Here is a 112117-nt window from a genome sequence, read left to right as displayed (position 1 = left end):
TTTAATCCGATTTGATTTTCATTAATTTAAATGTAAATGGCCACACGTGGCTAGTGGCCAGCCTATTGACAACACAGGTGTAGATGGTCGTGTTGGTTGGTTTGCTGAGCTCCGGGAGTGGTTGGGTTAGGAAAATGAGTTGTGAGTGCTCGCCAAAGCAGTGGGCTCGGTGTATGGACTCTGGGACCATTGCCAGCACCCCTCCTTGTCAGCTCAGTGGCCACAAGCAAGTCATGGTACCTCTCAGAGCCCTGATTTCCTCATCAGTCAAGTGGTAATAATAATTATAAACTCACAAAGTTACCATGAGGATAAAACGTGACTAACACAAGGGAAAGTATTTCAGCACAGAAATAACAATTAAGGTACGTCAAACACTTAGTATTTGCTGGATAATTGGCACAGATGATCCCATATAATCTTTCTAATGACCCTAGGGCATAATTACTACTCCTATTATCATTGTCGCTATTCCCATTTTAGGGACAAGCACACCAAGGCTCTCAGAGGCTAGTCGTGTTCCCGATGCCCCACACTAGAAAGCAGTGAAACTGGGATTTGAACCCAGGCAGGCTGTCTCTCGGGCCCACGTGCTCTGCCGTTGTGCCAAATGACCTCAGCAGAAAAACCCTTTACATGTCAGGAATGATTAATCGTAACAATCATTTCCAGTTGCCATAGCGCCTTTTGTCTCGGGGGAGATGGGAACCAAATCCACTAGCAGGGAAAGCTGTGCTTCTGGCGACACCGGCCAAGGGAGGCTGCCGGGCGGGGAAGCCTCTTTAAGGGAGCCCCCAGCCCGGAGTCCTCCCCGTCTGCGCCAGCTCCCCTTCTGTGGGGAGAAGTAACTTCTTGCTTTCAGCATCTAGGTTTCTTTGGGTGGCTGCGTTCATATTTCAACGATGGCATTTCTGTAAACTGGCTCCCGAGAGTATCCAATAGGGCTACAGTCCGTGTTCTCTCATTGTCTCTAGTGGTCCCCAGACCCATTTTGTGGCATCTGAAGGGGTCTCAGGCAAGTCATGTGATTCCCCGAACAAGAGTTTTCATTATTCACAAGAAATAATAAATTATTGTCAGGCACAGCAAGAGGAAAGTAGTGGAACAATGTAGAATCTGCAGGTGACAGCCAGGTGACCACCAGAAGGACTCCAGGTGGCAGGCGGATGGGTACCCACCAATGGCGAAGGTGGCCTTAGCCTGTCAATATACATTAAAAAAAAAAAAAAAAAAATCCATTGCCGACAAGTCGATTCAGACTCATAGCTACCCTATAGGACAGAGTAGAACTGCCCCACAGGGTTTCCAAGGAGCAGCTGGTGGATTCAAACTGCTGACCTTTTGGTTAGTAACCAAATTCTTAACCACTGCACCACCAGGTCCCCGTCAATATGCATCTGTACACGTATTTAAACTCCAGATGACCCAGTGTCTTCACTCTAAGCCCCCTGCACCAGCAGAACCACCTTGGATCATCGGTGAGCACCCGTAGCTCAATTTCCTCACCCAACCACTCCCAACCAAAAAAAAAAAGAAAAAAAACCCGTTGCCTTGGGTCGATTCCAACTCTTAGCGAACTTAGAGGACAGAAAAGAACTGGCCCACAGGGTTACCAAGGCTGTTAATCTTTTTGGAAGCAGACTGTCACATCTTTCTCCTTTGGAGTGGCTGGTGGGTTCAAATCACTGACCTTTCAGTTAGCAGCCCAGCCTTTAATCCCTGCGCCACCGGGGCTTCTTAAACCACTCCCAGAGCCCAACAAAACAACCTGTGCTGTCAGTGGGCCGGCACTAGCCGCATGTGACCAATTAAATGTAAATGAACTAAGATTAAGTCAAATTAAAAATTGAGTTTCTCAGTCCATACAATGGAATATTATTCAGCCACAAAGAGAAAAGAAGACCTGGTACATACTACTGCGTGGATGAGCTTTGGAAACATTATGCTGAGTGAAATAAGTCAGTCACAACAGGATGTATCACAGATACCTACATGTGGGCTGAGAACTCCATGGCCCACTGAGAACAAGCTTCTGACCAGAGACCCCACTAAATACTCTGACAGTTTGCAGTGTAGACACCGTGACCTTGCCTTCCTTCTTGAATAGGGATAAAGCTCAGGTTTAAGGAAGAAGGAAACATTCGAAGAATTAGCAGTTGAAGATGTCCCAACCCAGTCTCTGTTTACACTCCCCAGTCGTGCTTTTTAGAAGGATCTGGTCAGTCAATTCATTCAAACAGCATGTATCGAAGGCTTATTTTGTGACTATTTTGTAAAAGGTTTTTACCCAAAACCTTCTTGGCTGATTCAGTGAATCACCCATCGTTTGACCGAATTTCATTTTTAAATAAAGGGGCTTATGTGTACGGGCGGTACATGCATTGGGTTTACTGAAACACCCATTTCACAGGTCACATAAGCAGTCACCAGCAAGGAGAGTGAACATAGGAATGCCAGGGCGTTTGATGCTGGGACCCCTGAGGGCAGTGAGGAGTCTGGGGTTGTAGGAGGCGTGTTGGGGTGTGTTCAGGCAGAGGGAGGAGGAATGTCCACGGTGGAGGACTCTGGCTTGGCCAGTCAGGCGGCAGTCTTGGGCAACAGGCCCTTCAGTTCCTGCCCTCCCGCCTCCCCAATCTCTAGAAGAGGCTGGAACTCTGAGTCCTATATCCCACCCTCTCAGTTTGTCATATTTTGGTGGCTTGTATGTGCTATGATGCTGGAAGCTTTGTCAACAGTATTTCAAATACCGCCAACGTCACCCATGGTGGACAGGTTTGAGCAGCGCTTCTAGACTGACTAGGAAGAAAGGCCTGGAGATATACTTCCAAATATCAGCCAAGGAAAACTCTATAAATTGCAACAGAATATTGTCTGATATAGTGCCAGAAGATGAGACCCCTTGGTTAGAAGACACGCAAAACACGTAGCGGCTGCAACAATGGACTTGAGCATACTAACGACCCTGAAGATGGTGCAGGACTGGGCAGCGTTTCTTTCTGTTGTGCATGGGGTCGCCTTGAGTCAAAGCCAACTCCTTGGCAACTAAAAACAACGATTGTCTGTAAAGCTGGTTTACATTTACTATCTCCTTTAACCCCCACAGCAATGCCCTCAGGCTTGTATTATATATTATATATTATATATTATATATTATGTATTATGTATTATGTATTATGTATTATATATTATATATTATATATTATATATTATATATTATATATTATATATTATATATTATATATTATATATTATATATTATATATTATATATTATATATTATATATTATATATTATATATTATATATTATATATTATATATTATATATTATATATTATATATTATATATTATATATTATATATTATATATTATTATTATCTCCATTTTACGGATAAGGGAACCAAACAAAGCTCAGGAGGTAAACGGCTCACCCATGGTTACACTGCCAGCTCAGCAGCAGAGCCAGGGCTCCGCAGAGGTTTCCTTGTGAGTCACAACCAGAAATCAAAGTTGAGTCGGTTCCAACTCATAGCGACCCTATAGGAGAGAGTAGAACTCCCCCGTAGGGTTTCTTTCCAAGGAGTAGCTAGTGGATTCGAGCTGCCAGCCTTTTGGTTAGTAGCTGAGTTCTTAAGCACTGTACCACCAGGGCTAGCAGGCAAATTGTCCTGCTGCTTCCTGGGGGGTGGAGAGGGGAGGGGATGGAGAAGGGCGGGAATCAACGGCGGCCTAATAAAGGCGCCTCCGAGATTAAGTCTCAAGCTGCTGATTTTGTTACTTTTATGCAAGGTTTGTATCTTCTCTGGGCACAGTTCTGGTTGTGCTTAATTTAATCACTTGTAACAAAGCATTTTCACAGCCCCTAGTAAAAATGCATGTAATTATGGTGTGCAGCGATGTAAGAATCCCCCGAAAGCCCTCACGGCAGCCCCTTCTGTGGAAAGGTGAAACTTCCTGAGCGAAGCAGCCCTCTGCTTCTTTACCAAAACACCCCTGTAATTAGGTCGCATTAGGGACGCAACGCCCGTAAAATTGGATTGTTTAAAAATAATGAAACTTAAAGCGGAAAAAAAAAAAAAAAGAACTTTAACAATTAAAGATTTTCAGAGGATGATTAGGGAAGATTTCCCTCCAGTTTGGACTGATTAAAATGTCACTGAGGAATCAGATTTGGGGCAGAAATGAAACAGATGCCTTCCTCCCTCCCCATGACGTGGTTGGGAGCGTGGTAGATTCCAGCTCCCAGAGAGAGAGGCCAGGAGGGCTGTGAACGGGGTCTTGGAAGCTCAGAGGCTGCTGGCACCACCAGTCATGGTGGGTTACGGGTGGAAATAAATGGTCACTGGGTAGCACAAATGGTTTGCGCTTGTCTACTAACCTGAAGGTTAGTGGTTCGAACCCACACAGCGGCACTGAGAAAGAAAGGCCTGGAGATCTGCTTCCATAAAGATTAGACCCAAAGAAAACCCTATGGAGCAGTTCTACTCTGTAACACATGGGGTCGCCATGAGTCAGGATCCAGTTTGGCTTTTGGTCGTGGTTTGAAACCTGGCTCCCATTCTTCGAAAGACGCCCAAGTCCTTGCCTTTTGGGCTTAGACTCAAAGGCTGGGACAAATCAATGAAACACAACCAAAAGCCCCAGTCTGGGTCCATCTCTCCTGTTGCCATCCCCTGTGGCCCTGCCAGCCCCCAGTCACAGCGGTCATCAGAACCTGCCTGAGTTTCAGCGGCATCTGGTGAGTCTCCCTGCGCCTGGACCTCAAGCCCCAGGGCCAGAGAGAGGAGAGCAGGAACCTTTCCTCACCCTTTGCCCTCCACAGAGGGCCCATGAAGGCTGCCAGAATGTCCTTTCTCACAGCTACCTCTAGAGTCCTGGAAACCAGGCTGATGGGCCTCATCAGGAGGACCTGGGCACCTTCCAGCTTGCTCCAGGGGCTCCACTTTCTGGCAGAGATTTCTTACTGATTCTGAGCACCCCTCCTTGCTGTCAGTGGAAGGTCTGATTTGGCTCCTGAGGGCCCTTTTAACTCATTCATTCATTTCTTCCACATTTACTGAGTGAGTTCTTACAGAGAGAGGCAGATGAGAAATGAGAAAAAATCCATCATTTCAGGCTGTAAGAAGTGCAGTAAAGAACACGAATAAGGACGATGTGGCAGAGGGGGACTTAGGGGCTGCTGGAATTGGGGTTAGAGAGGCCGGGGGGCGGTAAGCTAGGAGAAGACCCCAGAGACCCTGCTGCCAGGGAGCATTTCCTCCACCTTGTTGCAAGGTCTGTTCATTTTCTGGCATAGGAATCACTCCGAGGGCTGGAGGTGAGCAGTGTCCTGAGCAGCCTGTCCCCTGAGTGGGTGTTGCCCAGGGTTCCTCTCAAGGGTAAGGTCTCCCCATCTCCTGGCAAATCTAGAGGAAGGAACACAGTCCTTCCCCCCACTTTCACTTTCTTTCTCTGTGCTCATACCTTGGCACCCTGGACAGAGAAGTCAGGCCTCCCCCGACCGAGCTCTCAGGCTGAGACTCAGGCTGGTCGTGGCCATGGGGCGAGACTGGGGCCGCGCCAATCCCTGGGGTCACTGCTGGAGGGGCCCTGGCTCTCCGGGAGTTGGTCTTTCAATGAGGCCTGGGCCTTTGGGAGGAAAACATAATTTTCTCTCTTCCCTCCTGGCTCAGCAACATTTGCAGGGCCTGTCCAACCAAGCTCAGCTCCATCGGCACCCTCTTGGGAAGCCGTCCTAGGAGTCCTCTCCCCCAGTAGAGGTCTTCATGACAGGCAGTGTCCCCAGTGCTACCTCAGCATGTCTCGCAACTAGTCATGTGCCTGCCGGCCACACTCCATCTGAGGGATGTGGTCACCTCCCCTCACCATGTGCTCCTGGCTCGGTGTCTGCCACGGAGGACATGCTCACTAGACATTTGCTGAACTGAACTGAATGGCGGAATTCTTTTGTATCCACCACACAATTTGAAGTCTTTCTTCTTTCTTGCCTATGATTCCAGGTGGGAGTTCTCTACAGTTCCTCTTCTCTGGTGCACCCCTGAAGACCCTCCAGCTTGAGCTAAGAGGGGGCAGCATCTTGAGGGGGAGTCACCATCCTGTCGCTCAGTTGCCTTTGCATTGGGACAGACGGATTGGTCGATGATTCTGGTTAGCTGAGAATGAATTACCGTGTGTACCTCAGTCTAATTGTCTAAGACAGGAGACGCAGTAACTGTTACGGATTGAATTATGTCCCCCAACAACATCTGTTATAAATCCTAACCCTCATACCTGTGATTATAATCCCATTTGGGAACGGATTTCTTTGTTATGTTAAAGAGGCCATATCAGCGTAGGGTGTGTTTTAGGCCGATCAACTTTGAGATATAAAAAGAGCAGATGAGGACAGAGGACCAAGCAGAAATGGGGAAGACAGATGCCATGCCACATGGAGATCACCAAGGAGCCAAGGCTCAGAGGCTGAAGAAACAAGGACCGTCCCCCACCACAGCCCAGAGAGACAGAAAACCTTCTTCCCCTAGAGCTAGCACCCTGAATTCGGAATTCTAGCTTCCTAAACTGTGAGAGAATAAATTTCTGTGAGTTAGAGCCATCCACTTGTGGTATTTCTGTTACAGCAGCACTAGATGGCTAAGCCAGTGACATTTCCAAGTACTTGTGGGATGATGCACAAGGGTCTTTAGGGCCTGATGGCCTGCAGGACACCAGGGTGCTCTCTGAACAAGTACCAGCAGACTTTTTTGCTCAATAGCACTACCGGTGGATAGAATGCAAACATGCCCCATTTTCCCGCAGTGCTTCAGTTTCCTACCCACCTCCTTCTTCCACCTCCTTCCAAGGTGCCCTGACTCTGCATCCTCTGTCCTAAGTGACCTCCGGCCAGCCTGCTTCTCTGTGCCTTGTACATTTCCACATGGGGATGACCAGACTGGCCCGAGTCTCTCCCAGGGTCCTTGTGAGGGCCAGAGGAGCTAATACATGCAAAAGAGCTTTGAAACAGTTGTTTACCTATACAACTAAAGTCATCACGCTCACAACTGCCCCCTTTGCCATAAGACCAGAAGAACTGATGGTGCCCAGCTACCATTACTGAATGTTTTAATCAAAGATTCTATAGAAGAATCCTGATCAAAAGGGGGGAACTGCAGAACAGAATTTTAAATCCTCATGGAATCCAGACTTCCTGGAGCCATGGAGGCTGGATGAAACTACTGCCCTGAGATAATCTTTAAACTTTAAATCAATGATATTCCTTGAAGTCTTTAAACCAAGCAATAGCTTAGCTTAGTTAGTAAAGAATGGAGCCATGGTGGCATAGTGGTTAAGAACTCACCTGATAACCAAAAGGTCAGCAGTTCGAATCCACCAGCCACTCCTTGGAAACCCTAGGGGGCAGTTCTACTCTGTCCTATGGGGACGCTATGAGTTGGAATCCACTCGATGGCAACGGGTATGGTATGCTAGTAAAGAATGGCTGCTTTGAGCACTGTGCTCTTTTAAAGAACTATCTAAATGGGATCAAATTGACAACAGCAACTGGAAAGGTTAGATAGGAACCTTAGGATGCAGTGAGTTTATGTTAATGAGGGAGGAACAACTCAGAAAAGTAGGATGAGAGTGGTTGCACACCTCCAGGAATTCAGTCAATGTCACTGAATTGCACATGTAGAAATTGTTGAATTGGTGTTATGTTCTGCTGTGTATATTTTCAACAACAAAAAAGAAATAAAATAAGTTATTAAAAAAAAATTAATCACACTCATTAAAAGGTCCTGCATAGGAAGATCCACGTGGCTGAGAAAGTGGGGTGGTGGTCTGTCCCCGCACCCCAAAGACATGCCCAGGAGAGACTCCTGCTTTCTGAGACAGGGGACCAAGCTGCAGGAGGATGCACTTCCAGCTGCCACCTCCTGGTCACCTGGATCAAGGAGTCCACCCCAAGATGGCAAGGGCCATGCTGAGCAAACTGAGACCAACTGGCCCTTGCCAGCAGGCCTGGAGCCAAGCTCTGGGTAAGGCCATCTGCATGCAAGCCCGGGAACAGACGAGACATTTAAATTCTACCAGCTCTCAGTTATGGGCTTGATATAGAGAAATGGCCCCAATTCTTTTTATCAGCTTAGAGAACAGGCACTAAATGACAAAATAGTAACCAGTGCCTGGATTCATGAAATCTACCCGTTCTGAAGCAGCCTCCAGAAGTCTAAACTTGGGGTGAGACCAAGTGGGGTGGGCAGGTGGCTCTAGGCTGGGCTTCCTGGTGCCTTGTCCACTCTTGTATTTATTGGTTCACCCAATCACTTTATTTCTCCATCTGCTTGTCTGTGTCCACCCATTTTTAAAAATTTTTAATTCTTATTTATAGGCTGACCTTAATAAACTGTCCTCAAGTACCGCAGGTTTGTCACTGTCACGGATGAAAACATTATTAATGGTGGTCTGGTTCACCGGGCAACAGCTGCCCTTTAAACTCTTCTGCAGCGGACCGAACTGCAGAGACTCAGGTGCGGAGAGGCTGGGTCAATGGAATCTGGGTCAGCCGCCCGACCATCAGTAACGCCCTTTCCTGTCACCGCAGGCTGGCGGCCTACCCTGGCGGGTGGAGCGTCCTGCTCCCGCTCTGGGGAACAGTTTTGAGCCAAAGGCCCTGGAAAATCGACAGCAGTGGCCCTGGCCTATATACTTCAAAGAAAGACAAATAAAAGGGAGCAGACTGTGAAGGAGAATGCATCCCCCTTCGCCCAGGGACAGGACACGATGGAAGAGGCGTGGTGCAAAATCCAGGCAGGCTGGGAGAAGTGGGGTGCTCTTCATCCAACCCCTCCAATGAGCCAGACCGTCCTGGCCTCAGAATAAAGCAATCCCTGGAGAAAGATTCAAAGTTTGGCTGCTGGGGTCCTGATCAGGGCCCACCCACCCAGCACAGGCCTGGGGTCCATGAAAATGTTTATTACTTTAATTTTTTTTTAACAGCAGAAGGAAAAAAATGAATGGCGATGAATACAGAATAGTGAACCCAGCCCAGGTTGTATTTGTCTTGGTTCCCACACAGTCATAAAATCAATTTTAAAAAAAGGTTTTTTTTATTTTTTATGGAGGAAGGGGCACACAAAGGCAAAGGTGCCCAGGATTGAATTGGCAAATGTTGTGTTATGTATATATGTTTGCAACAATAAAGTAAATAAAACCAAGTGGGGTGGCGGGGAAGGTGCTCAGGACCCATGAAAGTCTTGAGATGGCCCTGGTCTGGGTTCCCAGTCCATTTCAAACAGCAGTAGATGCTCTTCCCAGATGGAGAGTTTCTAATTTAATTAAAAGGCACATCCTAGCATTGTGGCTTTCTCTCGTTAGCCAAGATAATAAGCATTCTAAAGATGCTGGCTTGGCAGGGTAGAAAAATACCGGGCCAAGTTGTAAACCAAGGCTCCTCTGTTAGCCTTAACATCAGACATTTGTGCCTTCAGTCTTGGGCACGTTTCTAACTAACAGAAGTCACCGGTCTGAGGAGAAAACAGGTGATGAGTTGTCTTTGTTGATAGAGGACTAGCCTGTTCGAAATACGCATTTTGATTCCAGTGACTTAAAACAAGTTTAACAATTGTTTGGCAGAATATCTCCAGTTATCATTTATTCTTGTTGCAGGAAAGGACTGCTGTGCTGGGTGGCAGAGTCTGGGCATGGGAGGCAGAGCCGCGGGCTGCATCGCCCCTGGCTTCACGGAGCACGTGGCCACTTGGCGTGGGGCGTCCTGCCTAGCCCGCCGAGGGAGGTAAATCAGGCAACGTCCCCATTAACGTCTCATGTTGTTGCAGGGTGGTAATTTTGACAGCAAAATAAGCCACGAAGCTGCATATGCTATGGGGTGACATGTAATTTTAACTTCATTCAGGAGCGTGACTTTTGAGACATTGTCACCTGCGGGAGCAAGCAATAAAACAAGGATGCACAGGAATGTGTCACGTTGAGGGCCTCCCTAAATTACGCCGGGAGGCGCAGATTAATACATTTAATATATTCTGGCCATGAGTGAAGTGCTCACGGCAGAACAACTGCGCCTTCAGCGATATCATTCATGGCAATGAACTTCAGCCGCACTGACAGCCTGGAAAAATGCCCCCACTTTTCAAACTGTACAAATGGTGGTTGGACACAGTAACTCAAAACTGGACACTTCATTTCAAGTTTAAAGCTAGTGGTCCAGCCACAAACTATTACTCCATCTTCTTTATTTGTGGGCCATGGTTTTGTACTCTTTAAGAATCAAATAAATATGGGTGTAATGGTTAGCAACTGCCAGTTCAACGAAAAATACTGCTAAATTCACCAATAAGTCTTTTTTCCACACACACAAATTTATGCCCTAAGAACAGAGCCCATTCCTGCCATAGGGCCTGGATAGTTTTTTAATGTAGAGGGGGACTCACTTTAGTGATAAGAGTTTAAACCTGAACTCCTTTTTCCTTTCTTCTGGCTCATGGATCTAGAGCTGGGAATGGAGGGAGGTAAAGGATCCATGTATGTAAGTGCAGGCACATTACCCGGGGCCTTTGCTGCTTTGCAGGGTCCAGGCAGAGCTCCTTCCCACTCCATTCCACCTGGAGTTCTAATCGATGCCGAGAGTCTCCCGTGTTGGTGGTGGCTGAGGGCTTCCTGGACATCCAGAACGAGCCAAGTACTAGCCAACATCAACATATTGTTGATATTGTAGCTGCAGATAAGAGCATCTCCCATTTGTCGAACACTTAAAAAAAAACAGCTTTATTGAGTTTCAATTCATATACCATACAATCCACCCATTTAAAGGGTAAAATTCACTGGTTTCTAGCATGTTCACAGACACGTGCAACCATCACCACAATCAATTTTGGAATATTTTTATCACCCAAAAAAGAAACCCCATACCAATTAACAATCATTCCCCCAAAAGAAGGACATTTTCCTGTATATCCACAACACCTAACAAAATAAACAATGATTTCTTATTATTATCAAGGAATCAGCCCGTATTTAAGGTAGGAAATCTCTTTAAAAGAGGCGACTCAGGTGGGAGACAGGTGTCCTTTTGTCCCTCTTCTCTTTCTCCTTCTGACTTCCTAGATCACAAACATGAAGGCAGGTGCTCCAGCAGCCGTCTTGTGACTCTGATGCCACTCTGAGACTAGAAGCCAGAGCTAAGTACCACAATGTGGAAAGGGTAAGTTGCCAGATTTAGCAATAAACAAATAAATAAAAACAGATAAAAAAATAAAAAAACAAAGAAATAAACAAACAACACCTGTTCCCATGACTCCACTTAAATTTAAAGTTCAGATAAACAATGAGTTTTTGTTGTTGTTTTTTTTTTTTTTTTGGTATAAGTATATCCTGTGCTATTTGGGATATACTTATACTAAAAAAAAAAAAAGCATTCTTTATCTGAAATTCAAATTTAACTGGGCATCTTGCATTTTATCTGGCAATTGTATTTGGGATCTGAGTCTCTGCTGCCTGTGGAGCTGCCACATGAGCCCCAAACTGTCCACCTTCGGACTTGTTGTACATCACAGAAAAGACACTTCTATCTTATTTAAGCCACTATAATTTCGAGTCTCTATAATTTTAATTCTCTTATACCAGGGTAGGCCCTGGTGGTACAGTAGTCAAGAGCTTGGCTGCTAACCGAAAGGTTGGTAGTTCCAATCCACCAGCTGCTCTTTGGAAACCCTATGGGGCAGTTCTACTCTGTCCTATAGGTTCGCTATGAGTCAGAATCGACTCGGCAGCAATGGGTTTGGTTTGGTTTATTACCAGTAGCCAAATGAGATTCCTAACTGGTAAAGCCTTCCCTAAAGGATCCTGAAGGAGCCCTGGTAGTGCAATGGTTAAGCTACAGGCTGTTAACCGAAAGGTTTGTGATGTAAACCCACCAGCCGCTATGTGGGAGAAAGATGTGGCAGTCTGCTTCTGTAAACAGTATAGCCTTGGAAATCCTATGGGGCAGTTCTACTCTGTCCTACAGGGTTGCTATGAGTCGAAATCGACTTAGCGGCAATAGGTTTAAAGGATTCTGACTGAGTTTACGGGAAGGGGCATTTCCACCGGGTTACTTTCTCCTGGGCGATTGACTAACACGTAGGGCCTACAGATACATTAGGGGTGGCCGGAACAGGAGCGGTCCCCATGCCCTGATGGACTGCGTTCCTGCGTGAAGGTGGAGGTGTGGGATGCTTCTTCAACCTGCTGATCCAGTCAACAACTCTTTACGGAGTTGCTGCTATGTGCTGGGTCCTGTGCTGGCCAAGGGGGTCCAGAGATGAACAAAGGTGTCCATCACTGTCCCCTGGGCCTTACAGTTTACTAGGAGACACAGACGTTGAGAGCTGCAGAATAAATCTTTGCTTCTGTTGAGAGAGTTGTTGTTTTGTTTTTTTATTTTCATTATCATTACTTCCATTCTTATGTATTTTCAAAAATAGAATCTTTCCCTCAAATTCACTGTAAACTCAAAAGAAATTTGGGAGGTGACTTTGCAGCCAATTTGACCTGAGAAAGCAACCTGATCTTGGTCGGATTCCGAGGAAGTGTGACTCTGGATCAGGGTCCAATCTGGAGCAGACCCTGGGCCTGGGTCACCTACAGTGGAGATCCCCTTCCCACCTCAATACTTGATGGGAAAGCGAGTGCAGACGAGGGAGAGGTGAGAGTAAGTGCACCTGGAAGTTTAGGTCAGGGCTTGTTTTTGTGCCAAGAACTTTCTTATGTAGTAAAACCCGCGAAAGCAGGAATCTGTGAAAGGCGGAAATCTGCCAGAGAAAGGAAATGCAAGTATTTTCCACTAAAACGAGTGATAGAAAAGTGGTAGGACTGCATCCTGTCAAAAGCAGAGAGCTTGCGAGACCTGGAAAACCAAGATAGTCCCATCAAATTTCGGCTCTCACAGGTTTCACTGCATATCATCTCACGCACCTTCTGAGGAGAAAACCGAGGCAACATGACCTGCCTGGTACCACTGCCCAGGGTTTCTGGGTCTGAACCTGGGCTCGTCCTCCAAATGCCAACTCACTGAACTGTTTCTGACCACAGCACCTCATTTCTCAAAATCAACAGCTCGTGCCCCATTTTAAAGCCCTCATAGCCCTCTGCCCTGGGAGATGGTCAGTTCTGGGGAAAATCTGCCTATTTTCCCTTCTGTGATGGCAACTGAAGACATCCTTGAACCCCGAGAATGGCCACGATGTTGACCTGGTTCCCCTTCAATGCCATTCCCAGAGATGACCAAGGAGGAAGAGGGCTTGCTCAGGGTGGGGTTGGGGCCTAGGGAAAAGTGTTGATCTCGAACACGGCCCTGTGGGTAGGACAGAGCGTTTGGGAAAGGAGATCAGGAGCCGGTGGTCCAGGCCAGGGAGAGGCAGCACCGAGCTGAATGGGCAGGCACGCACAGGAGACCATGGTTGGCAAAGGGGCTCAGATACCTTGGGTGATGACCAGAGGTGACAGGGACAAGCAGCTATGGTGGAGTCTGTTTCCCTGTCCCCTGGAGGGCCCAGAGTGGCTTCTCCTCTCCCCGTTGCAGGGAGAAGGTTGGGACCAGGGCGCCTTCTGAGTCCCCACAGGGTGGACAGAGCACCACTTGGAGCCAGAGGCATATACTCGACTCCGCAGGAAAGGCAGTGTGGCTGCTCCAGCCTCCTCTGCTGGAACATCGCGTCTAGCATTAGAAGCACAGTCCAGCTTCCTTAGCCCGAAACCCACCGCTTTGCAGATGGTAGCTGGGCTGGCATTCTCGGGGACTCCCTGGCATTTTTAGAGTATTCTAGAAGGTCAGGGCTGGAAGTTTCCCTAGCCATGATCTGGTCCACACACCTTTTTAACTGCTGGAGAAGCCAAGCCCTTGGGAAGGCAGCCCTGGAACTGGGTGTTAGAGGACCTCAAGGACCGTGGGGGGTGACCACGGATTTACTGATGGGGCCACAGAAGATGAGCATCTGGCCTGAGTGGCTCCACACACCGAATAGACTAAGCAGCGGAGTGGCCAGACCTCTACCAGCGAGTCCAGTAGTCCTCCCTCGACCCCTTGCTCCTTTTGGGGTCCCCTCACCCCAGCCCCCCATAAATGAAGCTCCCCCAAAGGCAGAAGCGGCCTGGATGAGCCCCGCAGATATTTCATTCCCTGGCTGTGGCTCTTACCGGTGAGTGAGCCTCCTCTGAGTGTTTGGAGCATTACCCTTCATGGACTCAAAGGTTAGGTGCCGATTCCACCTTGCCACGGTAATGAAGAGCACAGAAGACAGATGGTGGCGGTTCACGCACGGTATGCTAATTCTCCTAACCAGTGGACCAGGAAATGGCTGGTCATTTGTGCCGCCGTCAAGACACGGAGATGCCGCCTGCCAGGAGGCTGATCCTCCCTGTCTTGAACACTGTCCCCCAGTTGAGGATCCTCAGAGCGACCATGCCAGGCAGTTCCCAGAGTAGCAGGGTGCCCTGAGGATGGGACGGCTGGAGGATCTGCTTCCAGGAAGCCCTGTGTCTGCTCTGTCCTGGTTCCAGCACCTGCTGGGTGCCTTGGGCCCATCCCAGCACCTCCACCTAGGCTTCTACCCCCCTCTCTAGAGTGTGACCAGGACAAAGGGGTGGGTGGGCCACTTCCAGGGCTGAAAGGCGGGTGGAAGGGAACAGAATTGGCCGTTGTGGCCATGATTTATGGCCAAGAGGCATGTACAGACTCTGTAGACCCTCAGCGCCAAGATGCCCCTCTCCATTGCTCACAGGGTGGCAGGTGAGGATAGGCTAGGATGTTGCCTGGTGTTTGCTGAGCTTGGTTTTCAGATTCTGTTAGGCACCTGAGGCCAGGCCTGTGCTGCCTCTTTGGCTGTCATCGGTACCTTTCCATCCAAGCCTTGCAGCTTCAGGACTTGGGACAGGAGCCCACTTTCTGGGCCCTTTCCTTCTGACCACGTCCTTTACCAAGGGGAGGCCACCCAGGCTGGGAAAGCCGTCCCTACCAAGAGGACACAGAGCTGTGGAGCCTGGCCCGACCTGGAGCATGGTGGACAAAGCTAGGGGAGGGAATCTTCTGTGTGTTTCTGTGTGTGTGCACATGTGTAAGTGTGTGTGCCAGTGTGTGCGTGTGTGTAAGGTCATGTGTGTGTCAGTGTGACTGTGTGTGTACGTGTGTGTGTATGTGTATGCGTGCTTGAGTGTGCCCATGCACTGGGGAAGGATATGTAAATGATGGCGCTCCACAGCTCTGAGCCCCCAATATAAGCACGTGAGCATTGTCTCCTGGGGATCTCAAGACATCACCTGGGGTACACGAGGTCCTTGTCACCCTTGGAAAACTGGCGCTGAAAAAGGCCACTTTAAATGGATCAGTTTAAAACAGTTGTTTCCCCCCCTTTCCTAGTAAATGGTAAAAACAAAAGAGGCTTGATTTGGAATTTGTCTTAAAATTATGAAAACAAATGAATCTTATTTTTAAAGCTCAGGATGTCATTGTATTTCTAGTCTTAGACTACACAAAGAAGGAATCAACTGGGGATTTGGGGAGTGTAAGTTTTGCAGCAGAAAATTGCCTGATGGCTCACTCCGTGGGCCATTCTTTGCGGCTGATTTTCACAGCATGGTCTTAGAGAGAGTCATTTTTGCAAAATTATCCAAAGGGTTTGTGCGTTTTTCACACGGGCGGGCGCATCTTAATCCGGGACACTCCAACCATTCTCGTTTACTGTCACCTGCATATCACCCTTGCTCATTTTTTCCCTCAAATCACAAAAGGCCGGATTCTCACTTGTCAGTGGCTTTGCATAGAATTTAAATGGTTCTCCAGCATCATTTTTAAGACCATCAAATCCTGCAAATTTGACACAATTTGCAGCTTCACTTTGCAATCGATTTATCCGGACTTTGTATTGTATCATTGGAAGGTCCAACAATTAGGGGCAGACAATAAAGATGCAATGGGTTGAGCAAAGGCAGACACTAGAGTTTAGCAGACGGGGGCTTCTGCATAAGCACTACCTTATAGACGATCAGTTCTTTAGAGGACAGAATGTTAGGACGACTTTGACTTCCCTCGGAGACAGGTGTGGAGAAGACTTGGGGAGTGAATCCTGCATGCGAGGTGGTTCTCTCTTCAGGAATCCAGAGCCATCTCTCTGCGACAAGAAGCAGTGGAGGTGACGTGCTTCCTCCTGGGGTTCTGTCTAAGCCATATTGGAGAGACTCATCCTAGGAGAGGACATAAGCCTCTGAAAAGAACTCAGGTCAAGTCTAACCTGGAGAGCTCTTATCCCAAAGAACTCAAGATCCAACTGTGACCTCCTTAAATTGGGTTCTGGAAAATTTCTCACCCCTTAGTCAAGAAACAAAACAAAAACCAAACCTATTGTGTTGAACCAATTCCGACTCATTGCGACTCCATAGGACAGAATAGAACTGCCCCTGTGGGTTTCCAAGGAGCAGCTGGTGGATGTGAGCTGCTGACTTTTTGGTTAGTAGCCGAGCTCTTAACCACTGTGCCTGTAGTCTGAGGTGACAATTCCTGTGCCATTTTTCCAAGCGACAACAGGCTGCAGGGCTCAAGGAGGTGATGAAAAGTACTTTGGGGAACCCATTTCACTGAACACCAGTGACCTTAAGTAATGAGAGTAATAGCTAAAATTTGAGTGCGTGCTATTGCCAGGTATTGTTGTAAACATTTCACAAGTCTTACTTTATTTGGAGCCCTGGTGGTGCAGTGGTTAAGAGCACAGCTGCTAATGAGAAGGTTGGCGGTTCGAATCCACCAGCTGCTCCTTGGAATTAGAATTCAAATGGGGCAGTTCTACTCCGTACCATAGGGTCACTATGAGCCGGGACTGACTAGACAGCAACAGGTTTGGTTTTGGTTTTTTGGTTTACCTTATTTAATTCTCGCTACTTAAAAAAAAAAGTTTTTTCTTTTTTTTTTTACCCTTTTAGTGTTACCCCATTTTGTACTTGAGGAAATAAAGACGTAGAAAGATATTTTTCCAGGTCACGTGAGTGCTAAATTGTGAGTTGAGATTTGAACCCAGGCAGCCTGACTCTGGGTCTCATACTCATAGCTACCAGCCTACTGGAAATGAAATTGGCTTTTTCCTCTGGCTTGGAATAATAACGGGGAGGAGAATTTAGATGTCATAACAGAGGCACAGCCAGGACCATCCAGCCCCACTGCCACATCTGATACAAGAAGAAATGGAGGCCCAGGGAGGTTAAATAATTGGCCCAGTGCAGCCCCACCAAATCAACAGCAAAGTGCAATTAAAATCCAGGGTCTCCTAAACCCTTAACAAGTGTACTTTCCGTTGCATCATAAAATCCATTTAGAAAGCTGTATGTCTGAGTCAAGAAACTGGTTTTGAAGAAAAGCTGCTCAGTTGGGTTGCCCATGTTCAGTGCACTTTCCCTCACCATTGAGCTCCTTTATAGCCACCAAAAAGTCACTTTTTGGGGGGGCTCATCATCCCTCCAGATCTTGTGCCGCTCATTTGCATATGAAAGGGGAAGTTCATAAAAGCCCTTTCTTATTTTCTAACACGGGTTCAAATCAGGGGCCATTATCACCCTATAGAAAGACCCAAATGGCATATGGATCATTCTGGAGAAGGGGGTGAGCGCCTTTTAAGAGAATTGTTTTAGTTTGTACAGGAAATTAATCACAGGGATGAGCTTTGTGGAGCGAGGAGAAAATCTAATCTGTCCTTTGTTCGAATCTGCCTTGCTCCAATTCCTAGCAATTGAGGACAACATGCTCTTTTGTTCAGGAGACACTTGTTACATGCGTAATTAGAAACTGCAGTAGCTGTGTTTAAAGAAAAACTGTTTTCCAATGTAATGTGTGATCTTGATAATAGTATTTTCATCAAAGGTAGCAATTACATTCATTAAGCTGGGACTGGCGTGGCAGCAAGGAAATTAAGTGGGAAGTGAATAAAAAGCTCCCCCCCCCCTTTTTTTTTTATCTCCTTTTCTTTATAAATTGGAATGCACCATGGTGAGCTGTAACTGGGAAATACATAGTGAATATAAAAAAATAAAGTCCTCCTTAACCTTTCTGAATAATGACCCTGCAGATATCCTAGGGACGGCAACTATAGATGTACTTTTCAAATTAAAGGGCTTTATTCTACCTTAATTTCCTATGCAAGTTTTAAACGAGCTCAACATATGATTCGGGCCTTTAAAGGCTGCAGGGATCTTTAGGATTAATTCACTGTGCTTTTCACACATAAACCGTTTTGTGCTCTCAGAAAAACCACAACAAGGCATAAATCAACCAGTGTAGGAGAGAAACAAGGCCAGTTGCCTATTTTTAATTACCCCTTATTTATTTATTTATTCATTTAGGCTCCTTTATACTTTAATTTTGAGGATGTTGTAAAGGAAATCCACACACTGAGGTGGAAAAATAGCACAGGAACATAGACCCACAGATTCTTGAACCTCACTGTATTACTATGAGAAATTCTAGAAAAGAGTATGTGTGTGTGTGTACACATATATGTTGTTATTGCTGTTGTGTGCCATTGAGTTCCTTCCAACTCATAGCAACCCTATGGGACAGAGTGGAACTGCCCTATAGAGTTTTCTAGGCTGTAATCTTTACAGGAGTAGATTTCCAGGTCTTCTTCCTACAGAGCTGCAAGGTGGGTTCAACCACCAACCTTTTGGTTAGCAGCCCAGCTCTTAACTACTGGGCTGCCAGGGCTCCCCTTATACATCCAAAAACCTAAACCCAGTGCCATCGAGTCGATTCCGACTCATAGCGACCCTATAGGACAGAGTAGAACTGCCCCATAGAGTTTCCAAGGAGTGCGTGGCAGATTTGAACTGCCAACCCTTTGGTTAGCAGCCGTAGCACTTAGCCATTATGCCACCATGGCTTCCTCCCTTATACATTAAAATATATATATATATATATATACGTAGTCTATACCATATATAGGTATACAGATGTTCATTCCGAAACCATTGCTGTCGAGGCGATCCTGACTCACAGCGGCTCTATGGGACAGAGTAGAACTACTCCATAGCATTTCCAAAGCTGCAATCTTTACGGAAGCAGGCTGCCACATCTTTCTCCTGCGGAGCAGATGGTGGGTTTGAACTGCTGGCCTTTTGGTTAGCAGCTAGGCGTAATCACTGCGCTGCCAGGGCTCTTACATATAGTCTGTACGATATATACCACACACACACACACACACACACACACAACCAGTTGCCGTCAACTCCAACTCTTGGCAGCTTCATGTATGTCAGAGTAGAACTGTGCTCCACGGGGTTTTCAATGGCTGATTTTTCAGAAGTAGATCACCAGGCCATTCTTCCGCGTCACCTCTGGATAGACTGGAACCTCCAATCTTTCAGTTAGCAGCCAAGTGCATTGTTTGCACCACCCAGGGACTCCAGTGCATGTATGTGTGTGTGTATCCTCCAGGCAGAAGCTCTGTGTTTTTCCCCCTGGATTAAAAGCCCTGTTTTAAAGATGTCCTTGTAATGCCTCAAAGGGCTTGATGGATCCAATTTCATTCAACAGCACAATGAGAGACAGACATTCCTGGACAAAAGCAGATGGAAACATGCCACCTCCAATCAGCACCCTCACATCGGCCAATGGTTGACCTGAAAAGCTTTGTGAGAAAATGAAACCAGTCCACAAAAATCAATTGGGGGCCCCTATTTCTTGTGCTTGGACACGCACGGCTCTGCAGCAAGAATCATTATCCCCAGATTGATTGACCCAAATGTCATGCAGATCCTCTGGAGTGGGACGCCAAAGCGCTTGCACAGGCGTTGCATTTTCTGCCGGCTGCACAGCTAGAAGCGGCCGTGGCCTTGATGGCCGGCCTCTAGCCAAGAGGGCCGGGCATTTTACCCTTGGCTAAGGGAGTGGTCATAATTTGAGAAGAAGTGGGATTTTAGAAGTTTTTCAACTTTAGTTTTTTTTAACCTGCTCTTAACAGTTGGTCTGACTTTATGAGTCAAGAACACGGGGCTGGTTTCCTGGGCTGCCATAACAAAGTACCACACACTGGGAAGAAGAATCAATGTACCGCGGCTGCCAGGAGAACAAACAAATCAGTCTTAGAAGAAACACAACTAGAATGCTCCTTAGGAGTGACAATGGTAAGACTTTGGCTTGCTTACTTTGGACATGTCGTCAGAAAAGACCAATCGCCAGAAAAGGGGTTGGTAGAGGATCAGTGCAAACAAGGGAAACCCTCAGTGAGAGGGCCGACACAACAGCCACAACAATGGGCCCAAACATCAGGGATCAGGAAGACGGCACGGGAGCAACCAACACTGCGTTCTGTAGACGTAAGGTCCCTGTGAGCTGGAGCCGACTTGATGGCACCTAATGACATATGAACAGAATTTTTTTTATTTTTATTTTTATTGTGCTTTAAGTGAAAGTTTACAAATCAAGTCAGTCTCTCACACAAAAACTTATATACACCTTGCCACATACTTCCAACTGCTTTCCTCCTAATGAGACAGCCCGCTCCCTCCCTCCACTCTCTCTTTTCGTGTCCATTTCACCAGCTTCTAACCCCCTGCACCCTCTCATCTCCCCTCCAGGCAGGAGATGCCAACATAGCCTCAAGTGTCCACCTGATCCAAGAAGCTCACTCCTCACCAGCATCCCTCTCTATCCCATTGTCCAGTCCAATCCCTGTCTGAAGAGTTGGCTTTGGGAATGGTTCCTGTCCTGGGCCAACAGAAGGCCTGGGGGCCGTGACCACCGGGGTCCTTCTAGTCTCAGACTATTAAGCCCGGTCTTTTTACGAGAATTTGGGGTCTGCATCCCCACTGCTCTCCTGTTCCCTCGGGGGTTCTCTGTTGTGTTCCCTGTCAGGGCAGTCATCGGTTGTAGCCGGACACCATCTAGTTCTTCAGAACAGAAATTTATTGTCTCAAAGTTCTGGATGCCAGAAATCTGAAATCAGGGTGTCTTCCCCGGCTTCTGGTAGCCTCAGGCATTCTTCGGCTTGCAGCTGCAGCGTAACTCTGTCTTCACATGGCCAACTACCCTCTGTGTCTCTTTTCTTTTATAGGACACTACTCAGATTGTATTAGAGGTCTCCCTACTCTGGTATGACCTCATGTTAACTGACAACATCTTGAAACGACTATTTCCAAACAAGGTCATGTTCACAGGTGCTAGGTTCATGACTTCGAAACACCTTTTTGGGGGACACAATTCAATCCTCAACAAACACTAAATGAATATCCAGGAGACCCAGCTTGTAGCCCCAGGTGATAAGAAGAGCTAATGTTTATCAAGTGACTTACTGTACTGGGGGTTTACACTAACTGATCATTCTTTTAGCACCCTTCCAGGTGGGCACTAGTATGGTCATCATTTCCATTTTACAGTTAAGAAAACGAAACCTTAGAGAGGTCAAGTTACCTGCTCCAGGTGGTACAACTAGGAAGTGGGGGAGCAGACATCCAAACTCCAGCAGTCTGATATTGAAGCCCAGGCTCTTAACCATCTACTGTGTGATCATGGGAGCAAGGGCCCTTGCCTCTCTGGGCCTCAGATGCCCTCTGTGTAGAATATGGGCATAGCTAACAAGACCCTAGTGTCCCAACCAGCCTGACATTCTGATTGTAAGATTTTTCAGACCTTTCAGGCTATCTTGTTTAAGTGGCTAGTTGGGCTCCTTTGAAGCCTCCAGAACAGAGAAAATGGAGCCAGGATCTGAGGGGCACAGGCTGCTGATGATCCCAAGAGTTGGCTACAAGGACAGGGTGGTGGGTATGGGTCTCAGTCTACCAACGTGGGCAAGAAGGAAATAGTGCGTTTTTAGTTTTCAGTTGTGACAAATTTATTGAGTCTCAATGTTTTGGGATATTTTCCCATTAACAATCCCCAATTATCCTCCAGCAAAGCCTTTTTCCCGTTAGGTGGTAACTCTCTTGGCAAGAACATACCTCAGCTCAATATGACCTCCTCAGTCACTTTTGGTGATTTGACAGTTGCAGTTAAGATTTAGCCTTGATCATGGTCAGGCTCATGCCCAGTATGAAGCTCCTCTCCCTGAATCCCAACACTGGCTGGGTCTGTCTGGGGCTCTAGCAGCTAGCACTGCGTGTATGCGGCAGGGAGTACAGGGGCTTGCTCTTCACATACCTCCTCGGCCTTTTCCTTCCTACCTAGGTTGGTGACATTTTAGGGGAAGTGCAGAGGAGGAAGGTGAGCAGAGACCTGTGCTCCCTGCATGGCTGGGCATGGTGTTCCTTTTCTAGTTATGAGTGAGGGTTGGTAATAGCAAGTACTGCAATCAAGGTGACTGGGCCATTGGGGGTCTCTTACAAGGGTGGCTACATCATACTGCTGGCTCCCTGGATCCCCTCTGTACATGCCTCTTTGTCCTCAGTGTAAGTGGTTCCAGTAAGATCATGTTACACAATCCTGTCTACCCCTGAGTCAACTTGCAGGCCTGTGGACACACACAAGACCCTTCTCCCTTAGCTTTTGGACAGGTGGTCTGCTTGTTTTTAAAACTTGGAAACAATATGGACATAAACAGGAAAACATTACACATTACTTATTTGAAGAAGGTTTAATTACTGATCCTAACTGTGGAATTTGTATGAAAGTTATTCTCACCAAATCTACAATGTGAGGAGGTAAGATGAAATCCCTGCAACATCACCCTTTTTATTAATTAAAAATATAATTATTGATCAAAGCAATGAGACCACTGCTGGGCCTCCAACTGTACTCTAGTCCTAGGCCCACAAGCATCAGGGGCTGCCTGGACAATCTTCAAAGGGCACTTGCAGGGAAAGGCTGGATTGGTCTAGGGGATCTCTGTTACATAGACAGGCTGTGATTATCATACAGCCTGTGATGGTCAAGATTCTGTGTCAAGTAGGCTGGGCCATGATTCTCAGTGTTTATATGTGATCACCCCCATGATGGGATCTGCTGTGAGTAGCCAATCAGTTGAAAGAGAGTTTCCTTGGGCATGTAGCCTGAATCTGAATATAAGTGGACCTTCTGGCTTTTGGCCTCTCTGGATCCTGCAGCTGCCTATTTGTCTGACCTCTAGTTCTTGGGACTTGAGCTAGCAGCTTACCTGCTAGTCTTGGGGTTCATCGATCTTCTCAACCTGTGAGCAAGAGTTCTGCTCTCTGACCTGCCGATCTTGGGTTTACCAGCCCCGGCAGCTGCATGAATCAGGAGAAGGCTTGTGGTCTTGCCTGCAGATCTTGGGATTTGTTGATCTTCACAGCTTGTGAGCAAGAGCGCTGCTCTCCTGCCTGCTGACCTTGAGTTTGCCAGATCCTGTGGCTACGTGAATCAGGAGAGGCTTCTATCCTGAACCACGGACTTGAGACATTCCTACCTCTACAATCATGTGAGCTGTTTCCTTGATATAAATCTCTCTATATATATTTATACACTTTACTGGTTTTGCTTCTCTAGAGAGCCCAGCCTAAGACACAACCTTAGGGCAGAAGCCCACAAACTGAGGTTATAAAATGGTAGAGAAACTAGGTGTCAAAAAAAGTTAGAAAAGCATAGGACAATTTCAGAAGAACACGAAAGAGACAGGTCTCAAGAAAAGAGAGAAAAGCCTCAAAACAAACAAGCAAGCAAGCAACCAGCCAACCAACCAACCACAAGAGCATTCTCTTCTCTTGCTGGATATAAACAAGGAAGTTTGAGGATTTTCCTTCAAGAGACAGTCCCCTTTCGGTGCCTGTGGAATATTCTGGTCTTTGCATAATAACAAGCAACTCTTCCCACTGAAGAGCCAGTAGTAAATGGTGCAGTATTTGTTTGGACTCTGATCTTCATAAAAATCTGTATCATTAGTTCAAAATGATCAAGTAAACTTGTCTTGAAATTTTTATTCTTCTAGAAATTTTCCTGGGTTGCTGTAGTACAGCAAAAATTTTAAACCAAAAAATTAGCTGGAATGAGGTAAACACTCGTATAAGCTTAAGGTCAAAAGAAGCATTAACCCAAAGCCAACCACGAACGCCCGCATCAGATAGTGATTTGTCTTGCAAGAACATGATGGTAGATGAACAGAGTCCAAATTTTTTACATAATGTTAAAAAAAAAAAAAAAAGTGAAACAAAAAACTCACCACCTTGTCTTTCTATATCTGGCAACTGTTTCAATATTGGTAGATTTCAGTATGAGTAGATCACAAGACAACGTTCCGCTGCTATTCATAAGGCTTTCACTGGCTAATGCTTTTCAGAAGTGGACTGCCGAGTCCTTCTTCCTAGTCTGTCTTAGTCTGGAAGCTCAGCTGAAACCTGTCCTCCATGGGTGACCCTGCTGGTATCTGAATACCGGTGGCATAGCTTCCAGCATCACAGCAACACGCAAGCTCCCACAGTACGACAAACTGACGGACACGTGGGGGTGTGGAGGCTGGCAAGTCCCAAATCCGTGGGTCGGATGTTAGGCTGGAAGCTTCTCCTGACTTTCTGGTTGCAGAGGCTGACAAATTTCAAGATTGGCAGGTCAGATCAGAGTGCAGGATGCTTGCTTACAGGGCTGCAGCAGCTGAGGAATCCCCAAATCTGCAGATCAGACCCCAGGCTGCTGGCTCATGTGGAACCGGAGGTCAGATAGTGAAGAGTCCCATAAAGAATCCGGAAAAGATTGAAGTTGTCAAGGATTTCATTTTACTTGGATCCACAATCAACAGCCATGGAAGCAGCAGTCAGGAAATCAAAAGATGCACTGCATCGGGCAAATCTGCTGCAAAGGACCTCTTCAAAGTGTTGAAGAGCAAAGATGTCACCCTGAAGACTAAGGTGCGCCTGACCCAAGCCATGGTATTTTCAATCACATCATATGCATGTGAAAGCTGGACAATGAATAAGGAAGTCAGAAGAAGAGTTGACGCCTTCGAATTGTGCTGTTGGCAAAGAATATTGAATATACCACGGACTGACAAAAGAACAAACAAATCTGTCTTTGAAGAAGTGCAGCCAGAATGCTCCTTACAGGCAAGGATGGCGAGACTGCGTCTTACATACTTTGGCCATGTTGTCAGAAGGGATCAGTCCCTGGAGAAGGACATCATGCTTGGCAGAGTACAGGGTCAGTGGAAAAGAGGAAGACCCTCAACGAGGTGGATTGACACAGTGGCTATAACAATGAGCTCAAGCATAACAACGATTGTAAGGATGGCGCAGGACCAGGCAGTGTTTCATTCTGTTGTGTGTAGGGTCACTATGAGTCGAACCGACTTGACGGCACCTAACAACAACAGATCACAAGACTTCTTGCCCACTGGACAAGGGAAGGTTTGTGTCAGTCTCTAAATGCCCTTCATTGCAAAATACACTTAAAATGAGCTTAGCTGCAATAAGCATATCCTTAGCCTTTGTCTACTTGGAAAAATCAATTGGGTTGGAAAGGTGGAGTATTAGTGCAAAGGAACTAAACATACATTATATAGTGATAGGCTTCTGTTATATGATCGAGCGCAAAATGAAGCAAGACGGGAAGGGGCTGTCCACTCAATGTCCATTCAGTCTCCCTACCCCTCTAAGGGTGCAAAGTCTGACAATGTTGCTTATCACAGCCCTGGTATTCTTTGTCATTAGTTTGCATCTCCAAAAGAAAAAATGATTAGATTTTAAAACACCTAAGGTGACTGTGATTTATCAACAATTTCATCAACTCTTCCACTAATAGTTTCATTAAAGCAAGCCCCACCGAGCCTCCTGTTGTGGAGTGGGAGAACTGTGGTGAACACATTGCCCTTTTTTCTGGCTCTGCAGAGCCAGAAAAACAGCTGGTACGTAGCCTCTCACTAGCACGTCTATAGCGAACCAGTCACTTCTGAACTCGGCAGAATGAAGGGGAAGGTGCTCTTCTTGCTCCCACTTCTGTGTCTTTCCCCCATAAGCAGGTGGGTCCTTTAGGGAGCTCTAAGGTTTGCTCAGCTGGTCCTTACCACAGCTGGGACGGGAGAGGAGGAAGCGGCTGGAAGAACATGGACTTTGGTGCTGGACTCATTTTGAGCATTCTTCTCATGCTTTAGAGGGTGAGGAAGACTCCCTGGGGGATTTGTTTTAAATTGTTTTAAGTACATAACAAAACATTTTCTATTTCAACGTTGTCCACAGGTGCGACTTCGGTGAGATTAACTATGCGCATCATGTTGAGCAACCGTCACCACTACCCGTTTCCAGTTTTTTCCATCATCCTTAACAGGAGCTCAGTGCCCCTTGGGCAGATTCCCACACCCCAGACCCCATGATTCTGGCTGGTAGATTAGGAAATCTGCCTTTTTACAGCTCCTTGGGCGATTCCAGGGCAGAAGGTCAAGGAAAAGGCTGCTCCCTTCTCCCTGGCACATTTATCTGTCTTTACACCATCAGTCCCTCTGTAGGACTCCCAGATCGCTATCTTGTACCCAACTCTTCTGCATTTTAGACATCAATTTCCTGCCAAGACAGATCTGGAAATAAAAACCATACCCAATGACTAGGACACTCTGGCAATGGTATTCCACAGTCTGCATTTTTAAGACCCTCTGCAAGTAATTCCACAGCACCGTGGTATTTGAGAGCCACGGTAACAGAGAACAGAAGAGGTACTATGGAACCATCTGGACCCACATCTCCATTTGTCAAAAGAAGGCAAAGGAAAATAGGTAAAAGAAGTAAAGGAAGCAGAGACTTTTGGGAATAGGGGTGTCCAACACTACAGAAGTTGAAAAAGATGAGGTCAGATATCACGGACCACTAATTATGGGTAGAAGATGACTTTTGAGACTACGGTTTAAATTCACTGACAAAAGTGAACACCAGGTAAAACAAGAGTAAGAAGTGGGCTGTGAGGATGAGGGTTCCCTGTAGAGATGGTGACCGCCATCCATCTTTTCAGTCCTGAGCAACAGTGACACGCATGGGCAGTAGGCTTACTGTTTAAGAATGGGGAGACATGAATGTACGGGTAGACTGAGGATGGAGCAGCGAGGAAAGCGGCTACAGAAGAAAGCAAGAGAGAGGTCCATGTTCCTAGGGAAGGCCTTTTCTTCTGCTGTTTTGTGTGATACCCAGACTGATGGGAATATTTCAGTAAAATGTGATTTAGAGGTAATTATTAAAAAATTTTTTTCTTTTTTTATTTAGATGGAGGATCCCTGGTGGCATAGTGGTTACGAGCTCTGCTGCTAACCAAAAGGCTGGCAGTTCAAATCCACCAGCCACTCCTTGGAAAACCTATGGGGCAGTTCTACTCTGTCCTATAGGGTCACTAGGAGTTGGAATCGACCCCACGGTAACAGGTATTTAGACAGAGATTGGCAAACTTTTTCTCAAAGAGCTGGAAAGTAAATGTCTTAGGTTTTGTGGGCTCAGAGGCAAAACTGAGGATATCATGTGCATATTTATATAATCATTTAAAAGTGTAAAAACATTCTTAGGTCTTGGGCCATTAAAAACAAGCAAAGAACAACAAAAAAATAGGTGGTGGACTGAATTTGGCCCATGGACCATAGTGTGTCAACCAGATTTAAACCACAGATCGGTGCTTCTATTTGAGTAGAAGTTACGAACCCCAGCCAAAACCCAGCGCTGTCGAGTCGATTCCGAAAGTTTCCTTTTTTCCTTGAAACAAATGCTTCCTCTCCAAGGACGTTATATCTGAACCCTTCAGGTCAAATCTCACAAAATCGAATCACAACTGAAGCGAACGCTGCTGCTCCTGCTTCCCCCTTGTGTTAGTGTGGTCTTCTTCATCTCTGTGTCTTCACCTTTCCTGGGCTGTTTGGTTTTCGGTGTTCCTTTATAAACCTGGATTTAAAACTTCTGTCTTTGTCCCACCTAAACATCTTTGACTGTTAACGGCTGAGTCTGACAGATTTACACCTTCAATTACCAACCCGTTTGGATATATTCCTACCTTATTTTTTTGTTTTCTATTTACCACCTCTGACCCCGCCCCCACAAATCCTTATGTTAGTTTTTTTCTCTACATTGTGATTTATCTGTATGAGTAATTACAAAACAAACACCCTGTAATCACCACCCAGATTTTTACATGCTTTGCTTGTCATTCTTCCCATTATTTTTCTTAAAAAAAAAAAAAGTGTGTGTGTGTTTTTTCCTTCAGATCAAGAGTCAAACATGGCATACAGAATGTCCCAGGCAAAATTCTAAAGGAGATGAAATTATTTTGGTATTTCCTTCCTGTCTTTTCAATACTTTTTTCACCCCTCTAACTATAACTGCATCTTTCTTATTTCCCTATCCACCCATTCCTCCATCCTTTCTCTCAAAGCACACACATTCCCAGCACACCTGTATGTCTTGTAGGCCCCTGTTCTCAGCTAGCATCTCTGCTTGAAAACAGCTGAAAAGCAACCTTACAGAATCATTGGCTAATAAAGGGATAGCTGGTAGACGCATTTTACTGGAAGACTCCTGAAGATTAACAAGCCGACCCAAGGGAGTGGATCTGTGGGCCTTCATCTGTCAGACTGCCTGAGTTTGAATCCCACTCCTCTCACGTACGAACAAGCGTGTTATTTAACCTCTCCATGCCTCAGTCTCCTTGTCTGTAAAAAATGGGATAATAAGAGCACCTGCCTCATAGGCTTGTTGTGAGTTAAATATGTGTCAAGAGCATAGAACATCTCTTACGGTTATCATTCTACAATGAGTCTAAAGCAACACTTTTGCACAGGGTTGACCTTGGCAGTTTTCTACATAATCTTTTTCTGAGGAGACACTAATGAAAACAGAAGAGACGCCCCATGGCACACATTTAGACAAGGAACTGGTCTCACTCACCTTGGTGGGCTTGCTCAAGGCCCATAGCACATAGTGAGTTCCTAGTAAACGTTGCTGAATGACAAGGGGAAAAAAGGGCCTAAATCACAGTATCTAGATTTCTAAAGTAATACAGGGGGTAACGGGAAGCAAATAAGCTGAGATCTCCTAAGCTTTAGACTACAGTATTGCCGAGTAAAAGTGCAATGATGTAAAATTTCCAAAAGTAATACTGTAAAATACAGGCGTAAACGTCAGTCAGAAAATACCTGCACTGTGAAGATGTGCTCAGAAGAGGTGATCTCTTTGCTAAAGAGCTGTTTTATTTTGCCATTTTAAAAAAAAAAGTGTCCTCTGGGAAAATTCTCTTCAGCATCAAGATTTTTAACTTGGTCTACATTATAAGACCTCTTCTCAGAAAAACAAACAAAATTGGCTTCCATGAGAGGCAGGCTATTGGCTTGGTAAACCCAGGTATTTATGTACCTATCTCGCAGGAAGACTACAGTATTTTCTTACTTCATCTGGATATGTGACAAACACTTTTGCTTTAGCAGAGGAACAAAAATCTCAAGTTAACTTGGCACCCTGTTTTTGCTTCTTCCGCAGAATATTGATTTTTGTAATAACGAATACAGGCTGACATACACCATTAAAACACAATTTTCACTTCATAAAAGATCAGCAAAAGTACATCAACAAGGATGTAACTTGTGCATTTCCCAAACTACATCATAAGCATAAAACCCAGTGATGACGTACAATGATCTTCACATGCAACACACTGACTGCGCCTGAGAAAGCTCCAAAGGTCAGGGTCTTTGGCAGGTGACTCACGTATGTAAGGGACGACACTGATCAATCACAGCACTTCTGAAATGTTGAGTCTTTATCAGTTAAGCCTAAAATGACATCGCCAAGAGGCCTGAAATATAACCAGGATGAAACCCAGGATTCGTTGAACAGAGACAATGTTAAAAAGGAGAAAGGGCACGGGATTAGGAGCTGGGCATACCTGGATTCTTGTCCTATCTTTGTCCCTGGCTGGATGACCTGGGGCACATATTCTGGGCTATGAATCCTGCAGTTTTAAAACAAGAGAGTTGGATGGATGGTTCCCTACAATCTTTCTGGGTTTAACTTTCCATGACTGCAAAATCTGTAACACTGATTCATTTTCGGTACTGTACAATCAAACCTCTTATGATACTAACGTGGCAGTTGAGTCCAGCTCTGCCCAAATGAACATGGTCAAGGGGTTCTTGGCAGGTGCTTTGTGCAGGTTGCTGCCTTCTGAGCCCCATGACAGCACAACCCTCAAATTAACAAACAGTAAAGACGGGCTTCAGGAGGTGGATGGCTCTGCCTTCTACCAGACACAGACACAAGACAGATCATTTTAAAGACCCCAAAGTCATCGTTTTTAAGAAGAAAAACAAAAGGACTACAGGGAAAATTCACTATATCCTCTTTGATAAAAAGGTGAAATATCACAGTGATTCACTAAGAAGGTCAGTGCATGTATTAACTATAATACGTAATATAATTAGGCAAAATAAGGAAAGTTTTCAATGTTCTTTGTGAACATGCACGAAACATACATAAAATTAGAACTCTTACTTATACACAAAAATCAATACTAAATATAAATTCCAGATGTCAATGGGAGGCCCTCCATGGTGCAAACCTGAAGATGAGGTTTACATGTGTTAATGATTCTGTAGAGAGAAGCTGGGATTCTTTTTATGAATGCTGGCTTCTACCCCATTACCTGTAACATCCGCTCTTTCACATACTCACAGAAATTAAAGATGACCAGCCCATTCCCCTTAGGGCATTCCAGCCGTCCCCTACCTTCCTTATCAGGTTACTATGTCTTTTGTTCTGAAAGACTGAATGACTGAGTTTCCTATTTGAAAGTCAAGTAGACTTGATCTCTTTTAATCCAAGGCCTAAATTTGTCTTTATTTCTTCCTAATATTCTAATGTAATTTCCACCTCATTGTATTTATACAATTTTGAATATTGAGCTATGATTTGCATTGCAGAAATGAATCAACTGAACAAACATGAAAGTGCAAAGCAAAATTACTTGAAAAATACCAGGTATTCTTAATAAACATTGTCCTTTTATTAAACTACTAAATTTCTTCCCATTTAACTGTTGTGATTATTTTAAGCAACTGCATGAGCCTTGAAACACTTCTCCACCTCTCTAAACCAGGAACCCTTTTCAGAAAACAAGAAATTCTCACTCTCCTCCACTGAACACTCCCCTTTGGAGGGGCCTTCTGACACGTACCCAGAGGGGTCTGCTCTCCGCACAGAGAATCCCAGATACAGAAGAAAATGGCGTTACTAGCAACATACTCTGTTTAGCTTTGCCTCTATACTTTGTATTAAAAGACTAAATAGAGTTATTTTTGCCTTTAATATTGAATACGCTTTTAATCTTAATATTGAATATGCTTTTTTAAACTCGTTACAATCCTCTCCTGTCCCCCATTTCTTACAAGATTTTAATGCACTCCAATATGGGGCAAGACATCCCCCTCTTGAGAATCACTGAACCAAAACTTAATCTCTGAATTACAATTCAGTATAAAGTTCAATAACTAATTTTGAGGAAACAGTATTCAATTTAAATATAGAAAGATATTATCTTATAGAAAAACAGCGCAGATAGAATACATATTACAATACTGAATACTTTCTCATTATTTAACCAAATTATTGAAACTTCCTACTTGAAAACTAATGGCAAAGACTTGTTTTTAAAGTGACTTGCTGAAACTATTATGAAATGCATCTTCTACACAGTTCATTATAGTAACAAATCACATTGTTTTCCTTCGTTAAAGTGTTTTCTTCAGTTGTACCCTTTCTCCCAAGTATTCTCAGACATTTAGAACTTGAATTTTTAATTTTTCTAAATGAATTTTTATCACTGTCTATTCAGTTTAGCAACTTGGAAGTGAATCTTATAAAATATTAAATAAAAATTACCTCCCATAACAAACATTTTTCTGATTGATACCACAAAATACAGAGATTTAATAGGAATATAAAATAGCCATTCCTATAATATTTCAAATGTCTTTATTCTCCCCAATGCCCACTGAGTGAAACTGCTGTATACTCTGAAGCTAGGCTGATTAATATGAATATGTCCTGAACTTTAAAAATGGCTTTAGAGAAACTATAGATGCATTTCTTCTCAAATTAGAAAATGATTTCCTGGACCTAAGAGACTGAAAGGTAAAACAGAAAACACCTACTCCGAGGACCATCACCAAGTGTTTAAATGAAATCCCTCAGGGCTGAGGAGGTTTACTCTCTCAACAAGGCACATCCTTTAACCCTTTACACCGGTGATGCCAGGGAGGCGCCCCATCCCCATGGATGTCAGTATTCTGCATCGATTCTCTTGGCGATGGTGTTGAGCTGGATATTTGAAGTTCCTTCATATATTGTACCTTAAGCAGAAAGGAGCAAAATGGACAATTAGGAGAGGATCCCTGGTAAGAGTCTATGCAAGAAACAGCTTTGCAAATATTGCCTCCGTGTTTGCTATACAGCTGTTGTTAATAACATCATTCATTGTCCCCTAAACATGGTACTATTTGACAATTTAGAACATGTTAATGAGAATTTAATGCAGGGAGAAGCTCCATTCTCTTCAAGAATTGGTACCTGTTCTTCTTTCTGATATCAAGAATTATATAAGCTATTGGGCTTTATTTTTTGCTCCGGCTGCTGAAAAGTGCCAAGCTTACCAGATTAGCCCAGATGGTTCAGTACCTTTGCTTTCTCTTCCTTTTCAGACTTTGGTTTCATGTTTTAACAACTAGATGGCAACTTCACGCATTTTATTACAAACCGACCCAAACCCTTTTTGTAAAGAGGAAATGTATAAATCCGTAAACAAAATGAACAATGCCAGCAGTTACCAAGATGCTCTGCAGAAAGCTTTACATGCCAACTTCCTCCCCTTCTACCAAAGGCCAATAAATTAGAGAGCCAAAACAAAGCTTCTGAGGTTTATGTCATTTAATTATTATTTTAAACCTCAGGATATACTACAAACACAACTCTGGAATGGGGTTCAAGGGACTCCTTCTTGATAATTGTACCACAACCCCCCAGCCCAGATCTTTCACCCAGAAATATTTAGTAGGAAGCTCTGTGTTAGCTGCTGGGGCTGTGACACTGAAAAAGGGCACAGTTTCCATCCTCAGTACAATATACCAATATAATTACTATATTTTTGCAAATGAGAAAACTAAGGCTCGTTTAGGTTAATTAATTTGCCCTGATGATGTGTCTGACACCTGGGATTTAAACCCAGGTCAGTGTGCCTACACTGGAGTTAACCCCAATGCTGCCTCTCACGTGGAAGAGGAACAAGATGCTCGGAGGGTGGGACAGGTGCCACCATGCAGGTCAGCACGGGGTTGTCCCCAGCTATGCAAGAGGAGCCATCGTGGAAAGAGACTTGAGTACATATCAATATTCACGTAGAGAAATCAATCCAGTGTCTCCATTGCCTAACTCTCTTGCTAAATTTTGCCTAAGAGATGGCCATTTTCCTTTTGGTTTATAGGATTTCAGATTCGGTAGCAAAGAGTTGAAGTTTCTGGTTCCTGAACTACCAACGTGTAAGTTTAGACTGTTACTAAGGGACAGGCAGTTCTTAGAGCTGTTGGGTCTCTGTCATCTCCTCTGGGGTGAGCACTGAAATGCTCATGCTTGACTGGGCACCTAACTTCTGAATTGAGAACGATACCTCCAAGAGTACTCAACTATACTAAGCATAAATAGCAACATTTTTAGTAAACATTTGAAAAATGAAGACAATAGGTTTTGCTGCAGCTTATTAAGGCATTTAAAAAGATAATTTGATGTTTTAAAAAATATGAGTCCAGAGTTTTGAAGGAAGAAATGGGGAAAAATCCCAGAAATCAGAAGAAAGCCAATAAACGTATCTTGAAAAGATTAAAATTGCCTTTGCCTAAGTCCCAACCAATTGCCTAGGTAGCAGTAATATAAAAGAGAACAAACATAACAGGCCAAACCCCTAGAAGCAAATAAAATAAAAAATAAAATGTAAAAACAAAACAAAACTATTTACCAATCTTTGCATCTCGGAAGAACTTTTCCACGGGATAATCTTTGGTGTAGCCTACTCCCCCCATCCACTCCACACATTTACTAGTCGTCTGTCCTGCAATCTATCAAAAACAAGCAGCAAGTCACACACAGAAACCATACAACCTATGCACTGTAGACATTTCTGCGTAATGTTTTTGGAAACAGGGATTCACTGTTACTGGCACTTGGGGGGACTGAATATATTTTATGTACTGCGTTGTCTATTACGCCCCAGGCTGTATTTCAGGTTTGTAAGATATGCCATTAATTCACAAAATTCCTCTCTTCTTAAAAAAACTAGGGTACTGTTCAGATCCCTACATTTGCTGACAAGCATCATTTATTAGGCAAACATTTATCGAGTGTCTTCTTTATACTGTACCCATTTCCAGCCATGGGGTGTACAGTGATGAGGGCTGGCCAGTTACTGCATTCTTGGCCCTGGTGGGCATTTGGAGACCCTGACAATAAACCAACAATCACATGATGTGATAAAGGATATAGGGCAAAAGGGTAGCTTGCTAGAACAGCTGGCACAATTTTGATGGGGAATATTCAAATATTACGAACCTTACACCTTTCACATCATTTCCCATGTAATTTACTTTGCCCCAACTTGAAGTCATGGGCTTGACACGAACTTCAAGCTGAGGGACACTGTTATCGGTTGAACTGTCACCCAAAAATATGTGTTTTAAATCCAAACCTCTATGCCTGTGGTTAGAATCCCATTTGGGAACGGGCTTTGTTATGTTGATGAGGCAGGATTAGTGTAGGCTGTATCTTGAGTCAATCTCTCTTGCGATATAAGAGTTTAAACAAGCAAGTGAGAGAAGCAAAGATAGGTGAAGACTGATGCCAAGCCACATGGAAATCTCCAAGGAACCAGGAAGCAGAAGCTGAAGAGACAATGACCTTCCCCCAGAACTGATAGGAGAGAAAAAGCCTTCCCCTGTAGCCAGAGGTCTCTGAATCTGGATTTCTACCATTCTAAACTGTGAAAAAATAAATTTCTTGTTTGTTAAAGCCATTCGTTCGTAGTATTTCTGTTACAGAAGAACTAGAATTTGGTACTAAAGAGTGGGGTGCTGCTCTAACAGATACCTAAAATGTGGAAGCGGCTTTGGAACTGGGTGAAGGGTAGAGGCTGGAAGAGTTTTAAGGTCCCTAGTAGTAAAAACCTAGATTGGGCTGAAGAGACTGTTGGCAGAATTATGGATGTCAAAGGTAATTCTGGTGAGGGCTCAGAAGGAAGTGAGGAGAGCCATAGAGAGTCTCTGTCGTCTTAGAGAATACATATGGCGCCAGCAGTAGGATGTTGCTAGAAATGTGGATGTTTAATGTGCTTCTGGTGAGGGTTTAAAAGGAAATGAGGAACATGCGATTGGACAGTGGAGGAAGGGTGATGCATTTTATGCAGTGGTGAGAACATGTCTGAATTTGTTCCTATGTTTGGTGGAAAGTAGAACTTGTAAGTGACGAACTTGGATATCTGGTTACGGAGATTTTCAAGCAAGATTTTAAAGGGGACAAATGGCTTCTCCCTGCCACTTATAGCAAAATGTGAGAGGAAAAAGATGGACTTAAAAAGGAACTGTGCAAAATGAAAACAAAACTTAAAAAATTTGGAAAATTCTGTTGTACAAACTAAGGACACATGTCCTAGAATGTTCACCAAGGACATGGTTACACAATCTTTTGTTAAACAGATTAAGCCTGTGACTGACAGATCTAGCCAGTTACCACAGCAGAAAACCCATCAGCTTAGACTGAAGGGGACAGAGAAAGAACAAAAAGAATGCTGTCTGCTCTTGGAATTCTACAAGCAGGCAACAGGCCAAGGGAGCTACATTTGTTGTCCTTCGAGAAAAGAAAAAGACCATCCCTGGAGCAGCTCAGAGATCAGCAGAACTGTTGGAAGGAGCATGGGAAGCAGGGCCTTCTCGCTTTCACAGGGTGGGGCCACAGCCTTCTAGGTTTCAAAGAATAGGATCTTTGCCAACTTGGTTCTGGAGTGTGGGGCTGCAATTAAGGTGTGCCAGGGAAATGGGGCCGCCACCCAAAGCTGAGAGGGAGGGGCTGCCATGCTCAAGGGGCAGACAGATGGGGCCTGCCAGGCCCAGACAGACTAGGAAAATGGGGCCACCCAAAGCCAAGAGAACAGAGTTACCATCCCAGTGAGCCTGGAAGGCAGAACTAAAGCCCAGGGCTACAGAATCTGGAGGGCAAGGTCATTGCCAGTGTCATGGATTGAATTACGTCCCTCCAAAAATGTATGTACCATCTTGCTTAGGCCATGATTCCCTGTATTCTGTGGTTGTCCTCCATTTTGTGATTGTAATTTTATGTTAAAGAGATTTAGGGTGGGATTGTAACACCCTTACCAGGTCACATCCCTGATCCAATATAAACGGAGTTTCCCTGGGGTGTGGCCTGCACCACCTTTTATCTTACAAAAGGTAAAAGGAAAAGGAAGCAAGCAGAGAGTTGGGGACCTCATACCACCAAGGAAGCAGTGCCAGGAGCAGAGCGCATCCTTTGGAAGTGAGGTGCCTGTGCTGAGATGCTACCAGACCAAGGGAAGACTGATGCATCACAAGGGCCTTCCTTCAGAGCTGACAGAGAGAAAGCCTTTCCCTGGAACTGACCCTCTGAAGTCGAACTTCCAGCCTACTGGACTGTGAGAGAATAAACTTCTCTTTGTTAAAACCATCCACTTGTGATATTTCTGTGATAGCAGCACTAGATGACTTAAGATAGCCAGGTGGTCTCAGAGAACAGATCATTATTTTCAAGCTTGAGAGCTAATGTAAATTGTTCTGCTGGGTTTTGGACTTGCTTGATGCCCATTATCCCTTCTTTCCCACCAATTTCTCCCATTTGTAATGGAAATATCTACCTTGTGCCTGTTTTACCACTGTATTTTGGAAACAGATAACTTGTAATCTAGATTTCACAGGTTCACACATGAAGGGGAGCTTTGCCCCAAGATGGAATACACCTAAAGTCTTACCCATATTCGATTTAGATGACTCAGAAGATAAGATTTTGGACTTGGAGAAGATTTAAGACTTTTGGGATGATACAATGGGGTGAATGTGTTTTGCATGTGGAAAGGACATGAATTTGTAGGGACCAAAGGGTAGAATGTTATGGATTGAACTGTGTTCCCAAAGATATGTGTTTTAAATCCTAACCTCTATGCCTGTGTATATAATGCATTTGGGAATGTCTTTGTCACGTTAATGAAGCAGGATTAGTACAGGGTATATCAGAGTCAAGGTCTTTGAAACGTAAAAGAGATTAAACAAGCAAGCAGACGTGAAGAAGCAGAGAAGCAAAGGTGGGGGAAGACCGATGCCAAGCCACATAGAGATTTCCAAGGAACCAAGAAACAGAAGCTGAAGAGACAAGGACCTTCTCCCAGAGCTGACAGACAGAGAAAGCTTTCCCCTAGAGCCACAGGTCTGATTTTGGATGCCTACCATCCTGAACTGTGAGAAAATAAATATCTGCTCATTAAAGCCACTCACTTGTAATATTTCTCTTATAGCAGCACTAGATGACTAAGATGTTCACCCATGGGTTTATGACAGGTATTCTATGTAAACTGGGCTATTTGGTTCCCTCTTAAAACTCTGTGGAAATATCAAGATTCACAGAATCGAAGTACTTGCCTATGGCAGCTTTACTTTTTGCTTCTCTGTCAGAGGAGCTGGGAAGTCCGTGGTATTTTACTTAAAAAACAAACTCTCAACCAACTCCTAATAGGCGCATACCTGAAAAAAACTAGAGCTGCACTACTCATTTTTCATTTTTACCTCTGATGCATAGTATTTGGCCATCGATGCTTCTTTGATAATTGGTCTTCCAGCTTCTAGAAGCCTAGCAGCGTTGTATGTCAGCAATCTGGCAGCTTCCAGCTGAGTGGCCGTGTGAGCCACTTGGTGTTGGAGACCCTGGAACATTCAGGACCAAGGCAGAGAATTAGAATTTCCAAAAATGCTCCCTCAAAGTCTGGCCTGGCTGCAGAACATTGCTGGACTTGAATACAACTCAAAGGAAATTCACATGCATCTTTTAAATCCTTTAAAATCTGCAATCTAAAATGAAATATGACACTGCATACATTGTTAAGCCCTCTTTTCTAAGAACATTTTCAAAGTTCATGTAATTCTTTATGATTGTCAAGATTTAAATAATAAATTAGCACAAAGTTAGGTTTAAAAATTTGACTGTTATATTTAGCAATTATTTCCACTCCTTTTTAAGATCGAAACTGAGCTTAAGTTAAATCCCAGCAAAGCAAAAATTTGAGTGTGTTCTTCATCTGTTCGATTTGAAAAAAATCATGACTCTGCATATGCCTTGAAGGCATTAAAAGATGTTAGTTGCAAAGTAATGAAGGAATATTTGATACACCATGTTTTTTCCTTCAAGTAATGTTATTAAAGTGATTCTACTACAATATCCATGAACAGGAACCAATTTCTTCAGGATTATAGAAAACACGATAATGACTGTTAAAAAGGCACGCTAAAGAAAGTACTAACACCCTGAAATTTGAGAGGGGAGAGTAAGTGCATGCTACATGACAGCCCAAAAAGGAATGAGAATATTAAGAGTTTACAGCTAGAAACAGTTTTCTGGAAATGGAAGACACAGGATTTATTAAAAATGGAAATGTCCATTTTCTCAACATCTTCCGTGTAGGAACTTGATTTGGTGTGTGCTTTTGCTGTGTATATTCTCAAAAACAACAACAAACAAGATACGCCAATCCAACAGTTTCTACATGTACAATTCAGTGACAGTGTTTACATTCCTTGAGTTGTGCGATCATTCTCACCCTCCTTTTCTGAGTTGTTCCTCCCCCATTGATATAAACTCCGTACCCTCTAATTTACCCTCTAAGTTTCCTCGCCGATCTTTCCAGTTGCTGTTGTCATTCTGATCCCATATAGATAGTTCTTAAAAGAGCATAAGGCTCAAGGTAGACATTTTTTCTAGTTAGGCTAAAGCACTATTTGGTTTTAAGAAGACTTCAGGGGACATTTTTGGCTTAAGGTTTAAAGATTATCTCAGGGCAATAGTTTCAGGGGTTTATCTAGCCTTCATGGCTCCAGAAAATCTGGAGTCCGTGAGAATTTGAAATTCTGTTCTGCATTTTCCCCCATTTGATCAGGATTCCTCTATAGAATCCTTGATCAAAACGTTCAGTAATGGCAGCAGGGCGCCATCCAGTTCTTCTGGTCTCATGGCAAAGGAGGCAGTTGTTCATGGAGACAATTAGCCACACATTCCATATCCTCCTCCTATTCCTGACTCTACTTTTTCCTCTGTTGCTCCAGAAGAATAGAGACCAACTGTTGTGCCTTGGATGGCCATTTGCAAGCTTTTAAGACCCCAGGCACCACACAACGAACTAGGCAGCAGAACACAGTAATAAACACTTTACTAGGCCAATTAACTGTTTTACTGTGTATATTCCCAACAACAACATAAATTTAAATAAATAAAATTTAAAAATAAGTAAATTATATATATATTTATACATATAATGTATATATAAAAGAAACGTTTCTTGTGCCATCCATCTAAATATTCATTGAGCACATACTATGCGCCCGGCACTGTGCTGAGCAAGGGAGATACCTCACTGGACCATACAGTCAGAGTTCCTTGTTCTCATGAGTTACATGGTCCAGCAGGGGGAACAGACGATTAAATAACTGCAATACTGTGTGACGAATGTTAAGACGGGGAACCTTGGTAAGGTAAGTACCCAATAATCTCAGGAATAGCTTTCCTAATCAAAGCAAAAAAAAAAAAAAAGATAAGCTGGAAAAAAACAGCAGTGTTTGCAAATATCCTATAGACTCTTCTTTTTTCCTGTCTGTAATATTTGATGTGTACAAAAGGCCATGCCACATATATGCAGGTTATGAAGCGTAATAATAAACTGAACATCCATCAATCCACTACCAAACTTATGTGTAAATATTTTTTTCCTTATAACTTGTCTTTTCACTTTATAGCATCTTTTGAGGAAAAGAAATTTAGTAGTTAAATTCATCAATCTTATTATCCTTTATTTATTTAGTTTTTGCATCTTATTTACAAAATCTGTCCTACCCTAAGGTCATAAAGATGGTCTCCTAAAACTTTTTTTTTTTTAATTTTATTGCGTTTTAGGTGAAAGTTTAAAGTGCAAATTAGTTTCTCTCCTAAAACCATGAAAGTTTTGCTTTCTACATATCTTTCATACATCTGAAATCTATTTTCTGTGTATGGTGTGAGGTAGAGATCCACTTTCCTTTCCATGTGGGAAGACCTACTATTCACACTCAATAATCTGCAACGCCATCTCTATCATACATCAAATTTTCATATATGGTGGGTCTATTTCTGGGCTTTCTGCTTTGTTCCATCAGTCAATTTATCTATTCCTACTAATATCATTGATCTAGAAATTGTTTACGGCTTGTTACGTGGAATTCAAAGATTCTGATTATTTCTGAAAAGTACATTCAATTCAATTACACCCATGGTTGCCATCCATGTTGTTGATTCCAATTACTACAATAGGGATCCTGGAAGGCAAAGGGGATCTGGCATGTCTCCTGTCCTGCAAGCACTCACCACCTTTAGCTACTGGTTCCCCAAGTGCACTGTGGACACAGGGCCTGGCATGCAGAACATGCTCGATAAATCAATGCTGAATAAAAAATGAAATAGATAAGCGGGACTAGGCCTGGCCCCTACTTTTATGCAGCTTATAGTCTACAGGAGAGGAAGATTATAAATGATGACATACAAAGCAAAAAACAAGCCACACTAATGCGGTAAAGTGCACTAGTAGAAAAAAAACCTATAAACTTCAACAAGAACTTCACAAATGTGTACAGTTAACAATGCTGCTTTTTAAAGATCAAATTTCTTAAAGTTTTTATTTGACGCATAACCAAACTCGCTGCTGTTGAGTCAATTCTGACTCACAGGGACCCTAAAGGACAGAGCAGAACTGCCCCCACAGGGTCTCCAAGGAGCAGCTAGCAGATTCGAACGACTGAACTGTTTGATTAGCAGCTGTAGCTTTTAACTGCTGCACCACTAGGGCTCCATTAAATATATAAAACCAAAAAAAACCAAACCCACTGCCGTCGAGTCAATTCCGACTCATAGTGACCCTATAAGACGGAGTAGAACTGCCCCATAGAGTTTCCAAAGAGCGCCTGGTGGATTTGAACTGCTGACCTCTTGGTTAGCAGCCGTAGCACTAAACCACTACGCCACCAGGGTTTCCAATTCAATACATAGGCGTTGTTAAAAATGTGTTTATGATTGTAGCTATAAGTGCACCTGGCCACTTCCCCACATATATAAGGAAACGCTGTTTCCTTTGTACAGGTGAGATCAAAAGTCTCCCTCAAGCCAACTTCGTATTCTGTCCCTGTTGTAGCAATCTATGATCATGCTGGCTCTGAGAACACACTCTCGTATAATGAAATGAAAAATTATTAGACTGGGAAAAAAACTATAATTTTCGTACCTTACTAGCTGTATGACGTCGGGAACGCAATCTCCACCTACCTCAGTTTCCTGTAAGCTGGGGATGCAACATGCAAGCCCCCACAGTACAACAAACTGACAGACAAGTGGAGGTATTTACCATGAATATGCCATGGACTGCCCAAAGAAGGAACAAATCTGTCTCGGAACAGTACAACCAGAATGCTCCTTAGAAGCAAGGATGGCGAGACTATGTCTCACATACTTTGGACATGTTGTCGGGGGGATCAGTCCCTGGAGAAGGACATTATGCTTGGTAAAGTGGAGGGTCAGCGGAAAAGAGGAAGACCCCTCAATGAGGTGGACTGACACAGTGGCTGCAACAACGAGCTCTAGCATAACAACGATTGTAAGAATGGTGCAAGACCGGGTAGTGTTTCGTTCTGTTGTGTGTAGGGTTGCTATGAATCCAAACTGACTCGACAGCATCTAATAAAAGCAACAACAACAAGCTGGGGATGATAGCCCTGGCTTGTGGTGTGCACTAGCCAGGCCTGCCATCCTCGGTCCTTCTAGGCCTTGAACTGACTGTGCACAAGGCCTCTTCATCATTATATAACCTGAGGGCAACGCAGCAAGGTGGAACTGGGGATGTAGTAAGAAATTGTATTTAGAATCAAGAGTTTCTTAAAGGGAGAGTCTGCAACCATGGAAGTCAATTCTGGAACCTGAGGTGATGTGCTGGAGGTCACGAATGCTTGGTAAGCTGCCACACCAGGTTTCCGCCCACGTCAGTACCAACAAACCCTAAGGGCCTGGGGAGCCCCAGGAAGCCTTGGTCGTTGGACATTCCCCGGCCAGTGTTTCCCGATGTGTTTGACTGACAGCATCTCATTTGCACTTAGTGCAGCAAACTGGAGCTTCCATGAGCTGTAGGTGCCAGAGGTAGTCCTCTGAGAACGACTGCATGGCTATGGCCTAATCAGGGAGCCACAACAAGAGTTCTCATTTACTGAGTTCCCATTTACTGAGCACTGGTTGTAGCCAGGTAGTGTGCAGAGCGCCTTACACAGACCTCTAAAGTCACCCTACAGAGTAGGGGGTATTGTCCTCGTTTTACAAAAGAGGCAGCTGAGACTTACAGAGGTGAGGTAATGTGCCCAAGGGCTAAAGCCAGTAAGCAGAAGAACCAGGATTTGGACCCTGGAAATTTGACCCCAAACCCTATACCTAGAACTTACGAAGCAGTAAGGAAACAGCCCTAAAGTTCTCGCCAGGCTATCCTGACTCATGCCACAGCTGGCCCTTAAGGACTACTGTTGTGCTCTTGGTGAAGGTTAAGGCATTCCTAAGTGCGCCTCCTGAGGCCAATTCCTGCCCCCACCCCCGCACTAGAATCCCTCGGGGGAGATTCTCTCCATGTTTTACAACACAGCTCTTCATTAACGGGAAGGTGGGAGCAAGCACACAGAAAGGCCCTAATGATGACATACCTGAAAATCAAATACTCTTTTCCCAAATTGTACCCTTTCTTTAATGTATGGAATAGTGTAGTCAAAACATCCTTGTGCCAATCCCAGCATCTGTTAAAAAAAAAAGACCAGAATCTCTTATTTTGTTACAAGTTTATGCTTTAATTAGGAGCCCTGGTTGTAAATTCCTTACAGGCAAACTGCATCACTGGGCAGGGGAGGTTTAGAGGTACTGAGGTGGTGATGAGGTGTGTGTTAGGAACACACCTTCCCCCACTGCCTATGGACAAGCGAACTTCCTGTGAAGGGGAGACCCCTGGCATGACTCCATACAAATGTGAGTCTACTTCAGGTAGCGCAGAGGTAGATCTCCTGGTGTGGTGTGCTCACACCACCCGGCTACTTTTCAGGACTCTTCTCCTTTAAGTGCTCGTTCTCCAGGCATGAAGGAGCCGTGGAAGCTTGGCTCAGAACTGGCCTTGGAGACTATACAGCAGCCCCCTCCAGTCCTTCTAGAAGTCAAATGTGGAAGGTCACTTCTGAACCTTCTAACTTCCTGCCCATTTTGCATATGATCAGGAGTAATAAGACCTTCAGTGGAAAGGGCATGAGAACATAAAAGAGCAGCGTTTCCCAACGCCGGCGGCGCACATTAGAATCCCCTGGGGAGCTTCATAAAGATACCGACGCCCAGGCTCGCCAACTAAGTCAGAATCTTTCGGGGGAGGGGGTTTGGGCAGCGTGGCCTGAGCATCGGCATTTCACAAAGGCCTCAGGTGACTGAATGAACAGCCCACAGAGAGCATCTCATGGAAAAATTAATTCACGTGCCCAACGACAAATCCAGACGTGACAACAATTTTAGCCGAACTGTCTCGTTGCTACTCAGTCTCCAACTGAGTGATTCAAGCTTAGAAATGGTTTCTAAATTTCAACATTAGGTAGCCATTAAATCACTAATTATGTCAAACTGTTGGTTTAAGAAAAAGGAGAAAAAAAATAGTTAAAGGTTTTTGGGGAAATACCCACAAAATTATCAATATTTCATTAATGTTCACTCATTCACATTTTCTCTTTTGTTTTGACCTTTCTGAAGAACAGAATATTATGTCAAAAATTAAAGGGACCAAAAAACAAAACCAGCAAACCAAAAAGAAACCCTGAAATTAAAGAGGTGGGAACTCACTGCACTCGTGGCTCTGTGACGAGATGACGTCAGTACACCCTTATAACATCGTGTCCTATACGGACAGGGAGACTGAAACATCCCTAGTCAATCAGTCTCAGAGAAATGTTTTCATTACAAACACTGAAAAATGAAATTCAATTCTGACTGCAGGGTTTTGAGGATGGGTGCTTCAGCTCATTGTTACGCATTGCTACATACACCTCTCTGAGGCATAATAACTACCTGACCTTAACTTTTAGTTAGGTTATAAGATAACTTGCAGTAATTACACGAAAGCCCAGGCTGTGTGTTTCACTGCCAGAACGTCTGTATTATTTATATGTCTGAGAACAACGAGATTCAGAACTATAGTGTTTAACGCTACATCTGACGAAGTCGAATCACAGAAAAACTTTAGAAAGGCCAGGCAAGCCAATACTCTCCAGTAACATATTTATCTAGCCTTGTGGGAAATCTAGGCTAGGTTCTCATCTAAAAATACTGTGTTAAGTCAAATAACAGGAGTACAAAAAATTTAGAATAATTTGACATCTCACTATTGCGATAGCTCATACATGTGACATCTTCAAAATCTAAAAGCCATACATCCTTCAATTGTGGACACTAATTACAAACAAACAAAAGATGATACAATTTATAATAAAACCAAAGACCTTATCCGTTTTTGTGATATAGAAGTGACACCTCTTAAAATAAAAGTGCAATGAAGATCATAAAGGGCAAATTTGGTTAAAAAAAAAATTTTTTTTTAAGTAGTACTCATCTATCTCTTTAATTCTCCCTATCTCACTCTTACTTCATGTACCACAAAGGATTGGCCTGATTTTCACCTGCAAAACGCTAAGCAACAACTGTTATGTTATTTATGGATTAGAGACTCTTACTACACAGAATAAATATTATTTCTTCTTAATTTAAAACACTTCTTCCAGAGTGAGTTTCATGCTTGGAAAAGTTGAATTTTTAAAAAGTGGTGTACTTAACTTACAATACATTTTAGAAGTTCAGTCCAGGTATTGGATTAATACCTTAATGTTCTCAAAGCAGAAAAACTGTTACTACTACTATGCCATCGTTTGGCTCTCTGGACACAAGTAGTTGACCAAAGTGGAACTTGAGATTGCAAACAGAAGCCATTCCATAAAGTCTGTAAGGGAAGAGCGCCATCTTGTGTTCACAACAAGCACGCACTGATCTTAACCGCGTTTTTCTTTTTGTAGTTTAATTAATTTTGTAGTTTAACTCACCTGTGCAGCAATTCCTATTCTACCTTCATTAAGGCTCCCTATGGCGTACTTATAGCCATGTCCAACCTGTCCCAGGATATTGGTTTCTGCAACCTGAAAATTAAAACGTGCAGGTAGTCCTCTATTTTATTGACTGAATTCATTTTGAGGATGTATTTTTAAATGCACATATACTCTCAATTTGTGTGAAATTACTCTATCATAGCACGCAGGAAACTCTAATGAAAGTATGTGCTGCCTGTCCATCTCTCCATCTAGCCGTTCTCCCCGTCTAGCCAGTCCCCCCCCACCCCGTCTACCCGTTCTCCCCGTCTAGCCGGTCCCCCCCCACCCCGTCTACCCGTTCTCCCCGTCTAGCCGGTCCCCCCCCCCTCCGTCTAGCCGGTTCCCCCTCCCCCGTCTAGCGGGTCCCCCCGTCTAGCCGGTCTCCCCAGCCAGGGAGGGAAAGGGCTCCGGTCAGTCTGCTGCCTACTACTGCACCCTCCTAGCGGAGACAGCTGTTGGATGACTGAATCTATAAAGAGAATCTCATACACTTCATCAGTAACATCAATGAGTAGTAACACATTTTCTTCCCTCAATTATGTGCATACAATAAGGTATGAGAACGTATTAGGGATTACAGAAAATATGGTGGCGCAGTGGTTAAGAGCTCAGGCTGCTAACCAAAAGGTCGGCAGTTTGAATCCACCAGCCATTCCCTAGAAACCCTATGGGGCAGTTTTACTCTGTCCTATAGGGTTGCTATGAGCCGGAATCGACTCAACAGCAACAGGCCTGGTTTTTGGCTTTTGCAAGAGTAGTAAACCCTTCTTTGGTTGAGACTGTTCACCCCCACAAAAATCACCTGAGGGGTGTGTGTATGTGTGTGTTTGTGTACACAAGCAAGCAGCATGAGGAGAAAAAAGGAGCAAGGAAAGAGACTAAAATGTTTATTCATAATTTAAAAAATGAAGACAGACCAATAATAAAAATCCACTTAGCTTTATAACATGGGCAGTTAAGAGGAGCAGGACAAGACGGGGAAAGCAGAGAAAGTAGAAAGAGCAGTTGGGGTGACGCAGTGAGGCCCAAATGACATCTGTAAAGACACTCCTCTACATACCCATTAGCAGCAAGAATGAAGCTCTAATATGTGATGTGGCAAACTCATCACAACCCCTCCTATCTAGCTAGAGTTTTAAAGATGAGCATTCTAAGTGATCTTCTTTTCCTCCTTTTAACAAATTTAACTATACACTGTGGGGGCACAGCCCGTTTCCCACTCTCATTGAGCAACATCGCCATCTTGTGGCACAATCCTTCCTTCTCTGAAGCCATGTTGGGGGCCACAAGTGTAAAGTTCATCAAGTATACATGGAATTAGTACTTGCCATTGCTCCCAGGGCCAGCTGCTGAGCAGTGTTTTCCACCCCTGGACTCTGTGTTTGGGAATTTCACGTAACACTCCCTGTGGACCCTTGCAGCTACTTGATATCGTGACAACTTGCTTGTCAGTCTCTCCTATGAATACATGCAAAGCTTATTTCGTATCAGTCTTCTCCTGAAAACTCTTAAGATACTCACCTTAACATTGTCAAAGGTTAACGGGCAGGTGGAAGCAGCTCTGATCCCCATTTTGTTTTCCGGTTTCCCTATATGAAAGCCTTCAGTATCACGATCTATTAAGAAGCAGGTAATTCCTTTATACCCCTAAAAGGCAGATTTAAAATGCTATTACCACTTGAATTCCTGACATCCCTTGCCTCCAAAGAGATCAAAGCAAAAAGAAAAGTGAAAACGGACTTCAGTAATAAATTCTAGGGGACTCAGAAGTGCAATGTGCGCCTTACGAAACAAGGATGATCGCAGGACACTAGATCCCAGATCCACAGTTTTACCATTTCTACTTTCTCAGAAACATCAGTAGATACTAAAATTTTTAGGTTGCCCTAAGGTATTAAATGACCATGTGAGTTCCGTGTCTTCAATTTAATTTTATTAAATACTTTAAACAATTAAACATTACATTAGAGAAAAGACAAAAGATAAAATGTATTTACCATTTCCCTGTATGTCTATTTTCCAACTGAAAGAAATACTTATTTTAAAAAATAAAATAGGTACTTAAATTCTTTTTTTTTTAAATAATTTTTATTGTGCTTTAAGTGAAAAGTTTACAAATCAAGTCAGTTTCTCACACAAAAACCCATATACACCTTGCTACAAAACACTCCCAATTACTCTCCCCCTAATAAGACACAGCCCGCTCTCTCCCTCCACTTTCTCTTTTCGTGTCCATTTCACCAGCTTCTAACTCCCTCCACCCTCTCATCTCCCCTCCAGGCAGGAGATGCCAACATAGTCTCAAGTGTCCACCTGATCCAAGAAGCTCACTCCTCACCAGCATCCCTCTCCAACCCATTGTCCAGTCCAATCCATGTCTGAAGAGTTGGCTTCGGGAATGGTTCCTGTCCTGGGGCAACAGAAGGTCTGGGGGCCATGACCACCAGGGTCCTTCCAGTCTCAGTCAGACCATTAAGTCTGGTCTTATGAGAATTTGGGGTCTCCATTCCACTGCTCTCCTGCTCCCTCAGGGGTTCTCTGTTGTGTTCCCTATCAGGGCAGTCATCGGTTGTAGCCGGGCACCATCCAGTTCTTCTGGTCTCAGGATGATGTTATCTCTGGCTCATGTGGCCGTTTCTGTCTCTTGGGCTCGTAATCGCCTTGTGTCCTTGGTGTTCGTCATTATCCTTTGATCCAGGTGGGCTGAGACCAATTGGTGCATCTTAGATGGCTGCTTGCTAGCGTTTAAGACCCCGGACACCACTCTTCAAAGTGGGATGCAGAATGTTTTCTTAATAGATTTTATTATACCAATTGGCTTAGATGTCCCCTGAAACCATGGTCCCCAGACCCCTGCCCCTGCCACGCTGGCCTTCAAAGCATTCAGTTTATTCAGGAAACTGCTTTGCTTTTGGTTTAGTCCAATTGTGCTGACCTCCCCTGTATTGTGCGCTGTCTTTCCCTTCACCTAAAGTAGTTCTTATCTGCTATCTAATTAGTGAATACCCCTCTCCCACCCTCCCTCCCTCCTCTCTTAACCACTCAAGAATGTTTTCGTCCCAGTTTAAACTATTTCTCAAGTTCTTATAATAGTGGTCTTACACACTATTTGTCCTTTTGTAACTGACTAATTTCACTCAGCATAATGCCTTCCAGGTTCCTCCATGTTATGAAATGTTTCACAGATTCCTCACTGTTCTTTATCGATGCGTAGTATTCCACTGTGTGACTATACCATAATTTATTTATCCATTCATCTGTTGATGGGCACCTTGGTTGCTTCCATGTTTTTGCTATTGTAAACAGTGCTGCAATAAACATGGGTGTGCATATATCTGTTCGTGTAAAGGCTCTTATTTCTCTAGGATATATTCCAAGGAGTGGGATTGCTGGATCGTATGGTAGTTCTATTTCTAGCTTTTTAAGGGAGCGCCAAATCGATTTCCAAAGCGGGTGTACCATTTGACATTCTCACCAGCAGTGTATAAGTATTCCAATCTCTCCACAGCCTGTCCAACATTTATTATTTTGTGTTTTTTGGATTAATGCCAGCCTTGTTGGAGTGAGATGAAATCTCATTGTAGTTTTGATCTGCATTTGTCTAATGGCTAATGATCGTGAACATTTCCTCATATATCTGTTAGCTCCCTAAATGTCTTCTTTAGTGAAGTGTCCATTCATATCTTTTGCCCATTTTTTAATTGGGTTATTTGTCTTTTTGCAGTTGAGTTCAGTATCATGTAGATTTTAGAGATCAGGCGCTGATCAGAAATGTCATAGCTAAAAACTTTTTCCCAGTCTGTAGGTAGTCTTTTTGCTCTTTTGGTGAAGTCTTTGGATGAGCATAGGTGTTTGATTTTTAGGAGCTCCCAGTTATCTAGTTTTTCTTCTACATTCTTTATAATGTTTTGTATACTGTTTATGCCATGTATTAGGGCTCCTAACGTTGTCCCTATTTTTTCTTCCACGATCTTTATCATTTTAGATTTTATATTTAGGTCTTTGATCTATTTTGGGTTAAGTTTTTGTGCATGGAGTGAGGTATGGGTCTTGTTTCATTTTTTTTGCAGATGGATATCCAGTTATGCCAGCACCATTTGTTAAAAAGACTGTCTTTTCCCCATTTAACTGTTTTGGGGCCTTTGTCAAATATCAACTGCTTATATGTGGATGGATTTATGCCTGGATTCTCAATTCTGTTCCATTGGTCCATGCATCTGTTGCACCAGTACCAGGTTGTTTTGACTACTGTGGCAGTATAATAGGTTCTAAAATCAGGGAAAGTAAGGCCTCCCACTTTGTTCTTCTTTTTCAGTAATGCCTTATTTATCCAGGGCCTCTTTCCCTTCCATATGAAGTTGGTGATTTGTTTCTCCATCTCATTAAAGAATGTCCTTGGGATTTTGATCGGAATTGCATTAAATGTATAGATCGCTTTTGGTAGAATTGACATTTTTATAATGTTAAGTCTTCCTATCCACGAGCAAGGTATGTTCTTCCACTTATGTAAGTCTCTTTTGGTTTCTTGCAGAAGTGTACTGTAGTTTTCTTTGTATAAGTCTTTTACATCTCTGGTAAGATTCCTAAGTATTTTAACTTCTTGGCAGCTACTGTAAAAGGCATTGATTTGGTGACTTCCTCTTCGATGTTCTTTTTGTTTGTGTAGAGGAATCCAACTGATTTTTGTATGTTTATCTTGTATCCAGAGACTCTGCTGAACTCTTCTATTAGTTTCAGTAGTTTTCTGGAAGATTCCTTAGGGCTTTCTGTGTATAAGATCATGTCATCTGCAAACAGAGATACTTTTACTTCTTCCTTGCCAGTATGGATGCCCTTTATTTCTTTACCTAACCTAAGTGCTCTGGCTAGGACTTCCAGCACAATGTTGAATAAGAGTGTGATAAAGGGCATCCTTGTCTGGTTCCCGATCTCAGTGGGAATGTTTTCAGGCTCTCTCCATTTAGGGTCATGTTGGCTGTTGGCTTTGTATAAATGCCCTTTAATTACTTTGAGGAATTTTCCTTCTATTCCTATTTTGCTGAGAGTTTTTATCATGAATGAGTGTTGGACTTTGTCAAATGCCTTTTCTGCATCAATTGATAAAATCATGTGATTCTTGTCTTTTGTTTTATTTATGTGGTGGATTACATTAATTGTTTTTCTAATGTTGAACCTGCTATAAATCCCATTTAGTCATGGTGAATTATTTTTTTGCTATGTTGTTGAATTCTATTGGCTAGAATTTTGTCGAGGATTTTTGCATCTACATTCATGAAGGACATAGGTCTATAATTTTCTTTTCTTGTGGTGTCTTTACCTGGTTTTGGTATCAGGGATATGGTGGCTTCATAGAATGAGTTTGGTAGGATTCCATCCTTTTCTATGCTCTGAAATACCTTTACAGTATTAGTGGTGTTAACTCTTCTCTGAAAGTTTGGTAGAACTCTCCAGTGAAGCCGTCCGAACCAGGGCTTTTTTTTTGTTGGGAGTTTTTTGATTACCTTTTCAATCTCTTCTTTTGTTATGGGTCTGTTTAGTTGTTCTACCTGTTTGTGTTAGTTTAGGTAGGTAGTGTGTTTCTAGGAATTCACCCCTTTCTTCTAGGTTTTCAAATTTGTTTGAGTATAGTTTTTCATAGTAATCTGATATGATTCTTTTAATTTCACTTGGGTCTGTTGTAATATTGCCCATCTCATTTCTTATTTGGGTTATTTGGTTCCTCTCCTGTTTTGCTTTTGTCAGTTTGGCCAGTGGTTTGTCAATTTTGTTGATTTTTCCAAAAAACCAGCTTTTGGTCTTGTTAATTCTTTCAATTGTTTTTCTGATTTCTATTTCATTTAGTTCAGCTCTAATTTTTATTATTTGTTTTCTTCTGGTGCCTGTGGGTTTCCTTTGTTGCTCTCTTTCTATTTGTTCAAGTTGTAGGGATAATTCTTTGATTTTGGCCCTTTCTACTTTTTGGATGTGTGCATTTGTTCATATAAATTGGCCTCTGAGCACTGCTTTTGCTGTGTCCCAGAGGTTCTGATAGGAAGTGTTTTCATTCTCATTGGATTATCTGAATTTCTTTATTCCATCATTAATGTCTTCTATAATCCAGTCTTTTTTGAGCAGGGTATTGCTCAGTTTCCAAGTGTTTGATTTCTTTTACCTGCTTTTCCTGTTATTGATTTCCATTTTTATGGCCTTATGGTCAGAGAAGATGCTTTGTAATATTTCAGTGTTTTGGATTCTGCTACGGTTTGCTTTATGACCTAATATGTGGACTATTCTAGAGAATGTTCCATGTGTACTAGAAAAGATAGTTGGTTGCTGTTGGGTGGAGTGTTCTGTATATGTCTACGAGGTCAGGTTGGTTGATCGTGGCATTTAGATCTTCCGTGTCTTTATTGAGCTTCTTTCTGGATGTCCTGTCCTTCACCGAAAGTGGTGTGTTGAAGTCTCCTACTATTATTGTGGAGCTGTCTATCTCACTTTTCAATGCTGATAGAGTTTGTTTTATGTATCTTGCAGCCCTCTCATTGGGTGTATAAATATTTAATATGGTTATATCTTCTTGGAGTACTGTCCCTTTAATCATTATACAGTGTCCTTCCTTATCCTTTCTGATGGATTTAACTTTAAAGTCTATTTTGTCGGAAATTAATATTGCCACTCCTGCTCTTTTTTAATTGTTGTTTGCTTGATATATTTTTTTCCATCCTTTGAGTTTTAGTTTGTTTGTGTCTCTATGTCTAAGGTGTGTCTCTTATAGGCAGCATATAGACGGATCTTGTTTTTTAATCCATTCCGCCACTCTCTGTCTCTTTATTGGTGCGTTTAGTCCATTTACATTCAGGGTAATTATGGATAGATATGAATTTAGTGCTATCATTTTGATGTCTTTTTTTGTGTACTGACAGTTTCTTTTTCCCACCTGATTTTATGTGCTGAGTAGATTATATATTGTCCTTTCCTCATATTTGTTGTTGCTGATTTTGTTTCTGCTAGTCTGTATTTTTCCCTTGTATTTGATTTTGATGAGCAGGACAGTTTGTCTCCTTTGTGGTTACCTTATTATTTATCCCTATTTTTCTAAATTTAAAACTAACTTTTATTTCTTTGTATCGCTGTATCTTCCTTTTCATATGGAAGGTGTATGATTACATTTCTTAGTCCCTCTTTATTACTTTAATCTTGTCTTCTTTTATATAATAACATTTCCGTTACCCTGCGTTGGGCTTTTTTAAAAATCTTTCTTTGGTTTTTTTTTTTTGATTTCCCTGTCTGGGTTGACTTCTGGTTGCTCTGCCTAGTGTTCTAGTCTTGGGTCAATACCTGATATTGATTTTCTAACCAAAGAACTCTCTTTAGTATATCTTGTAGTTTTGGTTTGGTTTTTTACGAATTCCCTCAACTTGTGTTTATCTGGAAATGTCTTAATTTCACCTTCATATTTAAGAGACAGTTTTGATGGATATATAATTCTTGGCAGGCAATTTTTTTCCTTCAATTTTTTTAAATATGTCATCCCATTGCCTTCTTCCCTGCATGGTTTCTGCCAAGTAGTCCGAGCTTATTCTTATTGGCTCTCCTTTGTAAGTGACTTTTATTCCTCACTGTGTCTCATATTCCGACTCATAGTGACCGTATAGGCCAGAGTAGAACTGCCCCATAGAGTTTCCAAGGAACACCTGGTGGATTCAAATTGCCAACCTTTTGGTTAGGAGCCATAGCACTTAACCACTATTGCCACCAGGGTTTCCATATAACATATTTGGAGATGACAAATGGCCCTCCCATAATTAGTAACTGCACCACCAATATCTATTTTTGGACACTAATAAATAAGAGGCCAAAAATAGACTAGTTTAACATTCTCAGTATTGGGTGAATGAAGAATTTAAGACTAAGGCCTAAAAAGAGAAAAGGGGAGGGCGGAAGGAAGGAAAGTTTATTTTCAGACTTACCATGGCAGGGTCTGCATTAGCCATCACCAGGAAAAGGCCTGCGTGCTCAGCACTGCTAATCCACATCTTGGACCCGTTGATGACATAGTAATCTCCCTTTTTATCAGCTCTGGTCTTCAAAGTAAATGGGTCACTACCTGCTCCAGCCTCTGAAAGGCAGAAACTTGCCACCTACATATTCGAGGGAAAAAAATCCAGGGTTAATAAGCCTCTTTCTCTGCTGCGTAACAAAAAATTCACTCAGGGAAAATGGACATTTGTAAATCAAACCTTTAGCTACTTTTAAAAGCCTGTACTTGTCAAAATAGTAATAGTATTCTGACAGTTTCAATTTTTCAAAATATACCCTACTATTTCTGTAAGACAATTAAAAAACTTAAGAATACATTTGTAAGGTTAAGTTTAATTACATTGGTTCTAATAATTGCTGTAGAACCAAAACCCATTATCGTCAAGTCGATTCTGACTCACAGTGACCCTACAGGACAGAGTAGAACTGCCCCACTGGGTTTCCAAGGAGTGGCTGGCGGATTTGAACTGCCAACCTTTTGGTTAGCAGCCGTAGATCTTAACCACTGTGCCATCAAGGCTCCAAATGCAGTAGGAACACAATGTAAATGAAACCGTCAACAAAGGTATTATAAAGTATAATTAGGACAAAAAGGAAAGACTTTTTCTTTTTTTAATTGTACTTTAGATGAAGGTTTACAGAACGAACTAGTTTCCCATCAAACAGTACACACATTGCTGTATGACACTGGTTAACAATCCTGTGACATGTCAACACTCTCCCTTCTCAACCCTGGGTTCCCTATTACTAGCCAAAAAGGAAATACTTCTATTGTTTGATGGTTCTTCTCTAAATTTCCAAGCGGCAAATGAGAGGCAGCGTGTACTCTTCTAGTAGTGCTGATTTATTGAGCTTTGCTTAATTAGTTAACAGTGAGTGCTACACTGTGCTCTTGGAGCGTCAACATCGTGGCTGCCTTTCTTCTAAGTTTAGAAATATCCTAAGTTTAGAAAAGATCCACTTTGACGACTTGTCTCCACTCACTTTTTCTGAAGTCAGCTGGGTCAAATAGGTGGCCTTTTGCTCTTCTGTCCCATGTTTTTTAATCAGCCTGTTAATTAACGTGTTCTGGATGTCACATAAGAGAGCCACAGATGCGTCAACTTTGGCTAATTCCTCTACCACCAGGACACAGGAAAAAAACGAGGCTCCTGTTCCTCCATATTTTGGGTCAACTTCAATACCCATCAACTGAAGGAGAAGCCAAGAAACAGTGGTTAAGAAAGCTATTTTTACTCGAAGAAATTTCTTGCAAGAACAAGCTAAAAAAAATAAATTGTAACCACCTATGTTCTTAATTTTAAAATTCTGTATATATATTTTAATTTGGTGTGGATATTTTGCTACGTTACAAGTAACAAAAAAATCTGTAACAGAAATTGTATGTATTTGAAAAGAATAAAATTATATTGCTAGAACTATCATTAATTTCCTTTTGGCTTTGGTTCTAAAAAACAAAAATAAAAAAGGCAAAATGCTTTGAAGGATAATTGAATGGAATAATAAAATGACAAAATACATGACATAATAGAAATATATTCTCATGACCTTTCTTGCCACGAACTGCCAGCTGCCTGCTTGAAGGCTGTAGGTAGTGTTTGGTTTGCTTTTTCAACATGGCTGCCTTTTACTGCTTTCTATGTAATAAGGCACCTGAAGAAAGCGATCTACCCCTCAGTGGGAACGTCTACAGTTTCATTTGGTGTCATCTTTTCTAGTCAGGCCCTTCCACCTTGATGCTTTCAGCCAAGGTAACAACGGAATGGCCGTTCCTTTTGGGGTAACGGGCCATTTTAGCAAGTCCAAGATGCTTAGCAGCCAACACTTGGTGATGTTGGCTTGGAGCCACACTAGCTGAGGCACAGTTGCTTGGTGAACAAGCCCGAACATTGGCCAAGGCCTTCCGATAAGCCTGTGCCAGTCCGATGTCCAGTGATGCTTAGTCTGAGCCTGTACTTCCACGTCCGGAATGTGAAACTGTCACAGGACATTTTCAGTGTCCTCGGTGCAGACAGAGAATGTGCGTACATGTAACCCTTGCCCCAAAGCTGCTAAGAGACAGACACTACTCCTGTCCTCTCAGACACGTGGGGAATCACAGCTTGCTGTGTTCTGGGTTTTGGTGGCTGTGTTTTAAGCAGAAGGAACACTTAGCTGATGTGCAGGGAGAAACACAGAGGGGGATGGCTGAAGTGTGAGAGAAGCAGAGATGACGTTCTGTGAGGAAGAGCTGAAGGACTCGGGTGTGCCTGGGAGGGCATGGTAACCATCTGATTACAATTTCTTCAACAGCTTCTGGGACATTCCTTCTCTAACAAAGTCACAATTTCTCCTAAATTGAAAATGTTTCTGTGTCAGCTATTATGGCAGGTGACCATGGAGCTGGGACAACAGGAGTCGGCCGAGGCCAAGAATACCTGGTCCAGGACTGTGCAGACTCTCCAGGGAAGGCTAAGTCTGAGCAAGAGCCATTTATGGAGACGGGTAGCAGGATGTAGGCAACTAATTACTCTGTAGACAGCCCTGACCGCAAGGACTACCACCTGGGAGAGGGATTTTCAAACTGCGGAGCCATCGGTCTCTTGGAGAAGCACAGAGGCTCTGCGAACAGTGAAGATGAAACCTGGCTGCGGAGTGGGCCCACTGATTCCATTTTATGTTTGGGTTTGACCCAAGGTGATTCCATTTTGCCAAGAGTTTCACTGCTAAAAGACAGTTGGAAACATCACTACTATACGTGGTACAAAAAAGTTGGTCTCTTTAAAACAGGAAGAAAGAAAACTCTCTAGCTAAGCAGAAATGGTTATTTTCCATAGAGGATGACAGACAAGATTAAAACCAATGGCTCTAAACAGCACCAACTGGCTCTGTGATGTCCTTAGCATTCAAAAGAAGAAAATAAACCTCACGGCACACCCCTGTTCTCCTCCAAGCCTCCAGGCTGATCACCGCTCCTCCTACCCCCTGCCCGGGCAGTTCCACTTTTACCTGTTTTGTAACCTGCGCTTCCACGTAAAGGACTATGTGACTTAAAACGTTTGAAATCTGCTGCCCTGCTTAATGCGGACTTTGGATAGCATCTCTGCTTCTAAGTTCACCACATGCATAGGGTTGCATAATACTCTACATACTATGAAGTTTTACCATCTAAAGTACAGTTTCTCAGTCTTGGCACTATGAAGTCAAGTAATTCTCAGTCATGGGGACTGCTTTTGTAGCTTGTTCAGCAGCATCCCTGGCCTCTACCTGACTGGGAAGAGTGCCCTAGCCCCACCCCAGCCCACTGTGGGAGGGGGTAAAATCCCACCCTGTTAAGAACCACTGGTCTAAAGAAATCACTCGCTCTCAGTTCCAACCTTTTACTTAAAAAGCACAGTATTTCTAATTAAAAAAAAAAAAAAATCAATTTAAAGACATCTTTAAGTATACAAATATTAACTAGGATCTCAATCTTTAAAAAAGAGAAAAGAATTTTGACGAGGAAATGCAGGGCTCGTTATGCTATCATTATACTCCCTAAATTTAAAAGTATGCATGCATTTTAACACTGGAATGTATTTATAGAAGTTTCAGATTGGAAGAATTATAAAATATATACCCCTTGTTGAAACAGTCCTTGTATTACTGATTTATCCATTTTTGAATTTTCATCCATCGTTGAAACCAAGGGAGCAACTTGTTGCTGGGCAAATTTTTTAACTGTAGGAAAAAGAAGTACCGTTAAGTTTTATGTTCAAGTGGCAGACATATTAATAGAACAGAGATGGTAACAGCTCATTAACAGTTCACTGACCGAATTTTGCTTTTTTTAACTAATAGTTAAAAGAGACACAGATGCTCTTCTTATTCTCTTAAGATAGAGTTTTTGAAGTTTTTTGTTTTTGTTTTTCATACAGATCTAAAGGTATAACTCTGCCCCACCCCACTGAAGCTCCTGATGATGTAAAAAATAACTCATGTATATGGCTTCAGTAATACAGAAAATACAAAACAAAAAACGAAGCCTGCTCTCTCCTCTAACCCTCCGGTCCCTCTGTCCAAAGGTTACTAATTTTTAAGTTTCTTATGTATTTTTTCTAAAAACTTTTATATTTGAAAATCATCTCTATATCGCTACACATATATATTGTTCACACAAAGGAATCACAAGATAGACAGTGAGCTGCGCTTTGTTTTTCCCCCTCCCTTTTTAATATACCTTAATGAAATCAGCACACCTGTCTGACTTGGCCCTTTAGGAGCTGCATGATCATGTAGCACAGGGCTTCTCAGCTTCGGCACTACTGAGGAAGTACAGAAAATACATTTTCTCTAGTGTTTTAATATTAGAGGGAATTATTTTCTAGTTTGTTTTAATATAGCTGTACAAGCGGTATTAATCTCTAACCAAAACCAAAAACCCAAACCCAGTGCCGTGGAGTCGATTCCAGCTCCTAGCGACTCTACACGACAGAGCAGAACTGCCCCATAGAGTTTCCAAGGAGCGCCTGGTGGATTCGAACTGCCAACCCTTTGGTTAGCAGCTGTAGCACTTAACCACTATCTCTAGTCTTTGAAAAATGGCACAGGTTCTGTTCAAGACATGGCTGAGCAGCCTGTTCCACTCTTAACATAAAAAACATGACCGATTCTGATGAGTTGTCTTCGGGGATGGTTCCTGTCCTGTGTCAACTGAAGGTCTGGGGACCATGGCCGCTGGGATTCCTCCAGTCTCAGTCAGACCATTAAGTTTGGTCTTCTTATGAGAATTTGGGGTCTGCATCCCACTGATCTCCTGCTCCCTCAGGGGTCCTCTGCTGAGCTCCCTGTCAGGGCAGTCATCGATTGTGGCCGGGCACCAACTAGTTCTTCTGGTCTCAGGATGATGTAGGTCTCTGGTTCATGTGGCCCTGTCTCTTGGGCTCTTAGTTGTCATGTGGGCTTGGTGTTCTTCATTTTCCTTTGCTCCAGGTGGGTTGAGACCAATTGCTGCATCTTAGATGGCTGCTTGTTAGCATTTAAGACCCCAGACGCCGGACACTTGAGATTGTGTTGGCAACTCTTGTCTGGAGGGGGGATGGGAGGATAGAAAGAGGGAAGCCGGCAAAATTGTCAAGAAAGGAGAGACTGAAAGGGCTGACTCAAGACGGGGAGAGTAAGTGGGAGTAGGGAGTGAGATGTATGTAAACTTATATGTGACAGACTGATTGGATTTGTAAACGTTCACTTGAAGCTTAATAAAAGTTATTATAAAAAAAAAAAAAAAAACATGACCGAGCTTTGTTTTGCAAATGGCCTTCAGCCCGCCAGACTGCAGCGAAGGAGGCTGCCTGACACTTCTGATCTGCAACTTTCTTTCTTGCTCCTTATCTCAGTCTGAGTAGACTTGGCAGAGCAGCTCCACTAGCCGAGAGAGTCTTATGTGAGTTTTTTCAGCCTGTTTAAAAACATACAGATTAGAGTCCAGATGTCTGACATGCATATCTTTAGTTTAATAAAGGTTCTTGTTTTGTGATGTAGAAGATCATTTGTGCCCTACATACTTAAAAAATTAGGTAACCCTGATCTTCCCCCTATAAGACGCTCCCACTAGCTCTTTAGAAGTAGACAGAATTTGGGAGAAATTTAACCCCCTCTGTCTCTTGAATACCAGTATTCAATAAAGCCCTCTTGCTGCTTACCTCCTTCTGTCTCAGTATTGGCTTTGCAGCAGGCAGCTCGAATCCGCGATTTGCGGTAACACTGACAGTCATTGTCCTGGGGCTGTTCTGTGCATTACAGCATGTCCAGCGGTAACCCTGCTCTCTACCCCCTAGATGCCAGGGGCACCCCCTCAGTTGTGACAACCAAAAAATGTCTCTAGACACTGCCAAATGCCTCCTGGGGCAAAAGCAATCCCAGCTGAGAAGCACTGTTCCAGACCTCTACGGTTTTGTTTTTTTTTAAGTCTTAGATCTATCTGGAAGTCATTTTGATGAAAGGAATGGGGTACTTAAGCACCTTCTTAGCTTTACTATCATTGTAATACCAAGTGCTGCAGATGAACAGAAGTCAACTGTCCCAAACAGAAACTTCAGTACACAGACGCTTGCTCATGAATATTTCTTTGTTTCTGACAAGCTACTCCCGCTGCTGAGAATGTCTTCCCTTTCTCTGTCTAGCTGTCAAACTCTTCACCCTTGGAGGTACAGCGTAAACACCGTGCTCTCTGGGAAGCCTACACTAACCGCTTCGCTACCCCCAATTCCAGCCATCTCTAGCAGATTCTAGGTGCTCTCTGCTTTGCTCCTCAACAGTCCGTACCTGACATTTTGAAACTATTTCTTTAACTGATTGCCTTTTTTAGTAGACTGTGAGTTCCTTGAAGGAGTGATTTCTTTGCTGTTGTTCGGTACTAAATCCCTGAGAGCCTGTGCCTAACATTTGAGGAGAACAAAGGAAAAGAAATGCATTTACGGTGGTAGGCTGAATTCTACGATGGCCACTCAGATTCCAGCCCCTGGTGTATACATGCCTTGTCCCAGTTAAAGAATCAAACGCTGAGTGCTGCTGTGGAGGATTTTATGGATAGAGAAGGTGATTACCCTTAGTGGGCCTGACTTTATCAGGTGACTCCTTAAAAGGGAAAAGGCTCCTCCTGGTGAAACAGATTTGAAGCAGTGGCATCACTAAGGGGTGTGGACTGCATCGGGTGACACTGTCAGAGGGGGTGACACCAAAATGATTGTCTATAAAATTTTGGGGCAGTGTTACAGCAGTAATTTATCATCTTTCATAAAAATATCCCTGGAGTTAGTTATAACAACAAAAACATTTTTCGTAAGCCCGGCTTACATTTGTTAATATACCTACAAGGCTAATACTCTGTGCTACATAGAAAGAAACGATCTTTGATGGTAACGAGGGAGGGGAGGGTTGGGGATGGAAAAACACTAAATATACAATAGACAAGTGATAACTCTGGTGAAGGGTAAGACACTACACAATACTGGGGAAGCCAGTAGAACTTGTACAAGCCAAGGGCATGCAAGCTCCATCCAAAAACTAAAAAAAACAAACCCACTGCCGTCGAGCCGATTCTGACTCATATCAACCCTGTAGGACAGAGCAGAACTGCCCCAGAGAGTTTCCAAAGAGTATCTGGTGGATTCGAACTGCTGACCGTTTTGGTTAGCAGCCGTAGCTCTTAACCACTACGCCAGCAGGGTTTCTGGAAGCTCCACAGACACATCCAAACTTGCTGAGGGACTGAATTAATAGGTTGAGGGCTGTGGAGACCATGATCTCAGGGAAAATCTAGCTCAATTGGCATAACATAGTGTATAAAGAAAATGTTCTATATTCTACTTTGGTGAGCAGCATCTGGGGTCTTAAAAGCCTGTGAGCAGCCATCTAAGATACTTCATTGTTCTCATCCCTTCAGGAACAAGGGAGAATGAAGAAAACTAAAGACACAAGGGAGGGATTAGTCCAAAGGACTAAGAGACCACAACTACTATGGCCTCTACCAGAATGAGTCCAGTACAATTAGATGGTGCCTGACTACCACTACAGACTGCTCTGACAGGGATCACAATAGAGGGTTCCGGGCAGAGATAGAGGGAGATGTAGAACAAAATTCTAACTTATAAAAAAAGACCAGGCTTACTTGCCTGACAGAGACTGGAGAAACCCTGAGAGTATGGCCCTCAGACACACTTTTACCTCAGTAATGAAGTCACTCCTGAGGTTCACCCTTCAGTCAAAGATTAGACAGGGCCATAAAACAAAATGAGACTAAAGGGGCACACCAGCCCAGGTGAAGCCGTCAACTAATAGGTTCTCGTCAAATAGACTAGCGAATTGAAGTCAGCCAGACATAGGGTTGGAAGAACAGAAAGGTTTACTCAGTTCGCAAACTGGGAGACAGGCAGGGTCTCATGACCTAAGGCTGCCAGCTCCCTGAACCAGGGCAGATTTGTTCCTTTTATAGGGAGTGACATACATATGCATGAACAGTGAGGGAAGGATCTTCAGTCTTTTGATGTGTGTCTGCACAATTTTAGTGATTGCGTTTTTGTGCATGGCTCTAAAAATACTGTGCACAGCTCTGAAAAAAATGGCAATGGCTCGCTACGGGCACCCCAGGAAGGTCATAAAGTGGGTAGGTTTGGAGTCAGTGCACCTGCGCCTCAGCCTTCTGCCAGCAGGAGACAAGAAACCTGGGGATTAGACCAATCATGATGAAGTGCTGTAAAATCGTAACAAAAAGGTGACAAGAGTAGACTTTTCTGAAAAACAACTATTATGGGATGGTTAATAATCCTTTCATGCCTGGCTGCTTCACAGGGACAGGGACTAGAAGGCAGGAGGGGACAGAAAACCTGGTAATAGGGAACCCAAGGTCGAGGAGTGGAGAGTGTTGACATGTTGTGGGGTTGTTGACCAATGTCATAAAACAATATGTGCACTAGCTGTTTGGTAAGAAGCTAGTTTGTTCTGTAAACCTTCATCTCAAGTGCAATAAATAAATAAAAACCTCTGTGCTAATTTATTTTTTGAACCTTCTAACGCCCTCTGGTCAGAGCTATCGTTACTACCCAAGTACAATGACGCTCTGAACCACCGAACGATGTGGTTTTGTCTGCATACAAGCACAGCGGTTTTGTTGCTGCCAGTATTTTTATAGTTGCTGATTTTGCCAAATTTTCTGGTGTTTTAGCTACAATACTGTGGTAATTAGCATTTGTGAACCTATACCAATAACTTTTTTGAGACTGAAGTAGTGATTAAAGGAAAAGAAGGAGCGATATACAGGAATTATGACTTATGAATAACATAAAGTGTAAAAAATGTAAAAAAAATTACAAAGGATTCTGCGTGGTCTGGTACGGGAGGAGGTCCATGGGGGGTGTGACACCATGAGTAACCACATTGGGTGACACCAACCCTAGTGACACCTCTGATTTGAAGTGTAAGAGGGATTCAATGCAAGGCAGACTTCTCCATTACTGGCTTTGAAGATGGAGGGAGCCAGGTGGCAAGGAGGAGGGTGGCCTCTGGGAACTGCGGGCGACCCCCAGCTGACAGCCAGCAAGGAAACAGGGGCCTCAGTGCTACACCTGGGGGGAGCTGCCTCCTGCCACCATGTGAGCTCCAGAGAGAATGTAGCCCAGCTGACGCCCCATTTAACTTGAGAGATCTTGAGCAGAGAACCCAACCTCACATGCCTGGACTTCTAACCCACAGAATCGTGAGTGAAGAAATGGGCGCTGTTTCAAGCCACTGCATCTGTGGCAATTTGTTACAGAGCAATAGAAAATGAATACATTTACCAACCCGTACTTCCCAAGTGCAAGAATTCTGATGTTGTGCTACAGATTTTTAAGTATACCATAATTTCACTCTCACTCACACACCTCCCCTACACATAAGTAAATAATTATAATCTCCTTGAAGCTTCGGTGGCATACAACCTCTTGATTCAGATCTTGTATTTCAATCGTAGCCACTTCATGGATAAACATAAAATTTAAGTTCTCTATGAAATATTAAAACTCCCTACCTGAAAAAAGGGAACCTATATGTATTTCTGGAAACCCTGGTGGCCTGGTGGTTAAGAGCTAAGGCTGCTAACCAAAAGGTCAGCAGTTCGAATCTACAAGGTGTTCCTTGGAAACTCTATGGGGCAATTCTACTCTATCCTATAGGGTTGCTATGGGTCGGAATTGACTCGACAGCAACGGGGTTGGTTTTATGTATTTTTAAGAAGCCCTGGTGGTGCAGTGGTTAGGTGCTCGGCTGCTAGCTGAAAGGTCGGCAGCTCGAGCCCACCTGCTGCTCCTTGGGAAGAAGATGTGGCAGTCGCTCCCGTAAAGGTGACAGCCTTGGAAACCCTATGGGGCAGTTCTACTCTGTCCTAGAGTGTCGCTATGAGTCAGAATCGACTCGACGGCAGGGGGATGAGGACATGCATTTCTAACACTGTCAGAATGCAAAAGAAACTGTTAACAAGGCAGCTTCTGATGAGAACTAGAGAACCAGGGGGCAGGGGTGGGAGGGAGGCTTAGCCTTTAACCAGCCTTTTTTCTACAATTTTTTAAAAAAAACCATAGACATGCATTGCTTTAAAAAAAAAAAAAATTAATGTCAAAAATTTCTTTCACAAATTTAGATGCATATGGCTCCCAGTCATGTCTTATGTCATTGCATACTGTAGACCCAACCCATGACCAGAAATGAGGTGAAGTCTGGAAGTTTACTCACCGGTGTTCTTTATCATCAATTCCTCTTCTGTCAACGTCTGCAGTGGGGCAGTGGACAGTCCATTATTTGATATGTTAAGTGAAGCTTCTGACTGGGAAGATTTTAAGACACAAGGAGGAATTTTCCAAGAAGACAGGCAAGTTGGGATGTTTCTTGTTAGCTACAGGAACAGCCCCCATTGAAGAGGGAACACACACACACACAAAAGAAGGGCATTTGAGTATCAGTTTCTTTGTGATAATTTTTTAACCCATTTTAATGTTTTACATCATCAAAATAAGGGAGCTTAATCTGGTACGTATTTCAATTCACCATTTTTTGAATATAAACATAAACACAAATTAGTGTGTTAAACATTATATGATATCTCCTTTACCTAGCAAAGATCTGGTCTAAATAAATGAATTTCCCCTAACTTCTACCAAGCAAGGAAACAAACTTTCTAGATGGAACTCATTCCCAAGATATATGTCACTATCATGGATTGAATTGTGTCCCCTCCCAAATATCTGTCAACTTGACAAGGTCATAATTACCTTGTATGACTGTGTGATTGTCCACCATTTTATCTTCCGATGTGATTTCCTTATGTGTTATAAATCCTATCACTATGATGTAATAAGACGGATTAGTGGCAGTTATACTGATGAGGCCTACAAGATTAGACAGTGGCTTAAGCCAATCTCTTTTGAGATATAAAAGAGAGAAGCGAGCAGAGAGACGTGGGGACCTCATACCACCAAGAAGGCAGCCATGGGAGCAGAGCACATCCTGGGAACCTGAGGTTCCTGCACTGAGATGCTCCCAGACTAAGGGAAAACTGATGACAAGAATCTTCCTCCAGAGCTGACAGAGAGAGAACGTCTTCCCCTGGAGCTGGCACCCTGAATTCAGACTTCTAGACTACTGGACGGTGAGAGAATAAACTTTTCTTTGTTAAAGCCATCCACTTGTGGTATTTCTGTTATAACGGCACTAGATAACCAAGACAGTCACATTTCACAGACTTCTTAAATGGGAAACCCAAATATAACCCTCCTCTGGTGTCTAAGACTGGCCAGTGTCAAGGGCGCCCTCTTGTGGGGGTATGGGGTTCAGCAGCTAAGAGAAGCAGAGCACCTATCCTGCCAGGAAAGGCCTGGCACTTAGGCTTCAGCTGTTTCCACGGCTACTTTTTTTTCCCAGCTTCTTATCAGTAAAACACAGCATGTTGTTGTTGTGTGCCATCTAATTGACTCCGACTCATAGCGACCCTATAGGACAGAACTGAACTGGGTCTCTAGACTGTACATCTTTATGGGAGCAGATTGCCAGGTCTTTTCTCCCGTGGGGCCACTGGTGGATTTGAACCGCTGGCCTCTGGGTTGGCAGGTGAGTGCTTAACCATCGCGTCTCCAGGGCTCATTCAACATAGCATAAGGGTTAAGAAGATAGGCTCTGAAGTCTGAAAGAACTACTTTCAAATCTCAGCATCTGCATTTACTAGCTATGTGATCCTGGGAAAGTGATTTCTCACCTCTCCAGTAAAGCTTCTCAGAGTTTCAGTTTCCTCACCTGTGATATGGGGATAATAACAGCATCTCCTGTGGCTGCTGTGAAGGCTAATGAGACAATCCACAGGAAGGGTTAAGCACAGTGTCTAATACATAGTAAGAGCTCAATAAATGTTAATTGCTACCACCACTACCATGAATGCAGTAGGGTGGTGGCAGTAACAGAGTCAGTGGTAGTAACAGTTAAATTGTTAGCCAGCTTTTCTTGCCATTAACGTGGCTCCCAAATCCTTTACCTTGCAAATTCTATTCAGCGATGGATTTGCTACAATTTTGCTGAAGAGACCACCCAATTTTAAAGGCTTGTTATATCATTCCAGTTTTTTTTTTTTTGGTAGAATTATATTGCATGGGAAACAAATTTAAGAATTAGTATTCCCTTTGAACCTAAAAACATTACACTAAGCGAAAGAAGCCAGCCGGCAAAGACCACATCCCATTTACATGAAACATCCAGGACAGGCAACTCCATAGGAACAGGAAGTAGATTAGTGGAGTGGGAACAGGAGTGAATGCTAATGGTCACAATGATCTTTTCGGGCATGATAAACACTTTATGAAACTGGACTGCGTTGACAGTTGTGAAACTTTGTAAATTTACTGAAAATCATTGACTTGTACCCTTAAAACAAGCAAACTTCATGGTATATAAATTATACCTCAGTAAAGCTATTAAAACAAAGAATCAGTACGGTCCTTTTATTTAAGCATCAATTAAATGGAATATACTGAGCACTTGCCATTTGCCTAAGAGTCTGTGGCAGGTACAAGGGACACTGGCTTCTGAAAAGCTTACGATCTCGTTAGGGCACCAAGATACAGACTCATGGAAAAGCCAAGAAAACAGAGCCAAGTACTGCAGGATTAAGAAAGAAATGGAATAATATACTGAAATATATTTTCTGAATAGTTCTGGTTATATACTACAAGGCTGGTAAAAGAGGAAAAAAAAGAAACAAGAGTCACCATGTTTAAAACCACTGTTAACCTTTGCTACTTAAACAACCTTTGTAGTTGAGTGCCTAGGGGTGGGTGTATTCTGCTCTGGTCTCATCTGAGAAAAAAAAAATTTAGGGCAGTCAGAAGAAAAATGTGGGTGCCTCCATTTTTCTTTCTTTTTTTTTTTTTTAATTGTGCTTTAAGTGAAAGTTTACAAATCAAGTCAGTCTCTCACGCAAAAACTTGAGCCCACCTTGCTATGAAAGCCTAGCTGCTCTCCCCCTAATGTGACAGCACACTCTTCCTCTCCACCCTGTATTCCTCGTGTCCATTCAACCAGCTCCTGTCCCCCTCTGCCTTCTTATTTCACCTCTAGACAGGAGCTGCCCACATAGTCTCATGTGTCCACTTGAGCCAAGAAGCCCACTCCTTACCAGTATCATTCTCTATCTTATAGTCCAGTCCAACCCCTATCTGAAGAGTTGGCTTCGGGCATGGTCGGGTGCCTACGTTTGTGCAGTTAATTTTTTTTTTACAGTGTTAGGAGATATGTAGTTTAGGTTGAAGTTGCATGGGACTTTTTTTTTTTCTCATTAAAACACAGAGTTGGGACAGGAAACTCTGGACTAGAAAGAAGGAAGGGGGATGATATACAAGGTATTGCCTTCTCCCTGATAAGAGAATTAAAAAGAAGGGTAAAGGAAAAGAGGATTAAGAAATGAAAGAGCAAAGAGCCTCAAGAAAGGAAGGAGTACAGCTGAGTAGCAGAAGAAGAGTGATCAGTAGCACCAAGCACAAAGAAAAGAAGAACAGGAGAAGAAAGGGGAATATTACAGAGAAGGAAGCCAGGTAAGTAATTTGGGTCAGTGGCTGACGGCCGAGTCTCAGACCAGGTCCTCAATATACATCTGAATCAAAGAACGAACCAACTAGTCTTTTCCACATAATGCTCACCAACTTGCCTACTAAATTTCAAAAACCACAATACGTTTCCCAAATTTCTTATTTCCAGGGAAGATTATTTTCTCCACTTAACCCACTATAGAGTTCTTTGTGTCTCTAAGTCAATACATGACCTTTGTACGGAAGTTTATGTTTAAGAGAAAGCCCACCACTGAGAAACTTAAGAAGCCAGTGGGTCTTAGGATCCCACACTTTTCTTTCTGATACAACCGTGACCACCTTAGTCTCAATATTGCTACTGACGAAATATATGACTGTTCGACACACAGCTGTTATTTTATACTCACAAGACTCAAAGGCTAGTGTGCTTTAAAAAGTAAGAAGTGGCACACAAATGCTGAGTACTGAAGATGGGTACCCTACAATACAGTGGCTGAATGCTAAGTGAATGGAATCTGTTTTTAATCACAGCATTGAGAGGTATTATCTATCCTTTTTGGCAGAAAAAAAAAATCAGTTAGTTGCTTTCCCTCTAATATGTAGTCTTTAATAAAATGTTGTGAAAGCTGGACAATGAATAAGGAAGACCGAAGAAGAGTTGACGCCTTTGAATTGTGGTGCTGGCGAAGAATATTGAATATACCATGGACTGCCAAAAGAACGAACAAATCTGTCTCGGAGGAAGTGCAACCAGAATGCTCTTTAGAGGCAAGGATGGCAAGACTGAGTCTTACATACTTTGGACATGTCGTCAGGAGGGATCAGTCCCCGGAGAAGGACATCATGCTTGGCACAGTACAGGGTCAGCGGAAAAGAGGAAGACCCTCAAGGAGGTGGATTGACACAGTGGCTGCAACAATGAGCTCAAGCATAACAAGGATTGTAAGGATGGCGCAGGACCGGGCAGTGTTTCGGTCTGTTGTGCGTAGGGTCACTAGGAGTCGGAACCGACTCGATGGCACCTAACAACAACAACAATAAAATGTGCCCTTTCTTTCCTTGAACTGCATAGCCTGAGGTTTTGATGCTGACGGTCTAATGTCCCCTGCCCTTCTGCCTGCAGTGACCTCAGACTTTGGAACTTTGGTGTCCACTCTGACAAAATGATTTTCACAGTCATAACCCATTGCACCACATCATCACATTGTTCTGTATAGAGCAGCAATCGCTACTTGAATGGAATGATGGTTATTTATGCCTTGCTAAATACTTCTGAACTTGAGTCTGACCTGTTTCCTATTCAACTAACCAGAGTCCTGTTGTACTCAGAAGTACTGATGTGATCTATCTAACCTTGGAACTGTGGACTCCTCTGGACAGAACTCGAGATATCATTGATTTGGATGGGGAATAAAATTACATCTTTATTTTCACTTACTTCTATCTGAAATATAGCATTTCCCTCAATTATGAACGTAGGCAAAAAACTACATTAGTAGTAGTAGTATCTGGGACTCCGTTGGGAGTCCCCGGGTGGTGTAAACAGTTAAGGCACTCGGCTGCTAACTCAAAGGTTGGAGGTTCAAGTCCATCCAGAGACGCCTTGAAAGAAAGTCCTGGCTACCTACTTTGAAAAAAATCAGTCACTGAAAACCCTATTCAGCACAGTTCTACTCTGACACACATGGTATCACCAAGAGTCATGACTGATTTGACAGCAAGTGGTGACTCTGTCACCAAAAGAAATCACAGATATTTTTATATCACATTACAGCTGGTACAAATATCTCAAAATATTGTTCGCACTCATCACTACTTCAAAATTATAGTTGTTAAGAGAACTGTTGCTAGATCTTATTTAAGAAGCACATATTACGATACTCTACAATTTTAAAAATATTTTGATAACTGTGCTTTATAATTGATTTTCTTTGTAATCATATATATCTGATTTTATGCATTTAAAACATTTTGAGAAAGGGTCTATAATCTTTATTACATTGCTGTATAACTTTCACCCAAAATTAGAAAACTCAATAGAAAGTCACAGGAGCAGAAATGAAGCAATGGAAGTCAGAATTAGTGAGACTGAAGATAAAGCACTTCACACCAACTTATTTGAGGAAAAATTAAATAAAAGAATTTAGAAAAATGAAGACAAGCTAAGATTTATGTGGGACTCTATCAAGAGGTATAACCAAGTGATTGGAGTATCAGGACAGGGAGGGAGAATAGAAAATACAGAGAGAATTGCTGAAGATTTGTTGGCAGAAAGCTTCCCTGATATCGTGAAAGATGAGAAGATATCTATTCAAGATCCTCATTGAACCCCATACAAGGTAGATCCAAAAGAAAGTCACCAGGACATATTATAATCAAACCTGCCAAAACCAAGATAAAGAGAAAATTTTAAGAGTGGCTAGGGGTAAGTGAAAAGTCATCTACAAAGGACAGTCAATAAGACCAAGCTCGGAGTACTCAGCACAAACCATGCAGGCAAGAAGGCAATGGGATGACATATACAAAGCCTTGAAGGAAAAAAATTGCCAGCCAAGAATTATATTATAAAACTGTCTCTCAAATATGACAGCAAAATTAGGACATTTCCAGACTAACAGAAGTTTAGGGAATTTGCAAAAACCAAACCAAAATTACAAGAAATACTAAAGGGAGTCCTCCAGTTAGAAAGTCAATAACATCAGCTAACGACCCAAAACCAGAACACTTGACACAGCAACCAGATATCAACGCAGATACGGAAATCACAAAAATAAATCAAAGCTAAAATGCTCAAAACAGGGAAACAGAGACGTCATTATGTAAAAGATTGCAGCATTAAAACAAAAAAGAGGGACTAAAAAATGTAGTCATAGATCTTTCCTATGGAGAGGAAGTCAAGGCGGTGTAAAGAAATAAAAGATTGGTTTAAACTTAGAAAAATAGCAGTAAATATTAAGGTAACCACAAAGGAAACTAATAACCCTACACATCAAAATAAAAAAACAAGAAAAACATAAAGACTCAGCAAATACAAAATCAACAACAATGAAAAGAGGAAAAGAAAATATATAAAGAAAAACAATTTAGCACAGAAAATTAAGTGGAACAAGGAAACTGTCAACAACACACACAAAAAAGACATCGAAATGACAGCACTAAACTCATACCTACCCATAATAATGCTGACTGTAAATGGACTAAATGCACCAATAAACAGAGACTAGCACAATGGACAAAAAACCATGATCTATCTATATGCTGCCTACAAAAGACACACCTTAGACTTAAAGACACAAACTAAAACTCAAAGGATAGAAAAAAATATATCAAGCAAACAACAATAAAAAAGCAGCTGGAGTGGCAATATTAATTTCTGACTAAATAGACTTTAAAGTAAAAATCCACCACAAAGGATAAGGAAGAACACTATATAACGATTAAAGGGTCAATACACCAGGAGGACATAACCATATGAAGTATTTACACACCCAACGGCAGGGCTCCGAAATACATAAAACAAACTCTAACAGCATTGAAAAGAGAGATTGACAGCTCCACAATAACAGCAGGAGACTTCAACATACCACTTTCAGCACAGGACAGAACCTCCAGAAAGCAGCTCAATGGTTTCTTTCTTCTATATTTCAAGAGATTGCCTCAAGATACAATCCAATCTTATAGACTCTTGCCTCACTAACTGCCACCCATCCTCCCTCATTAACATCATAGAGACAAGATTTACAATATACAGGAAAATCACACAATACCGGGAATCATGGCCCAGCCAAACTGATATATAGTTTTTGAGGGGGGCATAATTCAATCCATGACACAAGTCTTAACAGAATTCAAAGCATCGAAATATTACAGAGCATCTTTTCTGACCATATAAGCCATAAAAGTAGAAATCAATAACAGAAAAAGCAAGGAAAAAAATATCAAACACATGGAAACTGAGCAATACCTCGCTCAAAAACTACTGGGTTACAGAAAAAATTAAGGATGGAATAAAGAAATTCATAGACTCAAATGATAATGAAAACACGCCCTACCAGAACCTTTGGGACACAGCAAAAGCAGTGCTCAGAGGTCAATTTATAGCAATAAATGCACACCTTCAAAAAGAAAAAGGGGCCAAAATCAAAGACTTAACCCTACAACTTGAACATATAGAAAGAGAACAGCAAAAGAAACCCTTGAGCACCAGAAGAAAGCAAATAATAAAAATTAGAGCAGAATTAAATGAAATAGAGAATAGAAAAACAATTGAGTTAAGACCAAAAGCTGGTTCTTTGCAAAGACCGATAAAATCGATAAACCATTGGCCAAACTGACAAAAGAAAAACAGGAGAGGAAGCAAATAACCCAAATAATAAATGAGATGGGCAATATCACAACAGACCCAATTGAAATTAAAAGAATCATAACAGAATATTATGAAAAATTGTACTCTAGCAAATTTGAAAACCTACAGGAAATGGTCAAATTTCTAGAAACACACTACCTACCTAAATGAACACAAACAGAGGTAGAACAACTAAACAAACCTATAACAAAAGAAAACATTGGAAACATAATTTAGAAACTCCCAACAACAACAACAAAAGCCCTGGCCCTGACAGTTTCAATGGAGAATTCTACCAAACTTTCAGAGATGAGTTAACACTACTACTACTAAAGGTATTTCAGAGCGTAGAAAAGGATAGAACACTCCCAAACTCGTTCTATGAAGTCGGCATATCCCTGATATGAAAACCAGGTAAAGACCCCACAAAAAAAGAAAATTACATACCTGTATACCCTCATGAACATACATGCAAAAATCCTCAACAAAATTCTACCCCAGAGAATTCGACAACATATCAAAAAAGTAATTTGCCATGACCAAGTGGGATTCATACCAGGCATGCGGGGATGGTTCAACATTAGAAAAACAATCAATGTAATCCATCATATAAATAAAACAAAAGACAAGAACCACATGATCTTATCAATTGATGCAGAAAAGGCATTTGACAAAGTCCAACACCCATTCACGATAAAAACTCTCAGCAAAATAGCAACAGAAGGGAAATTCCTTAACATAATAAAGGGCATTTACATAAGGCAAATAGCCAACATCATCCTAAATGGAGAGAGTCTGAAAGCATTTCCCTTGAGAACAGAAACAGACAAAGATGCCCTTTATCACCACTCTTACTCAACCTTGTGCTGGAGGTCCTAGCCAGAGCAATTAGGCTAGAAAAAGAAATAAAGGACATCCAGATTGGTAAGGAAAAAGTAAAAGCACCACTATTTGCAGATGATACAATCTTATACACAGAAAACCCCGAAGAATTCACAGGAAAACTACCAGAACTAATAGAAGACTTCAGCAACTATCAGGGTACAAGATAAACACACACACCAACAAAAAGAACTTTGAAGAGAAAATCACCAAATCAGTACCATTTACAGTAGACCCCAAGAAGATAAAATACTTAGGAATAAACCTAACCAGAGATGTAAAAGACCTATGCAAAGAAAACTACAGGACACTACTCCAAGAAACCAAAACAGACCTACGCAAGTAGAAAAACATATCTTGCTCATAGATAGGAAGACTCAACGTTGTAAAAATGTCTATTCTACCCAAAGCAGCCTAAGAGGTACAGTGCAATCCTGATCCAAATCACCAACTTCATATGGAAAGGGAAGAGGCCCTGGATAAGTAAAGCATTACTGAAAAAGAACAAAGTGGGAGGCCTCACACTACCTGATTTTAGAACCTATTATACCTCTACGGCAGTCAAAACAGGTGGTATTGGTACAACAACAGATACATAGAACAATGGAACAGAATTGAGAATCCAGATGTAAATTCATCCACGTCTCAGCAGCTGATATTTGACAAAGGCCCAAAGTCCGTTAATTGGGGAAAAGACAGTTTCTTTAACAAACGGTGCTGGCATAACTGGATGTCCATCTGCAAAAAAATGAAACAAGACCCATACCTCACACCATGCACAAAAACTAACTCAAAATGGATCAAAGACCTAAATATAAAAACTAAAACAATAAAGATCATGGAAGAAAAAATAGGGACAACACTAAACCCACCCAGTGCAGCCCTAATACATGGCATAAACAGTGTACAAAACATTATTAACAATGCACAAACACCATGTCTTAGTCATCTAGTGCTGTTGTAACAGAAATACCACAAGTGGATGGCTTTAACAAAGAGAAATTTATTTTCTCACAGTCCAGTAGGCTAGAAGTCCAAATTCAGGGCACCAGCTCCAAGGAAAAGCTTTCTCTCTCCATCGGCTCTGGAGTAAGGTCTTGCGATACATGAGTCTTCCCTTGGTCTGGAAGCATCTCAGCACAGGAACCACAGGTCCAAAGGACGTGGTCTGCTCCCGGCACTGCTTTCTTGGTGGTATGAGGTACCCAACTCTCTGCTTGCTTCCCTTTCCTTTTTATCTCTTGAAAGGTGGTGCAGGCCGCACCCCAGGGAAATTCCCTTTGCATGGATCAGGGAGGTGACCTGGTAACGGTGTTGCAATCCCATCCTAATCCACTTTAACATAAAATTACAATCACAAAATAGAGGACAACCACAGAACACTGGGAATTGTGGCCTAACCAGGTTGATACATACATTTTTGGGGGGACATAGTTCAATCCATGACACACCAGAAGAGAAACTAAGTAACTGGGAGCTCCTAAAAATCAAACGCTTATGCTCATCCAAAGACTTCACCAAAAGGGTAAAAAGACGACCTACATACTGGGAAAAATTTTTGGCTGTGACAAATTCGAACAGCATCTAATCTCTAAAATCTACAAGATACTGCAAAACTTCAACAACAAAAAGACAAATAACCTAATTAAAAAAACGGGCAAAGGATATCAACAGGCACATCACCAAAGAAGACATTTAGGTGGCTAACCAATATATGAGGAAATGCTCACAATCATTGGCCATTACGGAAATGCAAATCAAAACTACAATGAGATACCCTCTCACCCCAACGAGGTTAGGATTATTCCAAGAAACACAAAATAGTAAAAGTTGGACGGGTTGTGGAAAGACTCACTTATACACTGCTGGTGGGAATGTAAAATGGTACCACCACTTTGGAAATCGATTTGGCACTTCCTTAAAAACCTAGCAATAGAACTACCATATGATCCAGCAATCCCACTCCTTGGAATATACCCTGGAGAAATAACAGCCCTCACATGAATAAACATATGTACGCACATGTTCGCTGCAGCACTGTTCACAATAGCAAAAAGACAGAAACAACCTAGATGCCCATCAATGAATGAATGGATAAACAAATTATGGTATATTCACACAATGGAATACTACGGAACGATAAAGAACAACAATGAATCCATGAAACATAACATGGAGGAATCTGGAAGGCATAATGCTGAATGAAATCAGTCAGTTGCAAAAGGACAAAAATTGTACAAGACCACTATTACAAGAACTCAAGAAAAGGTTTAAGCACAGAAGAAAACATTCTTTGATGGTTAAGAAGGTGGGGAGGGAAGGAGAGGGGTATTCACTAACTAGATAGCAGACAAGAATTATCTGATGTGAAGGGAAGGACAACACACAATACAGGAGAAGTCAGCACAACCGGACTAAACCAAAAGCTAAGAAGTTCCCTGAATACAACCAAACACTTCGAGGGACAGAGTAGCAGGGACGCGGGTCTGGGGACCATGGTTCTAGGGGACATTTAGGTCAATTGGCATAACAAAGTCTATTAAAAAAATAGTGAGTGGCGTTTGGGATCTTAAAAGCTAGCAAGTGGCTATCTAAGATGCACCAATTTGGTATCAACCCAGCTGGAGTAAAGGACAATGAATAACACCAAAGACACAAGGAAAATACGAGCCCAAGGGACAGAAAGGGCCACATAAACCAGAGACTCCATCAGCATGAGGCCAGAAGAACTAGATGGTACCCAGCTACCACCAATGACTGCCCTGACAGGGAACACAACAGAGAGTCCCTGATGAAGCAGGAGCAAAGTGGGGTGCAGAACTCAAATTCTAGTAAAAAGATCACATTTAATGTTCTGACTGAGACTGGGGGGACCCCAGAAGAAATGCCCCCAGACTCTCTGTTAGCCCAAAACTAAAACCATTCCCGAAGCCAACTCTTCAGACAATGATTAGACTGGACTATAAGACATAAAATGATACTTGTGAAGACTGTGATTCTTAGCTCAAGTAGATACATGAGACTAATTGGGCAGCTCCTGTTTGGAGGCAAGATGAGAAAGCAGAAAGGGACAGGAGCTGGTGGAACGGACATCGGAAATACAGGGTGGAAAGGAGGAATGTGCTGTCACATCATAGGGACAACAACTAAGGTCACATAACAATTTGTGTATATATTTTTGTATGAGAAACTAACCTGAACTATAAACTTTCACTTACAGCCCACTAAAAAAAAATTTTTTTAAAGTTAAACATAAGAATTACTGTATGATCCAGAAATACCACTTATAAGAATATGCCCCAAAGTCTTGAAAGCAGTGACACAAACAGGCACACACCAATGTTGACAGCAGCATTTTTCGTAAGAGCCAAAAGGCGGAAAAAAACCAAGCGTCCATCAATAGAAGAATGGATAAACAAAATATGATATATACATACAATGGAATGTTACATAGCCATGAAAGGAAATGAAATTTGTTTTTTTTAAATTTTTTATCGTGCTTTAGGTGAAAGTTTACAGAGCAAAGTAGTTTCCCATTCGATAGTTTGTATGCAAAGTATTCAGTGACATTGGTTGTATTCCCCAAAATGTGTCAGCACTCTCCCCATTTGTACCCTGAGTTTCCCATTTCCTTTCCTCCAGTTTTTTTTTTTTATCCCTTCCTGCCTTCTCATCTTGGCTTCTGGGCAAATGTTATCCTTAACCTTGTGTAATTGATTTTTCTAGGGAACGTGATCTTCTTCAGTGTTACTGGTTATTTTATGAGTGGGACTGAAATTCTGCTACATGCTACAACCTGGATGAACCTTGAGAACTATTATGCTAAGTGAAATAAATCACACACAAAAAAGACAAATATTGCATGATTACACTTACATGAAGTACGTACAGGTAAAATAATAGAGACAGAAAGTAGGTTTGGGGTTACTAGGAGTTGAGGGGGAGGATGGGGGCTTATTGCTTACTGGATACAGAGTTCTGTTTGGGGTGAGGAAAATGTTTTGCAACTAGATAGTGGCGATGGTTGCACAACATTGTGAACACTGCCATTGAGTTGATTCCAACTCATAATGACCCTGTAGGGCAGAGTAATGACAAGCTTTATGTTATATATTTTACCACAATAAAAAAAATTTTAATGCAAAGGAGAATACAACTTTAGAGATAATGGGGGTAAAAAAGGATATATTTGCTTCCTCAGATTGGAATAGTGAAGGCTGGGAATGCTGAAGCTGAGCAAGGAGGCGAGGGGAGACACTGAATTCCTTATTTTTCCAAAAGAGGAGTTATAAGTTGATGCTTTTGTACCTTTGACAAAAGAGTGCTTTAAGCACATTTGTTAAAAGTTTTTTGTTTTTACAAAAGAAGTACACTTCCATGGAAGCAAAAATCTAAATAGGAATATGGTGGAGTAGTCAGACACCTCCGGTGGTCCCTCTTATGACAAAGACCCAAAGAAACAAGTGAATTGATTATATATATGACAAACTAGGAGCCCTGAACATCAAAGGCAAAGTTAAGAAATCGGATTGAGCAGCAGGGGGAGGGAGAGATGGTTCACAACCAACAAGGAGTTGCCGGACTTGACTTGGCTGGAACCAGCGTCCCATAGTCCCAATCCCCTGGGGTAGTGTTCGGGACATGGTCTCCTCAGTGAGAGAGAGAGAGTGAGCGGTGCACCCCAATCCCCTGGTGTGAGCACAGTGGGGCTGGTGCTAGCATTCAGGACGTGGTTTCTTAGCAGGAGAGAGTGAGCGGCACAGAGTGTACTCATTCCTCATGAATCAGCGAAGAACAGTGCTCTTGGAAGGACATAAGTATTGGCGTCCAATTCACCACACAGATCAAAAGCACCCGTTTCGAAAGCACTCTCTCCCATTTATCTGATCCCTCCTTCCTCTAACCCCAGTCCTTAAGCCAGCATCAGTGGTAGTTGATATCTTGTTGGTCGCCCTGAGCCATTCTGCCGGCCTTGGAGAAGGAACAAATTAACAAATGCAGAAAAAATAATCTGCCGGCTCCCCTAAGCTGGGAATTCAGGGCAGAAGTAGCTTCTGTCTGGGTTCAAGTGGTCCAAGGACTTTGAATACCTCTCACCCCTACATGGACCTGTGTGGGCCCACGAAAGCAGCTTAAGCCCTTGGTGGAATAGTGCAATGGTGTAAATGCCTGATGTCTGACTTCAACTGTTTCAGCTGTGCAGTAGAGAAGTAGGTTTTTGATGTTTGACATTGCTCTGCCTATTAAGTAGGGTCCTCACCTACCCACTTCAGGAGCCTGAGGACTGGTGGCTCCACCCATGCCATCTAGCCACCCACAACAGGGTCCAAGGATAAGTGGCACCTCCCAGTGCTTACAGCCAAAAGCACTGAGTGCCCATGGCCCACCTGCAGAGCCCACCCACCTGTGTGCTCTAGGGAACAGTGATGTGCTCTCCTCACAGACACTTTGGGGGACGGTTGTTAGCCCCCTGCCTTGCTCCGAGCGTGGCCCTTCGCTGCAACCAGATACCTGTGCCTACACTAGTCACCCCTGCTCCTCTAAGACCATACGTGAGAGCCTGTACCACACACGTCGTGACTGACTACCTGGAAACCCCTGAGCTGAATCCATACAAGAAAAGTGAACGGACTCCTAGGCTCATATATCTGGTAACAGCTCTAGCCATCTGGTGACAGGACATTAGAGTTTCAAAGACGCCAATAATCAAGTTAGCTCACTCGAGCAGCCTATTGGGGCATATCAAAACAAAACAAAGCAAGAAGCTAGGACACAGTAAGCAAATGTAAAACAGATTAGTATAATAACTTATACTTGGCTCAGAGACAAGAGTCAATATCAAATCACATAAAGAAGCAGACCATGATTGCTTCAACAAGCTCTCAAAACAAGGAATCGAGGAATCTTCCAGATGAAGAGATATTCCTGGAATTACGAGAGGTAGAATACAAAAGATTAATTAACAGAACTCTTCAAGAGATCAGGAAGGAGATAAGGCAAAAAGCAGAACAAGCCAAGGAACACATAGACAAAGCAGTTGAGGGAATTAAGAAGGTTATTCAAGAGCATAATGACAAATTTAATAGGCTGCAAGAATCCATACAGAGACAGCAATCAGAAATTCAGAAGATTAATAATAAAATTTCAGAATTAGACAACTCAATAGAAAATCAGAGGAGCAGAAATGAGGAAATGTAAGTCAGAATTAGTGAGACTGAAGATAAAACACTTGGCACCAACATATTTGAAGAAAAATCAGATAAAAGAAATTAAAAAAAAAAATGAAACCCTAAGAATCATGCGGGAATCTATTAAGAGAAATAACCTACAAGTGACTGGAGTACCAGAACAGGGAGGGAGAATAGAAAATACAGAGAGAGTTGTTGAAGATTTTTTGGCAGAAAACTTCCTTGATATTGTGAAAGACGAGAAGATATCTATCCATGTTCCAGGGGACATCTAGGTCAACTGGCATAACAAAATGTATTAAGAAGATGTTCTTCATTCCACTCTGCTGAGTGGTATCTGGCATCTTAAAAGCTAGCAAGTGGCCATCTAAGATGCATCGATTGGTTTCGATCCACCTGGAGCAAAGGAGAATGAAGAACACCAAAGACACAAGGTAAATATGAGCCCAGGGGACAGAAAGGACCACATAAATCAGAGACTACACCAGCCTGAGAGCAGAAGAACTACATGGTGCCCAACTACCACCAATGACTGCCCTGACAGGGAACAGAACAAAGAATCCCTGACGGAGGAGGAGAACAGTGGGATACAGACCTCAAATTCTCAGAAAAAGACCAGAGTTAATGACCTGACTGAGACTGGAGGGACCCCAGATGTCATGGTCTCCGAACATTCTGTTAGCCCAAGACTGGAACCATTCCCAAAGCCAACTCTTCAGACAGCGATTGGACTGGAGTAAAAGACAAAAAATGATACTGGGGAGAAGTGAGCTTCATGACTGAAGTAGACACATGAGACTATGTGGGCAGCTCCTGTCTGGAGGCAAGATGAGAGGGTAGAGGGGGACAGGAGCTGGTTGAATGGACATGGGGAATACTGGGTGGAGAAGGAGTGTGCTGTCTCACTTGGGGGAGAGCAGCTAGGAGTACATAGCAAGTTGTGCATACGTTTTTGCAAGAGAGACTGACTTGGTTTGTAAACTTTCACTTAAAGCACAATTAAAAAAAATTCAAACAGCTCAGATTGGTTAAAAAAAAATTTTAATGTTAAGATTTTTTAAAAGCAAAATTAAAAAAAATGTTTATTGTTAGAATTTTAAAAGTAAATATAATTGCCTGAAGCATGTCTGCTTTGGGATTTTGAGGTTGGCTTGCCCTTAAGAATCTTCATATACCTTTTAGATAACATGCCCAGTCTGACACTAACTAAACAAATTATGGGTTTCTTAAGAGCTGAATATAGTTGCCAATGGTTAAACTAAAGAAACTGGCTTGTCCTGGGAACATTTGCCAACTCTAGCCTATTAGTATCTGCACAAAAGTGAGATCTCAGCCCCACTGTTTACGATTCTGATTCAACAGACTTGGTTTGAAACCTGGGCTTCTATATTTCTAAAAAGTTCCTGCAAGTGATTCTAATGTGCAGCCTGGATTGGAATCTGTGGTTTACATTCACAAAAGATAAGACTTTGAAGACTGAAGACTCAACCCTACCCTTCTTGAACACACAGAAAACCAAACTCATTGCTGTCGAGTCCATTCTAAGCCACTCAGCAGCTCCACCGAAGACCTCGTGATCTGCTTCCATAAAGATTACAGCCTAGAAAACCCAATGGGGCAGTTCTACTCTGTCACATAGGGTTGCTATGAGTTGGAATCGACTCGATGGCACCCTACAACATCTCCATTTGCTGACCCTGGGATCTGTTGCTATATCTTGAACTTCTCAAAACATGCCTCCTCTGCTCTTGCCCAGCTGTTGTCTTTATGTGGCATGAATTCTGTTTATACTTTTGCTCTTCAGGTTGGACTTAAATATCCTTCTTCTTTTGCTCCAATCCTGAATCAAGCGTGTTTGTCAGAAGCCTCCGCTGACATCCTACAAGAAGAATTCTCCTTTGCTTGGCATTTCTTCAGCATGCCCACAGGACAGGCCTGTACTGTACTCCAAAGGCTCAGCTTGTCCTCTCCTCACTCTTCACTGTCCCTTGGATGTCCCACACCCATTCACGGCTTTGGCTGACATGTTTATAAGCACGACTCCAAGACCTATATCTCCAGCTCCAATTTTTCTGTTAGTTTCCAGACCCATTTCTTAAACAGCTTCCAAAACACTTCTATTTATTCATTTTATGAACACTTCAAACATACCTAAAACAAAATTACACAATCATCTTCCTTCTGTTCCCCCAAAATTACTTCTCCTGCAGACTTCCCACTCTTTCCCAAGCGATAAGCCACTTCATTTAGAAAATATGGAGTCCTTCCATGAAAAGATAATTACCAAATCTTTTTAAGTCTTTCTTTATGAATACGTCTTCCTTTTCTCAATTGGTAAGGTCTTTCTAGGATCCTTGGGTAGTGCAAATGGTTAAGTTCTCCATTACTAGCTGAAAGGCTGGCGGTTCAAATCCACCCAGAGGCACCTTAGAAGACAAGCCTGGCAATCTGTTTCCAAAAGGGCACAGCCTTGAAAATGCTATGGAGCACAGTTCTGTACACATGGGGTCGCCATAAGTGGGAGTCAACTCAATGGCAACTAATGAGTTCTACCTGCAAGCTGTGGACCATTTTATTGTGAAACCCTTTAGCAAACAGCAGTTCAGAAGCTCAGTGGCACCTGCTGGAATCTTGATCAGCTTTTGCAGAGTCAGCAAATTGGATGTGGCGAATAATAGGTTGAGAAAGGTTCCTACTAGGTTACAATGAGGTTATCATCCCACACCCTCATCATGCACACTTTTGCACAGATCTACACCAATGGTCCTCAATGGGGGACCATTTTTGCCCCCCAGGGGACATGTGGCAATGTCTGGAGACAGTTTTGGTTGTCACAATTGGGGGAGCTGGTGGTGCTACTAGCATTTGGCAAGTAGAGGGCAGATATGTTCTTCAGAAGAGTAAATCTGCGCTGCTAAACATCCTGCAATGTGCAGGGCAGCCCCTACAACAGAGAACTATCCAGTTCCAATTGTTAATAGTGCTGAAGTGGAGATGCCCTGGTCTAGACCTCAGGAAGGAATCAAGACAGTATGAGCCCGAAACAGGGCTAGTGTGCAATGATCCTAAGAGAAAGGAGTAAGAAACCTGCCAGAGAGAATCTCTGTGGTCACTTAATCTTCCTGGCACCTGAGGGGAGCCCTGGTGGTGCGATGGTTAAAGCACTGGGCTGCTGTTCGAACCCACCTACCTGCTCTGTAGGAGAAAGTCCTGTCTATCTGCTCTACAAAGATTACAGCCAAAAAAAAAAAAAAAAAAAAAACCCACCTGAGGCAGTTCTATAAAAGCCCTGATGGCACGTGGTTAAAGGGATTGATTGCTAACCAAGAGGTCAGCAGTTCAAAAGCAACAGTGGCTCTAGGACAGAAAATGTGGAAATCTGCTTCCACAGAGGTTTACAGTGTTGGAAGCCCTATGGGGTTGCAATGAGTTGGAACTGACTTGACAGCAGTGGGTTTCGTCTGGTTTGGTTTTGGCACCCAAGAGAAAGTAAACAACAATGTATTTGCAGCTACAAAAGAAACCCCAAAAAACAAACAAAAAAACTCCCGCCATTTCTATACTGATGAGTAATAAATGTTATAAACGCCTGTGTTTTGGTAAACAAAGGGGCTATTATCCCACCTGCCGGCAGCCCCATTTGAACTCGTGGGGAAGTAGAATAAACCTGTGCTTGCTTAAATCTATGACTGTTTCAGCTTCCTAGACTGAAGAAGGCAAACCGCTCAGCGGCCATCAGTCAGTTGCTACACTAACTGCTATTGCAACAAGCACCAACTTAACCTTTTAACATGATAGGGACTTGCCATCTCAACCCCCTCCATCCCTCTAAACTTAATGTTCTCCAACTCCCTCTGCAAACTCACCGCATCAGTTTATCCTGACATACTAATTACTTCTTAAACAAGCAGATCACGTTCCCATCTCTATACCTTGGCTTTCAATCTCCTATGCCTGGAACCTCCCCTTTCTGCTGCTTCACCATACACCTTCTTTTATGCTCAGTTCCAGTTCCATCTCCTATAAGCACATCTGTCCATACTATTCATTTAGCATTAGCAATATGCTACCTTCTACTGTTCTAATATTCATCTCTTAACATACCCTGTCTCCACAATTAAAATGAATTTCCTTGAGGTCAAGGACCCTGCTGTAAATCCATAGATGCCTAAGATTAACCAAAGTATGTTGTGAAGAGCAAAGACACCCCTGTCCCTGGAGTTAGAGGTGATGTAATAGGTTCTGCCTGTATTAATAGTGTTGGCGCAGAGGTTAAGTGCTGGGTTGCCAACCAAAAGGTCGGCAGTTTGAATCTGCTAGGGTACCCCTAGTGGCTGAAGACACCTAATTAATTAGTATTCCACCAGTTATCAGGCCGCTTGTGGTCACCTCCCTCACCATGTCACTCACTTCCCTCAGGTTGTTTTGCAGACTCTCCCAGGGGAATTCGGATCTAACTGGCTCAGCATGGTTAGATATGCACAGAACAAAGAGTACTGACAAACAACCCCAGGCAACCATGCATGCTCAATAATGCAAGAGAACTTATGTCAAGGACGAAAAGACTCATGCCAACAAACCAAAATCACCAGAAATACGTCATCGGCGGTAGCCAAGCCCATTTCAAAAGTGGAGGGTCCGTCAGCCACTCCCATGCTGAGTCTTAGCCCGCCTCGTAATAAATAATCAGTAGAGACTATGAATAGTTAAAACTTTCTGATCCTGCCCACCATTTTCCTCCACCCTTAAATGAATATGTATAAGCATAAACTGCAAATTGCTCGGGCAGATTGGGAAACTCAATCTGAGGTCAATATCTGTGAGTTCCAGTTTGCTAGACTACAAAATAAACTCTTCCTCTCAAAGACAGCATCTGAGAGTCTGACTTCTTGCATGCTGGGCACGGACCCACTGGTCCAGTTTCAAACCCACCAGGCACTCTGCAGGAGAAAGATGTGGCAGCGTGCTTCTGTAAAGATTACAGCCTTGGAAACCCCATGGGGCAGTTCTATCGTGTCCAATAGGGTCACTAGGAGTCAGAATTGATCCGACGGCTACGGGTAACAAAAACAAAAACCAAACCCATTGCCCTCTAGTCAACAATATCACTGACTTTGATCTTTGATGAACAGCAAAAAGTTGAACAATAAGATTTAGATCTAGTTTGGCAATGCTATCTGGCAACTTTTACAGGATTAACTGAACAAGAAATCAACTCATGGATATTTTTCAAGAATTAGGCTGCCTAAAAATGCTTTGGAACCACATGCCAATTAGAAGGCTCAATTCCCCACTAATTGGGTGGCTTGAACAAATAAAACAGCCAGGGCAGTTCTTAGAAAGAAGGGACTTTCTGAGAAAATGGCATGGGTCAAGGCCCAGCTCTGCCACTTGTTTGTGGTGTGACCTTGGGAACGATGGGAACCGCCTGGAATTTCCTCAGGTAAAAGAAAGCCAGGAATATGGACCTCAGAGGGCTCATAGGAAGGGTGAACAGGGTGACCAAAAACACGAACCCAAACCCACTGCCACTGAGTTGATTTTGACTCATAGGGAACCTATAGGACAGAGAACTGCCTGATAAGGTTTCCAAAGCTGTAAATCTTTACAGAAGCAGACTGCCACATTTTTCTCCTGCAGAGTGGCTGGTGGGCCGACCTTTCGGTTAGCAGCCAAGCACTTAACCACTGCACCACCAGTGTTCCTTGTAAACAGGGTAATGGATGTAAAACGCTGTCCCTAGTCTATCATTAGTGCTTAATGAGTGCTGGCTCTCCATTTGTCTCTAACCAAAATTGCCCTCACCTTGCGTTTCTCTACCTTCCATGCCACTTGCTACAACAACAATATAATAAATCATAGCTCTGATGATGTACCTCCAAGGTCCAAAACCTTCCAATAGCTCTCTAAAATTCCTTAAAACGATCTTGGTGGGGGGCTCCCCTTTTGGTGCAGTGCTCTCCCAGCCCCACTTCCCCTACTAAAATCTAAACCCATTAAGCCCCCATTTCCAAAAGGCCTCTCTTTCCTAATGGTCCTTCCTAGTCATTGCTCCCACCTGTTAACCCACGGCAGACTGTGGACCTCTTAGGATTCAGACCGCGTCTAAATCATATGCCGAGTCCCTGGGTGGTGTAAACGGTTAAAGCACTTGGCCTCTCACTGAAAGGCTGGAGGTTAGAGTCCACCCAGATGGGGCTTAAAACAAAGGCCTAGCAATCTACCTTTCAAAAAAACCAGCCACTGAAAACCTTATGGTGCACAGTTCTACTTTGACACACATGGGGTCACCATGAGTCAAGCCGACGGCTTAAATAATGAGGTTAGTTGGATATAGTTCTAACCTCCCCACTAAAACATAAACTTCTTGAATGCAGGTTTCTTTAGTCATGATTGCATTTGCCATAGCACACAATGCCTCATGCAAAGCAATAATGATAAGAGCTAGCATTTATTGAGCGCTGACTCTATGGCTGTCACTGTCTTAAGTGCCTTACGTGTGCATATGAATCCATTAAATCTTCACAACAATCCTATGACTGACGTAGGTACTATTATTCTCCCCATTTTATAAACAAAGAAGCTGAGACCTAAAGAGGTTAAGTTACCTGTCCAAGGTTATACTGCTGGGAAGTAACAGCTGAGCACTCTGGCTGCAGAACCCACGTTTTTAAGCACGATGCTAGAGTCAACATTCAATCAATTACATGATTTCATTTCTGTAAAAGAGCTTTAAAAACTGGGAAAGGCTATAAACCACAACGAAACCAACAATTTCAAACAAATAGGTCTCTGGTGGCTCTAAGGAAGGGGGTGGCAGTAGTGCATGAAGGTTAAGTTTATCATCAGACCAGAATTTGGACCCCAGCTCTCACTTTCTAGCTGACTGGGCAAATAACTTAATCTTTTCAGCGTCAGACTCTGCATCTGAAACATGGCTACTATTAAGGATGGTAGTGAGAGGGCATCGGTAAAGCACCCAGAACATGCCTACCACACAGTGCACGGTCAAAAAATGTTAGCTCCAAAGCCAGGAAATTGTGAAACCCAGGGAACTTGCTTTGCTAAATTATTAAATAATTACAAAACATTGACCATAAAAACATATTTTTTTATTGCTTTCAACAATATACTAAAATGACTTTACTAATTTTCTTAACACCCGAAAACTATAAAACAGCCAAATAACATAATTATCTCTAATGTGAGACAAAAAGAGTCCTGCCTCTGGGCATGAACTGAAGAACCTTTATTTAGCTCATTAAAGGAAATATAAAAAGTAAATGCCAGGTTTGGGAGTTTCCAGGGAAGTGGGCTGAGAAATGTGAGGGTATCCAAACGCAGGAGGGTTCTGCAAAGCATGCTTTAGAGGAAAGGGCTGAAGGGGGTAAAAAAAAAAGGGGGGGGGGGGGGAGAGGGGTAGGGAAGTTTAATCTGGCAGAGAACCCTGGAGCCAGAGTTGTTAAAGAATCAACAGTTTGTGTAAGTCCAGAGAGCACAATGAGGTACAACAGGTGGACGGATATTCATGGCAGGCAGATTTCAGCTCAAGTTCTAGGCAGTAGCGCTTGGCTTCCCTGAGTCCACGCGCGGGATAAGGCCCCAGCCATGAGATAAGGGCAGAGAGAATGAATTCCCACCCTGCCAAGGAGCCCTGGTGGCAATGTTTAAGCGCTTGGTGGCTAAAAAGCTCGGCGGTTAGAACCTGCCCAGCTGCTCCGCGGGGCAAAAGACCTGGAGATCAGCTCCCGTTAAAGAGTTCAGCCTACGAAACCCTACGGTGTAGTTCTACTCTCTCATATGGGGTGGCTGTGAGTTGGAATTGACTCGAAGGCACACAACACAAGAACAACTGGTAAGTCTGACCAACTCTGAGGTCCCTTCCCAAGTTTCCAGAAGGGGGGAGGAGAGCGGACAGGGAGACACTCTGCTCAGACCCAGACTGGGCCTAAATTTTAACAATCATTTTTTGCTGGGCAAGGAAGGCTGACAGGTCATCGCTGGGGAAAGGTGGGTTAGGGCATCGGAGAGGTGACATCTCTGTAAAATGCGTGCAGAGACGCGAAATTCGTGGCGCTCAGGGCTCAAAGGCCTGAAGGACATCTTGCTGACGCGGCTCTCCGACTCCACTCAAGGGGCTAGCTCCGTCAGAACAGCTTCTAGACCACTCCCCAGGCCTCCCACAGAGCGCAGTCCGGCTTAGACGGAGGCCGGGAGGGCGGTCGGCGTCGGCCGGCCAGGAAGGACCCCGGGACACCCGCCCAGAGGAGGGAGAGACGCGCGAGCCAGAGACGTGGAGCGGCTCAGGCGGTCGCCCGGGACCGGTTAGAAGCCTCGCCGCTGGCGACGCCAGTGGCCAAGGTCGCCCGGACCTCCAGGACCTCCGCTGCGCACGCACTCACCAGCCTGCTGCCTCGCAGCAGCCGAACAGCTGCGCCCTCCATCCCTGCTACAAGCAGGTCCAGCCTCTAAATACGCACAGAAACCCCGAGGCCTTCACGTCGCGTGCCAGCCTGGGGGCGGGCCGAGCCAGGGCCCGCCCCCTCCCGCCCCTCCCGCCCCTCCCGCCCCTCCCGCCCCTCCCGCCCCTCCCGCCCCTCCCGCCCCTCCCGCCCCTCCCGCCCCGTGGTAACCCCGCCCCTGCGTGCCTACGGAACCCCAAGAGAGACAGAAGGCCCCTCCTCCGCTTTCGCCCTACGCCCTGTTCACGCGAGACTTGGGAAAGGCAAGGGGCGGGAAGGGAGTCGAGACACAACAAACATGGCGGCGGCTGCGACGGTGACGAAGACGGCGGCGGCGGCGGCTGCAGCGGCGTTGAACAAGGCGGCGGGGGTTACTCGGTGCGGATGTCAGGAGGTAGGTAGCAGGCTGTCGGCTCGGACGACGGCGACGCTAATGCGCAGGGTGGATAAGAAGGAACAGCGGCAGCCAAGAGCCGGGTTCGGTTCGGGGCGGGCCAGCTGCCCCGCCCGGGATTTCAGCCCCAGCGGACGGGCGGGCGTGGTCCGTCGGTCGGCGGGGTCACGACCCGGAACCTTCCTGGACGCAGTGCAGAGGGCTGCGGAGCCTGTGGCCGCGGGAAGCCGGAGGGGAGGGCGCCTGCGGTGCTCCGGGTCGGCGCCGTCGGGCAGGGCCTTGGAGGCGCCGGGGTGGGGACGGCTGCCTCTTGCTCTGACAGGTGGTTATACGCGAGGCGCCCCGAGGTTTGCGTTTTCACGGCGTCCGAGGGGCCGGGGCCAGCCAGGCGCAGTCTCCTAGGTGTTCCGAACCCTGTTGAAGATGCCGCCCCAGCGCGGGTCCCGGGCTGCTCGTTGGGAGAAGTACTTTTAAAACCTCCGTCTCTGACCTGCTGATCCTGCCCCGATTCGTTTCTGCTGAATTTGCGCTCTAATTTGGGGAAGATGTCAGGGGTGGGGAGGACTTTGCAGCAAAGAGCTATTGAGGTTCATACAGGGTTTAAGTGTGCTCGTAAACTGGAGTGCGAGTGGCCAAGCCATGCACCTAGGAAGTGCTCGGTATCTGTGTCTGTCTGAACTGCCGTTAAAGTGGTTCCAGCTGCCACTAAGCACATGGACCATGTAGTGACTCCTAAACGTGCTCCTCAGAACTCAGAACAGGAGTGACAATCACGGGAAGAAGTAAAGGCGCTTTAAATTTTAAGGTCTGAGGAAGCTCTGTTTAGAAGAAACAAAACTTTATTAACGTCCTGCACTACCCAAACGCACCCGGTGCCATAGGACAGCAATGTTTAGATGCTGTTTTATTTTGATTTGTGTCAACACAGCTGCAGGTTAATATATTATTGGGAGATGGTTACAGCGAATTGAGATGTTTGGTGTGTTTTTTTCCCCTAGGGATCCAGGGTGTTTCCCAGAAAACCATAAATGTTTTGCATTGTGATAGAGAGGACAATAAAGATGAGAATCAGGTGTACCGTTATTGGGTATTTTTTTTTTTTTAACCATATTCCACAGATGTTTCTCTCTGGGTTTAAAACTTACAGGGCTAGTGCATTGTTTTTCTGCGACTATAGCTGTTTAGCAGTACTAAGCCTGACCCTTTGTAAGTGTACTGTGAATAAATGAAATTCATAATTTAAAATTAGAAAGACATTGAAAAATGTGCCAAAACTGAGATCTTTAGAAATCCCTCAGTGGAAGAACCGTAGTCACACTAGTGCGTGTTACTGTTTGGTTTCTCTCCTATGAACCTTTGCTCAGGTGAACCTATTGCTTTGTTCTTTGATTTTCTGTCAGCTTAGTTTTCAGTTAATGGTAATGGTAAGATTTGCACAAGTTATTTTATTAGCTTATTAAGCCTGGAAATGCTAATTAAGATTTTGTTGTAAAGGTGTTGATTTGTGGTGTGTTTTTCTTTGCAGACCTCTGTCTGGTTTTTCAATTTTAGTTGAAATTCCCTCCATGGACTTTTGGAGTCCCTGGTTGTGTCTCCAGAGCAAATTTCCATTACTCTTCATTTCATCAATGGTGGAGTGGCAAGAAAAAGGAGGAACGGATTTGGGGTGAAAAGGTTAGATTGTGTAACTCCTCTTTTGGATTTCTTTTAGCATGGTTTTGTTTATGTCTTAATTTCCTAGTATGTTTTCTGATTTCTCAAATCTTCGTAATGTCCCTTTTTGTCTTCAAAGAGTTTGACAGTTCTCGAATCAGAGGAATGTGTTCTAATTCCCCTCAGAGGCCCATTTTACTGTATACAGACCAAGCCTCATTTGTCAGCCTTCTCCGTTGATAGGTATTCCATGGCAGAGTGAATCTTCCAGTGACCTTACTTGCTAGCCTGTAGAAGTAAATATACATATTGAACTGCAGTTACCTTATATGTATCCACCACCACGCGTTACTGTCAAGTTGCTCAAACTCACGGCAACCGTACGTGTGTCAGAGTAGAACTGTGCCCCATAGGGTTTTCAATGGCTGACTTTTTGGAAGTAGATTGCCAGGCCTTTCTTCTGAGGTGCCTCTGGGTAGACTTGAACCTAAACCCCAAAATAAATTGTTATGTAAGTTGGCTCCTATTTTTCTTTATGGTTAGTAACGCTTAAATACTTCTCGAAAACTGATAGGTGAATAAAACATATTCTACTATTCCCCAATCATGTTGTTCTCAAAATTCTCCCACAGCTTATAAAAAAGCTAGACTTTGAGAGTAAGATCGATCAGAGAGCTTCTGCTCTAGTAGTTTCTTAACATTATCTCTATTTTAGAGTAGTGGTTGTCTTCTAATTGGTATTATATGATGCTACTGTTTTAAATGATTAGCTCCAGGCACAGAGGTTCTGTGTGTGTGTGTGTGATTGAGAGAGGATCAACGACTTCCCGTTTATAATCTGAGACAGGAGAAGAAAGATCAGACAGAGGGCTTCATACAAGTATAAATCCTTTTTCAGAAACCAAGAAAGGGAGGAGAATAGCTCAGGTTCACTGCTTGACAGTAAAGAGGTTTTCGTGTTCTTTGGGGACATCAGACTTACTTTTCAAATACCTCTGTTTCCTCATTGGTGTGGGTAACCTCTGGCTGTTTTTGTAGGAGCATTATATGAATAATTTGGAAGAAGCTATTGGCATAAAAGTAGGTCTGCTGTAGCCAGTGTCTGTGTAGACATGTACCTATACTCCAAGGAATGCCATACTAGATCCAGCCTAACTTTAACAAGAGTAATCACGGAGAGAAACCAGGAATCCTGCTATGTCATCAGGAATGATAATCATAAGGCTGCATTAAGTAATTTTTTGGCTAATAAGCTCCAAGGCATTGAATTCATGGCTAACAGGAAAGATACCATCTGTTGAAAACATCGTAGGTTATTGACTTCCTAACGGAGGTTATTGTATATCGTGTGAAGGTTTGGAATTTATCAGTACCTTTGAGGCATCTGCAGATGCCAGTTAATTTGCAGACTTCTTAGGTTAAACTTCTAGTCCTGAGACTGATAACTACTTTATTAAACACCAGAAGGTAGTTTGGATGTAAAACCTTTATTTTCTTTCTATGTCAGGTAGTCTTCGGTAGTTTCAGAATTACTGTTCTTTTCCCAAGTGTTTTGCTTAGAAATACTGGCTTGAGGTAGAGGAAACTCGGTTTTGAACCAAAGACTCTATTTAGACATAGGAAACCTTTCACTCGCACTGACTGAACCTACGTGAGGGCCTGTCTTGTCAGTTGCATGTGAATAGATGTGGTACGTATGTGTCAAATGAGTGGGCACAGATGCTTCGTGATGACATAGGACCTAATTCTTCAATCATTGCCGAATATCCAGGGTTGTAAACGAGATCAATATGGTTAAAATTCTAATCCAAGAATAGTTTTCCTTAATGTTTACAATGTTATCATACATTTTTCATTGGCATGCATTGTTTTTTCAGACCGTCATGCTTTATGAAATGATTGAAAAGCAGCACACAATTTATGGCAGGAAACACGGTGAAATTTATAATGTGACAATGTGATAATAGCCAAGACTGTCAAAATATGCCAGCCATCGTCTGTAATTAGGCTCATTTGTGTGTTCTTAAAACTTGAAATGCATGTGTAAAAATATCATTTTTTCTGCTTCCTTCCTGGCAGTCTGGTGCATTTCTTTCTGCATTGCCACATGTCTGTACCTTAGCAGTGTTTTGCTTTCTAACTAAGAATTGGCATGGTTTATCTTGCTTTGGAGAGACTATCAAGTATATTCACATATTTGCCAGTGAAAATTTAACAGTTTTCCTGTTACCTGATTGATAAGAAGTGACACTATGTTGTGATGTAAAATTTGGGATTACTTTAATAATTATAGCTTTTATAATTAGAACTCAGAAAATCTAGAGGACTTTAGTACACCTTTTATGATTTAAAAAATTATTTCTCAAATCTTATTCTTGATAATCTTTCTCATTGGGACTGACTGGCACAGTTCTTTTTTTCCTAACCAGTGGGCAGATTTGAAAGGACAAATAACCGGAATTAACTGTGAGCATAAAACAAATAGTAATACAGTGCTTAGGAACATTCAGATGGCAAGTATACATGTTAAGATGGGAAAAAAACAACTGAAACAAAGTTGTTCAGAAGCCAGAAATAATCCGTAAGATTGAGAAAGTTGGGCCAGACTAAAGCAAGTGATTTAAAAAGGGCCTAAAAGTAAAAAGAAGAAAGGATGAGTTTGGGAAGTTGCAAATTGGGATATATGAATTAATGAGATTACGGTGTGGGCCTTGTTTGTTTCCTTGTGGCTAAGGAACAGATGTATAAAACAGGGTGACAGAAGATGCTTACTATTCTCCAGCCCAGTTGATGAACTAATAGAAAAAGGGAAAAAACTTTGAATCTGGGAGAATGAGGAATTCCTTAATCCAAAATGTAACTATTTCTTGCTGCAAAAATAATTATTAGAAAAATAACTACTGTTGTCTGAGAGCCTACTGTCTGCTACCCACACTGTTAAGATCCTTTGCCTATGTTTACATATAAAACTTAAAACAGCACTGCAAGTTTGTATCAGCCCATTTTACAAGTAGGAAACTAAGGTTGACAGTAGCCATTCAGAATGAAGAACAGATTAGACGTAAGGAGAGAGGAAGATGAGAAATACAAAAATAGAATATATCAGTTTGGGGCCAGTAAACATAAGAGGAAACAAACAGTCCTGTGTTCTTCGTTAATTCCTAAGGGTATCGTTGCATTGTTGCACAGTACAGTAATTTTTAGTAGTGAATATGTCAAGGGTTAGTCTAGTTCCCGTAGATTTCTAGCTAAGTCCATTAAAGCGGTTTAAAAAAAAATTTCTATTTAAAAATTTTTATTGTGGTAAAATATATATAACATAAAATTTTGACATTTTTAAGTGTACAATTCAGTGGCATTTAATTACATTTACAATGTCTTGCAGCCGTCACCATAAACCTATTTCTGAAACTTCTTTATGATTTTAAACAGAAACTCCGTACCAATTAAGCAGTAGCCCCCCTTCTCCTCCTCCCAGCCGCTGGTAACCTCTAATGTACTTTCTGTCTCTAAGAATTTGCAAATTCTAGATAATCTCATGTAAGTAGAATAGTACAGTATTTGTCCTCTGTGTCTGGCTTATTTCACTAAGAATACTGTTTTTCAAGGTTCATGCACATTGTAGTATAAATTAGAATTCCCTTCGTTTCTAAGGCCGAATAATACTCCACTGTATGGACAACATTTTGTTTATCCATTCATTTGTTGATGGACACTTGGGTTGTTTCCACCTTTTTGCTCTCATGAATAATGCTGCTATGAACGTTGGGCTACATCTGTTTGAATCCCTGTTTTCAATTCTTTTGGGTATGTACCCAGGAGAGAGAGTTCTATGTTTAACTTTTTGAGGAACCATCAAACTGTTTTCACAGTGGCTGCACCATTTTACATTCCTGCCAGCAGTGTGGAAACCCTGGTGGCATAGTGGTTAAGAGCTACAGCTGCTAACCAAAAGGTCAGCAGTTCGATTCCACCACGCACTCCTTGGGGCAGTTCTGCTGTCTTTTAGGGTTCCTATAAGTCGGAAGAAAACCCTGATGGTGTAGTGGTTATGTGCTGTGGCTGCTAACCAAAAGGTCAGCAGTTTGAATTCACCAGGTGCTCCTTGGAAACTCTGGGGCAGTTCTTCTCTGTCCTGTAGGGTCACAATGAGTTGGAATCGACTTGACGGTAGTGGTTTGGTTTTTTTGTTTGTTTGTTTTATAAGTTGGGATTGACTCGACGGCATCAGGTCAGAGTTTTACCAGCAATGCACGAGGGTTCTAATTTCTTCACATCTTCTACAGAACTTTTCAATTTTTTGGTAATAGCTGTTCTAATGGGTCCGAAGTGATATCTCATTGTGGTTTTGATTTGCTTTTTCTTAATGACTAATGATGTTGAGCATCTTTTCATGTGCTTACTGGCCAGTTGTATACCTTCTTTGGAGAAGTGTCTGTACAAGTCCTTTGCCCATTTTTTAGTTGGGTTTTTTTTTGTTGTTGAGTTGTAGAATTTATTTGTATTTCTGGATATCAAACCCTTATCAGATAAATGATTTCCAAATATTTTCTCCATTCTACAGGTTGTCTTTTTCCCTTTCTTGATAGTATCTTTTGCACAAGAGTTTTTAAATTTGATAAAGTCCAATTTATCTGTTTTCTTTCGTTACTTGTGCTTTTTGTGTCATTAAAAAACAAAAACAAGAACCAAACCTGTTGTCATCGAGTCGATTCCTACTCAGGGCGACCCTATATCCTTATGTGGATATGTATCATATCCATCACAGAATATAAGGTCTTGAAGATTTACGCTTACGTTTTTTTCTAAGAGTTTGGTGGTTTTGGCTCTTATATTTAGATTGTTGACCCATTTTGAGTAAATTTTTTTATATGGTAAGACGTTGAGGTCCAGTTTCATTCTTTTGTGTGTGTAGATCCAGTTGTCCCGGCACCATTTGTTGAAGAAACTGTTCTTTCCCTTTGAATGTACTTGACAAAAGTAGTTTTGATTCCTAAAGAAATGGTTAGCTGGAAATTTGCTTTTGTGGAGCCTCCTCATCGCACAGCCCCACAGTGTTATCTTTTGTAAGCTTTTTTTATTGAAAAGAGCTAAGAATAGCCAAGACAATATTAAGAATGAAACTGGTGGACATAAGTAAGACTGTGTGGTATTGGCGTGAGAATAGACAAACGGTCCAGTGGAGCAGAATAGAGAGCCCAGGAGTAGATCCACATATATATAGTCACCTGATTTAGGACACAAGTGATGCTGGAGACTACTGGGGAAAGGCTGGTCTATTAAATACATGTTGCTGGAACAACTGGATAGCTCCTTGGGAAAAAGTATATTTTGACTCTTACCTCACACCATACACAAATTCAGCTTCAGATAGATTACAGGTAAAAATATGAAAAGTTAAAAAAAAAAAAGAAAAAAGTTTTAGGAGAATACCCTGAACTAAGAAGTAGGCAAGGTTTCTTATATAGGTATGGGACTAAGAACCAAGTTTGGCCTTTTGTCTCTGGTTTTTGAAAGCAGCCTGAGCAATTAGGTGCTCTTTGTTTTTCTTAAATAGCCAGGCCAAACTTAAAAAACCCAAAACCAAACCCATTGCTTTCAAGTTGATTCCCACGCATAGTGACCCTGCAGGACAGAGTAGAAATGCTCCATAGGGTTTCCAAGGCTGTAATCTCTGTGGAAGCAGATTGCTACATCTTTCTCCCTCCTAGCAGCTGGTGCGTTTGAACCACCAGCCTTTGAGTTACCAGCCGCGTGCTTAACCACTGCACCATCCGGGATCCTCCGGCCAAACTTAAACAAGTGTAAATAAGTAGGGTGCTCCACAGGCCTCAACCTGGCAACAGACCTCAGGAAGGGATGGGGGCATGATGTAATCATGCATATTCGTTGCTTAGATCAATTGTAACTATGCATTAAGGGTCTAGTTATGCATGTTCATTGAAGTCCCAGTGACTAGGGGACTCTGTATCTCTGTCCTCTCTCTTTGGGGCTTCTGGAATTGGTGAGAACATCCATGCAGGGATAGAGTGCCACATGTCTCTGGGGATGATGGAATCCTAGTGCCAGGACCTCTCCCAGGCCTTGTCTGATGTGTCTCTTTGAGTGTATCCTTTCTGTTATAATAAATGGGTGACTGTAAGTGTAGGTAATAATCTCTGTGAATTTTGGGAGTCATTCTAGTGAAATATCGACTCAGCAGGGGCTGGTAGTACACCTCTGGGTGGCGGGGTGATAGAGAAAGGCTGAAAAAGGGTAGAGTCCTTCTATCTTGTAACCTAGACCCAAGGGATGTGTGTGTGAGAGAGAGAGAGAGAGACTGGGCTGAACTGTAGGGAGTTGTGCAGACTCCTGAGCCTACGGCTGCTCCCCGATGACCTGGCCGCAGGTGGCCAGGGATGTTTTGACCCAGCTCAGGATAGCCAGGGATGAGGTCTGATCTAACTGGGTAGTTAGAGTCAAAGCGAAAATGCCAAGTGAGTGGCTGCCATCAGAGATGGGGAAGCAGAAAAGCAAGGATGTGAATTATCTTCACGTTTTGGAAGTTAACCTTATGTTGGCTGTTACTAATGCAATAGGACACAAACAGCCCTAAAGGTAAAGGAAAAAATGGATAAATTGGACTGTATTAAAATTAAGAACTTCTTGTCATCAAAAGTTACCTTTAAGGAAGTAAACAGGCAACCATGAAGTAGGAGAAGATAGTTATTATGCATATATCTAATGAAGGTCTCGTGTCCAGAATATTATAAAGGACTCTTACATATAAATAAGAAAAAGACAACCCAGCAGAAAAATGGGTTGAACGGACACTTCACAAAAGAGGGTATCCAAATTACTATTTAACATATAAAAAGGCACACAACTTCCTTAATCTTTAAGGAGTACGAATTAAAGCCAGTGTGTGGTGGTATTAAAACGGATGAAATGAAAAAGAAAACCAAGTGCTGGCGGGAATGTGGAGCAGTAGCACTCCATTTCAGGGCTGGTAGAAGTGTAAATTGGTATAATCACTTTCATCTGGACTTTTCTGACTTTGTAATTTCTTTCCATCGTCTAGGACTAAGTTTGAATCCCAATTTATTTAATGATTAAATGTATTACTAAATTCTTCACAATTTTGTGTATGTCTTCTTTAGTTCACAGGGAAGATTTTAAGATATTTAAAGGCAGGGATCATGCTCTCTGTTGATTTGTATAGTGCCTTTCATGTCATGGTTTTTGTCACTGTTTTAATACGTGTTGGATCTTCCTAAATACTGTAAAATTATTTCAGGTTTTTTCTAGGTATAACGAACTGTAAACTTCAAAAGGAAGCAAAGATGGGTGAAAAGAAACCAGAGCCTTTGGACTTCGTGAAAGATTTTCAGGAATACCTGACTCAGCAGACCCATCATGTGAACATGATTTCTGGATCAGTTAGTGGGGACAAAGAAGCAGAGGCTCTTCAGGGAGGTAGAATCATCTTAATACTATTAAATCATTCACTTTGTAAAAATATATTAATGTTTGTTATTCATATTCTTAAGACCACTGTTCACTAAAGTAGATCATTCAGTTTTTTCAAGAGAGATTTAGGGTATTTTTCTCCCTTCTCAAAATATGTCAGTTTTTGCTGAGGGAGAGTAAAGGTACCCAAGGGCTTGCCAGGGCCTAGAGATGCATTATGGTCTTGTTGGAAGGTTGTTGTTGTTGTTGTTAGGTCCCGCTGACTCAGTTCTGACTCATAGCGACCCTGTGTACGACAGAACAAAACACTGCCTGGTCCTGCACCATCCTCACAGTCATTGTTATGCTTGAACCCATTGTTGCAGCCACTGTGTCAATCCATCTCCTTGAGGATCTTCCTCTCTTTTGCTGGCCCTCTACCAAGCATATGTCCTTCTCCAGGGACTGAGCCCCCCTGATAACGTGTCGAAAGTATGTGAGACGTAGTCTCTCAATTCTTGCACCAGAGGACTGCTCTGGTTGTACCTCTTCCAAGATAGATTTGTTCATTCTTTTGGCAGCCCATGGTATATTCAGTGTTCTTCACCAACACCACAATTCAAAGGTGTCAGCTCTTCAGTCTTCCTTATTCATCATCCAGCTTTCACATACATATGAGGCAATTGAGAACACCATGGCTTGGGTTAGGCGCACCTTAGTCTTCAAGGTGACGTCTTTGCTTTTGAACACTCTGTAGAGGAAGGTTGGGGCTCCTAAATACCCTTCCTGCTCCCCAGGTTCTATAGGCTAACAGTAGACACAAGGAATCCAGAGGGGATCAAAACATCAGCTTCATGTCAAAGACTTGGGCCATCCAGGAAACCTGGATTAGACCTGAAACCCAAAAGGGGTTTCTGTGTCTTCCTTCCTACAGTGAAGATAATTGGTCCCCAGGAAGGGCTGAGCCTGTTTACACATCCAGGAGGAGAAACTGGCAGAGAGAAAATGGCAGCCTGTTTGTGTCTGCTAGAGGAAGACTTTGCCTGTCCGTTACCACACACACTGGACTGTTCTTGAACTAGGTCAAGAGTCAGCCAACTACAGCTTGTGGGCCACATCTGGGCAGCTGCTTATCTCACCTGCAAGGGAAGAGTGGTTTTTACATTTTAAAATGGAGAAGAATGATACGTTATGGCACGTGAAAATTATATTGAAATCTGAACTTCAGCATTCAGAAATAAAGTTTTATCGGAAAACAGTAACACTCATTTACGTATTTTCAATAGTTGTTTTGTGCTACAAAGGCAGAGTTGACTAGTTGTGATAAAAGATCGTATGGCTGACAAAGCCAAAAAAACCCCCAAACCAAACCTGTTGCGATTGAGTCGATTCTGACTCATAGTGACCCTGTAGGACAGAGTAGAACTGCCCCGCAGGGTCTCCAGGGAGCGCCTAGTGGATTCAAACTGTTGACCTTTTGGTTAGCAGATGTGGCTCTTAACGACTATGCCAAAAGCCTAGAGTATTTACTTAAAAACCCAGTGCTGTCGAGAGTATTTACTTATGTGGCCCTTAAAGAAAAAGTTTGCGGAACCTGACCTAGATGGTCCAGGGCCTCGCTACTGTTAAATGTAATCTAGGGAGTAGGTATCACTTGGGAGCTTGTTAAAAATGCAAAATCTCAGGCCCCACCCCAGAGCCACTGAATCAGACTCTACATTTTAACAAGATCCCCCAGTGATTGATGTCGCACATTAAAATTTGAGACTCACTGGCTTGGGAAAGCAAGTGGGAGAGGGAGACACTGAGCCTCCTTGTCTCTACGGTGTAGTGGCCCTGTTGGGTGTCGGACTTGCACCAAGCTCACTCCTCTTCTGGGGAGGAGTGGGGGAGACAGTGGAGCAAGGGGCTTGGATCGTTCATGTCAGCACCGCTTTGTCCCCAGGGTGGAGTGGAAGTCCTTTTCCCTTGAAGCTGTAGGAATAAAATTGTCTCCAACACTCCAGCGTACAGATTGCTGAACTGAGTCAAAAGATGAGGGCTGCAGGCCTGTTTACTGGTTTTCCCAATGATAAGTGTCTGCCCCTGTAGTCGCTTCACCTGTACGGAGAGTTGGTCAGGTTAGATTTGAAGTAAACACACACATCTTTAGCTCTGAAATTCTCACAGCTCTAACATTTAAAGATAACAAATACAAGATTTTCCTTTATATGTTTAGTAAAAATGTTAAGACCCTCAATGCAACCCAGAAACTTGAGCATATGCATGAACTGAGTGGAACAGTGCAAAACTCAACGTTAATTGCTTTAGACTAAAGCAAATAAAGGTAATTTCCTGGAGATTATTATGACTGGCCATTATAACACCTGTGCGTGACTACGCCATCACTCTTTAAAGTCAATCTCTTTACTCCCCTCCGTCTCCTTACCTGTCAGACAATACCCTGCTCTTTTCTTCAAGAGCATGTTGAGGGCTGATACAATTATATGTAACTTGAGATCCCCCTATTAAAAGGGTCTCAGAAACAATACAGTACTGCTTTTGTATAAAATTGGGGTCATGGTGGCCCAGTGGTTAAGAGCTCAGCTGCTACCCAAAGGTTGGCAGCTTGAATCCACCAGCCACTCCTTGGAAACCCCGTGGGGCAGTTCTACCCTGTCCTGTAGGGTTGCTATGAGTCAGAATTGAGTCGATGGCAATGAGTTTGGTTTGTATAAAATTAGCCCCAGTTCAGAAAGTCTGCATTATATTTTGAAGTTAAATTTTGTGGTAAGTGAATTGTCAATCTCTGAAAAATTTTGTAACACTCAAGACTGAAATGCTAAGTTGAGTTGATTCTGAGATGCATGATTTCTTCCACTGTACTTTGTTTATAGCTGGAACAGATGGTGATCAAAATGGACTGGATCACCCATCTGTTGAAGTTTCCCTGGATGAAAACTCAGGAATGTTAGTAGACGGGTTTGAAAGGACCTTTGATGGGAAGCTCAAGTGTCGGTACTGCAACTATGCCAGCAAAGGGACAGCCCGGCTCATCGAGCATATTAGAATCCACACAGGTAACAAGGAAACAGCTGGGGAAGGCATTGCCTGGGGGCAGGAAAGGGGCCAGCAGGGCAGGTCGATATTTCATGTAAATAGCTCTGGTCTTTGAAAATCGAAGGCTGAGAAAGATTTGACTAAATGGGGAGGTCACTCCATTTTTCTGTAACTATGTAACATAACAACATACACACAGGTAGGAAGTGAGGCCACCTACAGAGCTTCCCGTTTCTCAGCCAGCTTCCTTCTCGAGCTGAATAGTGCCTCAACAGCTGTCTGCCTCTCAGGTGGGGCAGGTCGATGCTGAAAGTAGTGTGCAGCAATCAAATGTTTTTTTAATCCTTACTCAGTGTGTTTCAGTTACAGAAACGGGGAAAGTTTCTCTGTAGTTACAAACTTCTCTAATCCTGACCTAATCGTCTGTTCTGAGAAACCCTAACTGCACCCAAGACCCAGTCAGGTGTCGCTCCGGTGTCTCCCTGAGCTCACTCATCCCAGCACTCCCAGTGCCGTGATGCGGTTGCCTGAAGGCTTCTTGAGGACAGGGATTGTGTCAGGGTCATCTTCGTACCCAAAGCCTAGCAGAACACTGGCACAGAGTAGGCATACTAAATGAGCGACACCAAATGCCACCTTCCAAATGTTTCTTTTACGTATTTCGGCAGTCCCCAACTGAAGTCGACTGAACTTGTCTGGTCTGGTGATTGAAGAAAGGAAGGTGGAGGTGAAGCTGGGGCAATTTGGAAAGGATACGTTGTGTATAACTCATACATGGATTAGGAACCCCATTTTGATTTTGAGGTTTCTGTTTCATATTAGGACTTAAAAAGAGAGAGAGAGAGTGTGTGTGTGTTTCCCTGAGGCAAGGGTATGTGTGTTTGTGTATGAATATGTATAAATGAGTATATAACTCTGAGGCATACTTTTGATAAGATCATTATGTAGGGAGTATTATTATTAGAATATTATTGTCAGTTGTGCTTTTCTTCTTTTTCAAACAGCAGTTGAAGCCAAAATTTTTTACAGTATATCGACTGATAGTATATGTCTGTGAATCTTAAGTGGTTGTTGATGAGGATAAGCTTTAAGGTTGCAGGTTCTTTACAAATTCTGACAGTCTTTTTGTGCAGATGAGAATTTCACATCCTTTTTATAAATACATTTCTTCTGGGATTTTGGAAAAGCTTTTTGATCAATTTGTAAATCCAGTGAATGGACAGACATGAAACTTTCCATAAATAGACTCCTCTTGCAGTCTCTCCCCAACTTTTCTCTTCAAACAGGTGAGAAGCCTCATAGGTGTCACTTATGTCCATTTGCATCTGCTTATGAGCGTCATCTGGAAGCCCATATGCGTTCCCATACTGGAGAAAAACCATACAAATGTGAATTGTGTTCCTTCCGCTGCAGTGACCGGAGTAACCTGTCCCATCATCGAAGGCGCAAGCATAAGATGGTACCAATTAAAGGTACTAGGTCTTCCTTGAGCAGCAAGAAAATGTGGGGGGTTTTACAGAAGAAAACGAGCAACCTGGGGTACAGCAGAAGAGCACTAATCAACTTAAGTCCACCGTCCATGGTGGTTCAGAAACCAGACTACCTTAACGATTTCACCCACGAAATTCCAAATATTCAGACTGACTCCTATGAAAGTCTGGCGAAAACGACGCCCACTGGTGGCCTTCCAAGGGACCCCCAAGAGCTCATGGTTGACAACCCTTTAAATCAGCTCTCTACTCTAGCAGGACAGCTGTCCAGCTTGCCACCTGAAAACCAAAACCCTGCATCCCCTGATGTAGTTCCCTGCCCCGATGAAAAGCCTTTCATGATTCAGCAGCCCTCTGCCCAGGCGGTGGTTTCTGCCGTGTCAGCAAGTATTCCTCAGAGCTCCTCTCCCACAAGCCCCGACCCCCGGCCAGCGCATAGTCAGAGGAACTACAGTCCAGTGGCAGGGCCAAGCAGTGAACCAAGTGCCCACACCAGTACTCCTAGCATAGGAAACAGCCAGCCCAGCACTCCAGTCCCAACCCTGCCGGTCCAGGATCCTCAGCTTCTGCACCACTGCCAGCACTGTGACATGTATTTTGCAGACAATATCCTTTACACTATTCATATGGGATGTCATGGCTATGAAAACCCTTTTCAGTGTAATATATGTGGATGCAAATGTAAAAACAAGTATGATTTTGCCTGTCATTTTGCAAGAGGGCAACATAACCAACACTGATGGAAACAGTCACACCATGCTTTCTTTTTGCCATTTTGTGTTTTGTAAGGTTTTTTGGGGGGGGGAGGGGGGTCCATCCCTGATAAGATGTCTGCTAATTTAAAGTTTATACATTATATTTATAGAATATAAATTTGACAGTGGAAACAAATCCTCCCCCCCTTTTTTTTTCCTGTCCATGAAAATCTAGTCAGGGTCATTTATGCGTTAGAATAGCTAGAAAGATTGTGTCTGACTTTTTCTTTCATTTAGACGTTTGAAAATTGGAGTCCAGTCATACTCTTCCAGGTGTTCATTTAAATTTCCCACATCTGTGGTCCATAAAAACTTCAAGGCTTATCCGTACTCCTGATATCTGAGTACACACATTGCGGCCAGCCGTGATCCCTGCCCTACGTGACGGCGGTAGGACAGAGAATTTCCTCCTACAGAACCGGCCACACCTCATTGCAGTAGGTGGTGGGGGGTTGCCTTGAAATTGGCTCTGAATTGAGTTACGGTTTAATTCACGTAGTTTAGGTTGAAGCGATAGTTTCATTTCAGCTGATAGAGTGAAGCCATTTCAGAGTAGGAAGTCTTTTCTTTTTTCCACAAGGGAAAACTTAAAAGCAATTTGATTTTTTTAAAAACAAAAGTTATAAAAACATGAAATGAAAGTTCTGAAAAGAAATGAAACCCAAGACTTTACATTGGAAATGTATTATCTTTTTCCTCCATAACTGAAGAAATTGGTGTTTAATATTTAAAATATGTTCAATTTCTAGTTTAAACACATGCCAGCTTTCCACTGGGTTTTTTTAATTATGCGTTCAGTTTATTTAAAAGAAACACACAAACGAGAGTACTAGAAAAATGAGAGGATTATCTGTGAAGATGCCTTCTTTTTTTAAATTTGACCCATTTAAATCCTCCATTCTGATGTTATTAGCATCAGGTGAGGTTGTTATGCCTCCCATTCCTTTCATGACCAAAGAGGTACAATGGAATGCCATCCATCTTACCCGCCCCCCCAAAAAAACTACAAGTCCTGGAAAAAGCCAATCCTTCAAAAAAAAATCTTTTCTGCTTCCTTTTCTTGCTGTCTGTCCTTTGTCTGTTTTATGGGTACAGGAACACATGAAAAGATACAACGGGAACTAATATTTACAAAAAAGAAGAGCGTTCGTTCAAAGTAGATTCTGGTGTCCTTTTCAGAATTAGCTATTTTAACATAATTTCTGTGAATTCAAACTGTGATGCGTACTTGCAGTTTTACCAGTCTTCATTTCCAGCGAAACAGCTGTGGAAACTCTGCTTGCATCACGTCGTCACCACGGTAGGAAAGGATTCAGTGGTGTGAAAACGGATGTAAAATGCGTATAAACTTGATGTTTGTTTACAGAAATAAGACTTGTTAAATCTAGAGTCTTTTTGAATAAGGAGGCTATTGTTTTTATATTGTGTAATAACTAGCTTACTCTGAAAAGTAGCTTGGTCAAACAATAAAATATATTGTTACTGTTGGCTTCTGTGTACTTTGCAAATTTTGTTTTTAATGCGATTCAAATCTTGTAAGTGCTACTAATTGGCTTCTCACCTGTCTTAACTATTAAGCATTTATTAACTGGAAAGGACCTCTATCCTTATAATAAATTAAAGGAAGATTAGTGGTTAAGTGCTACGGCTGCTGAACAAAAGGTCAGCAGTTCGAATCCGCCAGGCACTCCTTGGAAACTCTATGGGGCAGTTCTACTCTGTCCTGTAGGGTTGCTATGAGTCGGAATTGACTCGATGGCAGTGGGTTTGGTTTTTTTTTTTTATTGATGGTATATGCCCCCAAAAGCCCCAAGTACCAACTTAATGGATCCTCTGCCCTCCTTTGCAACTGGTAGAAAGCCGTTAACAATGAGTTCTTGTGGTTTAACATCCAATCTAAGCTAATCACAACTGCATAGTTCAGAGAACAGCATCACAGACAGTTTTTCCCAACTGTAACTCTCTTCCTTGTCAAATCCTGCAATTTTGTTGCTTACATTGCTCACTGCCCAGATTGGTTTTAGTGCAGCAATCTCCAAATGTGTAACTTGGCTCTAGTATTTATTTATTGCCAGGAAGAAACAGGTTGCCTTTGAAATAATTTTTCTTCCATTTTGTTCAAGTGAAAGCAATACCCCAAAATAGAAAATTAAAATTTTCATTGAACAGAGGAAAAAGTCTCTTAAAACCAGTTTATTAACTCTGTATTCTGGGTCAAGTATTGACAAGTACATTTTTTTTTTTCTGACAACTAAAGTGAATGTTTCGAAGGTGCATTTTAAACGTGGAAAATATTTTATAATTACAAACTCGAATGTATAATTCTAATTTTCCTCTGACTTAAAAAGCACAATTGGTATTCCAAAGCTGTCAGTGCTTGAAAGCCGCAACCCTAAATGCACTAAAAGGTTCGAAGCAGATCTACCTTAGAAAACTTTTTGGTATTGTATTTTTTAAAAGATTTAGGATTTTATTTAAATGATTGTGAATTGAATTCTGTACTTGGAAAGATGTTAGTATCTTCCCGTAACTATTGAATATGTTTCTCTCATTTTTAATCAGATATTTTATAGGAATGATTTGTGGGGAAAAGTTTAACATGCACTATTTATAGTACTTTGCTGTGAACAGGCAATATTCTGAAACTAAATTTATTTTTGTTCAGTGAACATAAGTTTAGATTTTAAAGTTGGTAGATAATTTATCTCCACTAATATTTTTTTAAGAAACTGTGAAGAGATTAACGGAATAATTTTATTTCAGATTTTACTAATGTAGTGTGTAGCTACAACGTCTTGAAATTCAAGTGAAAGCTAGACTTTTACTTTGAAAAAATTACATTGCCTATTTTCCAGTGCTATTTCATTCTAGAAATAAGGGTTTGCCATTCATTTGCAGAACTGTTTGACAAAGGGAATATTACCAAAAAATATTCAGAGATAAACTTCATTTTAAGTTCTATGAAAATATTTATCAAATGGATGTGTTATTAAAAATGAAAAATTCCCTGCTAAGGCCTTTTTCATTAGTCTTAGAGGGTGTATGCTTTCCAGAACTTGTTTTTGTTGATACGTACTTTGACGTAAAGAACATATTTTGTATGCAAAACAAAACTTGAGTTTTGGTGACAAAATACATTATATTGTTTAGGGATTCCAGAAGGAGTTTAATGCTGAAATAACTATATCTAGTATGTAGTTCATGTTGTGAAGCTTTGCTTTTGTAATATATGAATAAAAAAATAACACTTTCTAATGACCTCGATTTTTCTTTTTTGAAAACTAGGATCAAATTAGTTTCTTAGTAACTTTCTGGAATGTAAATGTTGAGTTAATAAAATAAGGTTTTATGGCCACACTGGTTTGGATTTCTAGAATGCTTTACCCGTGAGATCTATCCGTGAGTTAAAAACACCTCTATATATACACACATCTGTTCTTTGCTTCCTCTTTTTAGTCAAGATCCATTTAACTCCTTCATTGAGGGTTCTGGCCATAACCAGGAAGGCTGGCTCTGGTGCTTAATTATCCACATCGTAACTGGTAAGTGACTGCCTGAAGTAATTTCTGTAAGGGCAAATGGATCTTTTAGGATGTACTGATTTCTGTTTAGTACTGGTCTCTGGCAGTTCACATTACTGACCTAGAAAACATGTTGTTACGTGCTGTCGAGTCAATTCCGACTCATAGCAACCCCTACGTACTACAGAACACTGCCTGGTCCTACCCCACCCTCACAATCGTTGCTGCGTTTGAGCAACTGTCAGTCCATCTCATTGAGGGTCTTCCTCTTTTTCGCTGACCCTCTACTTTACCAAGCATGATGTCCTTCTCCAGGGACCGGCCCCTCCTTATAACAGGTCCAAAGTACATAAGACGAAGTCTTGCCATCCTCACTTCCAAGGAGCACTCTGGCTGTATTTCTTCTGGCAGTCCGCGGTACCTTCAGTATTCTTTGCTAGCACCATAATTCAAATGCATCAATTCTTGGGTCTTTCTTATTCATTGTCCTGCTTTCACATGCATATGGAGCGATTGAAAATACCATGGCTTGGGCCCGACCTTAGTTCTTAGAAAACAAAGCAATACCAAAGTGTTGTATTAATTTGTTTAATTAATTAGTTTGCAAAATTTTACCAATAGCAGACTCATGTCATGATTGGAAACTCAGAAATTTTAATGCTGCGTTGAAAAATACTTCTGTACAATGTTATCTTTCTCATAATGAAAAAAAGAAATGACATCTGATATGCCAGTGGTTTGCTGAAAGCACAGATACTTTTTATTGCTCCCTTGTCTTAGGTCTTCCAAAAACTCTGCTCTGAGCTTGTTAAGTTCTTCTGCTAGAAGCTTCAAGTTGTAAGGAGGCACTTGTTCACCTAAAATAAAAAGATATTCTCACATTACTTGTGTAAAATCAATCTGGGCTGTCTAACGACACCAGGAAATCTATCGGTTTGCTTACTTCAGACAAACCAGTCGTATTCTATAATTAATCACAACTGAGTTGGTGGTGGTAGTTGCTGTCGAGTCAATTCCAACATATTTAAGATGAAAACATGATTTAAACTTCCTGACAAAGCTAATAAACTGCTTGGTATCAAAGGAACAAGATCAGCAGTAGAGAGTCATAACCAAACAGCACGTACTACCCAACATACCTTTTGCTTCCTTCATTGTCTGAGAGATAATTCTTCGGAGCATCTGATCAGCTTGATGAAGAGTACTAGCTGAACAAATAATTCTGTCTGTTTCCTAGGTAATACAGACATTGTTACTGGGTATCATATAGTTTTGTAAAAGAGAAGGCTAAAGTGTGAAAAAAAAGTGTAGGTGATGCTTAACGGAAGGGACTAAAAGAAAAGTTACAATGGCTTTTCTGTCCCATTTATTCTTTCCTAGGAGAAGGTCCAAATGAAATAAGACCAGTTGTAAGCTGGGTTCCATCTAGGCAGTGGTGTGGTGAGAAACACTTAATAACTGGCTCTGGAGGGAAAAAACAACAAAAACCCTATTTGTAGTATTTGCTAATTTCTGTAGTGTAAATACTCTCATCCTGGCCCATTTCAAGGTACCAACCTGATGTCAACCAGCTCCAACATTTCTGAAAATTTAACAATCAGCTCTGGCCAGATGGCATGAGCTGCCACCAGGGCACCACTATCCAGGAGTAGAGACCAAATGCTGGTGAGATGCTGTCATGGATTGAATTGTGTCCCCACAAAATGTGTGCCAACTTGGCTAGGCCATGATTCCCAGTATTGTGTGACTGTCCACCATTTTGTCATCTAAGGTGATCTTCCTATGTGTTGTAAATCCTACCTCTATGATGTTAATAAGGCAGGACTCAATCTATAAGGTTGTGTCAAGTCAATCTCTTTGGAGATATAAAAGAGAGAAGTGAGCAGAGAGACAGGGAGACCTCATGCCACCAAGAATGAAGAACCAGGAGGGAAGTGCATCCTTAGGACCTAGGGTCCCTGCACTGAGAAACTCCTAGACCACAGGAAGATTGGTAACAAGGACCTTCCCCCAGAGCCGATAGAGAGAGCCTTCCCTTGGAGCTGGCACCTTGAATTTAGACTTCTAGCCTCCTACACTGTGACAGAATAAATTTCTCTTTGTTAAAGTCATACAAATACACCTGTGGTATTTCTGTTACAGTAACACTAAATAACTAAAACAGATGCCAAGCCAGTAACAAAGCAGTGTTCACATTTCACTGATGGTTTAACACCACTCGGCTCAGAAAGATCTTCCTAGGAAAAGTCGTTCCTTCGCATTCATACTAAATCCACTGCAAGACTTACCTTCTGTTCCCAATTGTCCTCGACATTTTTTACTGGATTCTCCAAAGCAGTAAGCAATAAATCAGTCACCTCCAGGCTGTAAGAGAAAGTGGGATAAAATAAAACAAATCCTTAAGTCAAACATCTTGTTTTTAAAGAACTCGTATTTATGAAAATTAAACTGAATTCTAGTGGAATAAACTGCTGTAACCCAAAATCCTAAATGGGGAAAACCCCTTGAAATTCAGTGATTTGTAATTTACCTTCTACTTGCAAAATCTAAATGCAGCTCAGATACAAATTATTACACAGAAAACTCCCTCATGTAAAAAGTGTTAATTTTCCCTGGAGCAATAGAGGAAGAAGGAGAGTCAGGAACAAGAGGAGGATATGGAATGTGAAGCTAACTGCCTCCATGAACAACTGCCTCCTTTGCCATGAGGCCAGAAGAACTGGACGGTGTCTGGCTACCATTACTGAACATTCTGATCAAAGAGTCCATAGCAGAATCCTGATCAAAAGGATGAAAATGCAGAACAGAATTTCAAATTCTCACAGACTCCAGATTTCCTGGAGGGTGGATGAACCCCTGAAACTATTGTCCTAAAATAATCTTTAAACCTTTCAACTAAAAATATCCCCTGAAGTCTCCTTAAAACCAAACAATATAGTTTAATTAGCAAAAAAAGTTCTGCCTTAAGCATTGTAGTCTTTTAAGAACTATACAGAGAATCAAATTGACAGCAATAACTTGAAAGATAAGAATCTTAGGGGGCACAGAGTTTATGTTAATGAGGGAGGAACAACTCAGAAAAGGAGGATGAGAATGGATGCACAACTCAAAGAATGTAACCAATGTCACTGAATTGTACCTGTAGAAACAAATTTGACAGATGGTGATAAATATAACTAATGCTACTGAACAATTTGTGTGCAAACTGTCAAATCAGAACCTAACTTGCTATGTAAACTTGCACCAAAAACTCAGTATTAAAAAATATTAATTTCCCTAGACTCATCAATAAGCTTTGAAAAGTCATTCTCTTTCTTCCCCCATTAAGTACTGAACTGTAGGTTAGAAGCACTCCTTTCTCCTAAAGAAAAGATGCTCAGTCTTTACTCTCTGGCCTCTGCTTATTTACAGGGTTTGGATTAGCACTGTTCCTCACTGGGTTGGGGTCCACTGAGGGTTTTGGTGGAATTTATTCATTGATTTAAAAAATACTTATCGAGCATATTGTCGTATACAAAATATTGTGCAACTACTTATGTGAAACGATGCGCCAGTCCGAGAGTGTAGCAAGATTCCTACTCTCCCCAAGCTTGACAATGTAATGGAAACAAATTACTTAAACAGGCAAAAAATAATCATTTCAGCCAGTGACAAGTAAGTGAAGATAATAAAGTGAAAATGATAGAAAGCGACTAGGTAGTTCAACTAATATTCTTCACTTTAGATAGGATGGCCAGGGAGTTGTCCAAGCATAACTATGTAGCCAGAGGGGACAGCAAGTGCCAAGGCCTTGAGGCAAGAACAAGCTTCTGGTGTTCACGGTGAAGGTGTTCTGGTGAAGGCCAGCTGGGCTGAAAAGCAGCAGAGGGAGACTGGCAGGATACAGGGTTGAAGAGTTAATCAGGATTAGGGCACGTAAGCCATAATAAAGAGTGTGGATTTGACTCAGAGTGTAGGAGGTAGCCTTGAAAAATTTTAAGCCAGTGAGCTCAATGAGTTAAATTTCAACCTCAAGATGATCTTCTGATATTGAAAAGAGCCCAGGGTCCTGGAGGGAGACAGCACTGCTCCAGAGCTCTCCAGACATGTATCATGAATGAAAAGCATTAGACACCATGGCCCACCAGCCTCACACTATACACAGAGTAACTGTATTGAGCTTTAAGGCACAATTAGGATTTAGTACCAACTCTGCTCTTTCACAAATCTCTATGTCAAAACTACTTGGCAACATACTTAGACTAAGATAATTTAGCAAGGGAAGAAAGGCCTGGAGATTTACTGAAAAATCAGCCATTGAAAGACCCTGTGGAGCACAATTCTACTCTGATACACATGCTTTGCAAAGGAATTTGGGTTCCAGTCTCTGCTCCACCACTTGCAAGCTCAGTGACCTAGGCAAACTGAACTTTCGCACTTCAGTTTCCTCTTCTACAAAAATGGGGAAATAGCCTCTCTCCAAGGGCTGCATGAGTATTAACACACAGGTGAAGCATTCGGCACAGTGCCTGGTACAGGAGAGGCAGCCCGTGCATGACCGCTTTGATCCGGATACCTGGCTTCGGAAGAACACGCTGGACTCTGAATTGTGAGGCTGTTGTGTTCCCAAGCATTTTTCTCAGGGTTGGGCTTTTCTATCTTTCTTCTCATCAGATGAATGGTCTCAGCTGGCACTGCCCTTGGCCTCTGGCCATTCCTCTGTAAACAGGTCTCAATAGGACAATCTAAAAAGAGCTGGCAAAAGCCTAATGAATCTGAAAACAGTTTAAAACCACAAAATTACTGGTGCACTCTTTTTCTTAAAATGTGAAATAAATACATACTAGACAAATTATCCCAGCTGAAACAGGAAAAGCCATTTGTAATTCTGAATATCTATCTTTTAAAATTAAGTAAATCTATATAAACCTCCTAATCCAATTGAATCCTCATCCAATTGAATCCTCATTGAAGGCGGTAGTGATTTTGATATACTGAGTGTCTCCACGGGTAAGAATATAATGTTTTAATTACATTTCCGAGCCAACTGGTAGACTTCATATCTCATGCTTTGATAATAAAAGTTGTCATCCAAAACCAAAAACAAAGATCTGGAAACAGCAGTCTTCGTTAAGAGGTAGCAAGACTGGGCCTCAAGCGCTGCAGAAGATATCAGATCTTGATCCTTCAAACAAGTAATAAAATCTTCCCACATGGCTTCAGTTCTGTCGGGTGGGGCAGACATCTGACACTCGTTAACGACAGCCATCAAGAAGCAGTCTAGGTACTTCAACAGTTCCTGTCGAAGCAATTTCCACTGAGAGGGCTACAAAAGACCAAAGAATTGCAATTTATATTATAGGCTTTGGCCAGTAGGGCGGTCATCTGGGCTCCCTGCCACCCTACGTCATATAAAAAACTATCTCCCAATAAAACTCATTCTCGCGCTAGTTGTGGTAAGTGTTAGACCAGCTCCACTTTCCTCTTTTCTCGTCTGTCAGGGCTGCACTCCCATACCAGGCATTCGTGGGCGCTCAAAAGCACCTGTGTATACGTAACGCTAGGTGGCGCAGCAGTTAACAGCTTGGCCGCTAACCAAAAGGCCGGCAGTTCGCATTCCCCTTGGGAACCATAGGGTCTCTGGGGGTCGGAATCTACACTAACCAACAGCTTTCGCGAAGAGCCTAGGCCCCGCCCCCTCCACACCGACCGAAGGCGCTGCGCTCACCTGCTCGAGGAAAGCGTCCGGCATGACGTCATCGTATGCGACGACGCCGACTGCCCAGCCGCGCTGTTGCCGCAGCTGGTGGCCCAGGGCCCGCGCGAAGGTCGATTTTCCTGCAGCAGGCAGGCCGCAGAGGACGCAGAGTCCTAGCTTCCGTGGCCCCTCGCTGTCCGCTCCTCCGGCTTCCTCTCCGGCCTTCATGCTGCCCAGCGAGACAAGGAGGCTGGGAACGTTCTTCCCGGAACACGGTCAGGCGGCCGCGCACGCGCAGTCTCCCACCGCTGTGCTGCGCTTCCTGGTGTTGGGTGGGAGGATCACGCGGCTGTTCGAACCCAAACAAGCGTGCGTGGTTCCGGCCCGTGCCGAGCCGGTCCACGCGGTCCCCAGAGCCTACGACGTTATATGTCCTAACTCCTGGGCATCCCCAGAGGGTGGTGGTGGTGGTGGTAGGTGCCGTTGAGTCGGTTCCGACTCATAGCGACCCTATGCGCAACAGAACGAAACACTGCCCGGTCCTATGCCATCCTCAGAATCGTTATGCTTGAGGCCATTGTTGCAGCTACTGTGTCAGTCCGCATCGTTGAGGGTCTTTCTCTTTTCCGCTGACCTTGTACTTTGCCAAGCATGATGTCCTTCTCCAGAGACTGATCCCGGAGGATGAGAGAGTTGGAATTGATCTTGAGTTAGAATCATTCTCCCTGCGAGGAACTTAAGCCATTGTCTGGATGTGAGCCTCGGTTTCTCTACGTTGACGTCCCTCTGCCCCCCAAAATTCCCAAAGCCTTTTGGGGGTCATTGAAAGGTTAGTTACTGGAAATCAAACATTACGAGGCGAGGCTGACTCCTTCGCCTGTGACCCACTGTCCCTCGTGGAATTCAAGGGAAAAAAAAATATTGGTTATTGAACCCTAACGCCACGAGTAGGCAATAAGTGTGAGGAAATAACAGGAAAAGAACAGCCTAAGATCTCAGTTCCAGTGCTTGCATGCACAGGATAAGTATTTTAGGGTTAAAAACATAATAGTAAGCTATGAGTCGGTATAAAACAAGACATTCCTTGTAGGAAGTGGGTGGGTGGGAATGTGGTGTATTGTCACCGTGGGCCCCTTCCTCCATTGAACCCAACCAGATTCGTGCTGTCCGATAAGACTATTGAGACAGCCTGGAGTTACACAAGCAATTTATTTAATTTTTATTGTGCTTTAAGCGAAAGTTTACAAATCAAGTCAGTCTCACACAAAAATTTATATACACCTTGCTATATACTCCTAGTTGCTCTCCCCCTAATGAGAC

The 112117-nt window shown here is 42.7% G+C and overlaps 3 protein-coding genes across 10 annotated transcripts; 1 reads left to right on the top strand and 2 right to left on the bottom strand.

Annotated features, from left to right (window-relative positions):
* Positions 1-30284: 30284 nt before the first annotated feature.
* ACADSB (acyl-CoA dehydrogenase short/branched chain) lies at positions 30285-86904 on the bottom strand. Of its 7 annotated transcripts, XM_049855431.1 has the most exons (13): positions 86781-86858; positions 64165-64236; positions 63629-63788; positions 57622-57687; positions 57003-57103; positions 54389-54595; positions 53335-53505; positions 46907-47032; positions 45341-45433; positions 42926-43015; positions 37742-37879; positions 33901-34000; positions 30290-32245 (listed from the first exon to the last, which is right to left on the bottom strand). In XM_049855431.1, the coding sequence occupies exons 3-13, from the start codon at positions 63642-63644 to the stop codon at positions 32175-32177; spliced, it is 1179 nt and encodes a 392-aa protein (XP_049711388.1). In that variant the 5' UTR covers positions 63645-63788; positions 64165-64236; positions 86781-86858; the 3' UTR covers positions 30290-32174. The 7 variants fall into 7 exon arrangements, with proteins under 7 accessions (XP_049711387.1, XP_049711388.1, XP_049711385.1 ...); XM_049855428.1 differs by lacking the exon at positions 64165-64236 and having other exon boundaries at positions 86781-86904; XM_049855430.1 differs by lacking the exons at positions 42926-43015; positions 64165-64236 and having other exon boundaries at positions 30285-32245; positions 86781-86904.
* A 212-nt stretch (positions 86905-87116) lies between these two features.
* Positions 87117-103086, top strand: IKZF5 (IKAROS family zinc finger 5). 2 transcript variants are annotated; one of them, XM_049854873.1, is made up of 5 exons: positions 87117-87234; positions 88760-88908; positions 96164-96342; positions 99192-99374; positions 100641-103086. In XM_049854873.1, exons 3-5 carry the CDS (start codon positions 96210-96212, stop codon positions 101582-101584), a joined length of 1260 nt encoding a protein of 419 aa, XP_049710830.1. In that variant the 5' UTR covers positions 87117-87234; positions 88760-88908; positions 96164-96209; the 3' UTR covers positions 101585-103086. The 2 variants fall into 2 exon arrangements, with proteins under 2 accessions (XP_049710830.1, XP_049710831.1); XM_049854874.1 differs by lacking the exon at positions 88760-88908.
* Positions 103087-104048: 962 nt separating this feature from the next.
* PSTK (phosphoseryl-tRNA kinase) lies at positions 104049-111172 on the bottom strand. Its single transcript, XM_049854875.1, has 6 exons — positions 110828-111172; positions 110134-110425; positions 109676-109874; positions 107409-107484; positions 106260-106353; positions 104049-105977 (listed from the first exon to the last, which is right to left on the bottom strand). Exons 1-6 carry the CDS (start codon positions 111023-111025, stop codon positions 105775-105777), a joined length of 1062 nt encoding a protein of 353 aa, XP_049710832.1. The 5' UTR covers positions 111026-111172; the 3' UTR covers positions 104049-105774.
* Positions 111173-112117: the final 945 nt, after the last annotated feature.

Source organism: Elephas maximus, chromosome 16 (genome assembly GCF_024166365.1).
Source record: "Elephas maximus indicus isolate mEleMax1 chromosome 16, mEleMax1 primary haplotype, whole genome shotgun sequence".
NCBI classification, from domain to species: domain Eukaryota; kingdom Metazoa; phylum Chordata; class Mammalia; order Proboscidea; family Elephantidae; genus Elephas; species Elephas maximus.
Note: the sequence above shows the minus strand (reverse complement) of the source record. Positions and strands in the feature narration are given on the sequence as shown.

Excerpts from the sequence above, each read along its gene's own strand:
- ACADSB (XM_049855428.1), bottom strand. The coding sequence starts at position 86,822 with ATGGAGGGCGCAGCTGTTCGGCTGCTGCGAGGCAGCAGGCTG. Across the intron at positions 45,434-46,906 it reads TAACCTTTGACAATGTTAAG|GTTGCAGAAACCAATATCCT; the intron begins GTGAGTATCTTA and ends TTTAATTTTCAG. Across the intron at positions 43,016-45,340 it reads GAATAGGAATTGCTGCACAG|ATGCTGGGATTGGCACAAGG; the intron begins GTGAGTTAAACT and ends TTTTTTTAACAG.
- PSTK (XM_049854875.1), bottom strand. The coding sequence starts at position 111,025 with ATGAAGGCCGGAGAGGAAGCCGGAGGAGCGGACAGCGAGGGGCCACGG. Across the intron at positions 110,426-110,827 it reads CGGACGCTTTCCTCGAGCAG|CCCTCTCAGTGGAAATTGCT; the intron begins GTGAGCGCAGCG and ends GGTCTTTTGTAG. Across the intron at positions 105,978-106,259 it reads GACAATGAAGGAAGCAAAAG|GTGAACAAGTGCCTCCTTAC; the intron begins GTATGTTGGGTA and ends TTTTTATTTTAG.
- IKZF5 (XM_049854874.1), top strand. The coding sequence starts at position 96,210 with ATGGGTGAAAAGAAACCAGAGCCTTTGGACTTCGTGAAAGATTTTCAG. Across the intron at positions 96,343-99,191 it reads AGCAGAGGCTCTTCAGGGAG|CTGGAACAGATGGTGATCAA; the intron begins GTAGAATCATCT and ends CTTTGTTTATAG. Across the intron at positions 99,375-100,640 it reads GCATATTAGAATCCACACAG|GTGAGAAGCCTCATAGGTGT; the intron begins GTAACAAGGAAA and ends CTCTTCAAACAG.